The sequence below is a fragment of the Myotis yumanensis genome, unplaced genomic scaffold (genome assembly GCF_028538775.1).
Source record: "Myotis yumanensis isolate MYYU_CA2020_CCGP unplaced genomic scaffold, mMyoYum1.0.hap1 SCAF_4, whole genome shotgun sequence".
Classification (NCBI taxonomy): Eukaryota; Metazoa; Chordata; class Mammalia; order Chiroptera; family Vespertilionidae; genus Myotis; species Myotis yumanensis.
Genome location: NW_027223755.1, coordinates 99,420,771 through 99,560,542, shown reverse-complemented (window position 1 = coordinate 99,560,542; position 139,772 = coordinate 99,420,771). Strand labels below are relative to the sequence as shown.

Here is a 139,772-nt window from a genome sequence, read left to right as displayed (position 1 = left end):
TAGGCTTTTATATATATAGATAGATGATGCCACTGGGACTCCCCAGGGGTCTCTGCCCCAGGCTGTGTACAGCAATGACTTTGGGCCTGACACACAGAGCTGTCACCTCTGTAGGAGGCTTAACTGTCACCCTCCCAGCCACTGCCACCTCCATCCCCATCTCAGGTCCTAGGAGATGGAGGTGAAAGGAAATTCTGGACCAAGAGCTGGATGTATGAATTCTGGAAGCCAGGAGCTCTGGTAGCAAAAGACCCTCTCAACAAACCCCACGTGGAGGGAAGGAACAAGGTTTTCCGGGGCAGCCTGTCCCCCATCTCTACCCCTCACCTTCACAGAGCTCCCCCTCCAATCCCTGCAGAGAGGGAGACTCCGGGATGGAGACAGACACACACCCAGCTTCCCAACCTTCCCCCACACAAGCCCTGTCTCATTCCCCTTCAGTTCCTGCTTTCTAACGTCTCCCAAAGGGCCTATTCCCAAAGGACAACCCTGACATGCTGCCTCCTTCCCGAGACCAGGTACCTGCACGATGGTGTCCAGATTTTGCCGGGACGTGGAAACAGAGTTGATGACCGAGGAGGGGCCCATGGTGACGACGTTGATGTGGTGGGAGGGAGGGGGTGGCGGTGCCGGCACGATCACCGTGGGGTGGTGGGTGGGGGCCGGAGGGGGCAGGAGCTGTGAGACAGAGGCTCTCAGTCTTTCTCCAAAGGTTCAGGAAGCTTCCCCTTCCCTTCGGGTGGTCACAGAGGGTGTAGGATGCCCTCCAAACCCAACTCCCTCTGCCCATTGCTTCGAGACAGCCTCTGCCAACCACTGAGAGGAGGCCAGCCAGTTTGGCCTCCCTTATTTTAAGCAGCAAAGGAAAGGAAGCCTAAAGAGGGGCTCCCAGACATCCAAGAATTTGTGGCCCCTTCACTGTCCAGCACCAAGCAAGCACTCCAACATCTAATGCAGTGGTGGTCAGGAAAACAGATTTTGGATTTAGACAGCCAGGTTTCAAGTTATTTAGCCTTTCTGTGCCTCACTTTCCTGATCAATAGAACAGCCTCAAAGGGCTTCTACAAGGATTCGTATAATAATGTCTATAAGATACCTGGGAACCAAGAATGTCTGCATTATTACGATGTGGGCCAGTGATGGCGAACCTATGACACGTGTTGAACTCATTTTTTTTGGTTGATTTTTCTTTGTTAAATGGCATTTAAATATATAAAATAAATATGAAAAATATAAGTCTTTGTTTTACTATGGTTGCAAATATCAAAAAATTTCTACATGTGACACGGCACCAGAGTTAAGTTAGGGTTTTTCAAAATGCTGACACGCCGAGCTCAAAAGGTTCGCCATCACTGATGTAGGCCCTGCACTGCCAGAGCCCACAGCCCCGCCCGAGGCCACCTGCCCACCTGGGTCCGCAGGTGCTGCTCCCGCTCCAGCTTCTCCTGGTGCAGCAGTCGCACCTGCTCTTGCTGCTGCTGCAGCTGCACCTGCTGTGCAATCACCTTGAGCTTCTCAGGGTACATGTGGGCCTCCAACGAGCGAACCTGAGGGGAGAGAAGGCTCAGGGGCAGGGCCCGGACCACACCCTTGCACCACCTCCAGTGCGGGGCCCTCGGGGCTGCCGAGGCCAGCCTCCCCATGCTCTACCCTTGCCAAACAGGTCATTCTCTCCTGCTACAAACCCCAGCCGGAGCCTGTCATCCTGGGGAAGAGACCAAAGTCCTACCATAGCCCACCAGGCCCTCTCTGACTCATCTCCTCTCTCGCCATGACCTCCCTCAGGCCATCTCCCTCAGTCCTTCACTCCCTCCCTGCAGCCTCAGGGCTTTGCTCATGCTCTTCCTTCTGCCTGGAGTACCCTTCTCCCCTGCCTGGTTAATTGTGAGATGGGACCCACCCCTGGCCAACCTCCCACCTTCGGCTCAAGTCACTTTGACAGAGAAGCTGTGAGGCAGAACCAGTCCAAATCCCCCTCCCAATGCCCATGCTTCCTGCAGGGCCTTTTCCACAGCTGCATTTTTACAGTGTAAGGTCCTTTGACTAATCCTCCTACCCAACACAGATGGTGAGCCCTGAGGGCAGGTACCTACCCGGTTCAATCCCAAGTGGACCCCCACCCGCTATTCCTAAACCTGGCACAAAGCAGGCGCTCCAGGGAAGCAGGGACAGGGGGAAAGGGAGAGAGGGACTGGAACCCCCACCCCACCCGCCTGCCTGCCTTACCTGCTCCTCCAGCATCATGCGCACCGAGCGCTCCTTGTCCAGCTGCTGCCGCAGCTCAATCATCTCCCGCCGTAGATCTTCCGCCTTCTCATCCTCCCAGATGTCCGGTGAGCCGATGCCCTCGTCCTTGTCCTCTGCCCGCCGCCGCTTGGGGGACGAGCCGCTCAGCTCCTGGGGACCCCAAGGAGTTGGTGAGTGTGCCTTGACACCCTCGTATCACCACCATCAATGGGGAAGTTGGAGGGCTCCATCACAGACCCCCAAAGCTGTCAACCCAGGTGCTCTGGGCACTGGGAGCCCCACTCTGCAAATCCAACCATGGCCACAGGCGGGAAACAGAGGTAGAATGGACCTGCTTGCCAAAAGTCACCCGGTTCCTCTCGGAGCCACTCCACTGCACTTCGTGGATGGGTAAACTGAAGCCCAGGCAGGAAGGCCAGTACCTGAAGTAGGCGTGTCAGTGGGGAAGGTGGGACCTGTAGCCTCACAGTCCCAGGCCAGTGGTGAGCCCAGACATGCCCATGCCAGGGAGAGGGAGCCAGGAGGAGGACAGGTGTTGAGGTGACGGGAGGCCTCTGCAGGTGCTACCTGGATGAAGCGCTTGAGCTGTGTGTTCTGCTGCAGAAGCCTGGTCTTCTCCTGCTCCAAGGAGAAGATGTACTCCGCCGTCTGCTGGAGAATGGCTGCCTAAGGGTAGGAGGGACAAGTCAGGGGCCCCAGCTGGCTGCGTCTACTGAAGCTCACTTCCTTCTCCCTGCTTGAGCCCACCACCTCCTCCAGGAAGCCCTCCCAGCCCTCGCCCACCTTGCTGAGCTTCTCTCCATCTGTGTGGGGGATGAGGGTCTTGAGGGACTGGAAGCCTGCATTGATGCTCTGCATGCGCCTCCGCTCGTTGCTGTTGGCAATCTCCCTCCGAATCCGCCGCTCCTGGTCCCGCTGAGTCTCAGGGGTCAGTGGAATGTTGGCAAGACTGCCAGGGAAGGCAGGGACATGCTCAGGCTAGGTGTCCTCCATGCCCTGTCCCCAAAGGGCCCCTGTCTTCAACAGTTCATCTCCAGAGGACCCTGGGTGTAACTTGCATTTCTATTTCTCCCCCTGCAAAGGACGCCAGAGCTGATACCTACACCCCAGCAGATCAGGAGGGTGATGGAATAGCGTGCTCTGTGATACCTGGGTATCAAAGTCACTGTGCATACCCCAGGTCCCAGCCCCAATGCCTGGCCAACAGGTCTGAGTGGGGCCCAAAACCTACACGGCTAGCTAGGATCCCTGTGATTCTGAGGCAGGTGGACCCAGGTGACAATTGGAGACACCTGCTCCTGGGACTCCTCTGAGCTTCTTGCTATGCACCTGGACCACCTCCTTCAGAGTCACAGGCTTGAGGCTGAAGAAGACATCATTACTCCCTTTGAGTCCCCACAGCCACATCTCCAGCCACAAGCTCCTATGCAAGCCCCCAGCTACCCTGCACTAAGACTTCAAAGACAAGACAGGTAGCACTCACTCCAGGGAAGGGATGCCAAGCCAACCACCCCTAGGGACAGTTCTCCATGCACACGTACTCCAAGAGGCAGACCACCCTGGGCCAGAGAAACAAGGCTCCCAGCATGCAATGAGCAATGTTATTGCCTATTATGCAATTGCATCTTGTAGGAGTAGCAGCCTGTGGGTTGAGAGAGAAGGCAGCCAGTGAAGGGAGTGAGGCTGTGGGCTGAGAGGCGATGGTAGGCAGAGACGACAACAGGGACTGTGGGCCCAAAGCCACTGCTCCCAAGGGGTGGGCCTATGTGTGGCCTCCTCCTTCCCGGCCCTCTGCTGCAATACCCCCCGCCCCTGGCTTGATGGCTTCCAGATGCTAGGCTCCCAGAAGAGGCCACTGGCCCCACCCAAAGCCACAGCCCTGGTTTCTTCCTGATGTGCCCCCCCCCCCGCCCCCAGGGTGACTGGTCCAGGCCTGGGCTCACACCCTTGGGTCTGAGGTAATGGGGAAAGGACTCTGGGCAGCCTGTTTCCATAGATGGGGGAGCCTGGGCTCAAAGAGATGCCTGGTTCAGCTCCCCTACTATGCCAGGCCCCCACGCCCAGCCCCAGGCAGAAAGGAATCTGCATGAAAACCAAGAGGGAAACACATCTTCAACAGCTGGAGACAGCTGAGGCCCTTCCTGGCCCCACAGCCCACCCCATCTGTCCCACCTCAGCTCCCTGCAGGACCCTGGATTTGTCCTTGCCCCTTCCTATGCCTCAGCCTTTCCCGACAGAGGGTCGTCAGCTGGGGATAAGCCAGGAGCGGGCTCTACGTCAGCTGCTGCTCAGGGTCAAGACAAGACCTCTCCTCCACCAGTTCCCCCAGGGCCTCCCTGGGCCCCCTCCCACAGAGTGCAAGGCCTCAGAATGTCAGTCTGTAAAGGGGGTCCATGACCCCCACTTTATAGATGGGGCTTAGGGCTCACAGAGGGGAGGAACACCGTTTTAAAGTCAGACAGCCAGGTACCTGGGGCACCTCACTTCTCCCAGTTTCCCTGCCCTGCAGTGGAGGTGACTCATGTGGCCGGAGTGGATGCAGGTCAGAGACCTGATGTGCAGAGGTGTGCCTGACCTTCGGGGGAAGGTGGGTTAGAACGGAGTCCAGGCTCCTGGGCCTGGCAGTGCCTTCCAGAGGCTCTATGACGGGTGGATTAAAGTCGGGAATCTTTGGGGCAAGAAAAGATGGAGAGAAACGTGCATAGGAAGCCAAACCACCGGGTGACTCGATCTGGCAACATCATCCTCCCCCTCGGGAGTGACAGAAGGAGAGAACCCCACTCACCCAGTCCCTGGGTTTCCCCTGGTGAAGCCCAAAGGCTAGAACAGATCAAAGTAATAAGGAGTCAAACAGGAGCCCCACGTCCACCCTTGAGCCACCTGGAGCCTCACCTGGAGGGCCTAGCAACAGAATAATAAGGTGTGGGTGGTTTTTTAAGTCTTTTTAAAGTTTTTACTATAACGTGCTAAGGACTCATTTTGTTGGAATTTTCTCATTGAATTGTCAGTCTTCCTCTGAGTTATGTGGCCCTTAATTCCTGTGTGGGATGACGACACAAAGGATTGGAAGATCTAGCGCAGCGAGTGTTGGGGCTGGGACTTGAACCTGGATCCCAGGACCCTGCTATGAGCCGTCAGAGGTCTCGCCACAGAGTAGACCGGCCTCTGTACTGTCCCAGAGCAGCACATCCCAACAGGCAGGTGACAGTTACTCCTGTAGAAAGGACCAAGCACAGGTATGCCCTGCCATCATGTTCACTCCTATTAGCATTCACTGAACTTTTTTACACAGAAACCCAGCGAGGTGGCTGCATCATCCTATTGCAATGAGGAGTCCAGGTTCCTGTGAGGGGAAGGGAATGCCCAAGGTCAGGCAGCCAGACCAGGGAGCAGCAGGCACCTGCAGGCACCAAGCTCACACTCTCCTTCCCCACCAGCTGACGGCACCCTCTACTGATGGCTCACACACAGCCCACTGTTTATCAGAGCCCTGTGTATGGCAGCAAGAGGCAGCACCCCAAGACCCTCTGACTCCTGCCCCCCAAGCCAGCTCATCTGTCCATGAAATCTCAGCTCTGGGGAGCCAACCCTCTGCCTCTCCCATCTCCTCAGGACGTCCACAAACTGAGGAGACCAAAGAAGACTGCAGAAACCACCCGGTGGTTTGGCTTCCCAGGGACGTTTCTCAAGTGGACGTTCCCAGAGGGCAGGGGGCGGGGCACTGTGCAGGGGCCTATGTTGTCTCCTGCTCATTGAAAGCTGCCAGCCTGCCTCTTCCAGATGTTCCATCCTGTCCTCTTCAACACCAAATCCATCAGCCCAGCCTCCTGGCTCAGGAACCGGCTGCTGGTTAAGCCAGTGCAGACTTAAGTCCCAGAAAAGACCTCTTCCTGGTGGGGACCTGGGCTCCACCAAGACTTTCCCATTCACTCACCTAAATGGTCCTGGAAGTACCGACTGACCGTTTGTTTTTCTTTTCTTTTTTAAAATATATTTTTATTGATTTCCAAAAAGGGAGAGCGAGATAGAAACATCCATGATGAGAGAGAATCATCGATCGGCTGCCTCCTGCAGGCCCCACATGGGATGGAGCCCACAACCCAGGCATGTACCCTGACCAGGAATCAAACCGTTACCTCCTGGTGTACAGGTCGATGCTCAACCACTGAGCCAAGCTGTCAGGCTCCTTTTTTTTTTTTTTTTTTTTTTTCATATATTTATTGCTTTTAGAGGGAGAGAGGGAGAGAGGGAGGGAGGGAGGAACATCTATTGGCTGCCTCCTGCACGCCCTCTGCTGGAGATCAAGCCCACAAACCAGGTATGTGCTCAGACTGGGAATCAACCAGCCACCTCTCAGTGCACAGGTCCAGATGACAGTTTCTTTAATACATGCAACTAACCAGGGGTGCTGCCCAACCAGGAGTTCTGATTGGTGGAATGCTGCCTAACCAGAGATTCTGATTGGTGGAGTGCTGGCCAACCAGGGGTTCCAATAAAGGATGACTAATTGGAATTACCACCTAATACTACAAATGCATTAAAGCATTTTTGCATTTCTTTCAGAGTCTGCAGAAGTAAACACAACTTACAGTAACTGTAAAAGTCCTCCACACCTCCCCATCAACTTCAGAGCCCCCAAGTGAGCAACAAAGGTGGCCTGGGTCCACTAACACCAAATATCTCTTGCTTCTCTCCCTCCCCAAATGCCCAGGGACTGCCTTGCCTCAGGAATAAGGGAGAGCACCTGCCAAGAAACACTTTGGGTACCAGCCTCAGGTGCCAGGACCAGAGCGGCCCACCCACTACCAGAGTACCTTCAGAACGCCCCCTGGGAACAACACCAGCATCCCAACCAGAGGCTCAGGGCAGGGAGCACACTCTTCAAGTCTAGATCCTGTCCTGTCCCTGTCCCTCTCTCTCAGTCCAAGGGCAGTACCCCCATCCTCCTTAGACACTGCTGTCGGGCTCCAGCCTCAAATTAGCCACTGACAACTCTCATTTCACAGTCCCGAAGTCACTCACACACCTGCCACTCAACGACTATACAATCAGAGGTGAGAGAGCCACCCAGGATTTCTACCATAATCCAAAGGACAGGAGGGAGGACGACAACCCTCACCAAGGATGCCCAAGGTGCTCATCCTTCTCTCTGCAGCAGGTACTGAAGCAGCCCGGGGCCCTCACCCATCCCAGCTGTTTCTATCCATAGACCCGCCACTCCAACCAGCCTGCCACTCCTGCCCTCAGTCCCAGAACACACCACATCCAGGCTGTTCCCATCAGAAACACCTCCTCCTCACAGCTTCTCCGGCCCCTCCGAGGAAGCCCTGCACTCAGTGGGTTCAAGTGCAAATTTACTAACCGTAGGACCCCAAGCTTAGCCACTTCATCTATCAAAGGCCCAGTCTCCCCATCTGTAATTTGGAGAAATACTGACTCACTTCACAGGGCCATAGTGAAGTTTAAAAGAGGAGAAAAGAAAGAGATTGAGGACAACAGGATGCCTTATTTTTCCAGGGTTCGTACCCAGGACTCCAGGAGAACCCATGGACAACTCTAAGAGACTGCAAACTCAGGGTAGAGGCCAGTTCTGGTTCTCTGTGCTATCCTCAACACTGGCACAAAGTAGATGCCTTGTAAATACTAGATCAGGGACCCAACACATTCAAAAGCCCCTAATTGATTTCTAACTTCTAAGAGCAATTTGTCTCTTTCCCCACTGAGGCAGTCCCTAAACTCCTGCTTCTCAGAGTTTGAGAGCCTTTTTTGTTGTTAATCCTCACCCAAGGATATTTTCCCCCTTGATTTTTAGAGAGTGGAATGGCAGGAGCAAACGGGGAGAAACATCGATGTGAGAGAGACACGTCAATTGGTTGCCTCCCACATGCGCCCCGACTTGGGACGGAAATCAAACCTGCAACCCAAATACGTGCCCTTAACCGGGAATCAAACCCAAGACCCTTCAGTGCACAGGTCAACACTCTAACCACTTAGCAACACTGACCAGGGCTCTTTTTTTTTTTAAGAGAGAAACATCGATTTGTTTTCCCACTTATGCATTCTTTGGTTGATTCTTGTATGTGCACTGACTGGGAATCAAACCCAAAACCTCGGCATACTAGGATGATGCTCTAACCAACTGAGCTACCCGGCCAGGGCTGAGAGCCATTTTAACTAATAAATAAGTAAAAATGAACAAACCTAGAGGCCCCAACTCCACATCCAGTGCGCAGGCTGACAAGTGTCTCCCAGAGAGGCAGGCTGAGGATGCCCTGATGCCCAGCCCTGTAGGGGAGTCCTGCCACCGTAAGCACTTGGCCCCTCGGGGACAAATGGACTCCTCTAAAGGGGGGCTAGGGACAGTGTGAAGCAGGATCCACTGCGCCAAGCCTGCCCAGGGTCAGGACTGGCAATGTCCTCTCTAGCATCTGGAGCAGCTCAACCCTTCCCCCCACTGCCCAGCCCTCCTCTCAGCTACCAGGAGGGGCTAAGAACAGAGACTAAGAGCAGGGCCCTGGGATCAGGGTTGAAGTCCCAGCCCCACCACTTGCTGTAACTGTTCCCTTTCCAAGCCTGCGTCCTCATCCCACACAGGAACCGTAAGGCTACTTAACTCAGGAGACTGACAACTCAATTAAGAAAACCTAGCTAAACAAGTCCTATAGACCTATATTAAGAGCTCCAGAATATTTTTTTTAAATGTTTTGCAGCTGGGACCCCCAGGCAGCCAACACTCAGGGGGGCCCTGCTAGCTGCAACCCACCAACTGGCCCAGCCTGCCTGTATTGAGAGTCCAGGTGAGAGCGAAGTTGAGGGGTGTGGGGGTGGTAGTACATGTGCAGCAACCTTCCCCCCAACCCGCAGCGCCTGGTATTCACCAGCCTGGGCCACACCATCTGGGGCTCCACCTCCCTCAATATCCACGCCTTGCCTTCCCTGGCAGCAGAGCACGTGGCCTCAACCCTAGGGAGCCATTTCCCTCCTAGGGCAGTGCCTCAGGAAAGAGCCTGCAAATCCCGAACTTGGGCACGCGGGGGGGAACCCCCCACGAAGCTCTGCCGTCCCCCGGGTGGTGTTCAGGATACAGATGGCCAGGCCCTCCCTTCTAGCTGTCGGAGTTGCGGACATCGGCATTTTAACAAGCGTCCAGGGTAATTCTGGTGGGAGTGGCCCGTGAAGGCATCACCCTTTGTAAAAGGTGGATCTGGAGCAACCGGGTCAAACTAGTAAAGTGGCTTCTTCTAACAACCCGGGTCCAATTTGTAAAGTAGCGGAGAGCTGCGGACCTCGGACCACCCACCCGCTCACCCCGCGGGGAGACCTGCCGCTTTCGGTTTACGGCTCGGGGAAGAACGTGCGATGGGAGGGAAAGTCTGCGGTAGAGACCTACGTGCAGGGTCTGCTGAGACTCGGCGCGGCTTCTGCGACCCACTATCCCAAACGCTCCCCCACCTGGCCCGCCTCGCCCATCCCGCCAGCGGAGGCTGAGCTTTGTGCGGGGGAAAGCGTGGCCCCGGCGCGCCTACAACTCCCACAATGCCGCACGGAGGGTCGCGGGGAACTACAGCTCCCGCGAGGCGGCGCGCCGAGGTCCGCCTACTCCAAGAGGGCTGCAGAGTCACGTCCAGGCCTCGCTAGTAAACAGCGCCCGGGCGGCCAGCGAGCAAGCAGCGGCCGCAACGTGCCCGAGTCCGCGGCGCTCCCGGCTCGCCGCGCGAGTCCCTAGGGTCCCACCCACCCCTCTACCCCGGTGCGAGCACACCCCCGCCGCAGCACTCCGTCCTGCAAACAGGCACACCACCCGGCTCCCCGCCCCCCCCCCACGCCCCGAGCCGCGGCGTGGCTGCATTGTAGCTGCCCGCCCGCGGCCCCCCGCGCGCCCCGGGGCCCCCAGACCCCCTTGGAGGGGATGCCCAGAGACAGCGAGGAAGGAGGGAAAGGAAGGAAGCCAATGCGGGAGGGGGGAGGAGGACGCGCGGGGTGGGGAGGGAAGCCACCAGCACCAAGCATGGCCGGGATTGCTGCAGAACCACGTGGGTCTGTTTGCAATTACAAACGTCGCGACTCGCCCGCCTGCAGCGGACAAAAGTGACCGGGACCGCTCAGGGCCCCCACGTTCCGAGGGAGGAGGGTTCCCGGACGGCGCGAGATCGGCGTACGGGGCTGCAACCGCCCGGGCGGCTAAGAAAAGCGAGCGGGGTCGGCGGCGCGGGCCATGCGTGCGCACACACGCGCCCGCTCGGGCTGGCTCGCCCGGGGCTGCAATTGTAGGAAGGGGATAGGGGGTAGGGGGAGGAGTACACACCTACAGAGCCCTCCTATCACTTCTTTCTCTGTTTTCCTGAAATGTTGCAAAGAGGGCACCTTCTGAGTGGGCACCATGAAATACTCCATAGCGATCGGCCCCCCTCCTCTGCACGAGCCGGGTCCCGCGGTCCGCCGGAGAATGCAAGATGGAAATCCGAATCAAAGGGCAGCGCCGGACGGTGGTGCAGAATCGGCCGGTCCCAGATGCTGGCGGCGGCGGCGGCAAGGGGAGGGAGGCGGGCGGGAGGGGCGAGAGGGAGGTCTCTCCGGCCTGCCTCCCCGGGCGCGTGTATGTGTGTGTGTGTTTGCAGCTGATCAGATGTCTGTTTCAAGGCGGGAAACAGCTGGTGAAAACTCAGCACTCCCCCGGCCTCCTTCCGCGGAGTAAGGAATTGCATGTAAACAAAGGACTATTTGCAGCGCCCCCCCGGGCGGCGCAGAGCCGTGATGAGAAGGGCTAGGGCCCCAGTGGGCAAGGGGCCGCCGGGGTCTGCGGGCCTCCCCCCTGCGCGAGAAGCGGGGGGCTGCGGGTTGACTGGGAAGGCACGGCGTGAATGGAGCGAGTTGCGGCTGAGCTACATGCGCCACTATGGGTGATGAGGTCCATCAGCTGACAGGTTGGCAAGCGTTAGGAAGAAAAAAAAAACGCCAGCCACCGCGAGGGAGCCCAGCCAGTGCGGCCGGGGTCCGGCGGGGACTGCCCAGTGCAGGGTCTTCGCGCTCTGCGGCCCTCGAGGGCGGGGGACGCGCAGCGGGGCCCGGGGAAGGCGGCCTGGGGTGCTGCTAGGGGCTTTTCCCTTTTAACGATTGTAACTGCACTGAGTGGAGCCGCTCTGGCGCGCTCCCTCCGAGCTCAGGGCCCCCTGGAAACTTGCGTCACAGCCACCGCTTCCCACATGCAACTTGGGGCCGACTTCGGAGGCCGGCCAGCCCACTGCCTCCCACCCTCCCTCCCTGCCCAGCTGCCCGGCACTGGCCGCCTAGCCCAGCTCCATAGCCTGGGAATCCCGGAGCTGGAGAGAGGAATGCAAAGGGGGCGCGCCGGGCGCCTCGGATCCTGGGGCTGCCCTAGGAAGCGGGGGCCCCGGCAGGGAGGGAAACGTGGAGGGAGGCCAAGACGGCAGCGGCCTGGAGGCAGGCTGCCAGCGCGGCTGGGAGGTCTGGTGGCTGCTGCCGGGTCCCGTCCTAACCTTCGACATACACACTTTCCCCCTCTGCGAGGAGGCAGGACGGCGGGAATCTTGGCCCGGGAGGAGGGAAGGCTGCAGCTTCTCATTCATGGCGAAACAAATGCGAGACTTGCTCCTCCACCAGGGTGCGCTTTCTACGAGGGCTGATGGCCTGGGGCGGAGGAGGGAGGGGCACTAGCTAACGAACTTCTGTCCCCGCCACCACCCTCACCAGGTCCCCACCTTCCTTCCCCTGGCCCTCCCCTGGCTCCTGGAGGGTAGGCCCCAGGCTCCAGAAGACCAGCCTGCCTTGGAATGTCCTGCCTCCAGCCCACCACCTTTCTCAATCCCATTCACCTTCAAGGTTCCGCCCACATTGCACCTCCTACTTGAAATACTCCTACCAATAACAAGGATTACTGTTATTATCCTATCCTATATCAATGATCTATACTAATAAAAGGGTAATGTGCTAATTAGACCAGGAGACCAGACATCCTTCTGGACAAAGCCATGGTGGCAGGGCCAAGGCAGAGGCGGTTAGGGGTGAGCAGGCTGGTGGGGGGGAGGGGGGGGTGATCAGACTGAAGGGGGGGCAGTTGGGGGCAATCAGGCTGGCAGGCAGAGTGGTTAGGGGCGATCAGGCAGGCAGGCAGGTGAGCAGTTAGGAGCCAGCAGTCCCAGATTGTGAAAGGGATGTCTGACTGCCAGCAGTCGGACATCCCCCGAGGGGTCCCAGATTGGAGAGGGTGCAGACTGGGCTGAGGGACACCCCTACCCCTGCACAAATTTCACGCACCGGGCCACTAGTCCTATATAATAAAAGGCTAATATGCAAATTGACCAAACAGCAGAACAACAGGTCTATGATGCACACTGACCAGCAGGGGGCAGACACTCAATGCAGAAGCTGCCCCCTGGTGGTCAGTGTGCTCCCACCACAGGAGAAGTGCCCCTGAGCCAGAAGCCCAGCTCATGGCAGCCCTACAGATGTCCAACTGCCAGCTTAGGCCCGCTCCCCAGGCCTAAGCTGTCAGTCAGACATCCCCCAAAGGCTCCCAGACTGCAAGAGGGTGGGCACAGGCTGGGCTGAGGGGACCCTCCCAACCCCCACCAGTGCATGAATTTTGTGCACCGGGCCTCTAGTTAGAGATTATTATTGTTATTAGATAGTGAGAGCACCTTGTAGATGTTGAGCAGTTTTGCATGCACGTTTCCCAATCCCTAAAGCAAACTGTTGGGCAGTTTTCCCTAAAGACAGAGCCTAAGCCACTTAACATCACAGTCCCTGGAAGGCCTCAACTGTGGGCACAGGGAATGTGCTCAGGAAACGATATCTGAGGGACAACAGGATACAGAACCCCATAACTATACACTGAACAACATGTACAGTGCCGGGATGGATGGATGAATGAATGAATAACAGCTGGGAGAAATGTATCTACCCACTTGCTCTTTCTTTTCCTACAGAACTGCCTTGACCCAGCCTGGTCCCCATGAGCTCTGTCACTAAGACTGGCCTCTCCATTTCTGCAAAAGGCACCTTCTCAGAGAGAACCCTCAGATGCACAAACCCAAAGTCCTTCGAGCTGGATCAGCAGCTCCTGCCCTAAGGCCTGAAATACCATCACTGCCCCCAGTCCTACACTCCAACTCTCTCCCATTACTATAGCAGTAGCACAATAAGTCCCCAAAATCCAGGCCAACCTCCATTCCCTTAATGTACAGAGGTTCTGTACATCCCTTAATCTGATCCCATTTCCCTCCCCTTCCCAACTCCTAAACTCAAGTTCACTGTGCTTTCTGGAGCCCTCAGAAGGTGTTCAGCATAACCCCTCAGATCCTTGACATCTGACAGTACCTTCTTGCTCTAAATTAGGAGTCAGCAAACTTTCTCTGTAAACTGCACATAAAAGTTATATGTATTAGTTTCCTATAGCTACTATAATAAATTACTATAAACTTAGTAGCTTAAAATAACACATTTATTCTCTGGAAGTCAGAAGTCCAATTGGGTTATATTTGGCTAAATCAAGGTGTCAGCAGGGCTGTGTTCCTTTTGAAAGCTCTACAGGGGATTATATTTCCTTGCCTTTTCCAACTTCTGGGAAGTGGCCCGGATTTCTTGGCTCATGGCCCCTTCCTCCATCTTCAAAGTGTGTCACTCCAACTTCTGCTTCTGTCATCACATCTTCTCTGACTCTCTTGCCTCCTTTCTATGATGGCCTTGGACCCACCCAAATAATCCAGAATAATTTCCCAATCTCAAGATCCGAAACATGTTCAAAGTTTGCTTTGTAAGGTAACATTCACAAGTACTGGGAATTAGGATATAAGTATCTGGGGGCGGGGGGGGGCATTATTCTGTCCATGACACCACTCTTAGTTTGTGAGCCCTACAAAATGAAGCAGAGGTTACAATATGCTGCAGTAATTTCATTCTGCAAAGAATGAAAACGGTGACTCAAACATATTGTATAGTGGAGTTCACAGCATCATTATTCACAATAGCCAAAAGGTACAAACCACCCCACTGTTCATCAACTAATGAATGGATAAATAAAACATGGACTATCCATACAATAGAATATTATTCAGCCTTAAAAAGGAATGAAGTTCTGATACATACCACATCATGGATGAACCTTGAAAACATAATGCTAAGTGAAATAAACCAATACAAAAGATCAAGTATTGTATGATTCCACTCATGTGAAATATCTAGAATAGGCAAATTCATTAAGACAGAAAGTAGATTAGAGGTTACCAAGGGCTGGAGGGATGAGTGAATGGGAAGTTATTGCTTAAGGAGTATGGAGTTCCTGTTTGGGGTGATGAAAACTTTTGGAAATAGATAGTGGTGATGATGGTACAACATCGTGAATGTAATTAATGCCACTGAATCATACACTTTAAAATGGTTAAGTTGGCAAATGTAATGTTATATATATTTTACCACAATTTTTTTAAAAAAATAAAACAGCCACCCGGCTGGTGTAGCTCAGCGGTTGAGCATCTACCCAGGAACCAAGAGGTCACTGGTTCGATTCCTGGTCAGAGCACATGCCTGGGCTACGAACTCAATCCCCAATATGGGGCGTGCAGGAGGCAGCCAATGATTCTCTCTCATCATTGATGTTTCTATCTCTCTCTCCCTCTCCCTTCCTCTCTAAAATCAATAAAAATATTTTAAAAAAAAAAAGTTAAACGGCCTTGGCCAAGTGACTCAGTTAGTTGGAGCATCGTCCCATGCACCAAAGGTTGTGGGTTCGATTCCCAGTCAGGGTACATAAGGGAGGCAAGCAAGTGCGATGTTTCTTTTTCTCTCTCATCAATTAAAAATAATATGTATCAGTGGGCTGGCTTTAGCTTATGCACAGTAGTTTTCCCTCACTTCCCTCCTTATCTGGCTCATAATTCATAGTCTACCAATATAATCATCTTACATACACTTTACCTTTCAAGCCTAATAACCCCACCTGCCCTGCACCTACCCCCCAAGCAGAACAGGGCTGGGAAAAGGAAATCCCACAACCTTACTGAGTGACCTTATTTTTATTTTTTTGTTAATCCTCACCTGAGGATATCTTTCCATTGATTTTTAGAAAGAGTGGAAAAGAGAGGGAAAGACAGAGAGAAACATCAATATGAGAGAAACACATAGATTGGTTGCCTCCTGCATAGAGCCCAACTGGGGCCCGGGCCAGGGCAGAGCCTGCAAATATGGTACGTGCCCTTGACCAGAATCGAACCCGGGACCCTTTGGTCCACAGGCCAATGCTCTATCCACTGAGCCAAACTGGGCAAGGGCAAGTGATCTTATTTTTAAATGCCAGACCAAGATCCTGGAGTGGATCGTGGATGGCTAGTAGTCACTTCATATTGCCCAGTACATTCTCTCTCCCACCTTCTCCTTTCAGCAAGACCTCTATCACCTCCTCTTGCTCCTCACTCTCAGCTCATGACCTCACATCCTGTTTCTCTGAGAAAATGGGAGCAATTAGAAGAAAACTTATCCCAAGAAATATCATGAGACTAAATCATGAGAATTGAAAAATCTAAATAGACCAATCAGCAATGAGGAAATTGAAAAAACCATCAAAAATTTCCCAAAAATAAAAGTCCAGGACCAAATGACTTCACCAGTGAATTCTACCAAATATTCAAAGATTTAAAACCTACCCTTCTCAAACTCTTCCAAAAAAATTGAAGAGGCAATACTTCCTAACACATTTTATGAGGCCAACATAACCCTGATACCAAACCTGGCAAGGATAACAAAAAGAAAACTACAGACTAATATCTCTGATGAATACAGATGCAAAAATCTAAACAAATGGAATACAATAATACCTCAAAAATAATCATAATACATCACAATCAAGTGGGGTTCATTCCAGGGGTACAAGGGTGGTTCAACATATGCAAATCTATCAAGGTAATACACCACATTACATAAGAAAGGGTAAAAAGCATATGATTTTATCAATAGATGGCAGAAAAAGCATTTGATAAGATACAACATCCATTTATGATTAAAACACTTAATGAAATAGGAATAGAAGGAAAGTACTTCAACATAATAAAGGCCATATATGACAAGCCTTCAGCCAGCATTATACTCAATGGTGAAAACCTGAAAGCTTTTCCTCTAAAATCAAGAACAAGACAAGGATGCCCGCTCTCAGCACTCTTATTCAACACTAGAGGCCTGGTGCATGAAATTCATGCACTGGAGGGGTGGTCTCTCAGCCCAGCCTGTGCCCTCTCGCAGTCTGGGACCCCTCGCTCCTTACTTCCCACCTGCTCAATGCTCCTTACCGCTCGGCTCACTGCTCCTTAGTTCTGCCGTGGTAGCGGGAGAGCCCAGCCATGAGCCCAGCTTCTGGCTGAGCAGAGCTCCCCCTGTGGGAGCACACTGACCACAAGGGGGCAGCTCCTGCATTGAGCATCTGACCCCTGGTGGTCAGTGCTGTCATAGCAACTGGTCGTTCTGCCGTAATGGTTGCTTAGGTTTTTATTATATAGACTAGAGGCCCGGTGCACAAAAATTTGTGCACTCAAGGGGGAGGGGGGGGGTCCCTCAGCCCGGCCTGTGCCCTCTTGCAGTCTGGGACCCCTCAGGGGATGACCACCTGCTGGCTTAGGCCCGCTCCCCGGGGGATTGGGCCTAAGATGGCAATCAGACATCCCTCTGGCAGCCCGGCAGCCCTCGGGGGATGTCCACTTGCCAGCGGGGAGCAGACCTAAGCTGCAGTCGGACATCCTTAGCGCTGCTGAGGAGGCAGGAGAGGCTTCCACCACCACCGCTGTACTGGCAGCCATCAGCCTGGCTTGTGGCTGAGCAGAGCTCCTCCCATGTGAGAGCGCCCTGACCACCAGAGGGCAGCTCCTGCATTGAGTGTCTGCCCCCTGGTGGTCAGTGTGTGTCATAGTGACCAGTCATTCCCAGTCCTTCTGCTGTTAGGGTCAGTTTGCATATTACCCTTTTACTATATAGGATAGAGGCCTGGTGCATGGGTGGGGGCCGGCTGGTTTGCCCTGAAGGGTGTCCCGGATCAGGGTGGGGGTCCTGCTTGGGTGCCTGGCCAGCCTGGATGAGGGGATGATGGCTGTTTGCAGCTAGTCATACCCCCTTCAGGGTGGGGGTCCCCACTGGGGTGCCTGGCCCGTCTGGGTGAGGGGCTGAGGGCCGTTTTCAGGCTGGCGGGTGACTGAAGCTCCCAACCTCTTCTTTTATTCTTTTTTTTTATTCTGGGATTTATTTACTTTCTATGGCTGTCACTGGAACTGAGAGCCGGCTTTAGCTCTGAGGCTCGGCTCCAGCTCTGAGACCTCTGCTGCTGAAAGCAGGTATCTGGGTTTGTTTGGCTTCTATAATTGAAACACGGTTGCAGCTCCAGGTCTGAGGCCCGGCTGGCTGAAAGCAGGTTTCTGGGGTTTGTTTAGCTTCTATAATTGCAACATTGTTTCTTAGAGTGCAGCTCAGAGGCCGGCAGCAGCAGGCGGGGAACCTTGGCTTCCTCCATCACTGGAGCAAGCAAGCCTCCTGTTCGCTTCAGCTGCCTGGCTGCCATCTTGGTTGGCAGTTAATTTGCATATCTCGCTGATTAGCCAATGGGAAGGGTAGCGAAGTTACGGTTAATTACCATGTTTGTCTATTATTAGATAGGACTAGTAGCCCGGTGCACAAAATTTGTGCGGGGGTTGGGGGGTGTCCCTCAGCCCGGCCTGCACCCTCTCCAATCTGGGATCCCTCTCACAATTCGGCACCGCTGGCTTCTAACCGCTCACCTGCCTGCCTGCCTGATCACCCATAACTACTCTGCCTGCCAACCTGCTCGCCCCCAACTGTCCCCCCCACTGGCCTCCTCACCCCCAACTGCCCCCCTCCCACCAGCCTGCTTACCCCCAACTGCCCCTCCCCTCCTGGCCTGATCGCCCCTAACTGCCTCTGCCTCAGCCCTGCCACCATGGCTTTGTCTGGAAGGACGTCCGGAAGGTCTCCAGGTCTAATTAGCATATTACCCTTTTATTAGTACAGATAGTTCTGCCAGAGCAATAAGGCAACTGAAAGAAATAAAAGTCATCCCAGCCAGAACCGGTTTGGCTCAGTGGATAGAACGTCGGCCTGCAGACTCAAGGGTCCCAGGTTCGATTCCGGTCAAGGGCATGTACCTTGGTTGCGGGCCCATCCCCAGTGGGGGGCGTGCAGGAGGCGGCTGATCGATGTTTCTCTCTCATCGATGTTTTTAACTCTCTATCCCTCTCCCCCTCTCCCTTCCTCTCTGTAGAAAATCAATAAAAAAAAATATTTAAGAAAAAAAAAAAGTCATCCCAATCGGGAAGAAACAAGTAAAAGTCACTTTTTGCAGATAACATGATTCTTCACATAGAAAACCCTAAAGATGCCACAAAAAACTATTATAAACAACAAATACAGTAAAGTTGTAGGATACAAAATCAGTGTACAAAAATCTATTGTCTTCCTATATACTAACAATAAAACTTCAGAAAAAGAAATTCCTTTTGCAATTGCAACCAGAAGAATAAAATACCTAAGAATAAACTTAACAAAGCATGTAAAAAACCTATATACTGAAAACTACAAAGCATTATTAAAAGAGATTGAAAAAGACTACAAAATAGAAAAATATCCCATGTTCATGGATTGGAAGAATCAACATAGTTAAAATGGCCACATTACCCAAAGCAATATACAGATTTAATGCAATCCCCATCAAAATCCCAATGTCATTTTTTCAAGAAATAGAACAAGAAATCATTAGATTTGTATGGAACCACCAAAGACCCCAAATAGCCAAAGCAATTCTGAGAAAAAAGAATGAAGCCAGGGGTATCATACTACCTGACTTCAAATTATACTACAGAGCTATGATCATCAAAACAGCATGGAGTTGGCAGGGGGAAAAAAAGACACACAGATCAATGGAACAGAATTGAGAGCACAGATATAAAACCACATGTATATGGGCAAATAATTTTCTACAAAGGAGACAGAAACACACAATGGAGTGTAAAAAAAAAAAAAAGCCTCTTCAATAAATGGTGCTGGGGAAATTGGAAAACCAACTTCATAAGAACTGCTCTTACTAAAGTCACTGGTGACCTCCAAAGGGCTCTGTTTTCTGTCTTCACCAAATCTGACCTTCTTGAAATTCTTTTTTTCTTGGCATCTGGGAGGCTACCCTCTGGGGCCACAGTCCTCAGACCTCCGTCATCTGTCTACACACACTCCCTGCTCTTTGGACGACAGTTCCAGAAAGGACTAGTAGTTACGCAGTGTGGTTCAGAATCCAGACTCTGCCTGAACCCCAGCTCCAGGGTGACCCCAGGCAAGTTCCTCAACCTTACCCAGTTTCCTCATCTGTAAAACAGAGGTCGTACAGCACCTAGCTTGCAGGCTATCACGAGAAGTTAGTGGCAGGCCTGGCATCAATAAGTGTAGTTGCTATATCACTGGTACCAGGTTGCCATGGGTGGTGGTGGCCAGAGGCGTCTGAGCTGGCCCAGGGAGAATGATAGAGTTTGGTGATGTGCAAAGAGGGACAGAGGAGAGGCTAAACCCCCGGTCCTATCTCCCTGTTAAAACTTGCTGCAGGTGGCCCAGCCAGAGTGGCTCAGTGGTTGAGCATTGACCTATGAACCAGAAGGTCATGGTTCGATTTCTGGTCAGGGCACATGCCTGGGTTGCGGGCTCAATCCCTGGTGCGGGGATTGAGGTTTCTATCTCTTTCTCCTTCTCCTTTCCTCTCTGAAATCAATAAAAATATATTAATTAATAAAAATAAAAATAAATAAAACTTGCTGCAGGTGAAAGGGACAGCCATGTTGACATTGAATACGGGGCTCACCTGCTTTACAGCACAGACAACTGCACAGAGGATCGAGTGGTGTGAAAATCAGCCCGCAGAATGCTTGCCCTTTAAAAAATTAGATCTCTTTAAAGAGTGTAATTAATGAAATGCCCACGATGATTCCTGTTAGAAATGCAGATCCTCTACTGAGCTGGCACTCAGTGCCCTTCCCTCCCCTTTGCTCCCCTCCCCACAGCCCCGCCCCAAATTCCATGTCGGAGGAGTGAATGAGAGTCATCAACAGGCTTTAATGAGGAATGGGTACATAAGAAGCGGTCCATCTACACAATGGAATATTATCCAGTCATAAAAAGCAATGAAGTACCAAAAAAAAAAAAGAAATGAAATATTGACACATGCCACAACATGGATGAGCCCTGGAAACATGATACTAAGTGAAAGAAGCCAGACACAGGTCACACACTGTATGATTCCATTTACATGAAATGTCAAGAATAAGCAAATCTATAGAGATCGAAAGATTAGTGGTTGCCAAGGGAATGAGGGGGCATTAGGAGGAAATGAGGGGCGAGTGCTAATTGGGGGATTCTTTCGGGGCAATGAGAGCATGTTCTAAAATTGGTTGTGGTGATGGTTACACAATTCTGAATATACTACAACCATTCAATTTTACACTTCAGATGGGTGAATCGTATCTAATAAAGCTGTTATTTTTTAAATGGCTTTATTGACCCTAAAGATGGCCAAAGTCCAGGGATCCCCTACAGTAAAGGGTTCCAGAGTTCCTTTCTTCAGCCAACGTGGGATCTGGCTGCTCTGACGGTGCCATTAGCACAGCCCTTCTCAAAAAAAAAACCTGCCCTCATCCAGAATGGTTGGAAGCTCAGGTGAAAGATATGAACCCTAAGAATGTGGGTTTAACTGCAGCCAGGAGGGGGGACTGTAAATACAGAAGCTGCTGCAGATTTTTACTCTACACAGCAGTCTTGGGGGGGAGGGTAATATAGATTTCTCTCATTTTTATCTTACATGTTTCTAAAATACTATTCTTCTCTTTGGACAAATGATGTATTCGTTTCCTGTTGCCGTGTAATAAATTTCCACATATTTATTGGCTTAAAACGGTACCTGTTTATCATCTCACAGTTCAGGAGGTCAGAAAGCCAGGCATGGCATGGCTGGGTTCCCTGTTCAGGGTCTCACCAGCTGAAATTGAGGTGTCAATTGTGGCTTTGATTTCATCTGGAGTTCTGGTCCTCTTCCAACTTCACTGGACGTCGGCAGAATTCAGTTCCCTTTGGCTGCAGAATGAGGTCTCATTGGCTTGCTGGCTACTGGCTGGGGTTGGCTCTCAGCTCCTAGAAGCCATCCTCAGGTACTTGTGCCCTGGCCTCCTCCATCTGAACAAGAGAATGTCCCAGGCATGAATCCCTCTCTCGATTCAAATCTCTCCAATTTCCCCTTCCAGAAGCAGCCAGAGAAAACTTTCTATTTTTAAAAGACTCATGTGATTAGATCAAACTAATAGATATTGTTAGCCTGACATTATCAGGATAATGTCTCTATCTCAAGGTCAACTATGCATATATAGCATAATCTAATCATGGGAGTGATGCTCTATTCACAGGTTCTGCCCACTCCATGAAAGGGGAGTATAAAAGGGGCAAAGGTCACTGGGGGCCTTAGAAGAATTCTGTTACCACAGATGAGGGAAACATGAAGGAGGTACAGAGAAAGTTAAGGGACTTCCCTAATGACATACAGAGAAATGGAGATGGAACCTAAACAGGAATCTAGGGTCCCAATCCTATTTTGAGGCTTTTCCTCTAAGCAAATATGCCATGAGTGTGTGTGTGTGTATGGGGGGGGGAGGGGAGGAGGAAGGGATTGGGTGAACAGATGGCCTTTCGGACCCCAGCATGCTCTAGTACATGTGGGACCCCAACCCATTTAGGAGATGGGGTGTGAGGGGGTGGATACAAGTTCTTGGGTCAGGAATGAAAGCCCCATAGAAGCAAAAAGCCCCTGCTTGGGAGGGGATCCTGAATACTCCAAGGAAAATAGAATGGGGTCAGACACTTGTGCAGGGGTTTGGAGCATATCCCAATATCCCCCAAAGCCCTGGTCTCCTGTCCTACCCTAGACACAGAGATCTCTGGGTCAACAAGGCTGGGGTCCCCCAACCACTAGAGGGCGCCTGGCACAAAGGATCCTCAGAGAGCAAGCAGAGTGAACATATTTAGAGAAGTCAAGGTGGAGATTGGGGTGAAGTGGCTGAGCTCCGACACCCCAAGGCCTTACCGATCTTGGAGGCACTGGGCTTGTTCAGAAGGCTCAAAAGGCCCTGACCTCCAGATGCCCACTTCCTTTGTCCATCCCGATCTGACTCACTTTGCTCATTAGCAAGATCTTGAAAAGGGGGCTGGAGCCCTGGCTGGGTGGCTCAGTTGGTTGGAGCATCATCCTGTACACCAAGAAGGTTATGGGTTCGATTCCTGGTCAGGGCACATAACTAGGTTTCAGATCCAATGCCCGGTTGGGGTGCGTACAGGAGACAACAGATCAATGTTTCTCTCTCACATCGATGTTTCTCTGTCTCTCTCCCTTCCCCTCTCTCTAAAATCAACAAACATATCCTTGGGTGAAATAAAAAAGGGAGGGCTGGAGTCTACTTGTGATGTGTCCCGTGTCCTCTGCCCCTTCTGGTTCTGTTCCCTACTTTCAGGCCCGTTACTACAGCCCACTGGAGTGTGCTCCTGCCCTCATCCCTCTTCGCTTCCCTCCATGGTCAGCACTCAGCTCCTCCACCTCCCTCTGTGAGGGACTTTCCCCAGGGAAATATCTCTCTGCTTTTCACCATGTCAACAAGGAGGAACTAGGTATGCCTGCTTCAGTGAGGTGCATTCCCTTAATAAAAACTCAACATATGGCCACCTGGCTGGACTATCTCAGTTTTAAATGAAATGGCTGTCCCAGCTGGTTTGGCTCAGTAGATAGTGTCGGCTTGAGGACTGAAGGGTCCCAGGTTTGATTCCGGTCAAGGGCACATGCGTGGGTTGCAGGCTCGATCTGTGCAGGAGGCAGCCAATCAATGATTCTCTCTCATCATTGATGTTTCTATCTCTCTCTCCCTCTCCCTTCTTCTCTAAAATCAATAAAAATATATTTTTTTTAAAAAATGAAACAGCTGACCACTTTCTCAGTTGATCTCAGTAAGTACAAGTTCAGCTGTGAAGATCCCACCCAGAAGACAGGAGCCTGAGGCATGGCATAGCTGGAAAGCTGGGACCTGACTCTCCCTCTGGCCCTTCCCATGAGTTCAGGGGAGGGAAGGGGAGAGCTCAGGGGCCTCAGGGCAATATAAAATGAGAGTAAATCAGCCTAGGGACCAAGGAGGTGTGGCAGGGAGGGTGACGGATCATCAAAGGGGCCACAAGAAACCAGGAGGGAGCATTTGGGGTTCAGGAGAAAGGTCCAAATCAGAGGGATAGGGGACGAGGACAACTGAGGTTGCTGTTGAGCTCAGAGGAGGTGCCCAATGTCTCTCTGGGCAGCTGAAGCTCCTCAGAGGAAGAGCGAGGTGAGGGAGAGAAGGCAGGATGTCCAGTCCTGCCTGCGGATGGAAAAGGCTGGGGCTGGGCTGGGAATGGCCAGGGCAGGGGAGGGACAGAGGTCTGCTCTGATGAGAAAGCAGGCCTGAGAGGCTATGAGAGGTGAGGCAGCCAGGAAGCAGTCACTCTCTGGAGGAGGGGGACTCAAAGCTCCAGCATGTGTGTGTGGTGGGGCAGGCCCACGTTTATGTGGGCAGGAGTCCTTGAGTGCCTCTAAGTGCCAGCTGATGCTCTGGCGGCTTTACTCAAGTTCCCCATTTCATCCTCACTACAGCACCCACGTCTGTGATCCAATACCCCAAGGACTTGCCCAAGATTGTCCCAGCTAGTCGGTGCCAGCACCTGGCTCCTTGCAGGCTCCTCACAACCTCCTATGGCCTCAAGACTGACTGGGACTAGTGGTCCAGGTGCAAGAAGGGAGCCCAGCTGGGTGTGGCAAGAAATATGGAGGGAGAAGACGGGAGTCTACAAGAAAGGACAAGGTCAAGTACTTGATGATAGAGACACCACATTCTGTGGCCGACTGTCAGTGTCCAGGCAACCAAAGGAACAATCCCTAGGGGTCAGGGAGGCGTAGCTTTCAGTTGGGCAGACAGGGAGGAGGGATCAAGATAACGCCCAGCAGGGGAGCCAGGCTAGAGCACAGGGACTGGTTTCAGCTGTTTCCTCCCTCAGCCCCTGTGGACACCTAGCCCCTGCGCTATTTCCAGGGAGCCCACTGCCAGCACGTGGGGGGTTAACGTCTGTCTGTTGCGGTGGCCTCAGCAGCACAAGGTGGTGCCAGTAACTCAGAAGCTGAAATGTGAGCAGCTAAGGAGGAGGGCAGGGCTGGGAAAGGCTAAGCAGCGGCTGGGAGGGTTTCCCTGGCAGGAGCTGGAGGCTCCACTCTGGCGACTAGAGGTCTTCCCATCCTTGATCCACATCCCCTCCGAATGACTGCCTCTCCACCCTCGGGCTGTGGGCTATGGCACCACTCAGGGTGGTCCACAGGGTAGCAGGTCTGTGCTGCAGATCTAGGGACGGGTGGAGGATCGAGCCAAGACAACCAGCAGAGAATGCATTGGGCCCTGCCCTGCTTTGCCGGAAGCACGGGGTGGGGAGATGGGAGATGGGGAGATGGGCAGAGAGCAGAGTGAGGAGGACAGGGAGGTCCCTTGGGTCCCCTACCTCAGAGGCCTGGCCTTGACTTCCCCCTCCTTGGGCAGAACTGAGTCATGGGAGCCTCCCACTGTCCCAGGGGCGGGGAGAGACACAAAGCTCCTGCCCCCTCCCCGGGCCAGGTGCCAGCCTGCCTTTGCAGGGAGGAATGACCAGAGACGGGTGGCTTCCCAAGTGTGTGTGAGGGGCTAGATACTGAGTGGGCACATCTCCCTTGTCTTTTTTTTTTTTTTTTTAATATATTTTATTGATTTTTTACAGAGAGAAAGGGAGAGGGATAGAGAAACATCGATCAGCTGCCTCCTGCACACCCCCCACTGGGGATGTGCCGCAACCAAGGTACATGCCCTTGACCGGAATCGAACCCGGGACCCTTCAGTCCGCAGACCGACGCTCTATCCATTGAGCCAAACCGGTTAGGGCTCCCTTGTCTTTTTAAAGATTTTTTTTATTGATTTTTACAGAGAGAGGAAGGGAGGAGAAAAGATAGAAACATACATGAGGGAAAACATCGAACAGCTGTCTTCTGCACACTCCCACTGGGAATCAAGCCCACAACTTGGGCATGTGCCCTGACTGGGAATCAAACCAGCACCCTCTTGGTGCATGGGTCGACACGCAACCACGGAGCCACACCGGCCGGGCTTCATCTCCCTTTTCTTAGTTCCACAACCACCTAATCAGTGTATCAATAGGTAGTATTATGACTCCTCCACCACAGATGAGCAAATAGAGGCTCAGAGGTTGAGAAACTTGCCTGAAGCCACATAGCCAGAGTGGCAGAGCCGACTTGAACCATGGCTTGTATGACAACAGGGAAGGAAGGTGGAAGAAGCAAAGGTCACCAGCAGGCAAACACATGTCTGTGTGCCAAATCCAAGCCAAGAGATGAGAGACAGCCTTGGGACCCCTAGAAAAGCAAGGTGATACAGGCTGAAAATGTATTCAGAGGCAGCAGGAAATGCCCAGTCCCAGATCTGTCGATGAATCTGCAACAGTAGGGACTTCCCATAACCACCTGAGGTGCTTCTGTGGAGCCACAGGATTACCACTGAGCACATGACTGGCACTCACCATGATAGAGCATGGAGCACATCTGGGGCTGCAGTTCCGCATGAGCCTTCATGGAAGAATAAGCAACATTTACTGTGGGATAGCAATTGGCAAGGCTCTGCTGAAAATGAACCGAAACACCTCAGTAGCATCATAGGACCTGATGGCCAAGAGCTAGAGAATCCCAGTGCTTCCAGCTGTGTGACCTTGACTCACCTCTCTGAGCCTCAGTTTCCTTATCTGCAGGAGGAGAGCATGCCGGCACTGACACACAGGGCTGTTGTGAGGATTAAATGAAGTGTTTGTCAAAAAAACACTTATATTGAGCCCAGCCAGAGTGCTCAGTTGGTTGGAGCATCATCCCATGCACCAAGAAAGGCTGGGGATTCAGTTCCCTGTCAGGGCACGTATGTGGCTGATCAATGTTTCTCTCACATTCTCTCTCTCTCTCTCTCCCCCTTCCACTCTCTAAGCATGTCCTTGGGTGAGGATTTTTTTTAAAAAAGCACTTATATTGAAAACCTTCATCTTTACCAAAAAAACTATACAGAAATAGCAGCATCATTCACAAAAGGTAGAAACAACATAAACATCCATTGATCAATGAATGGATACATAAATTCTGATCTAGCCACACAATGGAATATTATTTGACCATTAAAAAGAATAAAGTACTGCCCTAGCTGGTTGCTCAGTGGTTAGAGCGTTGGCCTAAGGACTGAAGGGTTGTGGGTTCAATTCTGGTCAAGGGCACTAACCCTGGCCCTGGGTTGAGGTGTGTGCTGGAGGCAACCAATAGATGGGATGTGTCTCTCTCACATCTATGTTTCTCTCTCTATCTCTTTCCCTCCCTTCTACTCTCCCTAAAAATCAATGGAAAAAATATCCTCGGGTGAGGATTAACAAAAAAAGGAATGAAGTACTGACAGGTGTTACAATATGGATGGACCTTGAAAACATGATACTCAGAGAAAGAAGCCAGGCACAAAGGGTCACATATTGCATGATTCCATTATACGAAACGCCAGAATGGCCATGGAGATGAGAATAACCACAGATGCACGTGGTGGCGTTTGGGAAAAGAGTCGAAGGACTTGGGTGATTGGGTGGGGATGAGCTGGCACCCACAGACCTGTGGCAGCTCAGAGGTGTGGCACCAAGCAGGACTGGCAGGAGGGGAAGACACTGAGCCAAGGAGGCGGAACACTCGGCCTAGTGCTCCATGGCCCCAAGCAGAGTTGAGAGGCGCTTTACCTCAGTTGAAAAAAGCTGGAAAAGCTTACAGCAGGCCTGCTCTCCGCCTCCCCAGAAGCCCCTGGTTTCTCCGAGGCGTCCAGAGGCTGAGAATACTCTGAGCACCAGTTTCTTCTTCTGAGAAGCCCCAAGCCTGGGTTCCTCTCTGATTCACCCCCAGGTTCCAGGGTTCTAGAGGAGAGAATATGAGATCAGCAAGCCTGTTTCAGTGCTGTCTCCCAATGTCAAATGACCAACATGCATTTAACGTGACATGGGAGGGACAGAGACAGCCACTCCTCAGAGCCTGGGCCCCCTCCAGCCCCAGGTAGAACTGAGGGAATAGCAAGGTGACTCCCAGAGGCAGGCCTGAGCCTGCAGACCAGCAAGGGAAGCCCATATACTTCTCTTTCAACCCCTTTCCTCTCCCTCCTGCCTCTACCCTCTGTCCTATATAGTCCCTAAGCCTCTGGGGTAAAGCCAGACAATACAGAACTCCTTGGAGGAGAGAAAGGGGCATGCTGCATGCATGTGCACACGTGTACACACATACACATGTGTGCACACACCTGCCTGCACCATCACAGAGCAGATCACATAATATCTAGATACAGGGAAGAGAAAGGGAACTAGACATGTTAGCACCTTGCCTCCTGTGGGCCAAGCAGGTACCAAGGGATTTTCACTTATTGACTAATTCAATCTTTAAAAGAAGCCTATGAGATTTCATAGATAAGAAAATGAGCTTCTGCCCTGACCAATTGCTCAGTGGTTAGAGCTAGCCCATGGACCAAAGGGTCTCGGGTTCAATTCCCAGTCAAGGGCACATATCTCAGCTGCAGGTTTGATACCAGGCACCTGAGGGAGGCAACCAATTGATGTATCTCTCTCACTTCAATGTTTCTCTCTCTCCCCCAGGTCCTTCCACTGTCTGAAAATCAATGGAAAAAAATATCTTCCGGTGAGTAGTAAAAAGAAAGAAAGAAAATGAGCTTTTGAGAACTTAAGGAACATAGGCATACTCAGTAGGTAAGAGCCATGAAGTTGAGCACAGAGCCTGGCATGAGCCCCAGAAGCCAGTCCTATGGAGGCAGCTGAGCCGAGTGGGGTTGTGTGCTGTTTCTGCCCCCCCCTGGCATTGGTTGCTTTGGGGGACCCCTCACTCCCACTTTCCCTGTGTGGCACTAGGGGTGTCTACCCTGGGCTGGAGTAAGCTCCTGACCCAGACCTGTCCAATCAGCATCAGGGATGAGCTGAGACCCAACAAGAGGGAAGCCTGGGGTCTTGCTGAACCCCGGGAGAGCCAAGCTGGTGACAGAGAGCCTACTGGATGGAGCGATGCAATCCAATGTCCCAGCACCACTGCTGAGCACTTGACCAGCCAGGCCCTCGGCCTTTGCTGTTATATGAATTGTTAAGTAACTGGCCTTTGAACACAGGTCTGACTGCAGAGCTCTGGTAGCTTAGGGGCTGGAACATGGCTGGGGATGGGGCCTCACCTCTCTCCCAGAATACGGGGGGGGGGGGGGGGGGGGGCGGCAGGGGGGAGGGGGCCTCTGGACCTCCTTCTAAAGCACCTCCATCACTCAGTTTGACCTTCAAAGTTGGCATCTGCTTAGCAAGAATCTGTCTCCTCCGGGAATTCAGCCTCCAGATGTCAGATCCAAGGCAGCAACAGTGGCTGCACATGGCTCTCCCCAGAGTGAATCAGCCACATTCCAAAGGTGCAAACACAGACACCACGCCCTCGGCAGCCTGGGGCTGCAGACTTCCTCCCCAGGCCCGCCCAGCCCCCATTCCTGCTCCCCACCCCGCTCCCCTCTTCCCAGCCAGACCAGGCTTTGGGCTTCCTTTCCAGAGACATTCTCCTGGAACTGAAACAGAGAGAAAAAGAAAGCCACTGGGGCCAGGACCCTGATCCACTCTGCTCACTCCTTCCCTTGCAGCAAGCATGGACCCTAGCCCAGACCTCCCCCAGTTATCAGTATATACAGGGTGGGGCAAACGTGGGTTTACAATTGTTTGTATGGAAAATAATACAATAATTAATAAATAATAATACAAGAATAGACTCTGTGTTTCAGGTCCTCACAACTATAAACTACTTTTTCCCTACCCTGTATGGGTTCATTCACTCTACAGGTATTTATTGAACACCTACTGTGGGGTAAACCAGACACAGACAAGCCCCTGGCCTCATGGAACTCAGCCCAGCAAGAGTCAGACAAAATCGGCTCCACAGAAAATAATTCCAAGTGTGGGAAGTGCTAAAGAGGAAAGAAAGAAGGGACTGAGAGTGATGGCAAGTGACAAAGGGAGGGTTATGAGGTTGGGGGGGAGCGGGCGGGCAAGCTCAGGGATATCATATAAGCTGAGGGCTTAAGGATGAATCAAAGCCTCTTCCACAATCACTTCTCCACAACCATTTCATGAGAATTACAGCAATGTAACCACAAAGATTCTCCCCCATCACTCAGCAAGTTCTTGAATCCACTTCCTGGTGCCTTCTGTCAGCATTAATGCAGGAAAGTCTGGCTAATATTTTTTGAGTAAGAGCTTTATTGAGATGTAATTCACATACCATACCATTTACCATTTTAAAGTATATAATTCAGCCCTGGCTGGTTTGGCTCAGTGGATAGAGCATCGGCCTGGACACTGGAGAGTCACAGGTTCGATTCTAGTCAAGAGCACATGGGTTGCAGGCTCGATCCCCAGTAGGGGGCATGCAGGAGGCAGCCGATCAATGATTCTCTCTCATCATTGATGTTTCTATCTCTCTCTTCCTCTCTGAAATCAATATATTTTATGCCCGACTGGCATGGCTCAGTGGTTGAGTGTTGACCTATGAAGTTGGAGGTCACAGTTTGATTCCTGGTCAGGGCACATGCCCAGGTTGCAGGCTCAATCCCCAGTCCAGGGTGTACAGGAGGCAGTCGATCAATGATTCTTTCTCATCATTGATGTTTCCATCTCTCACTCCCTCTCCTTTCCTCTCCAAAATTGATTTAAAAATTTTTTTTTAAAACACAATCAATTTTAGAACATTTTCATCACCCCCCAAAGAAACCCTGCATCCATTAACAGTATTCTCCAATCCCTGTGCCCACTACCCCTGACAACCAGTAGTCTACTTTCCATCTCTATTGATCTACTTATTCTAGACATTTTATAGAAATGGAACCATCCAATATGTGGTCTTTTGTGTTAGGCTTCTTTACTCAGCATAATGTTTTCAAGGTTTATTCATGTTGTAGCATCTATCAGAACTTTATTCCTTTTCATGGCTGAATAATATTCCATTGTATGGCTAGAGTCTAGACCACATTTTGTTGACCCACTCATCAGTTGATGAACATTTGAGTTGTTTCCTGCTTCTGGCTGGTTTGGCTTAGTGGATAGAGCGTCAGCCTGCACAGTGAAGGGTCCCAGGTTCGATTCTAGTCAAGAGAATAATGCTGCTATGAACACCCATGTACAAGTTTTTGCCTGGACATATGTTTTCAATTCTCTTGAAGTGAAAGTGCTGGGTTAAATGGTGACTCTATGTTGAGGAATTGCAAGATTATTTCAAAATGGCTGCACCATTTGACATTGCCACCAGCAATGTGAGGGTTCCAACTGCTCCCTATCTTCCTGATACTTATTATTGTTTCTCTTTTTTTTTTGTTATAGTCATCCTGGTGGGTGTAAAGCAGTATGGTTTTGATTTGTAGTTCCCTAATAAAGTCTATCCTCAGCCTGGCTTGGATGGTGGTGCCCAACTGTACTCCCATTCCTTCCATGCCAGCACTGCCACTGCCCCCATCCCCTTAGGATTCCAAGGCCTTCAAGCCCTACAACAGGTCCTGCTGTGATCCACTTCCGCCTCCACAAGGGTCAAACCCACACCAGTCCAATTCAGCCAATGTCTACCTCCTGAGGCCTTCAGGTGCAAGAAACAGTAAGGAGGTGAGATAGGGGGTCCTGGTCTGTGCCCCCAGGTCAGACAGTGAGGAAGAGAGGCCTTGGGCAAGTATCTATAGTTCCTATACATTTCCTCGGATGTGTCCTGACCAAAATGTAAGCTCCATAAGGGCAGAGCTTCCTCTGTTCATTCCCTGCTATATCCCTAGGTAGTAGACATGCCAAACATATTTCTTGAATGAATGAACTCAAGGTGAAGAAAGAGAACCCATAGCACAGGGGTACAGGGGTAGAGTTGTTAGTGGTTAGAAACATAGGCTCTGGAGTGAAATGATTTGCATTAGAATAATCCCACCTCTGCTGCTTTATAGTATGTGCTCTTGGGCAAATCACTTGGCTTCTCTGAGCCTCCCTCTCATCTACAGAATGGGCCTGACAGCAACAATCTATCTGACAGGGTAGTTTTGAGGATTAAATAACATAACACAGATCAGGAAATATTATATTCCAAGGACCCTTAGAGATGAAGCCACATAATGTCAATCCTCACAAGAGCCTTGTGAGACAGGACTATTATTACCATCTTCCATACTGTAGAAGAGGAAACAGGAACTCTGAGGGCTCAAGGAATCTGTCGGGTCATGAGCCTGGTTAGGGCAAAATCAGGATCTGAACCAACACCCCTAAGTCCAGGCAGGGGCAGTGTGGCCCATGGGCAGACCCTTGGGGCTTTAGGACATAGCAGAATCTGGCACGATGTGCTTTGAGGGGAGAGCTCGGGACAGAGCAAGGAGCTCAGAAATAAGTGGGTGACCCAGGGTAGCCGGATCTTTGGAGATACTCGGCAGGGGAAGGTTAAAGACAGGGCTATTGCTTGAGACTCCATCATTTATTTATTATTATTTTAATCCTTACCCGAGGACATGCTTAGAGAGAGGGAGGGAGAAACATCAGTTGTCTCCTGTATGTACCTGACCAGAGATCAACCAGGTATGTACACTGACCAGGAATTGAACTGGCAACACTTCGGTGCACAAAACTATGTTCAACCAACTGAGCCACTCCAACTGGGCTCCATCATTTATTTTCAACAGGGGAGAAGCTCAGCTGATGACAGCATTCCAAGTGAGAATGCATCTAACTTTAGTTGTGGAAAACCATTAGGCACACCAGTCTCTTATCTGCCAGAAGTGCTTGGAAGGGGTTCCTCACAGCGGCCTGGCTGGGAGGCCTGGGACAGCAGTTTTCCAGGTCTAGTCAGAGGACCACATGCATCACAAGTCACTTGAGCTTGTTAAAAATACAGATCCTCAGCCCAACCAGAGTGGCTCAGTGGTTGAGCATTGACCTATGAACCTAGAGGTCACGGTTTGATTCCCAGTCAGGGTACATGCCCAGGGTTGCAGGCTCCATCCCCCATTAGAGGGCGTGCAAGAGATAGCCAATCAATGATCCTCTCTCATCACTGATGTTTCCATCTCTCCCTCTCTCTTCCCTTCCCTCTCTGAAATCAATAAAAATATATTTTAAAAAACAAATCCCTGAACCTTGCCCCAGACTTATTGGTCAGCATCTTGAGTTTGAGAGCCCATTGGGGTTCAAAGACTCAGAATATTTCCAGGGAGGAAAAAAGGGAAGGAGGGACCAGATCAACAGGAAGCAATGTGCAGAGTGTTCACAACTCCTGGCCCACAAGGGTCATTTGAGGGGACCAGCTCCCATCTCCTGGCATTCTATTCATTCAAGTCTCATGACTCACATGTGCCACCTCAGACCTCTCTCCCTCCATCCTGGCACCCTCACACTCAGTGGCCATAGCTTCAACTGCACCCTTAGTTCAAGACCAGGGCATGCAGGTAGGTTCCAGGTGCCCAGGTGGCATCATTCTGCCCTTGGGCCGGGGCCCAAGACCAAAGACTGAGACCTCATCAGTAAGAAGCCCCTGGCAGAAGACACTGGCAGCCGACCCCTACAGTGCCTGTGGCCCCTCCTACACCCGTCCACCCTGAGAAGGGAGAGACCGATTCAGCCCAGATGCAAAGGCCTAGGGATGAGGCCTGGGACTGCATAGCTGAGAATCTAAGAATAGAAAGTGTCTGTCCCCTTTGGTGATCATCACTTCCCTATCCCTATGGCCCCACAGAATGTGGTGTGTGCATGTATGTGTGTGTGTGTGTGTGTCTGTCTGTCTGTCTGTCTGTTGGGTGGGAGGATCTCCACTATAGCAAGCACATGGTCACATATTCTGTTGGGGTGAATCCACTCCCTAAGGGGCAGGGCTTGGGCTCTGGACTCCAGTGGTTTGCACCTGGATCCATCTCTGCTACTTCATAGCTGTGGGCTCTCAGGTGAACCACTTAACCTCTGAATGTCCTTCTTATCTACCAAATGGCCTAGCAGTAAGTTCCCCTGTGGTCCTGTACCACCAGGACCTCACTGTCTCCTGAGGCTCAAACTCACAGGGCTGGGTCCCACTCCTAATCCTCCACATTTTACACCCCAACCCAAAGGCCAAGACTTGAAGCTGTGCCAGGCTGGAGCAGAAGTCTCCATGAAAAACCCACAAGCCTTCATCCCCCACTTGTACAGCAGAGAAGCGACGGGTACAGCCAGCAAAGGAAGCCCCGATCGGCAACCCCAAGGCCCTTTCCACCACGTCTGGTCGGTGGTCAGAGAACCTGCTTGCCGGTGCAGACTTGGGTGAGCTTGGGGGCTGTGCTTTAATCAATCCAGGCTCACAGGGATGTTTCGGTGACTCTGCTTGTCCTGCAGTTGCTGGTGGGTACACACAGCCTGCCTGGCTGACACCATCTTTGTTACTGTTCCAGCCCACGAGGCTTCCCCCCAACCCACTGCCAGCAGCAGCCTCTTCCCAGTTCTACCCTCCCTCCCCAAAGCCACTAGTACCTGCTCCAGGGCCTAGAGGAGTGACAAGTGCTTCCCAGACAACAAAAGCCTCTCCCAGGAGAACAGAGAGAAGAGACTTCTGTCCAGGAAAACTCCTACCACACCTTTGTTCTGTACACTAATTTTAGGCTGGGTTTCAGGGCCCCAACTGCTGGGTAAATTGTTTTTTTGGGGGGGCGGGGGCAGACTGTCAGCAAAAAGGGCCCAGACAGCCCACCCTTCCCTTCAAGTCGCTCACTGCCCCTCCCTCTAGTACTCTGGGAGGAAACAGGAGTAGCGTGGGGAACCTATCTTGGTTAAGGTCACCCCACCCTGGGTCTCTTGGGGGTGTTTCAGGCAATGACATCAGTCTCCTTGGGCTCCCTGACCGACCCCGATTTCCTCGTAGCTGATAGCAGTGCCCAGGTCCAAGTTGTCCTGATGATGACAGGGAATAATATGCATAAAGCATCGAGCACTGGGCTTGGCACCTGCTCAACACGTGAGCCATGGTCATGATTCCACTCCAGCCACACGGGCACTGCACCCCCCTCACCCCAACCCCTACCCCCCGTGCCCGCTGGTGCCCTGGTTTCCTCCAGGTCTTGACTCAAAAGTCATCCCCCCGAGAGCCTTCCCTAGCCGCCCGGTCGGTGTCCTTCCCCGCCTTTGTCCTCACGCATCTGACAGACTGAACATGGTTCTGATGCGCCCCGCGGGCCTCCCTCGCCCGGGCCCGCAAGCCCTCTGCGGGCAGGGCTTCTGCCCCAGCCTCTACCCTGTGCCCGCGCCCGCCGGGGCGAGCGAAGGCTTCCTACCACGTCCCCCGGGCTGCGGGCGCGCCCAGGAGCCTGGCTCAGGGGCCGGACCCGCCCTGGGCCGCAGCCAGAGGGGCCGCGCGCGCAGGGGCCGCGGTCCGGGGCCGGCGGCAGCGCCCGGCTTTCGGGGGGTGGCGCCGGGGACAAACGACTGCCCTACCTGTGCTGGGGGCGCAGGCACCTCCCCGCGGGCGGCTCCAACGCGCACCCGCGAGGTCACGTCCGGGGCGTGCCAGCCGGAAAAGGCCCCGGCGGGCGGGGGGGCGGGGCGGGGGCGGGGCGTTCGCCGCCGGGCCACGCCCCCTTCCGCGCGCCCTCGGCGGAGGCGGAGGCGGGGCCAGCCTGACCAGGACAGCCTCCCGCTTCCGCTGGCCCGGCCACTCATTCATATTCATGAGGAGGGTCAGGGGCGGGCCCCGGGCCCCCCGCCGTGCCCGGCCCCCCGGCCGCCAGTCCAGCCCCGGCGGAGGCTCCGGCCCCAGTGGGGCGCCCCCGGCTTCCGCCTCGGGGAGGGAGTTTCCACTTGGTCACGACTCAAAAATGTGTCGCTCCCGCTCCTCCGCCCCCTCGTCCCTGCCCCGGGCAAGGGGGCGGGGGAGCGAGCCGAGGGTCTCTCCCAGGGAAGCCGGGAAGACGGGAGGGGCGGCTCCTCCTTCCCGGGGCAGGTCCGTGGGGATTCGGGGCTGACCGCTCCCTCTTTGGCTCCCTCCAAGACAGCGCCTGCAATAATCCTCATTTTTAAAACATAATAGTTCTGCTTTATTGAGCGCGGATTCTGTACCAGGCACCATACCCTTCGTATGAACTTTTCTCTTAACCCTCCCGCAGTTGGGCTGTTGTGCTTACTAACAGTCCAACCGAGGTCAGTACAATGTTGTCATCCAGAGGCTCAGAAAGGTCGAGGGACATACCCGCCATTTACACCGCAGGCCTTGGGCCATTCCGAGGTGCTAGCCCGCTGCCACCTTTCCCGAATGGGCTTACCTGGGCACCGCTGGAGGGGTGGGTGTGGCCGAGCGGTGGGCGTGAACGCCGGGTTGGAGGGAAACCAAAGCGTGAAGGCTGGACAGGCTGGACCTTTGGCCGGACCCAATGCAAAAGGAAAATAGCAGGGTCGTGTGTTAATAAATGATTAAGAGCCCTGGCCGATGGCTCAGTGGTTAGAGCACCTGCTTGGGCACGGCAGGGTGGAAGGTTCAATTCCAAGTCAAGGGCATATACCAATCCATGTATTTCTCTCGCATCGATGTTTCCCTCTCTCCCTCCCCGCTCCAACTTTTTCTAAGTCAAGGGCGGGGGGGTTGGGAAATATCTTCGGGGTGAGGATTAACAACAACAAAAAATTAAGAATTTCAAGATGGTGATGGGAGAACATTAAGCCCCAAAGTATGAGCCCTTCTAAGTGCCACGCTTGTGGGACCGCTCGGGTGAATATCAGGAAGCTGACCCTGATTAAAGCACTCAGGGTCTCTTCTAGGAGCAGAGAAGTCACAACCTCACCTCCAGGGTCACCCCTCCCCACCTCTCAGCCCTGGAGCGTCACCTCCATGCTGACATCCAGGCCTGGCCTCCAGAACTCCAAAAGCAGAGTACTTGCAGCCCTCTAGGACCCGTTCTCTAAGGGTCAGGTGAGTCCCACGGGGAGAGTGTCCCAACCCTGAAAGACCCAGCTGATCCTCGGGGCTGTGTCTCCTGGGCATTCTCAGCCCCGGGCCCTTTAGGCAGTTGGGCAGGATTTTAAGGGCCAGGCCAGGCCCAGAAGGGCCCTCAGTTCTGACTTGAAGCCCTCCTTTCTCACTGGCACAGGGTGTGAGGAGCAGCCAGGGCTGCTTCCCAGAATAAACACCCCACCCATAGTCTGTCCCAGCCCTGCAGGCACAGCAAGCCAGCAGGCATGGCAAGACAGTGCCAACTGGAGAGATGTTCATCAGGCTGCCAGCTCAAGGTTAATAAGTCATCCTGATCGCACTCCCTCCATCATTCCATCCTTGGTGCCTGGTCCCACTCACAGAAGGTTGCAGGCTTCCTCAATAACAATAGCTACCATTTGTTGCACTGCTCCTCCTCCCCACCAGGCATTGGTGGAAGTCCCCTGTGTACCCTCTCCCCTGAGCCTCACACAGCCCTGTCACAGGCATGAGAATCACCATTTTACAGATAGGAAACTAAGGTTCAGAGAGATCGATGACTGGGCTAAGTTCAAGGGCCAGAGGTCATGGTCTGCTGCCATTCATCTATCTTAGTTCCTGTCATTTCTCCTATGTCTGCAATGTAGGGTTTTTGTTTTGTTTTGTTTAAATCAGTGGTTCTCAACCTTCCTAATGCCGCGACCCTTTAATACAGTTCCTCATGTTGTAGTGACCCCCAACCATAAAATTATTTTTGTTGCTACTTCATAACTGTAATTTTGCTACTGTTATGAATCGTGATGTAAATATCTGATATGCAGGATGTATTTAGGCGACCCCTGTGAAAGGGTTGTTCGACCCCCAAAGGGGTCGCGACCCAGAGGTTGAGAACCGCTGGTTTAAACTGATTTCAGAGAGAAAGGGAGAGGGAGAAAGATAGAAACATCAATGATGAGAGAGAATCATTGTTCGGCTGTCTCCTGCATACTCCTTACTGGGGATCGAGCCTGCAACCCCGGCATGTGCCCTTAACCTGAATCGAAGCCGGGACCCACCAATCTGCAGGCCGACACTCTATCCACTGAGCCAAATGGGCTAGGGCCTGCAATGTAGTTTTTAAGGCTCACTTCTTTATGCTCACTCTCAGCTCCTTGGATAAAGGTTCTGGAAAAAGAGAAACTGCGTATACTGAGTTCCCTGCTGGAACTAGCATTGTGCATTAAAGAACAATGTATGTGAATAAATTAGCCACTTCCCCTCTGGGTGCTGACAGCCCGGGGGTACCCACTAGATTGAGATAGCTCCTTGAAGACATGGATGGGGTTGTCTAACCCTGGGCACACAGTAGACCCTCAATAAATGTTGAATGAACACATAATAATAGCTTAATAAGCATCTGTTGAATGAATGGGAACCTAGCAGATGTTCAATAAATGTTTATTGATGAAAGATTAGGGGACAAGATTCAGTCCCCAAAATATATCTATCTGTAATTTTCTTAGTCAACTCAGGCTGCTATAACAGAATACCATAGACTGGGGAACTTAACCAACACACATTTACTTCTCACAGTCCTGGGGGCTAGGAAATCCAAGGTAAAAGTGCTGGCAGATTCACTTCCTGATGAGGGCTCCCTACTTTGCTTGCAGATGGCCACCTTGTTGTGTCCTTACGTGGCAGAGAGAGGTGGGGGGGGGGGGGGGGGAGAGGAAAGAGCAAGAGAGACAGAGAAAGAGAGATCTTATCTCTCTCTTTTTAAATATTTTTTATTGATTTCAGAGAGAAAGGGAGAGGGAGAGAGAGACAGAAACATCAATGATGAGAGAGAATCATCCCTACACTGGGGATTGAGCCCGCAACCTGAGCACGTGCCCTTGACCAGAATCGAACCTGGGATCCTTCAGTCCACAGAGTGATGCTCTACCCACTGAGCAAACTGGCTAGGGCTTATCTCTCTTTTTATCAGGGTGTTGATCCCATCATGGGGACCTCACCTTTATGACCTCATTTAAACCTAATTACTTTCTAAAGGCTCTATGTGCAAATATAGTTACATTGGGGTTTAGGGCTTCAACCTATGAATTTAGGGAGGGCACAAACATTCAGTTCATAACAGCAATATTTTTTTTAAAAAAAACATATTTTATTGATTTTTTACAGAGAGAAAGTGAGAGGGATAGTTAGAAACATGGATGAGAGAGAAACATCGATCAGCTGCCTCCTGCACGCCCCCTACTGTGGATGTGCCCAAAACCAAGGTACGTGCCCTTGACTGGAATCGAACCTGGACCCTTCAGTCCCCAGACTGATGCTCTATCCACTGAGCCAAACCAGCCAGGGCCATAAGAGCAATATTTATGAAGCATTACTATATTCCAGATCCTGGGAGGAACTCTGCAGAGGGAGTGACAAAGCAAATAATGGCCTTGTATCCTACTCCTTGGGGAATTTAGGATATAACAGGGGAGATAGTCCATTACACATGGGAGTGAACAGGTAGCAAAGAATGAGTGCTCAGAGTAAGGACTGGAGAGAGAAAACTCAGCACGATGTGGGGAAAGAGGACATCTCTCATTACCTACTTTTTACTAAGAAGGAGGAAGCCAGGCCTGGACAGACTGCTACAGTAGGTGTTGCCTCCTGGAAAAGGCAACCCCCCTGAAGCCTGCTCAGAGCCTGGCCCTCTTGGATGTCACAAAACCCCATCCTGCCATTTGATGCCCCAGGGACACAGTAAATTATAACACAAGCTTTGGAATCAGACTGACTGAGGTTGCAATGCCTCCTACCAGCTTCTAAGAACTTGACGAAGTTACTTAACCTCTCTGTGCCCTCAGTTTCCTCCTCTGTAAACAGCAATAATCATAGAACCCGCCCTCAGGGTTGTTGTGGATATAGTGAAAATCAGGCCGCCTTTGGTGCAAAGAACTGGGTACTGACTGACAACTCCACCAAAATTATAGCGTCCTTCACTCTTGTTGGATTTGCAGGAGCCAATTTAAGGGCTTATTTGCAGCCAAGGGGACACTAGCTGGGTCCTGGAATTGACAGGCCTTGGATCAGGCTTGACACTCGGTAGCGATCGCTAATACCGTATGTATTGAGAATATACTTCACTTCGTCTTCGAAACAACCTCAGAAAGAAGATGCTATTACTCACCATCCCAAGGTGGGAACGCCAAATCACATTTCTCATTGCAAGCAACCTGCTTGTCCATGAAAACAAGTGTATGTAGAAAAGTATAAGAAAGGTCCTAAAGTTTTAGAATGCAGTTTTTCATTTGCCGTGGACATGACCACAAAACATTTCCCCAACAGGTTTTTTTTTTTTCTGCTATGTTGGTAGCATAGCATTCAGCCTACTGGGAACATTTTACTAACCTAGATTTACATTGCTAGATCACAGTCCACTATAGATATGACACAAGCTGTAGGAGATTTCTGTAATAGTCCTTGGGAATCAGATTTGATGACAGCCATTTTAGAAGTCTGGGGCTTGATGTCCTCTGACTAGCCAAGTCCTCCTCAGTTACCATACAGTTTGTGATCATGATAATCTCTATTCCTATTATAGAGGACTGACTTGAGATGACATCAGGATTGAGCAAAAAAGGGAATAAGATGATTAAGACTCAAACTCAGGAGGAACTAAGGCAGTGGAAGAACTCAGAACATGTGAAATTCCTTAAATAAAAGTTTATTAACTTAAAAAAAAAAAAGGCCCTAAAGCAGTGGTTCTCAACTTTCCTAATGCCGCGACCCTTTAAAACAGTTCCTCATGTTGTGGTGACCCCCAACCATAAAATTATTTCCGTTGCTACTTCATAACTGTAATTTTGCTACTGTTATGAATCGTAATGTAAATATCTGATATGCAGGGTGTATTTTCATTGTTACAAATTGAACATAATTAAAACATAGAGATTAATCACAAAACAATATGTAATTATATATGTGTTTTCCGATGGTCTTAGGTGACCCCTGTGAAAGGGTCATTCAACCCCCAAAGGGGGTCGCGACCCACAGGTTGAGAACCGCTGCCCTAAAGGGTGAAGGTTCCTTATGGTCAAGTCCCCTTTATGGTTCGCAGATCATTGGATTTCCCTGGTCACTGGATTCAGTTCCTGTTGGACTATAAGCTCCAGGAGAGCAAGGGCAACTGAGGTTGTCCCTCTTTATTGCACTACTGCACAGCGCCTGGCATCCTGCAAACACTCGGTAAGCATTTTCCACTGATATAAAATTAGCCCCCTGTGTGCCTTTTTCATACACGTGGATTCCCCGGGGGCCTGGAGCCTACCTGGTAGAGATCAAACTTTATGACACCAACGGATGCAAGGCCCAGTTGCGGGCTGAATCCCCACGATCCCGGACACCGGGAGGGGGCGCTCTGCGTCCCTCAGCCTCCGCCCTCCCCCTGCCCCCTCCCCAACGCACCCGCTGGACCCGGTGAGTCGGCCCTTAACAGCCCTCTCCTGGAAGGTTCTAGGTAGCGAAGCTGGACTTCCCACAGGGCCCATCTGCTCGCTAATGTTTAACCCGACTTCACTCCACATTATCCGCACGAGGGAAACCCGGGTGGGGGTGGGGTCACTTCCAAATCACTACCGTCCGGGCCTACTGGTCTTTCACCTATACTAAACAGTTCTTGAGCACCTACTCTGTGTCTATTCACGCAGCAGTCATGAGAGCTATTATGTGTCCATTCATGCAACAGGCCAGGAGCACCTACTATGTGTTTATTCTCTTAAAATGGAATGAACACACATATTCTGTGTCCATTGACGAAACAGTCATGAGCACCTACTATATATCCATTTGCCCAGAATATAATGAGTATCTACTGTGTATCCACGTAACAGTTCCTGAGCACCTACTATGTGCCCAGCACTGTGCCAGGCCCTGGGGATGCTGTGTGCTTCGGCCAGACGCTCCGCAAATACGAGGATGAAGGTAGAATTAGGCCCCGAGGCAGATGCCTCACCTATAGAAGATGCTTTTTGTCTGCTAGACTCCTCAAGGCCAACTGCATAGTGGCAGGTTTGGCCAACAGCAGCAGGGCTCTTTTTAAACCAAGGTTTGCAGAGCAGCAAGAAGATAAGTGGGTGGGGGCTCCAGATTGGCTCAAACAAAACACACCCAAGAACACCAGTCTGGTTTCAACATCAGGAGGTAGAAACAATTTAGCGGGTGCAGGTTCGGGGCTTTCTCACTCGTTTCTATCCGCTCATTCCACTTTCCAACCCGCACTGTGCTGGGCGCTGCGGGGCCACGCTCAATCAAGGACCCCCTTGGCGCTCCAGCTGGAGGACACAGGTTGCCCGCAGCTGCTGTGACCAAGACTGGGGCCAAGAGGACGCCTGGACTGCTCCGGGTCAGACCTGGTCCTCCTTCCATTGTGAGGGGACTGAGGCCGAGGGAAAGGCCGGGGTGGGGGAACCAGGGCGGCGCTGGACTGGCGGGAGGCGCCGAGTCCAGCCTCGCACCCCGGCGTGCGCTGCCCCGCATGCGGAGCTGGGGCCTCTGCCTGCCGGGTGCTGCCCGCGCGTTCCTGGAACTGGGCTGGGCGGAGAAATCTGGGCCGGCGGAGAGGCATTCTCGCTGCCCTCCCCGTCGCCGGGGGCTGCGGGGGGCCTGGCCAAGGTGACCCCGCGGGAGGGACGTGATGGGCCCCGCCCCCTCCTTCATCTTCCCGGTTTTCGGGGCTTTTCCTCTGGACCCGCACGCCCCCCCCCCGCCCCCCCACCCCCTCGGTCCACTGCGAGCCCGCCCCCTCCCCGGGCTTCCCCGAGGGCGGGACCTCCCTCCCCCCGCCACCCCCGGGCCACCTCCAGGCCGTGTCCTAGCGCTGCCCTCGATCTGGGGGCGGGGCCGCGGGGGGGCGAGCCCGAGGATGGGGACGGAGAGGACGTTCCGGGCCCCGCGCCCCCTCCCTCCCTCCGGGTGCCGACTCCCCGCCGCCAGGCTGCCCTCGGCCCGGCCCTCCCCTCCCCCGGCCCAGCGCCCGCGCGCGGCCGCCCCCTCCCCCCGACGCGCACTCCCCGCCTGGCAGCTGGCGCCCCGGGCCTGGGGCCGCGGCGGCGAGAGGGGTTTGCTGGGAGGGCTGGAGGGAAGCAGCAGGGGAGGGCGGAGGGAGGGCGGCTGCCCCCCGCGCCCCTCCTCCTCCCCTCCTCCGCAGCCCGCCCGGCCCTCCTCCCGCCGCCTCCCTCCGCCCTCCTCCCTCCCTCTGCAAGACATCCCGGCCCGGCCCGGCCGCCGCGGCCACCTTCCCCGCCGGAGCTGCAGATGTGGCGGAGCGGCCGGGTGCCGGGCGGCCGTGCCAGGGGAGCCCGCGCCGGGTGAGCCTCGCGTCCCGGCCCCCGCCCGCTCCGGCCCCTCCCCCGCTCACTCCCCGCCGCCCCCCGACCGCCGGAGCCCGCAGCCGGGAGCCTCCCGCCCCGCCGCCGAGGTAGGAAGCCCCCTGGCGTCGCATCGTGGGGACGGGGACCGGGCGGGGGTCCGGCTGGTCGTGCGGGGGCTGCAGGGCGAGAGGGTCGCCTCCCCCTACCGCGTCCGCGCCTCGCCCCGGGCCATTGTGCGCCCTCGCCGGGGCCCCTGCGCTCGCTCCCTCGCTCGCTGGCTTGCGCGCTCCCTCGCTCGCCGGCTCCCCGACTCCGTCCTTTGGTCTCTCTGTCTTTCTCCTCCCTCTGCCCTCCGTCCGTCTGTCCTGCGGCCAGGCCGAGCCGGGGCCGGGGCCGGACCCGGGGCAGGAGCAAACTTCGGCGGGGAAGTTGGGCGGCCGCAGGGGGGGCGCGCTTCGGGGTGGGAGCCCCCCTCCCCTCAGGCCTGGACAAGAAGTTGTCTGGGGCTGCTGGGCAGCCTCCCCTTTTCACGGCTGCGTCGGGGCTGTTTCTGAAACTGGGTTTGGAAGGTGTCTCTTCCCTGTCCCCGAAAGTCTCTGACCCTGGTTAGACCCGACCCTTCCTTGGGCAGGGGAGGGAGGCGTCCCTGAGGCTCAGGACAGGGGTGCTGCCGCGTTTGGACCAGGAGCTAGAGTCCTGTCCAGCACTTGTGCCGACCCCTGCTGTCTCTGTGCAAGCAGAGGGCCTGGCCGAGTGGGGAGGGCAGGGGTCCCTAACCCTCCTGAGGAAAGGTCCGGAGGGGGCGAGGCAGGTGCATCTGGAGAGAGGGAAATGCCTGTGCCCTGCTTCCCCCTGTCCCCCTGGGATGGGGCTGGAATCCAGGCTGGCACCTGGAGGCCTTGGCACACTGCCCTGCCCAGCCGGGTACTCAGGCCACAGCAGGGCAGCATGCCGCCTGTCGCTTGTCCAGGAGGGCCTGCCTGGCCTGTCTCCCCCCCTTCTCCCCCCAGGTCCACTATGGTTGCAGCCCTGCCCAGGGGCCTGGGAAGCGGGAAGGGATCCTGGGAGGAGCCCTGGGCCCCCAGCCATCTCAGCCCAGGATCTTGGCTCTGAAGGGAATGTTTGACACTGAAGGGGCAGCCAGGCCAGCCCTGGACCTGGACCTGGACCTGGCCACGGCTTGGGCTGCTGTGATTCTTGGTCTGGACCAGGGACAGGACCGTAGCTGTGGTCGTGGGAGACAGCCATCCCCAGGGTCCTACATGCCTGGGGAGAAGGTGGGGCTTCACAGACAGCTAGGGAAGGCACTCTGCTCCCCAGTGTTCCCTCCAGGGCTTCCTCAGCCCCCAGACTCAGGGAAGAGGAAACGGGCTCCTTCAGTCTGCCCACCCACCCAACCCTCCCCCAACCCCACCAGTGCCACAGTGCCACAGCTGTTCCAGCCCAGCCCATACATCCCTCCCCATGACCTCCTCGCCTTCCCCCTCTCTGCTCCTCCTTCTCCCCTCTGGGCCACAGCTGGGCCTCCCAGCTGGTCTTGGCCTGTATTGGGGGAGGGGCTGCACCTGGGGGCCCCTTCTAGGACACCCCTTTCTGAGCTTCAGCCCAGCTCATTTCACAGCCCCACTCCCCGCTCAGCTTGGCACTGTTTGTAGCCCACCAAGCAGGAGTCAGTGGCCAGGGATTTGGGCCACCATTTATGGGGGTTGAGGACCTCTTGGAAGCAGCCCTGTTTTCCTCAGTCCCTTCTCCTCCCCCTCCTTTCCGGAGCTGCCATTAGTGCTGACCCTCTGACCCCCCCATGCCTGCCCACCATTCCCTGTCTGTGACCTTTAACCTTTGGTGTTAAATCCCTCCAGCTGGGGCTCTTCGCCCTCTGAGTGACCCTGGCACAGGCCCCCTGGGGGGCCTCTCCCTGCTCCTGGCTCTCTACACAGGGACACCTGCCAGTTCCTCCCTCACTGTTGGGGAGGGGGAACACCAGGAAGCCAGACAGTGAGTCACCCCACTTCTAGGCACCACTGCTTTTGGGGTTAGTGACTTTGGGGGATCTGCCGGAGCTGGGCCACAGCCTGGAGGGTGAGTGGGAAAAGCCCCCACCTAGAAGTCTCACATCCTGGAATTTAGTCCTGGCTGGGCCACCAACTCCCAGGGGTGTTTGAGCCATGCTCCTCCCCTTTCTGGGTCTCAGTTTCCTCATCTGTCAAACCAAGGGTCAGACAAGGTGAGCTTCCTGAGCTCCAGAGTCCATGAGAAGACTTGGGGGGCGGAGGCATGTTGAGAGAGGGGTAAGGCCAACAAAAGCCAACTCTCAATTGTCCGTGGGTGGAGCCAGTATGAATAACTGGATGCCACAGACATCCAAAAACCTCATTTTAAACAATCGTGTGAACCACGTTCCCCCCAAAGCTTTTGTTGTTTCTAAAAGCCCAGCTGCGAATGGGTAGCCACAGCCATGTCTTCTCCTGCCTGGGCTCCCCTGGCTGCCTCACTGGGAGTGCCCATGGAGGGTGACAGGCTGAAATGATTCGAAGGAGACAAAGCGCTCCAGGGCCCCTCCTAGGGCTTGTTTGGGGGGGCCTAGGCCCCTCTCAGCCCCACCTTGGGGCCCCCACTTTTCTCTGCCTTCCTTCCCTGGCCTGGCCTTGGCCCCGGGCAGTGGGAGTGTCTCCTGCCACCTAATCCTCCCAGGGTCTGAGCTGTGGTAGAGAAGGAAGAATGTGTTTTCCTGATATTTTCCCATGTGGGTTTTCCATCCAATTTCCCACTTAGGCAAGGGGGCGGGTACGGGTGCTGGGCAGAGTTTGGGGCAATCCCAGGATGAGGGAGGGGGGTGAAAGCTGTGGCTGGGTGACCAGATGTGGGGAGTGGGGCCTGCAGTTGAGCTCCTTGGAAGGTGTTTGGGGTGGGCCCCTGATGCCGGGCAGGGGGGAGGGGCTCTACAGGGCAGGAAAGACTCCTGCTCCTACCTCTTCCCTCCAGTGGGGTGTGCTTCCCAGGTTCCTGGGCCCCAGGGGAAGCCAGCGGAAGAGGCTTCTTATCCAAGTGGGAAATTTGGGGTGTAGTGGAGAGGCCTGAGCCAGGTGGAATGGGAGGATGAAGAGTGAGGTTGCCTTTTCTGAAGCTGAGAGAACTCTTCCTCTATTCAGGGCTATTTTGTCATTGTGCATTTCACACAGATGACTAAGGTCAGAGGGGTGAGCCCTGGAAGGTACTGAGGGGTCCTCCCTTCACCCAGACAAGTGCCCTTCTCAGAGGTGGGGAACACCGCTAGCTGGTGAGGGGCTCTTTGGGGCCAGCCAGAAAGATGTGGATCCCCCACCCCCTCCAGGGCCTGTGAAAGGGCCCTAGAGAGAGGCTGAGGCCCAGACATGTGTCTGAAGGTTCACCTCTCCGAGAATGGCAGCACAGCCAACCTTGCCCCAGCCCTGAGTGTGGGGGACCACAGCTCCTTCAAGGCCCTTGGGACACATCTGCCCAGGATTTCTCAGGTGGATGCCTCAGCTCACACCTGGAGAATTCTAAATCAGGTGTGGCTAGGCAGGGACTCCCATGGTCAACCAGGACCTCTAGTGCTTTGCTGATAGCCAGGGTTGGGGCAACTGCTTTGATGCTCGGACAAAGAAGGGGGTCTTTTTGAGGGGCACAGCTTGGGGTAGACCCCGGTTTCTCTCCTGGCTCCCACGTAACCCCGTAAACCTCTGCTGTCTCTGCAACTAACAAAAATGCCATCTTAGGTCCCCAGGGAGTGGGTGGGGGAGAAGTGGGTCAGGGATAAAGCAGCATGGGTGGATCGCCTGGTAACAACTCCCTGAAAAAATCAACAGTGCCTTCCAGTGGCCCCGTGCACTTTGCGGGCATTGACATCTTCACCTTGTGAGAGAGTTCCATTGATCCCTATTAGGAAAATGAGGAAACTGAAGCTCGGATGGAAAGGGGCCCGCGGGCATCAGGGGGGTCCAAGTTCCTGGGGGTCTGCTGTGGCTGCAGTGGTGGTGTCTGATGGCCAGTTTCCCAGCCTGGAGTGAAAAGGGACCCTGCTCCTGAGGGGAGCCCGAATTGGCCCCAGCGGCTGTGCACACTGGGCCCCAAGCATCTATCCTTTCCCTGCGCTGATCCTCCTGGCCTCTAACTCCAGACCTGTCCGTAGAAGACGTGAGGCCTGGCCCAGATCTGCCAGGGTCCCTGGCCCTTTTTTCTCTTCTAGCTCGGGTACTCCTCCAGGGGAGCTCTGGGAGCTTCCACACAGCTGGTCCCTAGGGAGCCCCAGTTGTCTGACCATCCTGACTGGGATGTTTCTACAAGCTTCCTCAGGCTGGGCATAGGACAGGCCCTGGCTCTGGGCGTCTTGATGCGGGGAGCACTGGCCTTCCATGCCCCCTCCAAGATGGGATGGAGGGTTCTGGTTAACTGGTGGCCAGGCTGGTAGGAGCCTGGGAGCACAGAGCTGGGAAGTGTAATGGGGGAGGTGCGGGGGACCTTCCCTATCTGTTCCAGATGCCATCTCTCTGGTGGGAGATGGTAAGGGAATGGGAATCTTCCAGGCCATAACTGGGGGTTGGCTCGGATCTCCTTAGCCCTTGGACTTCACTGCCTAAGAAGTCACCTGACATTTGAGTGGGTTATGTGTGCACATGTACTACTGCCTTGGCAGATGGCTGCCTGGGGAGGGCACTCAGACCAGCCTCTGGCCCCCTCTCCCCTCTTCCAGTCATGGCCAAGGGCGGGTGGGGAGCCTGCAGAAGCCCCAGGAGATTGCCGAGCTGCTTGAGTCAGCCCTGGGTGCCTCAGGGAAAACAGTTCTGCCGCTGACAGAGGGTGGCCACCATTTGTGCAGTGTAGTTTGCTCACAGGCCAGCGCCCCACTGGGACCCTGGGAGTAAGGAGGCTGCCTGTGGGCACTGGTCGGGGGAAATAGGCTCAGAGATTTGAGGGCTTTGCCTGGGGTCACTTAGGGAGGGACAGAGAGGGGGACTGGAGCCTCGGGCTCTCTGGCCCTGGCCTCTGAAATGTCAATTCAGCCTGGGAATCCCCCCAGCTCCACTCCTGCCCTCCTGTCCACTGCATGGGCTTGACATGGGGGACAGCTGTGTCTGGATCAAGCCTCCCTCCCTTATTCCCATATCCACCTGCGTCTTGCTGGGAAGTCCCAGCCTGCCTGAGCCATTTCTCTCCTGGTCCACTTCCTCCTGCATCCAGAACCCCCCCATACCCACCCACACCCTTCCAGGCTGACTAACCCCAGCTGTGATGTCCTCCTCCCCCCCCTCCATTGTTCTGCCTGTTTTAAAGTACCCCCACCCCAGTACTGCTGGCTGTCTGCCTACCAGCCCCACCCTCTTCCAGGCCGAGCCCCCAGCACCACCTCAGAACACCTAGTGGTCACCCTGCATGGTCTTATGGACCCTGGGCCCCAAGAGCCTGACATAGGCCAGGCCTGGCATGATGTTTCCTGTTGGGCTTGGAGGCTGCCCCCTGGCTTCTGGACTTGCTTTGCTGCCTGGAGTGGACAAGCAGAGGAGGGTGGGGTGGCTAGTAAGAAGGGCATGGGGTGGAGCCAGGGTTTGTGCTAGAGCCCCTGCTGGGCCTGGTCTTGTCCAGCTGTTCTGGGGTAGGCCCCGAGCCACCCCTGGGTGGGAGTGGCAGGAGATGAAGCTGGGGAAACTGTGTCCTTCTGGTCATCGGCTGCCCTGCCCTAGCCCTGCTCCAGGGGAGGAGGAAGAATCTGTGTCCAGGCCCTGCCTCTCACCTTGACCTTGGGCAAGCTACTTCCTTCTTTGGGCTGTAAGCCCTTCCATACCTGCCCACCTCACCTGGCTGGTGGCACCACAGACAGATTCATTCACTCAGCAAACATGTACTGAAGACCAAGTACCAGGGAAAGTGAAGGACAATGTGCTGTTCGGAGCATGGTCAGGATGCTTGAGCTCCAGTCCTATTCTAGGCCAGCTCCTCTTTTCTTGGATGGGGACACCAAGGCCCAGAGCCTGGCCCACATCACACTGGGGCAGGCCTGGTTTCTGGCTCTGAGCCCCAGCACTTTGCATCAATGCCCAGTTCATGCTGGTGGATGGAGTGGGCTGTGGGGGGCTGTGAAAGAGGGGGCAGTGGTCTGCTCCATGAGGCCTACTTTTCAGCACCCCTAGAAGGCTCAGAGCTGCCTGGGGCCCCAGAGACATCCCTGCCCGCCCTAAGCCTCCCTTCTTGGAAAGAGGCTCTGAATGCCAGGTGCAGGGGAGGTGAGTACTTGAGGCTGAAGGTTGGGGGCAATGAATATGGCACCATGTGCAGGGCTGGGCACTGAGGGCATGCTCCAGCGCTGGTGACATTGTGGCATTAGTGAGGACCTGGACCCAGGGTGAGTGTCACATGCAGTACAGGCCATTGCAGGGCCAGGGATGCTGCCCTGGCAGTGTGGGGACAGAGCCAGGGCCTCTGCTCCGCTCTCAGGCACCTGGAAGAACAGCTCATGTACAGCTGCAAGAGGCTGCATCAGGGAAGACTTGCTGAAGTAGGGGGTCGAAGGGGAGTGGCAGCTGGAGGAGATTATGGGGACAGGGAAGGTTGTAAAACAGGAGCTGCCACTTAAGAGATGGGCCTGAAGCTCATGGAGGCAGGGAATCTTGAGAAAGGAGGTCCTGCAGGGGAGAGTCTGGGGACAAGAGATCCTGGGCTGGAAAGGATGATGGCACTTTCTGTGGAGGATACTCCATGGCTCCCCAGTGCCCCCAGGTCCTGGCCTAGCCTCCCCCTGAGCCTCCTCCTCTGCTGAATGATAGACAGCTTCCTTGTGGGTGAGTTGAGGCCACACTCCTGGCCTCTGCAGCATTGGACCTAGAGTGTGGGCTTCGGACCTGGAGGTGAATCCCAACTGTGCTTACAGCTCTGTGACCTTGGCAGGTGACTGAACTGCCCTGAGCCGCAGCGTGTCCTCACCTGGAAGGTGGGGAGAGTAGCACCTAACTGGCAGGGTGGTGAGGATGAATGGAGATGGTGAGGGGAGGCATGCCGGACATTGTAGCCTGCAGAACTTGTTGGGACCCAATGCTCCCTCTTGCTTTACCCCGTGTCCACGTGGCCAACTCAGATCTGCCCCCCTCTCACACACACCCACACTTGGCAGGAGCAACTCACCCCTAATACTGTTTTTCTGTTGCCAGCGGTTCCCCCACTGAAGTCTGGATGCCCTTCATTCCCCAGAACGGAGTGGAGGGCCTGGTGTTGGAATGCATAACTGAGTGAGGGGGTAAATGAGCTGGGAGGGAAAGGCCAAAGTCCGGAGCCTGTCCTGCCCACCTCCCCTCCTGCTGGGACTTGGCAGGTGCTATTCAGTGGGCCTGGTGCCCATCCTTTGGTGTTGGGAGGGGTGGGTCACAGGCCTCATCCCTGCTCACTACCATAGCCTAAGACTCTGACACTGGTTATCTGCCATGTCCTGTGTGTCTCCTGTATGTGCACAGGTGTAACACATGCATGTACCTGTATGTTGCGGGGTGTTGTGGGTGCCCGTCCATGTCCTGTGGGACACTGACCAACACCTTTGCTGGCCCCAGAGAGCTCTGGAGGAGTGCCCTGCTGCCCACTGAGAATGGCAGTGCTGACTGGCAGGGCCCGGGCTTCCAGTGTCTAGGCCTTGCTGGGTGTGTGTCCTGTCTGGCTCCCCAGTGCTGGCCCCTCCCAGGGATTTGGGCAGCCTGGGCCCAGCCCTTCCCTCCCAGCCTGCTGACCAGTGGGTGTGTGGGCGGGCTGGTGTGGGGGCTGCTTGGCGGGCTCGCCTCTGGCTGAGGCCCAGGTGCAGGCAGTGCTCATAGCCCCACATACCACCTCCCCCCCAAGCTGGGCAGACAGGAAAATACCAGACATAGTTGTGCAAAGGTGGCTGCAGGCAGGCAGGCGGCAAGGGGCGGGGGCTGCACTAGGGCGCCTCGAGCCACCAGGTCTCTCTAAGGGAGACCTCTGTGCCGGGCTGAACCCTGCAGCTGGATGGGCACACACATCTGTGTGTGTGTTCATCTGCTGGTTAGGGCCCATGTGTGAGCTGCTGCCCCCAGCCGGTGTCACCCTGCTGATGTTGGAGAAGGAAGTACATCTGGGGAGCACCAGTGTTGGGGGCGCCAGCTGCATGCCTTCCAGCTCCAGTGCTGCCTGAACTATCGGGGTGACTTTGGCAGGCCAAGTTACTGCATGGAGCACTCCAGCCTGGGGCCAGGAACAAGAATCCTCAGGGCTACCAGTTGCTGGCACCTCCTGTGTGCCAGGCACCCAGCCAGGCAAGTCCTGCAGGGTGCCCCGACTGTGCCTGTGATTGTGGTACCTGTGACGGTGGAGGAAACCAAGGCTCGGAGGGGGCTACAGGGAGCCATCTGAAGCCCCACAGCCAGCGGTGGAGGCATAGAGGACTGGAACTGGTAGCCTGGCCCTGGGTAGCACTGTCTAAACATGCCTGCGCAGGTGCTGCCCAGCTGGGCCTTTTCCGAGGCCCCCATAGCGCAGAGCAGAGCGCTTGGCCTTGGCTGGTTCACCTGGGGGTGCTCGCAGAGGATCCGGGACGCCCAGGGTCCTGGCTGAGCACCCCTGTGGTGGTGGGGGAGGGGCCTGTCTTGGGAGCAAGAGGTTCCCAGGGAAGTCAAACCCTATGCTCTTCCAGGAAATGCTGCCTGCCCTGGCCCCTCTCCTGGGACCTGCTGGGCAGAGGCCTCAGGATAAGCCCCTCCCCTTCATCCTGGGAGGAGGCCTGCTCCTTCCAGGGCCGCTCAGAACCTCTCCAGGGCCTCCCAGTGTTCTTTCTTTGAAGCAGTCAGTCTCTGGAAGTGACCACGGTCTGCTGTGGCCCTTCCACAGGACAGCAGAGGCCTGAGGCTCTCTGAGGGGCACACACTTGTTCAGTTACACCCTAAACCGAAGCCCACTGTGAGACTACAGTGTCTGTGGGAATAGCGGGGAGGGCCAATCCTCTCCTCAGCTGCCCTCACAGCTCTAGGCTGGCCAGAGGCTGGAGAACTCAGCTATGGTGACAATTTATTCCATAAGTCTGATTAAGTACCTACTATGCACCCAGTACTGTTCGAGGTGCTGAATGTCGCTTACCAATGATGGGAAACACTAAGTAATCATTGACTGTGCACCATTGCATTGGTTTCTCCCCAAAACCCAATGGGAGTGGGTTATTACTATTATGACCATCCCACTTCAGAGAGGAGGACCCTGAGGTGACTTGCCCTAAGTCACATGAGTAGGAAGTGGCAGAACCATGTTGGAGACCCAGGTGGTCTACCCCCTGCTTAGAGCCTACGTATGCTCTGCTGCCCAGTCAGGAAAGGGGACCAGGAGAGGAGGAGGCCTGCCCCTGTCCCTAGCCCCTGCTGCTTGGCTGCCATGGAGGGTGGAACTCTTAGCCAGAGCAGGGTGGAGCTGCTGTGGTTCTCAGGAATGCAGGGTTGTGGGCCCTTTGCTTTGGCAGCATATCTGCCTGCAGCTCTCCAAGCTTCCCTGTGGCCACCCCCCAGCCGGCCTCTCCAGCGCCCACCCACTGCCTACTGCCCCTCCTAGGCTCTGCACCCAGCTCAGGCAAGCCCCTAGGCAGGGAGAGGGTGCCAAGCTGGAGCCCTTTTGCCTGCTTCTCCCCACATCCACTGGCACAGGAGGGAGAGGCTAATGGGGAACACAGTTTCTGGACTCACCTGGACTTAAAACCCAGCTCTGCCACAGACAAGCTGTGTGACCCTGGACAGGTTATTTAATCTCCCTGAGCCTCTGTTTTTGCATCTGTAAAATGGGGACGAAAGAGCACCTGCCTGAACAGATGCTAGCACGTTCCCCAACTATCAACAACTGGCTGTTGATACTGTTATCCTGTAATATTCACCCATGGCTTCCAGTCCTGGGCTTGCCACCCACTGTGTGACCTGGGGCAGTGGTCTCTCTCTCTCTGGGCCTCAGTTTCTCCATTTGTATGACCAGCATGTTGGCAGTGAGTGGTCCTAGTCACCAGACACAGGGCACCCATGGAGCACAAGGGAGGCCAGGGGCTTGCTTCCTCTTTCCAGTCTATATCAAGAAAGCCACATGGCTTCCGAGAGTTGCATCGTGGAATTGTCCATAAGTCCTAAGCTGGATGAGCCATGGCTGACCAAAGGGTAGTTTCAGGGCTACTCTGAGAATGAGGGGTGTTCCTCATGTTGCCCTTGACAACAGTGGGGGTCAGGGATCTGGCTCTACGTTGCTGTGAGGAGAGCCCCCGACTTACCGAGGGCCCCACCCTCTCTCTGCTTCTGCCAAGGAGACCTTGAGTGCTTCTGGGTAGCTGTGCAGAGCCCCCTCCACCTACACAGGCACTCACTCCTCCAGGCTCAGGGCCAGCCCACCGTCCTCCCCAGAGCAGGCAAGGAGGGCCTTTATCCAGAGCAGATTCCAACCTGCGCCTATTAGCCTGGTGACCTCGAGCCTCAGTTTCCCCATCTGTATGAGGGGAAATGACTACCTCTACTCACAGTAGGGGTTTGCAAGGGTTCAGAGAATTCATGGACAAACAGTACATGAGGGTAGGTATTTAATGGATGTGGATCCCCCATTCTGTATGCCATCCACCCTGGCCACAGGGCCTCAGTTTCCCCATGTCGTGCTCTGCCTGTGGAGGGGAGAAGTGTTGGGGGGACCTGCCAGGTAGGCCAGGAGTATGGGGGGGGGGTGTCTTGGTGGGCCCAGCAGCTGAGGCCGGTTGCTGGGCCACAGGCAACACACAATAGCAGCCATTGTCTAGGCTCAGCCGGCTGGGAGGGTGCGGTGGGGCAGGGGGAGGGGCGGGCCCGAGGGCCAGCGTGGCCCACCCCCAGATGACCCCTGCCCGCCCCCACCACTTCGGTGGTCCCCACACCGCCCCACGCTCCCTCAGCTCCCTCCACTCTAATTAGTTCCTTTCGCAGCTGGAGTTGCTGTGCAGCACCAGGCAGGCAGCATGACCACCTCTGCGTTGCCTCCCCACCCAGCATCCCGCCCACACAGAGCCCCACAACCCCGCAGCAGCACCAGCAGAGCGGAGTCACATCATCAAGCCAGGTTCCCAGGGGACTCCGCGCTGCACCCACGGGGTGCCTGCTGAGTGCCCACACGGTGGAGACTCGTGGCCCCCGCCTATTGCGGGCCCCACCACTGGTTAAGAAACTTGTCTGCACCCTCAGAACAAGACAGCTGCCCTTTGGGGCGTCTCCATCCTCCCCACCTCTCTGGTTGTCGGGCATTAAGTCGGGCGATGGCTGGCTGGCCTCTGCGAGTTATCACAGCGCCAGTCCCAGGGTCTCCAGCCGGGATGTCCCCTCAGCCTCCCGCGTGCATAGCTGCCTCTCACCCGCCCCCCTTCACCCAGCCCAGGAACAAAGAGCAGAGCTGGAGCCCAGAACTGGCCGCTGGCTGGGGGATGGGGGATGGGGGTGAAAGAGGACACTGAGGTTGGCCAAGGAGTGGGGTCACCGGCATCTTCCCCTTGGAGTGGGGCCCCCATTGGGAGGGAAATTGGGGTGAGGCCAGCCTGGGGATGAGGTTGCTGGGACTGTGGGCTTTGGGAGCGGCACCTTCCTCCTCTTCCAGGAGTGGAGAGGCTGGGCTCTGGCTCCCATCAGAATGAAACCCTGGGCAAAACCCAAGGACAGTAGTGGGGGGCAGGGGTACCCCCACCCACCTTGGGCCCCAGCCTGGGGGACAGGTTTCTTTTGGGGCCCTCCCTGGTTCTGGATTGAGGCAGTATCTCCTTCAGGTCTTCAGAACAAGGTGACCCAGGGCTCGGGGCTCCTCCCTGGTCCCCTCTGGTCTGGGAGGAGGGCAGTGGGGCAAGTGCCAAAGGATGTTGCTTGGACAACGACACCAATGAGAGTCAGTGTCGCTTTGAATTCTGCCCTCAGGGTCCCCTTCTCTGCAAGGTGGGGTTGGGGGTTGGGGGTGGAAAGTGGAGGCTTTGGGGAGGCCTGTGGCCCCAGGCCAGCCAAGGGCCAGGCCACCAGCCCTTCCTGGCTCCTGAATTCTTAATCAGCATAAATATTTACTTCCTTCCTCTCTTTCCAGGCTCCTAACACAGAGGAGCTTCAGGGAGGTTGGAAGGGGCCTGTGTCTAAAAATAAACAGGTGGAGGGACAGGCAGACACACAGACAAACTGACATGACTAGGGGGTGGGTTAGGCAGAGGGCAGCTCCTCCCCCATCCAGGAGAGTGGAGGGGGCCCATGGCTACCCATCACTGTCATTCACTCACCTGCCCTCCTGGATCTGGGGCTCCTGAAGGCAGGGAGGCAGCCTGGTCCCAGCCCCCTTTGCATGGCTGGGAGCTCCTGGCCCACGCATGGCCTGGGGGGCAAATCCAAACGGATCTGCTGGCTCTTACCTGATGGAGTTTAACAGGAACAAGTCAAATCACAGACCTGGGTCCCATGGCCAAGTGCAGCCAACGGTGCTCTGATAATGCAATCCCCCCGCCCCCCACTAGGCTTAGAGACTCTAATATTAGCATGTGCTGGTGGGCCTTTGTATGTGTCCCCAGAAGCTGAGGGTCCTAAGTTCTCTGTGTGCTTGGAGGGTCTTAGCAAAAGTGGAGCTTGGCCTAGCCCTGGCCGGCGTTGCTAAATGCTTAGAGGGTCAGCCCGCTCACTGAAGGATCTTGGGTTCAATTCCCAGTCAAAGGCATCTAACTGGGTTGCAGGTCCGATTCCGAATGGGCGCGTGTGGGAGGCAACCAATCGATGTGTCTCTCTCACATTAATGTTTCTCCCACTTTCCACTTCCCTCCCTTCCTTCCACTCTCTAAAAATCAAAGGGAACCCCTGGCTGGTTTGGCTCAGTGGATAGAGTGACGGCCCATTGGACTGAAGGGTCTCGGGTTTGATTCCGGTCAAGGGCACATGCCCGGGGTTGCGGGCTCGGCAGCCGATCGGTGATTTTTTCTCATCATTGATGTTTCTATCTTTCCCTGTCCCTTTCTCTCCGAAATCAATAAAAATATATATTTTTAAAAATCAATGGGGAAAAAATATCCTTGGGTGAGGATTAACAACAACAAAAAAGTGGAGCTTGACCTAGGAAACAGATGAGCCAGGGCTTGGGACTAGGTGAGGACTGTTTAAATTGCTGAGGGGCTTGACCTGGAGAAAACGAGTGGGGATGTGGGGGCTGTCCTCCCCTGTCCTGCTCCGTGGAGAGAGCACCACACAGCTCTGTAGGCAACACTGGCTGCCAGGAGACACACCAAACAAAACATGCAAAGTCTCTTACCACATGGTGCTGATGGGATTATTCTGTTTTAAATTGTGAAAACCTTGCCCTGACCGGTTTGGCTCAGTGGATAGAGCGTCGGCCTGCGGACTCAAGGGTCTTGGGTTCGATTCCGGTTAGGGGCCTGTACGTTGGTTTCGGGCACATCCCCAGTGCGGGGTGTGCAGGAGGCAGCTGATCGATGTTTCTCTCTCATCTGTGTTTCTAATTCTCCCTCTCCCTTTCTCTCTGTAAAAAATCAATAAAAAATATTTTTTAAAAAATTAAAAAAAATAAATTGTGAAAACCTGGATTCAGTGGATGGCAGGGAGTATCTCAGTGTTGGCTTGTTTAGCAGATAGATTTTCAGGGAGTAATCATCTCAATTAACAAATTCAAGGAAACGCTGTGACAGTTTCCCCACATGTGAAAAGATCGCCTCTTTAAGAAGTTTTAATTTGGCCCTGACCGGTTTGGCTCAGTGGATAGAGCATTGGCCTGCGGACTGAAGGGTCCTGGGTTCGACTCCTGTCAAGGGCATGTACCTTGGTTGTGGGCACATCCCCAGTGGGGGGTGTGCAGGAGGCAGCTGATCGATATTTCTCTCTCATCAATGTTTCTAACTCTCTATCCCTCTCCCTTCCTCTCTGTAGAAAACCAATAAAATATATTAAAAAAAAAAAAAAAGAAGTTTTAATTTGGAATGAGGAGTTGACCTTGCTTTTGGGTCATTTTTATGTGAAGAAAATTACATCACTGAGACATTCTAAGAAAATGGTAAAAATTCCAGCATGAGAACTCGTAATAAAAGAATGTCATCACCAAAAAAAAAAAAAAGAAAATGATATATGCATATATTTTAGTAACCACCAGACAGAGCTGGTCCACTTCCTTCCAACCCTGCCCCTGGCTGGCCTGGCTGGGCCACAGCCCCCAGCTGCCCCCTAGTGGCGGCCCAGAGCCCTTTGGCTCCCTGTGCCTATGGACACCTCTTCTGACCTTACCTGTGAGGCAATGCCACCTGTCTGCACCCCCATCCCTTGGGGCCAGGCTTTGCTCAGCCATCTCTCAGCTTTGTTCCCTTAGAGGTGACCACAGATCCCAATCATCCCTCAGCAGTCAGTAGCTGAGGACCTCTCATGGTCTCCTTGGAGAACACCTATTGCTCCTCAGGCCTGGTTTTGGGTCTTTCGGCTCAAACCAGGCATGTGCTCCAGGTATGACTTGCCACTCAGTCAGAAATGACCTTTGGGACTTGGCTGGTTATTTCTTGGGAGATCTGACCTTGAATCTGGTAGCTCTACCACTTCCTAGCTCTGTGACCTGAGGCAGGGTCTCCAAAACTCGGTTTTATGGCAAAATGGACTCTTTGAGCTTTGCCTACCAGAAAAGACTTGTGGGAAGTGGACATGGAAGATCTGAGTAGATGGTTGGCTCTCTTCATGATACCTGCTGGCCAGGCCACTCAGAAGGTTTCCCTACCTGAGGAGACAGCCTTCACACACCTGCACACACACTGCCTCCCGCTCCTGTGGGCTTTAATGAATGTAGCCCAAGGAGGACTTGGGATCACAGTGTCACAGCACAGCTCCTGTCCTCCCCTAGGTTCCTGCCTGAATACCAGCTTGCCACCTCCAACCCCAGCCCCCCACCACTATGCACTCCTTGGACGAGCCGCTTGACCTGAAGCTGAGCATCACCAAGCTCCGGGCGGCGAGAGAAAAGCGGGAGAGGACGCTGAGTGTGGTCCGGCACCGAGCTCTGCACAGGGAGCTTGGCCTGGTGGACGATAGCCCCACTCCATGCTCCCCGGGCTCCCCGCCCGCAGGTACTGCACTGGGTCAGGGCCATGGTCTTGCGCCCTGATGGAGCTGTGGCAATAGAAAGAATGTCCAAGGTGTGCCCACCAGGACATAACTGCAGTCCCTCACAGCTTCTGGCTTAGAGTGCTCCCCTCACTCTGGCCATTCATCCTTCCAGCAGTTTATCTTTGGAGGTCACATTGTCCCCAGGAGGAAGGAAGTTACCTGCCCAGTTTATAAAGCTGGGACAGCAGAGTCAGGATTCAAGTTGAGGTCTCTGGGAGGAGTTGGAGGAGCTGAGAAGGGGAAGCAGAGTTTCTGTGTGGTAACAAAAGGCCCTGAGACCCAACTCCTGGGCTTTGAGGCAGTGTGGGTGGCCAGCAGTCAGCAAAGATTGGGGACCTGGCCCAGCAAGTGTTTCTTAGGCTGCTTTGGGCCCAGGCCTTCTGCTCTGCCTCTGGTGCTCCTGAGAACCACATCTACCTCTTCTGAGCTTGAAGGCTCTAGAAGTAACCTAGCCAAACCTCGAGTTTTGGAGGTGAGCACTGAGGCAGACGGGGCCTGGGGAAAGTTAAAAAGGTCCCTACCTGCCAATGTGATGGGAAGCTCCTAGCTTCATGTTCCTAGTCAGTTGCTCACCCTATGTACCAGATCATTCTATCTGTAAAATGGATACTTCCCACTTTCCATGTGAACTGATGGCCGAGCTCTCATGATGGCCACGATCACATTTGTCAGTTATATAGGCTGTTGCTCAGATACCTGGGGTCCCAGGTGGTCAGGGGGTGTGGCGTGCCTGGGGTTTGCTTCCAGGGTCATGGCTTAGGATTCAGAGGTGGGAGGGCCTAGCCCACCAGGACTCCTGACTCCAGCACCCCTGAATTGTGCTCCTCTTTTAGGCTTCCTACTGAACCCCAAGTTCCCTGAGAAGGTGGAGGGACGCTTTTCAGCGGCCCCACTGGTAGACCTCAGCTTGTCACCATCATCGGGACTGGACTCCCCCAATGGCAGCAGCTCGCTGTCTCCCGAGCGCCAAGGCAACGGTGACCTGCCCACAGTCCCTACTGCCCCGGTAAGGAGGAGGTGTGGGTTTTGAACTACATCACTCCAATCTCTGTCTGTTGTCACATGGCCTCTTTCCCTCTATGTCTGTCTCTATCCAAATCTCCTTCTTTCTCTTACGAAGAGTGGTCACTGGATTTAGGACCCCCCCCCCCCCCCCCCCCGCCCCATCTAGACCACACTTCTAACTTGATCACATCTACAAAGATCTTATTTTCAAATGAGGTCACACAGGTACCGGGGGTTAGGACTAGGACATATTGTGGGGACAACTCAACTTGCTACAGGAGACAGAAGGGGTCTGGGCCTGCTGGCCCCACGGGGCACTGACCACCTCTGCCCCTCGCCCTCTCCTCCCAGGATTTCCAGCCGCTGCGCTACCTGGACAGTGTCCCCAGCTCCTTCCAGTTCTTCCTGCCTCTGGGCTCGGGGGGAGCCCTGCATCTGCCTGCTTCCTCCTTCCTCACCCCCCCGAAGGACAAGTGCCTCTCGCCAGAGCTACCCCTGCCCAAGCAGCTGGTTTGTCGCTGGGCCAAGGTGAGTGGGGGCCAGGAAGAGTGGGACAGGGCCGGGGCAGGTGGCCTCACATGGGCTCAGAACCCTCCCTGGCCCCGCAGTGTAACCAGCTCTTCGAGCTCCTGCAAGATTTGGTGGATCATGTTAATGATTACCATGTCAAGCCAGAGAAGGATGCGGGGTACTGCTGCCACTGGGAAGGCTGTGCCCGTCATGGTCGAGGCTTCAATGCCAGGTGAGGAAGGGCGAGAGCTGGCAGGAGGGAGGGGGCACGGGTGTCCACTGAGCTGAGCTGTGCTCTATGCCCTCCCTGGAGCAGGTACAAGATGCTCATCCATATCCGCACACACACCAATGAGAAGCCGCACCGCTGCCCCACCTGTAGCAAGAGCTTCTCCCGCCTGGAGAACCTGAAAATCCACAACCGGTCACATACAGGTGAGAGGGGGTGCTGGAGGGTAGCAGCTGGGCAGGCGCCTGGCTATCCACGGGCACCCAAGAGACAGGGATGCATCCATTGTTGACGGTCCCCTTTCGAGCTCCACTTGCTGGGGGAAGCCTCTCCCGTAGGTGAGACCCTCAATAAACCGGAGCACAGACAGGTCTTCCCGCCACACTTGGCATTGTTGTTTGTAAGATTGTCTGACTCATGCCACCTGCGACTGCACTCAGTATGTCTGCTTTGCTCCTCACCATACGCCAGCACACAGTAGGGCCAGCACTGGCCAACAGAGCCACATACCTGATTTAAAAATTCCTAATTGCTGCCGTGAAGTACAGAGAAATAGGTGAAATGAACTGTAATTATATATTTTCTGGAACCCAATTATGTCCAAAGTATTATCATCTCAAAATTAAAAATATATCAATGAGACACTGAAAATCTTCATTTCGTTTGAAGTCTGCAGAATCTGGTATGTATTTTACACTCACAGCACATCTCAATTTGGAGTGGCCACACTTCAAAGGCCCATAGCCTCACGTGGCTCCATCCTGGTCAGTGAGGGAGCAGACGTTTAGTAAATCTGGAGCCTTTCTGCTGAGTACAGGCTGCATAAAGGGCAGTCGGCATTCATGCAGTGCTCACTGTGGGCTTGCCTCTAGTAGGGGCTTTATGGAAGTCTGTAATCAGGTTTATCAGTTCTCTTATTGATGTGGCTGTTGTCACCTGCAATTTGAAGCATAGCACTAAGGCCAAGGGCACACAGTCAGTGCACAGGGGTTCTGAGGGAAACCAGGCTGGCTGTTCAGTGGCTGTGCCTTGCTGCCTCTACCTAGAGTCACATCTCATGCCAGGTGCTGAGGACACCGCCCCTCAAATGGGAGTCTGTACTTTCAAGGACATCTTGGTCTGGGGTCTGCCAAGTAGGTAGTAGGTACGGGCAGGACACTGGGCTGGGAGACCTCTCACACCAGCCCCACTCGCAGGTGAGAAACCCTACGTCTGCCCATATGAGGGCTGCAACAAGCGCTACTCCAACTCAAGTGACCGCTTCAAGCACACTCGAACCCACTACGTGGACAAGCCCTACTACTGCAAGATGCCTGGCTGCCACAAGCGCTACACGGACCCCAGCTCGCTGCGCAAGCACATCAAGGCCCATGGCCACTTCGTGTCCCATGAGCAGCAGGAGCTCCTACAACTGCGCCCACCCCCCAAACCACCACTGCCTGCCCCTGACGGCAGCCCCTATGTCAGTGGGGCCCAGATCATTATCCCCAACCCGGCTGCCCTCTTCGGAGGCCCTGGCCTGCCCGGCCTGCCCCTGCCTCTGGCCCCTGGCCCCCTTGACCTCAGTGCCCTGGCCTGTGGCAATGGTGGGGGTGGGGGGAGTGGGGCGGGCATGGGCCATGAGCTGCCAGGCCCTGTCCTGCCCCTCAATCTGGCCAAGAACCCACTGATGCCCTCACCCTTTGGGGTTGGTGGACTGGGCCTGCCTGTGGTCTCCCTCCTGGCTGGCTCCACGGGTGGCAAGGCCGAGGGGGAGAAGGGGCGTGGGGCAGTGCCAGTCAGGGCCCTTGGCCTGGAGGGCCGCAAGACCCCCCTGGAGAGGACTGAGAGTGGCCGCTCCCGGCCCAGCCCGGAAGGACTCCCCCTGCTGCCAGGCACCGTGCTGGACCTGTCCACAGGCGTCAATTCGGCGGCCAGCAGCCCAGAGGCCCTGGCCCCTGGCTGGGTGGTCATCCCGCCTGGCTCAGTGCTGCTCAAACCAGCTGTGGTGAATTGAACTCATCCCAGGGACGACGACCCGAAGCTCCCAGCCCTGCCCCGACGAACGGAAACTTTTCTGCGAAATAGCAATAATGTCCTGCCCCCAGGGCCTGGTTGGCTGTGTTCCCTGGCAGCCCCAGCCCCAGCCCCAGACAAGCTGGGTGGCAAGGATGGTGCTAGGTCATTGCTGGTGTCCAGGCTCCCAAAGGAGGAACTGCCTACTCGCCAGAGAGACCTGAGCCCCTGAGTGCTGAGGCCTTGCCCACCTCTGGCCCTCAGTCTCCTGGCCCTGTCCTCCACCCTGGTGCCTCCCTCACCCAGTGGCCAACCTGGACAGGTCACCCTCCCTCCCTACCTTGTCACTTGCCAGCCACATCCCAGCAGTGGGGGCAGGTGGGGTGGCATCTGCCCCCTCTGCTGGCCCAGGGCTTCTGCACCCCTTCATGTGGTAAGCTGTGACAAGGGGCCCTGGGATTGAGGCCCCTACCCATCCTGCCTGATTTCACCAGGCTCCCGCTCGGGGGCTCCTTGGACCCCTTTCCTTCTGGCCCACCCTCCAGAGGGAGAGAAGACAGACGCAGGCCCCTGCAAAGCCACAGGAAGAGCCACCTTATCCTTATGACAAGGTGCCTCCTGCTCAGAGAGGGAGGCCTGCTCGGCCCACTGCCCCTCATCACCTACCGACCTATCCGAAGCAGCCCTTCTCTGGTTTGGACGGTGCTCTCCAAAATGAGGGAACAGTTGACCACTCAGCTGCCTCTTTACCACTGGCCTCCCCCCTCCACCTTGTAGGGAGCCTTGGGGTGTGGGGAAGGGAGGTGCCAGGACCTCGGGCAGGCCTGGCTCAGGGAACAGGTGGGGTGGGCCTGGCCTGGGGCAGCATCCCTCTTGCACTTGGGGCTGCAGACACCTGCAGGCTGATAGGAGGCTGGAAGCTGGCTGGGGATGACCCCACGTTGGGACAGTTCTCATTCTGGGGGTGCCAAGTCACAGCCAGCACACAGGTAAGGGAGGGCTACAGGCCAGTGCTGGGCACAGGAGCTTTGCAGAGGCCATGGACTGAGGCCTTGGGCTTGGGGGGATGGTGAAGCAGTCAAGACTGCCTATGGGAGGCCCAGCCCCTCCACCTGGGAGGGGGAAGTTGGTGGAAGCCTGGACTTAAGATATGCTGTTTCCTCTGGCTGCTTCCATCTGAGCCTCTGTCCTAGACTTTTTTTTTTTTAATCCCAGGGGCCAGAATAAGCCAAGGATGCTGGTGTTCCAGGTGCCCACTCACTACCTGACCCTAGGGAATGGGCTCTCCCACCAGGCCCTGGGGATGCAGCAAGTGCTTTCCCCACCCTGAACCCTCACTGTGCCGAGGCACTGGTCTAGGCACAGGAGCTTTGGCTCCAGTCCTTGGCATCAGTGAGCAACCCTTCCCTTTCCCTGACAGAACAAGGGAGCTGCAGGACAGCAGTGGGGTCCGTAGTAGCCCTGCAGTTCCAGAGTCCCCCTACTGTTCCTCAGCAGCTCTGCTGACCCCTACCCTTTTCTGGACTGCCCTTCTGTCCTAGAGGGGTCACCCTGACCCAGCCCGCCCTAACAGGGCCTGGCAGTGCTGGCTCTGCCTCTCGAAGGGGCTGTGAGCAGAACAGGAAGGAGCTGGTCTCCTTCAGGCTTCATCCAGGACCCAGGCATCCCCATCCCATGAGGGGCCCCAGGCCCTTTAAGTCCCCAGTTGGGGGATGAGGGGTTTGGGTTTGCAGTTGAAGCCCAGGGAGCAGAGGAACAGGGCACTGGAAGATGACATTAGCTCAGCATGTGACTCAGTGATAGACCAGGCTCAAGAGAGCTGGTATATGTGTTGTTGTTGGTTTGTTGTTGCACATTCCAGGATATCAGTATTTTAACAGGTTCTAAGTGCCTTTCTATCGTAGCTTATGTTTTTCCTCCTCTTGGCTCCACTGCTGTTAGCATAGAGTAAAAAGAAAAAAAAAAAAGATAAGCTAATGACTATAACAATATATTCCTCCATGTGAGAGGAAGTTTATAAAGAAACAATAAAAGTGAGTTGCAAAGATGGTTTCTGTTGTGGATGTGCCAGAAGCTGGGCCACCCAACAAGAGATCACTTCCAACTGTCCTGTGTCTGGCTCTAAGGTCACCCACCCCAGCCTGCGGCACCCAGAGGCCGTTCTGGGGTTCCCTCCTAACCCTGTGGGTGCCATCACCTCAACATTCTGCTGGGAGCTGGAAGGGCAGGAGGGGTCAGGTGCTGAGGGAGCAGGAGTGCTAGGAGCTGAAAAGCAAGATCCCAGATAAAGCGCACAGGCTTAGCCGCTTGTCCTGCAGTACCTGCGGTGGCTTAGCCCTTAGGAAGACCCAGCTCCAGGGCCTCCGTGCAACGAGAGGCTTCTCTTCCCCAGCTGTACATGGAGCATTGGCCCCAATCACTGAGATGCTAGAGTCAAACTCAGTGTGGAGAGGTGCTCTGTGACAGAGCTTGGGTGCCCAGGGCTCTGTCCCCAGGTGAGAAGGGCAGCGGCAGATCCAAGGATGGTCATACTATAGAAGGGACCTGGTGCTGGCACTGACAGCAGGAGTGGCTGTGTCCAGTACATAACAGAAGTTGGCTGGCTCTCCACGGGCAGGCCGGGCCAGGTGGGTAGGCTGCCTGGCTTCTTGCCAAACTTACCCACCCAGCCCCTTGCCCTTCTCCCACCAGCCCATGGCTGGCAGGAAGAGCAGTCTGTTTTCTGGAATCTGGACGTGCAATTGAGAAATGCGGAAAAGACATTTATTAACGAGCTATAAATTAGAGGTGGAAGGGGGGGTGGGAGGAGCCAGTGGTCACGTTTGTGGCCTCTTCTCTTTCTCTCTGTCCTCCTGGGCCTGGATTCGGAGCTCCTCCTCAAGGCGCTCCTTCGCTCGGACCACCTGGGGAAGGAGTTACAAACAGCTAGGTAGGGTGGCCTGCATAAGATGGTCCAATTCCAGCTGTGAGTCCCGGACAGCAGGAGGCAGGTCTAGTGCCTGGGGACTTCCCCCTAAAAGGAGACAGCCCAGGGCATATGGACTGTCATATGGGATCTGAAGCTGCTTCTAGCAATCCACCAGCTAATGGTCCTCTTCCCTCAAAGTCATGGCTGTTGGGAGGGCCACTGTCCAGGCTGATGCAGGGCTCAGCCTGACAGAACCCAACAGCTGAGGCAGCCAAAAGGAGTGACAGTTTAGGGGGTCTCCCTGAGGTTGGGGCACCAGGGAAAGGCCCACACATCTTTCTACCTGCCAAGCCCTGAACTACCTGGAACATGGCTTGCCCTCCTCCCAGCAGCAAACACTACTCACCTTTGACTGCAGGTAGAAGGAGCCGCCCACAGATTTATCATTCACCTTGAATAGGTGTTCGTACTTCTGCAGAGGAGGGGAGACGGTGAGAGGTGTGCAGTCTCTGGGTTACAGAGGCGGGGGAAGCTAGGAGATGACAAAGAAGGAAAGCAAAAGGGCTCGATCCCTCCGCCCTGCATGCCTGAAACGCCACACAGGAAGCCACTACAACCACTAAGGGGCAGAAAGGTGAACAGGTACCCACGGAGGGAGGGGTTTGGCTGCTACCACCAACTGCTCAATATCCCTGCTACTGCCTCCCTTGGGCCTAAAAACTAACAAGGGACACTGGCTCCCACAAGTCGGAGTCCCAGCTGGCTGTACCCCAAATCTACCCTACCCCTTCCTGCCAGGCCTCCTTTACTCTTACCCACGCTGCTGGCCTGCCCCCCACCCCCACCCCCATTTCTGGTCTGCTTGTCTCAGATCAAGCCCAGTGGCCTCACCTTCTGGATCTCCTCGGGGTTCAGTTTGGAGACATTGAGAATCTGCTGTGCCTCCTGGAGGCTGAGGCCGGAGAGGTTAGAGGCGGCTGCAGACTGGTGTCCGGCACGTCCCCGGGCATCAGCTGCTGCCCGGCTGGCTGTGTGAACATGTGGGTTAGTGCTCAACCCTCAGCAGCCCAGAGCTCACCTGGCCTTCCATGTAGGTGGCTCACCCCTGCCAAGTGACACATGGAGGCAGAAGTGGCCAGAGGGCATTTCTCCAGGAGTGGTTTCTTTTTTTTGGGGGGGGGGTGGTGGTGGTGGTGGTGGTGGTGTAGTGTTGGAGGGGTATTGAAGTGAGGACAGATTTGCTCCACTAGGGGGCAGGGTCTAGTCACCAAACCTGGAGCCTAGTCCCCAGCCTAGACCACAAAGATTACCCTGTCCCTCTTCTCTCTACTGCGCCCTCATCTGGGCACTTAGAAAGTTGGGGATCTTTAGGCTAAGGGGAGCAGAGCGAAGTTGTGGCAAGAGGAGGCAGCAATAGTTCTGCCCACTGGTTACCTAGGACACCAAAGCAGGCTGCCTCTGGTGACCACTTCCTTTTCAATGACCCTAGATTCAGAAGCCCGTACACTTTTACTTAAGGGATCAGAGGGCTTTGCAGGCCAATTAGTCCATGTTGGACTCTGTCTTAAAAGCAGCCAGAGGGTATAGTTGTGTTCCAATAAAACTTTATCTACAAAAACAAATGGCTACATAGGCCAGTTTGCCAACTCCTGCCTGTATGCTCCTGTCAACCAGGTCTCTCTCTCATGGGAATGCTTCACAGTCCATCATTGCCCCCAACCATGGGAAGTGCCCCAGGCTACCCAAGCTGCCAGAACCCCAACCCACAGAAATCCTGCATTCACAACTGGCCCAGCATGCAGGGCCCATTGCTATGGGGAAAATCTGACCTGGGCAGGAGCTCCCACCCCAGGGGGAGACAGGGGTCAGGCTTACCTGCAAATTCCTGCCGCAGGGCCCGGGCAAAGGCTCTGCCCACCACCTGCGCCCCCATCACAATGATCTGGGCCAGGTACTTGGCCTGTTGGCAAAGCAGGCATTTGGTTAGCAGGCTGCAGCCCCCAGAGGTGGCACCCTGGAAATGGCTGCTGAGTGGCCCCCAGAAAGTTGAGGTAATAAAACACAAAACGGCAGCCACAGGCCTTTTCTTTCTTTTTTTTTTTTTTTAAATATATTTTATTGATATTTGACAGAGAGGAAGGGAGAGAGATAGAGAGTTAGAAACATCGATCAGCTGCCTCCTGCACATCTCCCACTGGGGATGTGCCCACAACCCAGGTACATGCCCTTGACCGGAATCGAACCTGGGACCTTTCAGTCCGCAAGGCGACGCTCTATCCACTGAGCCAAACCGGTTTTGGCACACAGGCCTTTTCTAATGAAAAGCTACTTTGGGTGGCTTCAGGCGTTCATGAGGTAGTAGGTGAGGGATAAACCTGACCAAGTCCCCAGAGGTACACCACTTGGCTTCTCCCTTGGCCTCTGGAAGAGGCAGATAGCAGCCAAGGCAAAGTGGCTGCAGGGCACAGAAGCCACTGGCTTCAGGAATAATACTGTGGCCAGGAGCCAGAACTAGGGCCAGTCCCAGACTCACCCACTAACTCACTTTGGCATCTAGGCCAACGAGGGCACTTTCTGTGTTTCTGGGACCGGCCCTAGTTCTGGCTGGTCCAACCTTCATTCTACTGGTGACATTCTAATTTTCCCAACACTATTCAAGTGTTCTCCATTCAACATAACACAGCAAAAACTCTGTACCTTCCAGGAGGGAAAGGCCATGAGGCAGGCATTTAGACAAACACATCAAGGACGAAGTAATGAGGGAGTGCAGGGCTGTTACGTATTCCTCCACAGGCTCACTCACTCACTGAGAGGCAACATTTAGACTACAAAGATATAAGGGCCCAACCCTGGCCGAGTTGCTCAGTTGGTTAGAGTGTTGTTCCTATACTCCAAGGTTGTGGGTTCAATCCCTGGTCAGGGCACATACAGACAGGGGTCAACCAATGAATACATAAATAAATGGAACAACAAACCAATTTCTCTCTCACCTCCCCCTCCCCCCCTCCCCCTCTCTCCCTCAACTCAATCAATCAATAAAATAAAGTAAGACGCAGGGGCCCCTGTCCTTGGAGCTCCCACACCTCCAGGCCTTGCAGGGAAATCCTCCGAGGCAGTGTCCCACCCTGAGACCACAGGGGGTCCATGCACCACAGAGGCAAGTGGGGAGTCTCATTAAGCATGTGACCAGAGGCATGGATGGAAACCCAGGAATGAGATGGAGCTACTAGAAGACAATAGTATTTCTACTGGGATGGGTTTTGAAGGGCAGGTAGAATTATGATGGGGATACTGGGGCTTCCTAGGCCGAGGGACCACGGGGAGCCAAAACTGGGAGAAAGCATAAGAAATGTCCAGGTAGCAGCCAAAAGCCTAGGGGACCAGGAAGGCAGCTGAGATGGGCAAATGTGCAGATCTTACAGTGAACAGAGATTACATATAGCCTGCCCATGTGAAAATGACTGTGTGTGAGAGATGGTACAAACTTGGTAGAGGACACCTGGAGAATGCTCACTGCAGGTCAACACTGTTCATGGGGCACATCCAAGTGGTTTCCCTTGTTCTTTGTACTTTTCTGTCTTTAGATTTCCTATCAGTCAACAAGTATCTAAGCAAGTAATCTAAGCAAGAGTGACAGGCACCACGCCAAACACATTCTGTTTATTGTGCTATTTATTTTTTATTTTTAACAAATATTTTTATTGATTTAAGAGACAAAGGGAGAGGGAGAGAACGATAGAAACATCAATGATGAGAATCATTGGTTAGTTGCCTCCTGCACGCCCCCTACTGGGGATCGAGCCCGCAACCCGGGCATATGCCCTTGACTGGAATCAAACCTGGGACCCTTCAGTGCAGGCCCAAGCTCTATCCACTGAGCCAAACCGGCTAGGGCTATTGTGCCATTTAACCCTAACAACTCAAGACACTGAGACATAAAAAAATAACAAAAAAAAGAACAAAACAAAAAAAGACACTAAAGCACAGAGGTATTTAGAGACCAGCCCAAGGACACACAGCTAGTATTCAGGGGAAGGTGGGCAAGGATCCCAAAGCCAGTGCTATCAGCCATGGCATCCCTAGGATGCCCATCTCACACAGGGTTCTGGGATCTGCAGGAAGGGCAACAAAGCAACCTGACAAGAAGCAAGGACCCAACCCAGAAGCCAGAGGGTCTTGTCAGATTCCAGTGGAATCCAGACTCCAGAACTGGCCTCCCTTGAACCTGCCCTTCCCTAGTAATTCTGGGCCATTGTCAGGAATTAATAAATGGAAGTGGTTTTGGACTTCACGAGTGGGTGGAAATTTCATAAGCCCTGTATTTCACACCAGAAACCAAAGCTCAGTGGAGACTCCTGTGATCAGGGCTCCAGCCAGCTGCCTTGCAGGTGTGAAGACAAACAATGGACATGCTATTGACTGGGAAGCCTCACCTGACTCCCCAACCCCACCTAAAGCCACTCTCAAGTGGGACAGGAGGCTCTGGGATGAATTGCTGGTCCGGTCTGAGTGACAGAGAGAGACTGACAGGCCACTAGGTGACTCCAGAGGGTTTCCTTGGCCTGGCACCTTCAACCTTCAGAACATACCCTCCTTTGCTGCCACATGCCTGAGTGCAACACCACTGTATCACCTTGTACTCTGCCCAGGGTAGTAACTGTTGCTAAAAAAAAATGAATGCTAAGAACAAGGCTGTAATGGGCAATTCCCCCTACCATCCCCTCTAGGCTTCAAACCAAAGTGGCATGGTGGCTCCATGGTTCCAGCTGCCAGAGCTCAGTGGCTGCAGGGAAGGCTGGGCTGTTCTGCAGTTTCCCAGTAGCTAAGGGAGCTGCCTGGTCAGCCGAATTAGAGTACAAGGTTCCCGGGAGAGTCAACTCCCAGGGGAGGCCGTGTGGTCTAGTGGTTACACAGGCAAGCTTTGGGATTACCCGTGTGCAAATCCCAGCTGTGTGCCCTGGACAAGTTCTCAACCTCCCTGAGCCTCCGATTCCTCACCAACAATGGGACTGCCATAAGGATTAAATGAGGTAATGTGCATAAAGTGCCTGATACAGAGCCTGATGACACAGTAGGTGATCAATAAGTGTTGGTTTTCATTTATTACTATTAACAAAACTTGACAATGGCCAGTCACTATGGAGTAACAAAGCTTCTCCCAATAAAGCAGCTCATTTAATAGATTCTCTACTAACTAGAGAATCTAGTTACTCAGGGGAGAAGGCTGCAAAAAGCCAGGGACCTCAGAAGCAATGTGAAAGCACAGTGAGAATGCTGCTTTGGAGCTGGGCTGACATAACCTGGAATCCCCAGCTTTGCTTCTTTTTTTTAAAAAATATATTTGTATCAATTTCAGAGAGGAAGGGAGAGGAAGAGAGAAACATCAATGATGAAAGAGAATAATCGACTGGCTGCCTCATGCACATCCCCAACTGAGGATTGAGCTTGCAACCCAGGCATGTGCCCTGACTGGGAATCAAATCTTGATCTTCTGGTTCATAGGTCGACACCCAACCACTGAGCCATGCCAGCCAGGCCCCAGCTTTGCTTCTTGTTAGTTGTGTGGCGCTGGGCAAATTACTCAACCTCTCTGAATTTTTTTTCTGTTTACTTATTGATTTTAGAGAGAAATGAAGGGAGGGGTCAGGGAGAGAGATAAACATCACTTTGCTGTTCCACTTATTTACACATTCATTGGTTGATTCTTGTATGTGTCCTGACCAGGGATTTGAACAACCTTGGCGTTTCAGGACAATGCTCTAACCCAGTGGTTGGCAAACCACGGTTTGCGAGCCACATGCGGCTCTTTGGCCCCTTGAGTGTGGCTCTTCCATAAAATACCACGTGTGGGCGCGCACGTACAGTGCAATTGAAACTTCGTGGCCCATGCGCAGAAGTCAGTTTTCAGAAAGGAGATAGACGAAACAAGTATACAAGACGAGTGTGGATGGGAGAGTTGGAAGGAGTCAACCTCAGCGAACGTACCTCAATCAGATTGAGGACGTTTTTAGCAAAGGCCAGCTTAGGAGTACCCTAATTAAGTTAATAACAATGTACCTACCTATATAGTTTAAGTTTAAAAAATTTGGCTCTCAAAAGAAATTTCAATCGTTGTACTGTTGATATTTGGCTCTGTTGACTAATGAGTTTGCCGACAACTGCTCAACCAAAGGAGCTATCCAACCAGGGCTGAATTTGTTTTGTTATTTGCAAAATGGGGAGAATAATACCTTCCTCACAGGAGAGCTGTAAGACCCTCAGGAGGCAATGCACATAAGACCAAGAGGACAGACAGACAGTGGCAGGTCCAGAGCAATTCAACAGCTGCCTTTGCTTCTGGACCAGGTCGTACTTGGTGTTGAATAATCTAGAGATCAGAGGTATAGCCAAGTCTCTCATCCATCTATTCAAGACCCAGACACCTGCTAAGCACCAAATGTGGGTCAACTACGCTCAGAGCTGCAGATTGACGGGGGAGCAGAGTTCTGCCAACTATAGCTACCACAGGTGATGAAGACAGCCACTGGCTGAGGCCTCTCTACGAAAGCCCATAGTCCACAGACTGACATTTGGGCCTGAAGACCCTGGGCCAGAGCAATTGGCTGACACAGCATCCAACTTCAGGCGAAGCTGACAGTTAAGGAGCAGAGGTCAGAGCCAGGATTCCGAGCCTGGGACCCACTGTGGACAGCACACATGCTTTCTCACCCGGGAAGCATCCTGGCCTAATGCAGGACCAAAGGCCCGCAGCTGGGGGTGGGAGAGCACTCAGGAATGTGGTTTATCCCAAATCAAGTGCATCAACAAGGGAGCCTGGCTTTCAGACAAACCATGTGTAATGTTTCCTTCAAGGAACAATTCCAGGCCCTCAGGTTGGTGGGCAGAGACAGCCACTGAGATTCACCCCTTTCTTTCAAGGATGCACTGAGATAGGAAGGGGCTCTGTTCATACAGGGCCCCTGCAAACAGCTGTTGGTATCACAACTAAGCAGGAGGGAGGTCAAGACCACAACTGTCCAATTTACCATGGTATGTGTGGGCCTGGTCTGTGGCTGGCGCAGCAGGTGCCTGATACATATTTGAATGAATGTGACATTTAACCAAGACACCGTCAGCTCTGCTTTGGGCAAACTGAAGTCTCATAATCTCTAAGTCCCCAGACAGAATTTCCAAATGCCCCCCCACCCCCTCTGCTGAAGGAGGGCTCCAGCCTCCCCTGAAAATACACACAACTCTCCACCAACACCGCCTGCAAATTCAGTCCACTCTCCAGTTCGGTCCAGGTACAAATGACTTCTCTGGTTTCTTCTTCCCTCACCTCTCTCCACCATTCACTCCTACTACATCAGCCCCTCTACTTCTTTACCTGAAACCTCTGCAGCTCTGAATTCACACACCACATAAGTCATCCTTCTAAAGTGGGCAATTCAGTGCTTTCTAGTGTATTTAGAGTTGTGTGACCATCATCACTAGTTCCAAAACATTTTCATCACCCCCCCAAAACAAACTCCGTACCCATAACCTTGAATATCCTCCCTTCCACTCCAATACTGTCAAAATCCAACGGCCTTCAAGACCTAGTCACGTGACCCCCACCCAAGTGAAACCTTCCCAGTCTCCTTCCATTTCTACCTTCCCATAGCACTTGTTCTTGTCCTATTAATATATTATCAAGCTGTCTTAATTGACAGACTGGCCTACCTTCTCCTATAGGATACAAACTCCTCCAGAGACACATTTTACTCAGCCCTTGAGGGTGGCTCAGAGTTACATGTGGGAGCGAGGGCTCATCATAGGGCCCCAACAAATGGCAGTGACCATTACAAAGCAGGAATCATGTGATGGGAAACAGCAAGTCTTAGGACACAGAAGGAGAGGTGCCATCTCAGACACTCGTGGGATGAGTGACCCTGGAGGAGTCAAACATGCAGAGCTTCAGGTTCCTTCTCTTGTGAAATGGGGACAGTGAGAAGCACCGACTTCTTTAAGAATTACATAAAAATCAAAAAGAAAAAAAAAAGAATTCCATGAAAATCTACTTAAAGCCTCAGCGCAGGGGCTGGCACTTGTAAGCTCTTCTGTTATTCTTACCACTTTCAGTGAAGAAGTGTTTCCTCAAACCCTGCATCAATCGCTTTGAGACGGGGCAGAGCTCAGGACCCTGTATTTTTTTAAAGTATACATTTTTTAATTTACTGATTTCAGAGAGAGAGAGGAAAAGGGAGAGATTTGTTGTTCCACCCATTCGTGCATTCACTGGTATGGGGACGACGCTGTAAACAACTGGGCAGGACCCTGCGTTTTTAAGGGGGTCCCAAGTGCCCCGACGGAGCCGGCGTGGCCCAGGTGTGTGGACCGGCTCCAGGTGCCAATGGTACCGCAGAAACACCGTTTTCAGCGTCGCCGGGCCTGGTTCAAGCCCCGGCCAGTTCTCCCACTTTATTGTGAAAGTCTCGGAGCCGTTTCGCCAGCTTCCAAGTGGGGACACTAGCAGGACCGCACCAACAACTAGTCCAGGACAGGGCGGGGGCTCGCGTGCCGGGCTCAGCTCCGCCTCCGGCTGCTCGCACATGGGCTGGTGCACGGCCATCGCGTCCGCGGGAGCCCTGCCTTCCAGCCAGTCGGCTCTCCCCGGCTCCGAGGCCGCCAGCGCCCGCCTAGGTACCCCCAGGTGCGACGCCCTTGGCCCCGCTTCCCGCCGGGCACGTAAGGGGAACTCGCCGCCCTCGCCCCGAAACGGCCTCCTCCGCCCTCCCACCCCCGGGCAGCCCCCGACTCAGGCCTCACCATGGCAGCCGCTCTGCCTCGGGAGCGCGGGCTCCGTCTTCCACGCCTCGCGGCCCCGGCTCAAGGGCGGCCGGCAGGTCAAAGGTCGAAGAGAGCTATGGAGAGCGCGTGCGCGACGCCACGCTGGGCATGCGCGTAGCCTTGATCCAGAGGGGCGGAGAGTCAGTGGTTACGCAGGAGACCTGGGCGAAGTTGGGGGCGGGTCCTGCGTCGCGCTGGGCTCCGGAGGTGATCCCCTCTGGGACCACGAGCTTATCCCGGGGCGCTAGGAGTCACCCAATACATGGGTCAGAAGTGGGCCAATTTTTTCCCTTGATTTTGCCAAAATATGTGGTACTAAAAGATAAGCAATAAATACACATCACCCGAACATAAGGAGTTTGATACCAAGTTCTCACAAATATTTAAGAAAAGAGAAAACTTCAAAATAGGGCTCATTCCCTCCTTCAATTCTTTGCTCAAATGTCACCTTCTCAATGAGGCCGTTTTTTAATAACTGATTTATTGAGATATAATTCACATATACAATTCATCTTTTTAAAATATATATTTTTATTGATTTCAGAGAGGAAGAGAGAGAGTTAGAAACAACAATGATGAGAGAATCACTGACGGGCAGGACCCCCACTGGGGACCCAGCCCAGAACCTGGGCCTGTGCCCTTGACCGGAATCGAACCCGGGACCCTTCAGTCCACAGGTCGACACTGTATCCACTGAGCCAAACCAGCCAGGGCCAATTCATCTTTTTAAAAATATATTTTTTTATTGATTTTTAGAGAGGAGGGAAAAGATAGAAACATCAAGAATCATTGATTGGCTGCTTCCTGCACAACCCCTACTGGGGATAGAGCCTGCAACCCAGGCATTTGCCCTTGACCAGAATCGAACCTGGGACCCTTCAGTCTGCAGACCGATGCTCTATCCACTTAGCCAAACCGGCTAGGGCTACAATTCATCTTTTTTAAATGTACAATTCAATGCTTTTTATTTTTTCTTAATCCTCACCAGAGGATATTTTCCCATTGATTTTTAGAGAGAGTGGAAGAGAGAGGGAAAGACAGAGAAACATCGATGTGAGAGAAACACATTGGCTGCCTCCTGCACTCGCACCAACCAGGGCCCAGAAGGAGCCTGCAACCGAGGCACATGCTCTTGACCGGAATCGAACCCGGGACCCTTCTCTCCGCATGCCAAGGCTCTATCAGCTGAGCCAAACTGGCTAGGGCCAATGCTTTTTAGTATATTCACATTTACAAGCTCCAGAACATTTTCATCATCCACCCTCCCCGCCCGCCCCCCCCCCAAAAAAACCTCACCATTAGCAGTCACTGCCCATTTGTCCCTACCCTTGGTGACCACGAATCTATTCTGTCTCGGTGGACTTGTGTTTTGGAAGTTTCATGTAAATGGTATCATATTATATGTGGCCTGTTGTGTCTGGCTAAAACCTCCATTCTTTTTTGAAAAAAACATTTTTATTGATTTCAGAGAGGAAGGGAGTGGGAGAGATAGAAACATCAATGATGAGAAAATCACTGATTGGCTGCCTCCTGCACATCCCCCACTGGGGGATTGATCCCGAAACCTGGGTACATGCCCTGATGACGGGAATGATAATTTTAATAAGTGAAAAGGCCAGGAAGCTCCCTTATATTTTTCAAAACCAACTGTAATTTCCACACAGGAAACCCAGGTACAATTGACAGTGGGGAACAAATTAATTGATTTCTTAGTCTGATATACTTTCATTTGTAATTCTGAGTGTTATCTTCAAATGTTGTTATAAAATAAATTGCATTATAATCAGATCTATAACCATGGTATTTTAAGTATTTTTTGTCATTTAGAGACAGTCATTGTTTTACTCTGATGCATTTGCAAAAATGTTACATCTTCTAACTTATTTCAATGTATGAATTTTGGACAATAAAGTTTCAGATCATATTGTTAAAATAGTTAAAATTTATAGAACTCTTAAGGAATAACTGGATTCATAGAAATACTGGAAAATAATCAGTATAAACAAAAATTATGGGACTGAATAAACTGAAGCTAATTATTGTTCTTATTAAGACTGTTGGCCGAAACCGGTTTGGCTCAGTGGATAGAGCGTCGGCCTGCGGACTGAAAGGTCCCAGGTTCGATTCCGGTCAAGGGCATGTACCTGGGTTGCGGGCACATCCCCAGTGGGAGATGTGCAGGAGGCAGCTGGTCGATGTTTCTCTCTCATCGATGTTTCTAACTCTCTATCTCTCTCTCCCTTCCTCTCTGTAAAAAATCAATAAAATATATTAAAAAAAAAAAAAAGACTGTTGGCAATATTGCTGATTTTTAAAAACTTACTTGTTTTCTTAGAGCAAATTGGTAAATTGTACCTTGATAAGCAATATTAAAGCATTTATATTTTTCTCCCTATTTATCCTTCCAGAATTTAAAAACTCTTAATGAGTATTATTATTTTCATGGCAATATGTTTATTTGTATGAACCCAATAGAAATCTGATATTTTTTATAACAGGACACGTAAAGCCAATTCCGAATTATTGTTTTATTAACCAAGACTTTGACTGGAATGTCGAGTTTGAGGAAGACAAGCCTAGACGCTGGATATCAGCAAAAAGGCTTTAAGGAATGAAGATTGACTCTGAAGCCTATAAAAGCCCCTTGGAAAAATGGCCTGGTACCTTGCTTATACATATGGTTCATGGCAGTCTTTCCAGGGAAGGGACAGATTGCTTTCCTGGGAGACGGCAAGAAAAGAACCTCGAGACATTTTGGGGACCTCAAGAACTTGAGGAATTTACCCAAACCTATAGGTGTTGCAGGAAAAGCCTTATGGCAACTGTGTGACTTGGCTTCTTTGTCCTGAGGAAACTTTCTTGTGAGATTCCAGCAAAGCAGATTTAAAAAGCCTATATGATCAATTGCTATTCCTATTATGTTTATGCAAACCATCAGGCCAAATTGAAACTGGACTTAATGAGTTCGTCTTAATTTGGCTCTTTGATAAAAATGAGGGTGATTTTAGGAGAAAATATATATTTCAACACAGTTATGAATATTAGACTCTAGTTCAGTTAATTGTAAAATTTTCTTTTTCACTTATGAACTAGACTGGATCCTGAATTTTTCTAGTTTTCTGAAATATTTTGTCTACAACTCCCTAACTTCCATGGAAATGGAAAAAAAAAATTGACAGTGGGGAACTGTAACAATGGAAAATTGTAACCCACCCCAAAAATCCTAGGAACTAACTTCAGAAGATACAGACTCTGACCTTCAGTCATCCTAGGTCTGGGATTTTTTTTTTGTTTAATTTAATTTTCACTTTTTCAAAAATTCTTTTTAAAAATATATATTTATTGATTTTCAGAGAGGAAGGGAAAGGGAGAAAAAGATAGAAATATCAATGTTGAGAGAGAATCATTGACTGGCTACCTCCTGCACACCCCCGACTGGGGATCCAGCCCGCAACCTGGGCATGTGCCCTTGACCAGAATCGAAACTGGGACTCTTCAGTTTGCAGGCCGACGTTCTACCCACTGAGCCAAACCTGCTAGGGCCAGGTCTGGGAGTTCTGCTGATCTTCAAACACAGAACCAGAAGGACAAAGAACCAGGATGATGAAGACCTGGATGACACACACACACTAGACCATCACTTGACCAGTTTTGAGGTCCTTATTGGAATGGACTGGACTGCAAGGAGAGAACTTTTCAACTCCCTTCCCTTGATTTATTTGTTATGCTTTGCCTCTCCCTCCTTATAAAAGCCTCTGCCTGGCCCTGGCCAGTGTGGCTCAGTTGGTTGAGCGTCATCCCATGCACCAAGAAGTTACCAGTGCACCTGGGTTGTGGGCTTGATCCCCAGTGGGGGGGTGTGCAGGAGGCAATCAATATTTCTCTTTATCTCTCCCTATTCCTTCCTCTTTCTCTAAAATCAATTAAAACATATTTAAAAACAAACAAACACCAAAACAAAAAACAACAACCCTGCCTACACTGAGATGTTGAGATGGGCTTTGTGACAACAGTCCTCCATCTCCTCTCGTGACCAGCACTTGAATGATACCTCTTTCCCTTTTCACCAGCACCTGTCTAATGAGTTTGGTTTTTGTGGTGGCAAGCAATTTGGTTATATTATCATCTTTTACCATATTATATTATTCACTTATTTTTATTTTTGTTTATAATCTTTCCTCCCACTAGAATGTGGATTCCTGGTGGATAACTTTTATCCCTTTACTCCACTCTGGAAGTTCAGCACCTGGAAGGCACTAAGTGTGTGTTGAATGAATGAAAGACAGGCTGCTTTGTGCTATGTTATGGACCACTGCCCTTCTTTCCTTTCATCCAACTCTCCAAATTCTTTCTTCTCTCAGCACCCAGGCCATCCTTCCCTTTGTCTGAAACATTTTCATGGCTCTCTCTGTGGCTTCTCATCTTTTGGGTCTTAGCTCTCTTCTTAAATGTCACCTTCCCAGACCCTAAAAACTCTTTCGCCTGCATCCCAGTCACTCTCTTCAACATCATTTATCTTCTTTATGGCTATTTGCTTTCTTGCACACAATCTGGCTCCCCTACATAATAAGACTATACTAAGTACATTGAGAAGCTCATGTCACCCCCATCTGTTTTACAGTATCTACCATCCAGAGCATTGTTGGATACCTCTGTGTTGGATGAATGAATGCACTTTCGAGCATGCTGGAAACGGCCTCAGGAGCAAAATGGAGCCTGGGACCAGAGGGAACCCTCACCTAAACTCCTGTCCCCTTCCCTTCCCAGCCATCCCAGAGACCACAGCAGCACAAGAGGTGGCAAGCTTAGAAAAAGTTTAATTGCTGAAAATATCCCAGGCATGTGCAGGCCAGCCCCTGTGGGGCTCACACTCCCTTAACAGGCCGTCAGCCTGTGATGCCTGCTTCTCCTGGCTTCAAGCCTGGGGAGCAGGGTGACTGTCCCAGACCCCTGAGGCTGGTGCTGCTCCAAATGGTCTGGCAGGGGGCCAGCCCCCAAAGGCCATTGACCAGAATTGGGTCAGCAGGCAAGATGAGGTGGCATGTAATAACTGAAGGTGCTCTGCGAAAGCAGCCCATGTCCGAGTAGGGAAACCGGGATTCCAGGGCTTGCTCAGGGACATGCTACTGACCCCCACACTCATTCCACCCCCATGACTCTGGCTCCACATGCTAGCAGGCAGCTGAGAAGTTGGCAGTACCAGAGAAAGCAGAGGTGCAGACAATCCATGGGTGTTTTAGCAAGGCCTGGAGGGGATGGAAGTGCTCAAGGCCCAAAGAAAACCAGGGTTTCTGGGATGAGTTATGCCAGAGCCAAAAGGTGCCTTCCAGTTTGAGGGTAAGATATGAGGTGTGCAGGGGCACTAGGTGGTTCTAGGAGGTGGCAACGGCAGGTGAGGCCAGTGGTGGCTTGGTTGGCAGACTAGTCCTGGGGAGATAAAGGAAAGAGTGGGTGGGAGTTGAGAAGATGTGGAGAAGGGAGGTGGCACATGCTGCAGGGGTGAGTAGGGAGGGATGGGATGCCAGGCCTACTAATTCACTCACCCACTCGTCCTCGTCCACACCTTCGAAGGAGTCCTGGGGGAGCGGGTCCTCGCGATTCCCTAGCTTTGCCACCATGGCACTCAGCAGCTAGGAGAGTGGACAGGAGAAGAGGTGGGAAGGGAATAGGACCTCTGACCCCAAGAATGTCGGACCCCACTTTGAACCCCATCAAGATTGTGAAAGAGGCATTTTGTTCTACTTTGCCCAATGTGGGTCAGGCTAGAGAACTGAAGGGCAACTAAGGGGACCCCATCCCCTCCCCATGGCCAGCCCTCTCCTGTGCCTACCTCTTCCTTCTTTTGCTGGTCTGACTTTTCTTCCAGGTAGAGTGCTGAGGATGGGGCCCGCCGGACAGGAGCTTCACGGGGAGCCTGGCTCACTGGGGCGGGGCAAGGACAAGCATCGGCATAAGAGTCCCTTCGGTGGGGGATCTTTGCCCAACCTTTGGAACCAGCCACCTAGGGGATTCTGTGGCAGAGACCCCCAGAGGTGGCATTAACAACTACTCAACCCTCTGTTCATAAGGCCTGCCCTGAACACCAGGCTGTGTGCAAGCAGGAGTATGTGAGTATGTGAGTATGTGAGTGTGCATGTATTGGGGGTGGGGACTTGTGATGGCAACATAGACTCTGGACCCTGCCCTCCAGTGGTTTAGAGACTGAGCCTGGAGACACAGCCAGCCCATCCTTAGGAGCACCAGAGGTTTCTGCATGCCAGCAGGGACAGAGGATCTGTCTTCTGCCCCTTTCTCTAACCCCCACCCACTCCCTGCTGCCTACCCACCCCAGTCCCTCTTCTGACCTGGGGTCATGCCAGGGGGCTGCAGGCTGAGAAGCCGGGGCTGTCCGTTAGCACCTCCCAGCCAGTCTTTGGCACTGAGCACGGGCTCCCAGCTCATGGCTGTGTCTGGGAACACATCATCCTGGAAGAATTCTTTCTGCAGGGAGGGAGGAAGAGGCTGCCCAGAGGCACTGACCAGAGGCTCAGTGCCCACTGCCATGCATGGGGAGGGGCTCCAGTTTGGAGTTTCTATGAGTTTCAGAATCTCAGCAGGGTAAGGGAACAGGTGCCCCAAAAAGTAGTGAGGGGGGCAGTTTTGGGAAGGGCCACTCAAGCCCCAAAGCTCCAGAAAGGGGCTGGGTGTTGGCATACTGGGCCCCCATCCTCACCCTGACTCTGGGCAACCGGAAGGCAACGGGCTCCAGGGAGGTCTGGCGAAGCCGCAGGCATCGGGCAAACTCTACTTGGCGCACATCACACTCTGTCTTGGGCAGGAGTACAAAGCCCTGAGGGGATAGAGGAGTCAAGCTGGGTCTGGGGCCCAGAGCTCACAGCTGGGCACCGACCCCCCAGGGTGCCAGTACTCCTCACTTAGGAGCACCAGGACCGAGGCCCATTTCTGGACAGATCAGTCAGGGCTGTTACATGTTTAACAACTGGCTCTCTGGAGGAAGACGCCCTGATTCATTGCCTATTTCCATGGTTTGAAAACTACTGCCATGGCTGATTTCATTGACTTGTCGCATACAGATGTGGGAAGGAATGTACAGTAGCATACCATCATATAGTACTTTCCATTGGGCAGCTCTGACAGATGTAAATAACCTCAATGGCACAAAAGATAATAAAGTCAGGTAAAATAATTAGGAAATGATAAATTGAGTATTCATTTTTTTTTCCTGTTTTGTTAATCCTCACCCAAGGATATTTTCCCACTGATTTTTAGGGAAGAGAAAGCGAAAGACAGAGAGAAACATCGATGTGAGATAGAAACGTTGACTGGTTGCCTCCTGCATGAGTCCTGACCAGGGCCTTGGCCAGGGAGGAGCCTGCAACCAAGGTATGTGACCTTGACTGGAATCGAACCTGGGACCCTTTGGTCTACAGGCTGGCGCTCTATCCACTGAACCAAACTGGCTAGGGCTTTATTGCCTTCATTTTAAAAAATATATATATATCTCTCATTGACCTCAGAGAAGAAAGGAGAGGGAGAGAGATAGAAAAATCAATGATGAGAGAATCATCAATTGACTGCCTCCTGCACACTCCTCACTGGAGATCAAGCCCACAATCAATGGGGCATGTGCCCTGACCAGGAATCGAACCATGACCTCCAGGTTCATAGGTCGATGCTCAACCACTGAGCCCCAGGTGAGATAGAGAGAGGGGGGAGGGAGGGAGGGAGAAAGAGAGAGAGAATGAGAGAGAAACATCTATTTGTTGCCTTCCATATGTGCCCCAACTGGGGATCGAACCCCCAACCTTTCAGTATACAGGACAATGCTCCAACCAACTGAGCCACACCGGCCAGAGCTTGCTTTTATTTATTTATTTATATTTTTAATTGGAATTCTTTTTAAAAAAATATATTTTATTGACTTTTTACAGAGAGGAAGGGAGAGGGATAGAGAGTTAGAAACATTGATGAGAGAGTAACATCAATTCAGCTGCCTCCTGCACACTCCCCACTGGGGATGTGCCCGCAACCAAGGTATATGCCCTTGACCGGAATCAAACCTGGGACCCCTCAGTCTGCAGGCTGATGCTCTATCCACTGAGCCAAACCAGTTAGGGCTAATTTGAATTCTTTTTTGTTTAAAGTATTACATGAGTCTCCCTTTCCCCCACATTGACCTCTCCTCAGCTGCTCCCACCCCCCAGCACATGCCCTCACTCCCCTGGTGTCTGTGTCCATTGGTTATGCTCATATGCATGCACACAAGTCCTTTGCTTAATCTCTTACCCCCTCACCCCCCGACTTCCCTCATAGGTTGGACAGTATGTTCGATGGCTTGCCTTCATTTTTAGTGTAACTTATTTGCAGGCTCATATAACTTAACCTTATATAGTTTAACTTCCAATAATGGTTGAGTTTAACCACCAGCTCCTGGGAGCTGCTGAGCACACCTGACACGCCCCTGCATTTCCCCAGATGGCCATAAGAGGGCGGGGGAGCCATGTAGTGCCACCTAGGGAAGGAGGACCGGGTAAATGGCATTTCAGGGCTCACCTTGTGGGGGTCAGGCGAAGTGAAGCTGTTACACTCCAGGAAGAAAGGGGCCTCAGGGAGCAGCTCGTACAAAAACACTCGGGTGTCACCCTGGAAGGGGTGATAGAGGGGAGAGTGAGGTGGTCAGCTAAAGCTGTCTTCACCCAATCTCCTCTCATCTGGCCCCTGCCCCGCACCTGTGCACCCCTGCTTACCTTGCCCGTGAGTAGCACCAAGCTGGTGTCTGGGTCATAGTTGGGCAACAGGGTGGAAGGAGCCACGTCCAACCCCAGCACTGCCAAGGGGCCACCAGCCAGGGCCTTGGCTGAGTACAGGAGTAGCTGGCGCTCACTTCGGCTACAGCGGGTTAGGGGTGGGGGGTGCAGAAACAGGTTCATATTGCTGAAGGGGCATGAGGCAGGCAAGGACTCCAACAAGGACCCTGATCTTGTTGAGCTGGGGGCCTCAAGGCCAGAGGAGTAGCTCCTGCCTATCCTCTTTTTTGATCCAGCCCTTAGAATTAGTGGCCTGGCCTAATGCAATAGTGTCCTAACTTGTCGCCTGCCTCAACCCCTCTTCCCTAACTACTCCCCCAAACCCTCACTGCCCTCCAACGCTCCTCAGCAGTCCGGGCCCTGATACCTGTCCAATGGCCACTGTGGCCCAATAAGTCTAGATTTTTCTCCCCAGGGTCTGTTTCCTGCCCTCTGCTCCAGTCAGGCTGGTCAGCTTCCTGGTCTTTCCACCCACACTTGATATCCTCTGGTTACTAGCCCCTTTGTGACCCAGTTCCCTGCTACACCTCCCTTAGGAGGCTCTCCCTGATCCCTCCTCCTAAGTGACAAATGCCCAATCCTTGGCCCTCCCAGTAGGCTTGCTTCTATTTAGTGTGTTTCAACTAGTTCCTAGCTTTCATCCCTCTGGGCCCCCAGCTGACTCACTATTCCCTCCCTTCCCACCTCCCTATCTCCCTCCCATCCATCCATCCATCCATCCATCCATCCATCCAGTAAGTGATGGGTGAAGACAGCTTCTGCATGCCTGACTGGTGTATGTGTGTCTGGGGGAGGGAGACACAAGTGGCTCCTGAAGTCTGGAAATAGGTACGATAGCTCCTGAGTCCTCACCTGTCAAAGCCAGACACCAGCAGACAGTGACCATCACACACCCAGACAATGCGGGCTCCACGGGCCCCCTCAGGCCCTGGGCCTTCCTGTTGGAATACAGCACATGAGGGTCAGCCAGGCCCCCAATGGCCTGAGGACTTCCCCCATCCCATCTTGCTTACCTGCAGGGGCTCAGGGCTACTCCGGGGCTCATAGACCCGCAAGCATCCATCCTTGCAGACAGAGGCCAGCTGCTGCCCATTAGGACTCCAGGCCAGGCCAAATATCTGGGGGCAGGTAGGGAGGTGAGAGGTGGTCTCTTGCCCTGTGGCTGGGCGCTTGCCCCCACAGCTATCCTACCTGGTCCCGGTGGCCCTGCAGCTTTAACTGTTCAACTCCAGCCTGAAGGTCCCAGATGCGAATGGTAAGGTCATAGGAAGAGGAGGCCAGTAGGTCGGCCGCCAGGGGGTGGAAGCGCAGAGAGTAGATCTTCTCTGTGTGACCTGGGGACCAAGGCATGGGGTGATACTGAGCTCCTTAGGAGCCACTGCTTGTCCCTCCGCCCCCTGCCCTACTAAGGCCCACCTGACCTGTCAGCACAGCCTCCGGTGTAGTAAGCACCTCCACTAGGCCCTCTGGGGGCACCCGCCACAGACGAATCCTGGCGTCCTCCCCGGCTGCAGAAAGCAAAGGCTCACCACTGCTGGGCCCAAGACACCCAGGCTCCCCCTGCTCCTCTTCAAGATCCTGGGACCGTCCCTCAAGCCCAGCACCCAGCCTCTTTACCCACGGCAAGGCGGTGGGGGTCAAAGGGGTCCCAGGCCAGATCGGTCACGGCTGTCCCATTCTGAAGGGTTGGCAGTGCTGTGTCAGGCAGGCGGCCAGGCTTCTGAAGCTGTGGGAGGTGCCCCCACACCAAGTACCGTTAGTAACAAGCAGGGCTGCAAGGCAAACAGCATGCCTGGGTCCCCACCCCCTGTAGCTGATGCCCCACTGCTGGGTGGCCCAAGCTCTCTGCCTTACCCACCTTGTGCTTTGAGTCTTAAGTGACAACTGTGAGGCCCCAGAAAGTGTGTGTGTGGGGCGGGGGGGGGCGAGGTTGCGGGGAAGCGTGAGATGGTGGAAAGAGCTCCAGCGTAGGGCTTAGGTGGCCTGGGTTCAAATCCCCAGCTCCACCACTTACACAGCTGTCCCAGCAGGTCACTAAACCTCTCTGTGCCTCACCACTCTCATCTGTAAAATGGGGATAAGAGTGGCACCCCACATGGGGCAGCTGGGAGGATTAAAGGGGATGCTGGGTAGATGCCTAGCACATGGCTTGTGCTCAGGAATGTGGACTGGTGTGAATACGGATACCTTTAGTGTCCCACAGGGACTTAGGGGCAGCTGTAGTAGGGTGGGGCTCTCACCTCGAGTACAGCCACCTGCCCACCACTGCTGAGCAGGGGCACGGCCACACGTAGTTGGTTGGCACAGAAGCCGTCGCTCTCACCGGGTGTGGTGAGGTTGAGCCCCTTGAGGTTGGTGATATGGCTGTCTCGGTGTAGGATGGTACCCTGAGCATGGCGGAACTTGGAACTGGGGCCTGGTGGGCAGTAGGGACACAGAGCCTTGTAAGGATACCCTACCTGACCACCCTGGGCTGCCCTGCAGGAGGACCCCTCACTGCAGAACCACACAGGGCATGTGCCCAGGCCCAGACCCCTGCTGTTCCAGCCAACACAACTGGCCCAAAATGGAAAGAAACTCAGGGTATCTCAGTGAAAGCGAAGGGCTCCAGGGAAGGTCCAGGCCACCCTCTTCCAGATGAGACTGACTTCATACCACAGGACATGGGACTCCACCAGGAGGGGAGAGAGGCTCGGGTACAGAGGAGGATGACTGGGCTGGGGGTGGAAGGGTTAGCTGCCCCCTCACCACCCACTTACCCAGAAGGCTCTGCAGTGACCTCTGGCTGGGGCTGGTGCCAATGCCACTGGTGCTGGAGAGCGAGGGCTCCAAGCTGGATGGCGTGGAGGGTGAGATCAGAGAGCTGGGAGGGGAGGAGAAGCCCTCCTGGGGGCAAAGCACCTGGGATCAGTCACAGGCCCCTTGGTGAGTTGGCCAAAGAGAGGGGATGCTGGGATCATCACTCTGGGCCCCTCCTCCTGGACTGTGGCACACTGAGCTGGGCATGAAGCCTGGCTCTGGGATATGAGGAAGGGGCCTAATGGCAGATGCTGACAGGGGGTGGGAATAACATGGGGGTTAAGGGAACTTCAGACCATGGGACAGCAGGTGGCAGCATTTGTGGGAAGGCGGGTGCAGGGTGGTTAAGATCTGCCAATATTTCAAGAGAAGCCAGAAGTCTAGATTTTATGTGACAGTCTCACTTTCTACTACATGTTTGTCATGCCTGACAGCTAGAAAAGGCTAAAAAGACCAGGGGCCTCCCACTGGCACTCACACTGGGGTCCTTGTTGCCTGTAGGCAGCTTCGCAGGCTGGACTGCATCAGGGGAGGTCTCTGTAGGGGGCACCAGGTGGGAAGTGAAGCTGGGGTGGGGCTGGCAGGTCGGGTTGAGACTGACCTTCTGTACCTGTGAGGGAGGCAGCAGTTGAGGGGTGGGCAGGGACGGGGGACACAGGACAGCTGAGTTAGTGCACAGCTGGACTGTGGGGGCATGCATGGGGCTGCTGTCAGGAGGGCTTCCAGGGGCTGGTGGAGACCAGGAGCAGCCAGCCAGGCCTTGGTCCTACCTGCAGGTTGCTCCCAGCCCACCAGGAGTGCGGTTCAGAGGCAGGCACGCAGCCTGCAGTGTCGGGGAACAGGTCCTCGTAGAACTCCACAGCCTGGGGGCAGACAGGTATGTGGTCAGTGAGGCACCAGGCCCCCAGGCCCTCCCAGCCCCTCACCCAGGCCCCCCTCACCTTGCGGGGCACGTGGAAGCTGATGGGCACGATGGCTGTGTCAGTCAGCTGAAGGACTCGGAGTACCTCACAGCCCATGACAGCCAGCGCCCTCCGCGGCACAAGGGCAGCCCCCCGAAGCACATTCTCCAGGAGGCACTGGGTCACTATTGGGGAAACCACAGGAAAAGAATCAGGGTGGTCAGGGAAGGGGAGGCGGGGAGGAGAGAGAAGGGAAGGGAAAGAGGGCAGGGGAAGAAAGAGAAAGGGAGGAGAAAAACACACACCAAGAAAACAAAAAAACAGAGAGGGGAGGGGAGGGTGACGGGCAGTGCTTACCTGGGCTCAGTGCCGGCTGTTGGGGGGCAACCTCGTAGCAGTACAGCTGACTCTCACCCTGAAACGAGCCTAGCCTAAGGACCCTCATTGACCAAACTCTGGTGACCTGGGGCAGCCCCAGGCCCAGTACCAGCTCTCCCATTCCTCTCTAAGGACCCGAGCTACAGAAGCATGACAGACACCATGCGCTGGGCAATGAGCTGAGCCCTCCGTGGACTTCACTTCACCTGTTCTTCATCAGCACTGGGAGTATACGTTCAGTATTTGCAGACTGCCTACTCTGTACTACACTGCCCTATTTTCACCCTGTTCTCATGATGCTGACATTCATGGATGGAGACTTGGAGGCCTAGATGCTGGCAGGAGGCTGCTCAGCCTGGCACTAGTGAAGCCTGGGGAACACTGTTCTGGTTCCTCCTTTCTGAGGGCGGTAGCATCCTGTACTCCCCACTCTCCCAGATGTCTGCTTAGGTCTAAGGTCAGCACTAGGCTTGGCATGAGCCCTAGGGGCCAGACGTGGGTGGACATGGGTAGGGGTGCTAGTGGTGGGGTAGTTCCAGCTGCTCCCTTACCTTTCCCGCCAGGACCAGGAGCCCAGAGTCTGGGTCCAAGAGGGGCATCAGAGACCTGTGGGAGAGAGAACTGGTTGATGGGTGGAGCCAGCCTCCCGAGGTCCAAGGGCAGTAAGAGGTCTGTGAGCCTTGTGACCCAGATAAGGGCTCAGGCCAAGCATCACAGTGGCTGGGAGGGATGTGGTCCCTCCAGCTGCATCCAGCCAGTCCCCCAGAACCCTCTGTCTCATCTCCCTGTGCTACCAACACACCAAGCATGTCCAACATCCTAAACTTTCTTTTCCAGAGTCCTCCATCTGCTACCTGCTTTACTTAGAACTTGTGCTGGGCCCTGGGCACAGGGAATCCATCCCCTCTTTCTGTACCTCAGCCCCATTCTCACCCCAGGCAGACCCCACATTTTGTCCCTGGTCCCTGGTCCCACCTTAAGCAGCCTAGACATCATGCCAGCATTACCAGGGCAGGTGAGAAGGTGCTGGAACTGGGGGGTTCCCTGCATCCCCATCCAGTGCAGTTGGGTGGATGCTCCAGGTCTGCACTAGGGTTTGGGGGCCATCTCCTCAGTCACCCCAGGCTCCTGGGGCCTTGATGACATCTTAGAGACTCAAATTCCCCCTCCACACCGATCTTGATCCCCTGTGGCCAAGCCTGAGCCAGAGCAGGGCTTCCTTTGCTGCCAAGCTTCCCTGCCTCCCCGTTCTTCATCCCCCCCGTTCCCAAGGCATGTCTGGGGAGGGACGGTGGCTGGGAACATGGAGGGAAGGCTGGAGGCCCCCAGCATCCCTGCTGCTCTGTACCCATCTGATTTTGGCCAAGGGCCTGTGGCTGTCCAGGGATTTATGATGCCCCTTTTCCAGGCCCTTCGCAGTCCCCAGCCCTGTGAACATCGCCTTCCAGCCCACGGTCTCAGGGGCAGGGGGCCCAGAACTCTGGTAGGTGCCTTCATTCATTTGTTTCCTGGTCTTGGTTTCATGTCCCTGGGGACCCACAGGATTGGGTCCCCATTTTGACACTTGTCTCCACACAGAACCCTGTCCTCACTGTGGTCCCAGTGGTCAGCAGTCACCCAGCTGTGACAGCTGCCTCTATCCTCACCCAAGCAACAAAGGGCCCAGCCCTCTCCTCCCCTGCCTGTCCACCCCTCCCAGCCAACTTCCCAAAGCTTGCCTGCTGCCCACCTACACCCCACACACATACCCTGCTGGGAGCTACAGAGTGAGCTGAGCAGCTGGGTGGGGCCCTGGTTGTCTCCACAGCTTCCTGGAAGACCCTGGGCTGGTCACCTGTGAGTAATACAGCCTCTAATTACCCTCAAGCCCAGCAGGGAGAGTTGGCTCAGAACTACCCTTCTTTTCTTTTTTTAAAATATATTTTTATTGATTTCAGAGAGGAAGGGAGAGGGAGGGAGAGACAGAAACATCAATGTTGAGAGAGAATCATTGATTGGCTGCCTCCTGCATGCCCCCTGCTGGGGATCAAGCCCACAACCCAGGCATGCGCCCCTGACCAGAATCGAACCCGGGACCTCGCAGTCCACAGGCTGACACTCTATCTGCTGAGCCAAATCAGCCAGGGCCAGGACTGCCCTTCTTGACCTGGTCTGACCACTGCCTGCCTTGGGGGAGGGGCAGGCAGGAGGGACAAAGCAATGTGTGGCCTGGGGTGCCCCCCACACTGATGCTGGCTTCAGAGGGGTTGGACACAGGTCCATCCAGCAGCTCTAACAGGGCTTTCACTCAGTTCATTCTCATTCATTCCTTAGGCAAGTTGGTTTGTGCCCAGCCCTTGACTCCACCTACAGGCATGACTGGAGGTGGATACAAAAGACCCCACCTCTGACCTCCAGAAGTTCCCAACCTGGAGAGGCAGACACAGTCCACAAATATGTGAAGGGAAAGTTCTCTGAGGACACACAGCAGAGAGCAGAGGGGATGTTCCCAAGTCCAGGGGAGAGAGTTCCAGGCAGAAAGAGTAGCATGAGCAAAGGGCCTGTGGCAGGTGGGTGCAGGGGCTGTTTGAAGAATGAGGACAATGTAGTTGGTGGCCTGGGCAATTACGGTGAAGGTCTGAGGCTTGGGGAGGCTAGATGCAAGACAAGATGGGATCTAATACATCAGAAGGAGTGTTCTGCCTCCATCAGATAAGCAACGAAAAGCTGATGGCACATCTTAAGTATTAAAACAGGGATAGGAGCCGATGTGCAGAGGTCACCATGTGGAGATGGGTAGGGAGAGTGGAAGCAAGAGGTGATGGGTTCAGGGCAGAGTCTGAGGACAAGTGGGCTGGGCACTCCTGCTGCCTTGGTGAGAACTGGTGGGACTGTAGTTTCCACCACAGCATTGATGGCTCACCTGTGCTCTAAACCAACCTCCTTAAGAGGTTTGACCTGGCCTCCCTGCACACACCCCATCAGTCCCAGCTGGCCAGCTTACTGACTCAGGTGCTCGGGGTGCGGGGGCAGGAAGTCATAGAGGGCAGGGCTGGCTCCTCCAACAGGTCAAGCCAGTCTTCCTCACCTCAGGCAGAGCTATCTGAGCAGCTCGGTAAGGCGGGAGCACCTGCCTGCCAAGGCACTGGCCAGGAAATAGGGTCATGGCACAAGCCCCAAGGGTTGGCCAACAGCTAGCATGGGCCTGACCCCAGGCTTTACCAAGAAAGCCATGCTAGGTCTGGGTCTGGAATGCAGAATGGAGCCCCTGCCTGGCAGAGGGCCAGAGGTGGTGAGAGCTGGCATAGTCACCTCTCCTGCTGCCATGGCACAGGGGGAGGACTAACATCTGGGCCTGTCACTGAAAAGGGCTCTGACCAGGGTCCGGTCTAGAGCTCAGATCTGCCTCCTAGCTCTGAGCCCAAACTCCCAGAAGATGCAGGATGATGGTGGTACAGAGTGGGTCACACAGGGGAAGGATCAATCTCTGATAATTCTATCAACTCTCCTAATATTCTGACAATTAACACAGGAAGTAGTGAGGTGTGCCTGCTTCATTAGGCCTTCTCTGGTTCCTCCCATCAGCCCACATCTTGGCAATGCCACTGGTCCAAAACAGTCCAGGTCCCTTGGATCTGACTCCGTCACCCAGGCTGGGCTGTGGGGACCTTGGACTAAGCTCGGCCTCACACTCCTCAAAGAAGCTCCAGGTAACCAGGTTCTAAAGGGAGGTGGTATCTTGAAGGCATATGAGGAAAGGATGGACAAACTTGGGAGTGGTCTCCTGGAAGCTGCCCTTGAACCTCTAGGTGGATAAGAGCATGGCCTGTCTGAGTCCAGGGTGCAAGATCATGGCAGGAGATGGACCATTTAGGCAAATAGGGTCTCTCCATCATGGAGAACTGGCTGCAGAGGTAAGAGGCTTCAGGGCCTCTTCTTTGGGAAAAGTCAGGCTGGAGGTCCTCAGAACATCCACTCCCTCCTGCAGTATCTGTGGACACTTCTGAGGGTGTTAGGGGACACAGGACACAAAGGCAGAGACATAAAGACAGTCTGACCAGAGCCACATGGTGCTTCAGGAAACTGAGTGAGTGAAGTAGCCTCATGTGAGACAACTGGGAGTGGTGGGGACTGCGGTGACGTGTGAGCCTGAGGTTTGGTCAGAGGGGGCAGTTGCCACTGGCTCCAGCTGAGAGTTCTTCCTGTTCAGGCAGGCTGGGAAGTCCCACTTTAATGTGAAACCACCGAATTCTTAATGTTTGCAATGGCATCAAAGTTTTAAAAAGCCCCATACAGGCCAAATGAAACACACCCAAAGGCCAGCTCTGGCGCAGGAACAGTGGTGCAAAAGTTATGCTACACATACACCAATATCAAGATAATCAAGGAGGGCAGGTGTGGCGTCCAGACCCCTGCCTATCCTGGAAAGGGGCCCTGTGGGGGAGAAGCCCCGAGGAAGCTAGGAGCTGAGAGGGGAAGTCTGGGAGGTTAAGTGTTGCAGCTGGACCCTACTTAGCTAATTAGCAACTGGACATGGAGGCTGTCCTGCCTTCTGGAGGTGATCAAGTCCTGCAAAGACCACCTATGCCGCCCCCCCATGGTGTGGCCCAGCCTCATGGGACAAGCCCTCGGGCCTGAGATTCACGCTGCCCCAGGCAAAGGCCCTGGCTGCAGGCCAGGCTAGGAGAGGCGGGTGTCGGGGGCCCTCTGGAACTTAGGAGCTGAGCTGGGACCCAAAGCTGAGGCATGCCTCTGACCACAAACATGTATGGGAGGAGGGCAGAGCCTTTTCCTGGAATCCTCCAAGGCAGGGGATTTTTCTGGACTAGTCCAGCCCCTGGCACACGTCCCTCTTGCCCCATCAAGGGCCACTGTCAGCTGTACCCAGGCCCCGCCCACTGACGAGGCCCAACCTCCCTCCCCATCCCAGGCCCCCCACCCCCACAAACACATTCTGGCTTTGGAGCTGCCTGTAACTGTGGTGCTTTGGACAGAAGGTCACTTCCCCTTCTGTGCCTCAGTCCCTTCATCTAAAACACGGGAAAGGTGATCCAAGGATGCTCACAGCCTGAAAGTCGTCATGTCTAAAAGGAGCCCAGAACTCAGATTTGGTGTTAAGAGTTTGTTATCTAGGAGGCTCTCAGAAGAGCCTGCCCAGGAGTTGTTGAAATTGGGATTAACTACCAACAATAGCACATTCAGAGATTTCACCTAAAAAACAATAAAAATCCAGATTTCCAGTTTCTCTTGAAAAACCCAAAGTTCTGGCAGGCTGAAGCAGGTCGTGGGGGCTGAGTTCCTACACCTGCCCCCACTCCCCTCCTCCCCTGCCTTTCCAGGTCTGCACAGGCTCTGGGGTCTGCTTCTCGGATTTATATCACCTGTCTGATTGGTCACAAGCATCCGAGTTTGGGACTGTCTCACTGAAATTCGCTTGCTTTCTATGCGGAAAAACAGGGACCTGTCCCGGGTCATAAGGCAAACACAGCTCGCCGGCCTGGAGCTTTGGACTCCTGACTCCGCGCCGGGAAAGACACGATCTCTCCCGCCCCCGAGTTAGGGAGGTTGCGGGGTGAGGACCAGGACGCCCAGCCAAATGACCCGTTCGGTGGGTAGGGGAGGCGGGTCTCTCTTGGCCCCTTTCCGCCCCGGCCAATGGGAAGCAACCCCGCCCCCCCGCCAGCGGCAGCCCCTCCCCCCTGCCTTAAAGGCGCGACCCGCCTCCCGCGAGCTGACTTCGCAGCCTGAGCCCACGGCGGGGGTACGTGGACGCGGTTGCCTCGGGACCCAGGAACCCTCCGGTCTGGCCGGCGGGGAAGGACTGAGGCCGTGGCCCGCCCCGCCCGGCTCCCGCCACTGCTGTCTGGTGAGTGTCTGCTGGGCTGGGGGGCTGCGGACGGGAATGGGGGGCGCCACCGAGGCGGGTTATGCACATGCGCCGACCACACGCGCAGATCCCCCTCCGCACGCACACGCACTCAGGGCGGGCATGCGCCCTCAGCCCCGCACCATCACCTGGGCAGACCCGGCCGCGGACAGTCCCTTGTCCGGGTGCGCGCGCGGTTGTGTGTGTACAAGGGCTCGCCGACCGGCGGGGCTGCGAGTAGACAAAATAAACACCCCCTCCCTCGCTTCCTCCTCCCACGGCTGGGCCCTCCGGCATGACCAGTTTTATGAATCAAATCCCTTTGAGGGGATGGCCACGCCATAGTCTTGGGTTACTTTTACCTCCTAAAGTGGGACGGTCTAGTTCTGTACCTGGAGCCCCCGGTGCCCCTGTGCAGACTGGCCCGCTAGGGTCCCGAGGGCCCTTGTCACTCAGGACAGAGCTGAAGTGGAGGGGGCACAAGTATGCAACCCAGGGAGGTGTAAGCGGGTGGCTGGCAGGTACTAATGCACCATTCCACACTGCCACCCGCCCTCCCACCCCCTCCACTCCAAGACACTGCAGACCTTGGGTGCCTGGGCCCCAGGTATTATCATCTCTGCCTCTTTCAGAGAAGGGGCTTTGCTTGGGCTTTGAACCCAATGGCCTGGAGCCAGCCTAGTTCTTTGTGTCCCAGGGCTGGCAGCACTGGGGCCTGAGGGCTGCCAAGGTCCCCCTGTGGTCACTGGCAGATCAGCTGATTGGTGCCAACCATTCCTTAACCATTCCCACACCAGGGTCGCTGACCACTTCCCCACCCCAGGGAATAGGGATGGAATCTGCAAGGTGGGAAGGAGGAAGAGAGGAGACCCTGAGAGTCCCAGTGTCCCCTGCTTGCCTTTTGCACCAAGGGTAGGTGAGGCTCTAGAGAGAGGCACCAGGTCCCAGTGTCCCCCCCCCCCCCCCCCCCCCCAGGCCAAGAGCTTCTGGGGCAAGAGGAACTGGAATGGACATCAAAGGACCCTTCTCACTACGCTGGACTTTTGGATGTTAAGGGTACAAAGGGGTGGCTGGGCTGGTACCCTCCAAGTAGGGTCCATTCAAGCTGGTCCAGCAGACAGTGAATCCAGTTAGGGCCCAGCTGTTGGCAAGGCCCAACAGCACTAAGGCAAGCGGGTAGGGGGATGGGAGAACAGTCCCCTGAGTTTGCTGTCTTCTCCCAGGGGAATCAGGCCCCAGAGCTTCTGTAAACAGAGTGTCAGAGGCAGGAAGAGGGCTCTGGTAATGAGCAGCCCAGCTGGATTCCCTCCAGACCATTATTTGGTCTCTCCTGGGCCCAGGGAGGGACAACCAGCATACTCATGCCAGGCTGGGGGCCTAGGCATGGCCTGACCCCACCTCCCTGGCTTTGTGCTGCTGTAAACGGAAACAGCCACCCTGGGACCTGTGGGTCCAGAGAGTTAAATGGGACCATTGGGGGCCAGTGTTCCAGGGCATTTGCTGGGATGGCACCACTCTCTAGACTCTGGAAATGGGGAACAGAGTTCAACACGAGAAGACCCTTAGACATGCTCTGCTTTCCCCAAGAAGGCCCTCCTGGCAGGCAGCCCCAGGGCCAGGGAGATGCCCTGGGCAGAAGATGAGTCCAGTTTTTGGCTCCCATTCCCGACACCCCCCCACTACAGCCCTGAGAGAGTTGGGACAAGTCGAAGGTAAAGAGAGTTGAGTCCTCATGGGGGTTTCTAAGTGGACCCTATCCCTGGGCTAGGCAGCTCATGGAAACAGGAAAGCGGGGTCGGGTCCCAGCTGGGCCCAGGAGGCAGCTTCCACCTCAGCAGGCCAGCCAGCCAGTACACCCTGGTGACCAGAGAGAAGCATCCCTGACCATTGGCAAGCCCTCAACTCATGGGAAGGGCAGCAATGCCACCTAAATGGGTTAGTGACCCCTTCCGGAGCCCCCCTCAGCTCTCCTTAGAGTCTCCTCCCTGGGTTGGGGAGCCCAAGGCTCTGTCTGCACTGCCAAGAAAACCAGCTCCCCTCACTGCTGTGGAATTTGTGAGAGTTCTTGGAGAATGGGGAGGGAGGGTGTGTGTGTGTGTGTGTGTGTGTGTGTAAGAACACAGCCCACTGGGCGTGTTTTGGGCGTGGGTGTATGTGTGCGCGTGACTGGAGCAGGGCTATGTTTGGGGGCGGGCAGGGGTGCTGCGGGAGTCTGCATGCACCACAGGCGGGCCGGGCGCAGGCTCAGCCTTCTTCCTTTTATCGGTTTCCACATTCCAGAGTCAGCCGGATTGCTTTCCCTTAGCTGGCTGGGCCGCCTGGCCGGCCAGGCCTGCAGGCCTCCCCCGCTTTTCCTCATTCCAGCTTCCCTGGGTATGAGGAGGCTGGGGCAGGCTCCCTTAGACCACCTCGGTTTTAGGGGGTGGGGGCAGGCGAGGAGCCAGTTCTTCTCCAAGGTTGGGGAAGGCCCCCCCACCAGTCTCCTCCAGAGAAATGCAATAAGGCTCTGACATTCCTCTGAGGCTGCCTGAGAGATTTAATTAAGGAGGGAGGAGAGAGCTGGCTTGCCTTGAGAAGGGGCTGGCGCTGGGGCTGGGGCTGGGGCGGTCACTGGATAGACAGCAGTGAGAAGTGAGGGGAGGTGGGGGCAGGGGGTAGCTCCCCTTATCAATCTCACCTGCCCACTGATCAGTTCACAGATCCCAGGAAGGGCCAGCCACTTCTGCCACAGGGTGACTTAGATCTCTAGGCATGGTGAGCATGAGAAGGGCAAGACCTCCTCTGGGGTCACTTCCTTCTCAGATCCTGTCTAGGTCCCAGACAGCCTGGGCCCAGCTGGCGTGGGGCTGGTGGCCTCCCTTGGTGACTAAGGCCTTCCTCTGGCAAAGTCAGGGTTAATTGCAGGGTTAGGACCTTTCTTGATGGGTGCTTGGCCCTGGGTGGGGACAGGGCAGTGAGGGGCCCAGTGTCTGAGCCCAGCCCTGGTGGCATCACACCTGCGCGTGCCAGGAGAGGCATCTGGACTGGCCCATTTCTAGTTGGGCCCCAGCCACCACATAGCTCCCGGGGCAGCAGGTGTCCTCTCCCAACAGAGTGGCACCTCTCCTGGCTGAGATGGCACGTCCCGCTGCCCTGAGGGCTCACTTCAACTGTGGATTGGCCTTAGTCACTGATCTTCCTGCCCTGGGCTGACAGGTCTGGTAGCTACCAAGTCACCCACAGTGTCACAGAAGGTCCCCACCCGAGGCCTGGCAGGCTGCTGCTCTTCCCCCACACCTGCTCAGGGATCTTGCCCTGACTGGGAGAAACAAGCTGATGTCCAGATTGTCCCCTTTGCAGCCTCCTGTCCCAGGGTCTGAGCCCTGGCTGGAGGGGAGACTCAACCAAGGAGCTTTTCCAAAACACAGCTCTGCCAGACCTCACCCCAGACATTCTTATTTAGTGAGCCTGGGGGTGGGGCCCAGGCATCAGGAACTTTCCAAAGCTGTCAGGGTGATTCTGATGTGCAGCTGGTGTTGAGAAGCCCTTGGGGTTCCAGGTGGGAGATGGAAGCCCAGAAAGGGAAGGGAACTGGATGAGGTCACGAATTGAGTGTCAGGGTCTTATCTGTAAATGAGCAGAGCCAGTTGGAGTGGTGGATGGGGTAAGGCAGAGACACCGAGACTGGTAAGACCTCCAGCTTAATCATGGGGCAGGGGTCTGGCCCCCACCTGGGGAGAGGGCCATCTCTGAGGAACCTGAGGCTCTGCCCTCTTGGCCCCTTCTCTGAGGACCCAGGAGGGAGACTCCAACCGCTCTGTCCTGCTGGGTCAGGGGCTGCTTTGTCCCGGGGATGGGGAGACGGGTGGGCCCGACCTGGGCCCTGAACCTCCTCAGACACGTCAGCGAAACTGGAGCCAGCTGTCCTGGCCGCCGGCACAGTCCCGCCTGCCTGGAGGGTTGGCAGACTCCTGGGCTGGGCTGCTGCCAGGTCTGGCCGGCAGTGCTTAGCCCGGGCGGGCCAACACTGGGAGCCAGAGGCCCAGGGCCCCAGGGTCAGGCGTATAGTACCCGACCCCTGCACTTACTCTGTAGGGTTGGGCACAGGAGGGGGTTATGCTGGCCTGTCCTTCCCCAGGAGCAGTGAGATGCTTCAGCCTTAGATCTGATGCAGTCACACAAATGCCCAGGTTCCACCCGTTTTCCAGTCCCTGCCTGACCCAGAGCAGATGCTTCTGTGTGTCCCATACTTGGGAGTGGGTGGGGGCACTCTGGGTCCCCTGAGAGCTGCGATGATGGATGTCCTTACTCATAGAGCCCTCACTCTGCTCTCCCCTCACCCTGAAGTCATATGCTGAAGGGGACTGGCCAGAAGACAGCTCACCCCTTACCCCCTCCAAAATTAAAGGTTCCTCTCCATCAGGCTGCTCTCCTACGCCCATACCCAAGGGTGGAGGTGCGGGGGTGGGGGTGGGGGGGCGTGGCGCGGGCAGCCTCTACATGGAGGCTTTACCCTCAGCCCAGGAGGCTTCCTATCTGTGCTGAAAGTAGCATGAAGCCTCTCACACTATGGCATCCTTCCCAGAGCGGACTCAGGTATTATGGGTAACACCCTCAGTAGCGAATGTTGACTGACCACTCAGAATGTACTCCAAGTACAAACTAAACAACCCTGAAAACCTGCTATTACCTGCCCCCCAACTTAACAGATGGGAACTGAGGTGAAGGCCCATGGCCAGGTTGCAAACACAGGTAGTCGGACCCTAAAGTACCATCCCCCAAACTGTTCCTTGGGGGGTGGCAAGGCCAGCAGCAGCAGAGTCCAGGCCTCTGCCTGCTGCCTCTTTCCACCAAACCATGGCAGGGCCAGACCACGGTGGGGCTTTGTTGAATCTAGATGGAGGGCCGAAGCCCTGGACCCTGTTGCCCTCTCCCTCTAGTCTCCACCCCCCCCACCCCCTCCAAATGCCAGGGTTGCCTCCAGAACTCTCCCCACACCCTTTTCAGAGAGAAAGGTCCCACCTCCCTGCCTCAGGTCAGCGGATCAGATATCAAAGCCCAGGCCCCTGGTCCTTCAGAGCTGCTGAAATTGTAACTGGCTGGACAAGGGCAGCCATGACCCAACCCCCCTCATGAGGCACCCCCACCCCCAATGCACTCACACACCAGCATGGGCCCAGACAAGCAGAATCGCTTCCAGAACTTGTTAGAAGAACTTGCGCATTTGAAAACAAACAGAATACTGGGTGCTCAGAACAACTCTGAAGGGTGAAGCAAGGCAGCTGAGAAACCCAGGAAACAATTTAGGGGCAGAACTTGGGCCCAAATTCAAGCCTCTGTCTCCTACTATCCTACTACTTGATGCCTGCTCCTCCGCGGTCAGTCTTGGCCCTCTGTGCCCCTTCTTTTGGGAGGGGGCGTTGTCTGATATCTGCTCTGCTCTTGGTGCCAGGCCCTTGTGGGAGAGCCCGTGGAGCTACCAGCCCTCATTTGCTGTTTTCCAAAGCCCCTGTGCCAGTCCTTGCTGAGTGATGGATCTGGGCTCAGGCCAAGGCGCTCACTCCTGCCTCCTAGGGAGTGGGAAGCAGGTTAGCTGCTGCCTGTTGAAGGCTCCCCAGCCCGGGATGCCAGTCGCTCTTCCTCATGCAGCCTTTGCTCCCAGCTACTCAGCCAGATTGCCACTCAGGTCCAGACAGAGCCATAGCAGTCACTGCCTCCCTCCCCCATGAGGACTTTGCTGATTCAAGGGAGCGAAGCCTAGAGCCCACGCTGGCCCCCTCCTTATTGCAGAGTGGGGAGTGCCCCCGCAGTGCCCCAGTCTTGGGAGGTGTCTCTGAAACGCCTGGGGGACAGATGAAGAAGCCTAGGCGCTGAGAGAAACCACTGTCTACACCTTACAGCTCTGACACCCATGGCCCAGGGTTGCCTGACTAGAGCATGAGTTCTTAACCATGACCTTATACAAGTCCTATGGGAAGCCAAAGTCACGGGTGACCAAGCTGGCCACATGGAGGGGTCCCCTCCCACCCTGAGTCTGGCTGCTCCCTTCCTGACCCCGGCCTGTTCCTCCAGGAGAGCTGATTCAGGGGGAGGTGGCTCACCCCCCACGTCCACGTGGGGGTGGGAGACGCTCATAGCCCACATCTGGAGGCCAGGCTGAACTCTGAGTCAGTGAGGGTGGAGCAGGTCCTCACAGGGGAGTAGGCTGGGTGGGGTGCACAGATCCCCCTTGAGATGGCACTGGCAGGGCCAGGGATGCATGTGACAGCCAGGAATCTAGAGAGCAGGGGAAGGGGCACTGGCTAGGGGTCAGGTAAGGCCTCCCTGGCTAGCTTCTGAAGGGCAGTCATCAGTGTTAACTAGTGAAGGGCAAGGCCAATGGCCCCACTTCCCAGGCAAGGATGACCCTGCAGGTGGGCAGGGTACCCAAACTGGGTGGCAGGCCTTTACCTAGAACTGGCCTAAGACCACAGTAGCCTCCCCAGTGACTCGTTGAATCCATCCTGGGACCATCTGCCCATCTTCCACCTCATATTCCAGCACACTTCCCTATTTGGGGGAGGGACAACCCAAATAGATGGCAGTGGGGCAGAAGGCACCCTGGGTGGGGGGGCCATGTTACCTGCCTTTGCCTGACAGCTGGCCAGTATGGGGGAAGGGGAGGCTGCGCCCCAGCACAAAAGGCCCTTGTGTAAGCAGAGGTGCCTGGAAGGGAGGGGTGCTGGCCTCTCTGGGGCTATACAGGCTCAGATCGTGGGGACTGCTGCTGGGGGTGGCACCTAGATTTTCCCCAGGAGCCTGAATGAAGGTGGGCCCCAGCTGTGGCCCCATCCTTTCTTGGGCAGGTCAAACTACAAGCTGGAGCCTGGAATGACTGGGGGACCCACCCCCACTTACCCCGGCAGGACTGGGCCCCGCATCAGGCAGCAGGCACAACCACACCTGGACCTGCTTAAGGACCGGGGCTCTGGCTCAGATTTCTCAGTAGTGCAACGGCAGCAAGTCACTGCACCTCTAGGAGCCCCCCTTTTCTGTCATCTGGGAGTGATGAAAATAGTTTCCACCTGGAATGGCTGCTGGGGAAACTACAAGAGGTGGCTAAATGCTCAGTGACACTGGCACATGGGAAGGGCTGCGGCTCTGCTTCAGTGCCCAGCCCACAGTGGAACCCAAGAAATGGTAGATGAAGGAATCTGGGGAGTATTTCCAGGTCTGGCACTGCTTCTGGGGCCACCATGCAACCAATGTCCCCCCAACTTGAGCCCTGGGTCAGCCCAGGGAGGCTTGGATCCCCTCACCTCTACTTCTATCATTGTGCCCGTAAGGGGATATGAACACAGGGTTCCCTCCTTATACCCTCCCCCTGCCAATTGCTCAGCACCTCTGCTCCCTTCCCTAGGAACTTTCCTACTGGCCACATCCTGGCCATCCCACAGCTCCCGTCCTGGGCAGGTCTGACTTCACAAGTGGAAAAACACCAATCCCATAGTTTCCATGTGAAGTCTTCCCACTGCGGTCTCTCCTCACTTGGAGGATGTAGAGCGTGGCGGCAGGGGCCGGTGGCCTGGGGCAGCCAGCTTCTCTACTTACGCACTGGGCTGACTGCCCACCAATCTCGAAGCAGCGTCGGGGAGGGAGCCGCCATTCCCCTTGCTTCCCTGTCCACCTCAGCAGAGATTTTGGGGTGGGAGCATGGGGGAAGGGCCACAGCCTGATGCTTTTTGATCATGTTCTCTCTAAGCTGCAGAGGTGGGAGAACTGGGTTAAGGTATAGAGGTCCTTTGTGGTCATTGAGTGTTTGGGGGCTGGGCCCTGTTCTGCATGCATCAACCCACTGAACCATGGTGACAGTGCAGGAAGTACCAACTGATAGCATAGTGAGGTCATGTGACTGTTCAAAGGCACATAGCAAGAGAGTGATGCGACTGGGACAGGAACTGGGCACAGGCATTGGAGACCTGACTCATAACTACAGTGTGCTGTAGGATTTGGGGGAAGGGAGTGAAGGGGGCTTGGAATTCCCTTCTCAGTACTTCTTGCCATGGCTGTCTCCTGGGCCCCTGACTCATGGTCTCCTGTCTTTCCTCTCTGCTCCCAGGGACCAAAAGATGCACTCCAGTGTGCCTCTGCCCCTGCCCCTGCCACTGCTGCTGCTGCTGCTAGCTCCAGGGCCTGGGGTGCAGAGCTGCCCGTCTGGCTGCCAGTGCAACCAGCCACAGACAGTCTTCTGCACTGCCCGCCAGGGGACCACAGTGCCCCGAGATGTGCCGTCCAACACAGCAGGCCTGTATGTCTTTGACAACGGCATTACTACACTCGAACCAGGTACCTTTGCCAGCCTACCAGGCTTGCAGCTCCTGGACCTATCACAGAATCAGATCACCAGCCTGCCCAGTGGGGTCTTCCGGCCACTTGCCAACCTTAGCAACCTGGACCTCACTGCCAACAGGCTGCGTGAGATCACCAATGAGACCTTCCGCGGCCTGCGGTGCCTGGAGCGCCTCTATCTGGGCAAGAACCGAATCCACCACATCCAGCCTGGTGCCTTTGATGCACTTGACCGCCTCCTGGAGCTCAAGCTGCAAGACAACGAGCTTCGGGCACTGCCCCCGCTGCGCCTGCCAAGCCTGCTGCTGCTGGACCTCAGTCACAACAGCCTCCTGGCCCTTGAGCCGGGTGCCCTGGACACTGCCAATGTAGAGGCGCTGCGGCTGGCTGGCCTGGGGCTACGGCAACTGGATGAGGGGCTCTTTGGCCGCCTGCGCAATCTACACGACCTGGATGTGTCAGACAACCAGCTGGAGTGTGTGCCACCTGCCATCCGGGGTCTACAGGGACTGACACGCCTGCGGTTGGCTGGCAACACCCGCATTGCCCAGCTGCGGCCTGAGGACCTGGCTGGCCTGGCAGCCCTGCAGGAGCTGGATCTGAGCAACCTGAGCCTGCAGGCCTTACCACATGAGCTTTCGGGCCTCTTCCCCCGCCTGCGGCTCCTGGCAGCTGCACGAAACCCTTTCAATTGTGTGTGCCCCCTGAGCTGGTTCAGCCCTTGGGTGCGGGAGAACCGAGTGGCACTGGCCAGCCCGGAGGAGACACGCTGCCACTTCCCACCCAAGAACGCTGGCCAGATGCTCCTGGACCTCGACTATGCTGACTTTGGTTGCCCAGCCACCACCACCACAGCCACAGTGCCCACCACAAGGTCCTTGGCATGGGAACCCACACCCTCGTCTTCTAGCCCAGCCCCTACCTGGCAAAACCCCACGGAGCCTGCTGCCAAAGCCCCGAGCCTGCCACCTGCCACCCCACCCACTGTGGGAGCTGACCCTCAGCCCCAAGACTGCCCAGCATCTATCTGCCTCAATGGGGGTACTTGCCACCGCGGGGCTAAGGGCCACCTAGCCTGCCAGTGCCCTGAAGGCTTCACTGGTCTGTACTGTGAGAGCCTGATGAGGCAGGGACTATGGCCCTCCCCCACCCCAGCCACACTGAGGCCTCCAGGGCCTTTGCCCCTCGGGATCGAGCCAATAAGCCCCACCTCCCTGAGGGTAGGGCTGCAGCGCTACCTGCAGGGCAGTACTGTGCAGCTCAGGGGCCTCCGCCTCACCTACCGAAACCTGTCAGGCCCTGACAAGCGGCCGGTGACACTGAGGCTGCCCGCCTCACTTGCTGAGTACACGGTCACACAACTTCGGCCCAATGCCACCTACTCCATCTGTGTCAGGCCCCTGGGGGCTGGGCGGATGCCTGAGGGCGAGGAGGCCTGTGGAGAGGCCCACACCCCCGCAGCTGTCCGCTCCAACCATGCCCCGGTCACACAGGCCCGAGAGGGCAACCTGCCGCTTCTTATTGCGCCTGCCCTGGCTGCCATACTCCTGGCTGCCCTAGCTGCTGTAGGGGCAGCCTACTTTGTGCGGCGGGGGCGGGCCGCGGCAGCTGCAGCTCAAGGCAAAGGGCAGGTGGGGCCTGGGCCCCTAGAGCTGGAGGGGGTGAAGGCCCCCTTAGAACCAGGCCCCATGGCAAGTGAGGGCGGTGGGGAGGCCCCACCTGGTGGGCCTGAGTGTGAGGTGCCACTCATGGGCTACCCAGGGCCTGGGCTCCAAGGGCCCCTTCCCACTAAGCCCTACATCTAAGCTGGGAGTGATGGACTATTGGGCTGGGCTCTCAGCCCTGCTGGGACTGAATAGTGCCCTCCTGCTATAAGATCAAGAAGTTCTCAGATCCATAAGATGAGGTCACATCAGGGCAGGGGCTGTGGTGATTACAGCAAGTCCCTGCCCCTCTCTGGACCTTGGTCTCCTCATCTAAGATGCTAGGACCCAGGTGAAGACCTCTAAGGACCCCCCCAGAGCCCAAGTGCCTCTGAGGATGGCATCTGCCCTGTCCTCTGCCATGTGCAACCCCTGGGGTGGAGCAGGGCAGGCAGGTTCTGCTGTGTGCTGGTAACACAGGCCTAGGGCTGCCAGGCCCTCAACCCAAGGAGATTCTGGGGGCCAGTGAAGGAAGCCCCCAGAAAGAGAGAAAAGGGAGAGCGGGGGTAAGGATGGGTATGTAGCCCAGCCTTGGCCCCAGGGAGTGAAGTAACAAATGAAACTGGAAAGAAAGACGCTTTAGGAACAAGTTTTGCTTTTGTTTTTTAAAAATATATTTATAAGAGATCCTTTCCCATTTATTCTGGGAAAATAGTTTTCAAACTCAGAGACAAGGACTTTGGTTTTTGTAAGACAAACGATGATATGAAGGCCTTTTATAAGAAAAATAAAAAATAAAATAAAATGAGTGTTTTTCTGGCATGACCCCAGGCTCCTGGACTGCGTGGAGGGAGGGTAGGGGTGCAGGGTAGGTGTAAAGGGACAGCCCTCTGGGGAACTGGGGGCCAGGACCCTTCTCCCCAGTGGACACCAGGCCCTGGCCAGCATTCCTTGGGCTTGCGAGGGCCATGGTGGGTAGGGTGGCATTCCCACAAGTCCTATCCTGGGCTGTGTCCACCCAGTTTCCACTGAGGTACCCAGTCCAACCTCCCAGTGGGGCAACAGAAGCTGGGCAGTTTCCAACCTCGGTGAAGAATAACAGGGCAGCCTTAACCTACCCAGCTGCAGTGCTCCTGTAAGAGGCTCATGGCAGATACATGCCAAGAGGATCTCCAAGGGCCCTTTCTCAGGGACGGATTGGACAGCTAGTCCATGCCTGCCTTCCTCTGTGGAGGGGATGCCTTGAACTATGTCCTGCCAGGCCCTCATGGATGGTGCAGGTGGCACACACAGCTCACCCTCCCTACAGTCCTGTTGCCCCTCTGTATGGGCTTTTGCTCCAGCTGCAGAGAAGGAGCCTTAGTCAAGGGCAGCACAGATCCTGAATGGCAGGAGCCCTCTGGTGGGTGAGGAGGCTGCCAGAGACTATTAGGAGCTGGTGGCCAAGGATCAGGATCAGAGATCTGAGTCTGGCCTGTGGAGACCTGGTGGCCCTTCAATGTCCCTTTACTCTCTGCGGTTGGAATGTGCCTGGCTTTCCAAAACCCCGGAAGTGGGAGTGTTTTCCAGGAAGACCACAGGCAGGGGCAGGACCAGGGATGATGAGAGCTGGGAGCTTGGGGACAGTGATGGATATAGAGCACCTTTTCCTAGTAACTTCAGATGGTGGTCCCTGGGGCCACAGAGAGGTCCTGCAGATGCTGGAATAGGCTCCCCAAAGCCCTATGCCTGTGCCCCTCTGTGGGTCACAGCCCCTGGCTCCTAGCCTCACCCTGGCAAAAAGGAGGAAGCTCAGTCAAGCCCGGGGAATAGGCCCTGCGGCTTGGGGCGTTGATGTCAGTGCTGACTTAGGCCTGGCCACGCGAGGCTCTGGATTCAATTAGCGGCTGCTGAGGGTTCTGGCATGAGAAGGAAGGAGGTGAGCAATGGGTCGCGGGGGCAGAGGATGGTGGCAGCGGGCCTGGGTGGGGCCCCATCTTTCTGAGCCAGCAGCGGCAGCCCAGGTGGATTTCCTGTGGGCCTGGGTCTCATTACTGGAACGGCTACGCTGAGGCCTAGCCCCCCACCTCGGCAGCCCAGTCAAAGGGGCCATTGTGGGCCTGTGGGCTGCTGCTGAACACGGTGGCTGCTGAATAAATGTTTTCCCTGCAAAGCCAACCCTGGCCTCATGGGCCAGCAGGGGGTGGGCGGGACCTAAAGAAAGGGGGCTGGTGTGAGCCCTCTCAGAAAAAGCACTGGGGGATGAAGGGAGGATCAGCCTAAGGGGGCGGGGGTGTGGGGTGGGGGGGGGAGAGGGGGTGGAGGGGGGGGCGGGGGAGGCAAGCCAAGATGTAGCCCCTAGTCAAGGCAATCCCAATGGCTCCAGGCCAGGCCCAGGGATGGATGTGGACAAATGCCAGCCCCCACATTCTTGAATCCTTGCTGCCATAGGGCCTGTGCCACATGGGCTTATACACATTCCCATTTCATGCCCATACCTATGGGTAGACAGGCTGAGAGAGGAGAGACAGCAGCTTGCTTACAGCAGGCGAGGACGGCTCCCAACACCCAAGATCCACTCCCTGGCCAGGAGAGCATTGTGAGCCATGGGGAGGGCTTGGATTGCCAGAAGAGGGGTGGGGCCACTGTGAGCAAAAACTACGCAGGCGGGAGGAGGCACCCAATCTCTAAGAACATGCTGGGTGTGGGACCTATGGACAAAAAGGGGCCATATACTAAACCTGACAAACTCAGGGGGAGGCCTGCATGGTGGGCCTTACAAACTTAGAAACCGAAAGTAACCACATAGGATGGTCTGAACATAAAAATTTCTAGCTAAAATTAGGTAGTCTTTTTGCATCTAAGATAGCATTACTTTTGAAATGTCAGAGTAAAGTCCTTTTCCAGATCCCTCAGGGCATACCCATGGCACCTGAGCAGAGACCACAGAGCCTTTCATTGCTATTGTTCCCTGAGTACCATCCCTAGGTGCTGTAAATGGTAACGGGTAACTACCCCATACCTACCAATGTAAAAGAAGCATGTGTCTATTATATTCTTTATCCAATCTCAGAGATTTACCCGCTCTGCTTTCTCCCGCCTCCCTAATCTCCTACCAATTCATTTCATTTAACCCCTTACTTCTCCTTTGATTATAATGTATAAAATAAGCTGTAAAATTGGCATTCTCCAGAGCATTTTCTCAATCTGTTGAGGTTTTGCTTCCCAGCAATTATCGTCAGTTTGGCTCAAATAAACTCAAACATTCTCTATAGGTTTGGAGGTTTCTTAGCTGACAGATCTCGTGCCTCTGGCTGATGAATGGGCTTGGGTTAGGGGTCTGGCCAGAGGTGGACACTTTGGTGTGAAGAAGCAAACCCAATCCCACCCTCCAACCTGCATAAGCTTGTTGCTGGGATGATCTCAACAGAGGACCCACTTCTCTGGCTTCAGCTGCCTCTTCAGTAACATGGAGGGGAAAAAATCCCTAACTGCCTACAGAATAGGCACCTGACCATTCACCCAGTCCGGAAGCACCAAACCTGGGACAGGTGGTGTTTATGTGTTTCCTGGATGTAGCACAAGCTGCTTCATCACCAGATCCTTATAGCCCCCCACCTCCACCTCCACCAGGCCCCCACCTCCATCTCCACCAGCCCCTCACCTCCACCTCCACCAGCCCCTCACCTCCACCTCCACCAGGCCCCCACCTTCATCGCCACCAGCCCCTCACCTCCACCTCCACCAGCCCCTCACCTCCACCTCCACCAGCCCCCCACCTCCACCTCCACCAGCCCCTCACCTCCACTTACATCAGGCCCCCCCACCTCCACCCTACACTAGCCCAAGCATGGGCCAGACACACAGGAAGTGCAGGGCAGCCATCTATGGACCTGCTGCCTGAATCTGGCTTTGCAGATAGGACGCTGGGGTCCTGCTCTTCCCACCATGACACATCTCCTTTAGTGAGGTGCACTACACAAGTGACAGTGATGACAAAGAGAAAGGCATAGGGAGCTGAGACAGAGGTCCCTGGGAGGGTGGGGCCCTGGGTTCTCCATGAAGAAGCTGGGGAGGGCTGTGTGCCTGATCCCTGGCCCCCTCTAGCTCTTATAAGAACATACACCATTCTGCCTAAATTGAGATGGAAAACATGTAAACAGAGAAGAAATGGAGGGCATCTAGTGGAGGCCCATGGCCGTGCCCACCCATACACTTTTCATCTCTAGTCCAGTTCATTGAACAGTTCTCACACCCCAGGAGGGCAGTATAGGGCTCTAGCTTCCAGGGACCTTGGGGGGCAGGGGACCTGCCACCTCTCAGGCCAGCCTGGAGGTTGGCATGCATCCCTGTCATCCACCAGCTTTGTAGAGAACTGGAGAGTCCCAATTCCTCTGCCAAGGGTGTGGGCCCGGTGTGGAGGCAGGGGCCAGGACCTGGGGATGGAGGGGGCGGGACACTGGCCTGGCTGGTCCATCTGGGAGTAATTTGAGAAATTCTAGGCCTCACTGGCCCTACAAGGCTATTCTTAACTGCTGTAATTACAGGGTCAGCCTTGGCCAGTGGTACTGTGGGGTTTGGGCATCAGTTAACTCCTCCAGAGGCTATGCTGGGGCTGGGTGGGGTGGGGCTGTTCTTCAGGGGGAGGGCGACCCCTCACAGGCCAATGGTGGAGCCTGAAAGGCAGGAAGTGGTGGATGGGGAGCATTTAATGGCTAGTGCTGGGTCCCTTTTCCAGGTTGACCAGCTCCCTCCCCCTGCTGGGGGGCCCTGTAGGGAAGGGACTGTCTGGCCAGGGGAAGCAAAGAGGACAAGATGCCAGTACAGAATCTGCACCAGAGGAGGGGATGCTGGAAATGGAGCAAAGAGCCCAGGGAGCACCATTTCCTCCAGTGCATGTGGGTCCTAGTGACTCCCCTGAATCTCCAGGGCCCAGAGCAGGCAAAAGCCTCACACCCAATTGTAATGCCAAGGAAGGCACTGGAGCTCGCTCAGCCTCACCTTCCTTACTTGCAAAATGGACCTCATCAGCTTTTTAGCCTCTCCAGGGCTGTGACAGAGGATGGGAGTGGAGGGTCAATGCCACCCTGACCTTTACCCCTTCGCTGAAAACTCAACCAGGGAACACCCTGCCAGGAGCTCTTATGGCACTCAGACCCCAGACACAGCCCTTGCTGCTCCTGGAACTTGGAGATGTCATAGCACTCCCTGTGACTCAGTTTTCCCAGTTGTGAAACAGAAGAGGAAGTGGCTGACAGGATATCCAAGGACCAAGGCCTCTCCCTGCTCTGACCTTTGCAGGCCCCTGCCTGGTGGTGGTGCTGAGGGTCCCAGCAAGTCCCTCCGAGAGTCATAGCTGAGCAAGGCTAAGGCTTTGGAACAGGGGCCAGGTCCCTGCCTCCTCCCGTCCCAGCTTAGCTGGTCCCCTGCACTCTGAAGCCTCTTTCCTCAGCTGTACATGGGGTCCATGTAGACCAGTGGTTCCCAAACTTATTTGGCCTACTGCCCCTTTTCCAGAAAAAATATTACTCAGCCCCTGGAAATTAATTTTTTAAAAATTTTAATAGCAGTTACTCATCGCCTCCAAATGCACCTGTGGCCATCACCGCCCCCCTGGATCGCTGCAGCGCCCACCGGGGGGCGGTAGCGCCCACTTTGGGAATCACTGACGTAGACTGAAGGGATGGGTCACTCCTCAGCACTTAGTGAGCCACAGTGACCCTGAGCCATCTCTGCACAGAGTGGGCTCAGCCCAGAGCCCCATGGGCACCACCATAAATCCTCCTGCACACTGCTTGGGAGGATGGAAGGATGAGGTGCATCTGCATATCCCTCACCAAGGACAAGAAGGGATGGGCATGTAGCCAGGGCTGAGGAGGCCCCATAAAGCCCACAAGTTCAAGGCCTGCCTCCCTCTGCTCTTTGTGCTTCCAAACCTGCCAACCCATCTGTCCCCACATCCATCCCAAGTCCACCTTGCTATTGTAGCCTCAGCCCCCCAAAAACACCCATAGCAAAATCAAGTGCATTCTCATGTCGACCACCCACACATCCGCCGGGTCACAGTCTCCTCCCCAAATGCCGAAATACACCAACCTGAGTCCCTAGGCCAAAAGTCCGCCCCATGACTAAGTGCCACATGAGATGGGTCAGTTGGGTTAATTCACCTACTCTGGGCTGCCTCACCACCCCCTGATGGTGAAGCTCCAGGGGGCTCCTCAGACACCCCCTGACTGCTCCGGTGATGAGTCATCTCTCTGACAGGATCTGAGCCAGGTAAAGCCCTTACAGCTGGATCGGGCCCTGTACTCTGCAGATGGCCCTGCCATGGCACATCAGGAGCCCTTAGCATTGGTGCCCATCCACAGGTTTGGAATCAAGACATCGTCTGGGCCCTTGCCCCACCTCACCCCCAGTCCATCCCAACATGCTGGCTGCTCCTACCCAGGTGAGGTGTCCAGGGTGAGGGAAGTGAGGGCGCTGGAGAAGTGCCGGGTGTCCCACAGCTTCACTTCACGTTCACGCATCTGTGGGGAGGAGACAGAGAGAGGCTCAGAGGTCCGTCTGTCAGCCCCCAGGGCTCCCCAGGAACCTCGTGCCCAGGGACACAGCCTGGCACAGAGGCACTTGCCCCAGAAAGAGCTTAGAAGGCAGTGGTGGTAGGGGGAAGCATGCCAGGATGGGAGATTTTTGGGTTTTTAGGTCCTGCCTCTTTAAGAGCCCTTAGGTGACAAGGGACAAGGGGCGTTTCCCTGCATGGACTCTGGTCCCTGGGGGAGCTGCCACAGTTCCCAGGGTCAGGCTTAGCTATTACAAATGGAATCTACCAGTTTTCAGCAGTAGTTGGTCCCCTGGGGCTCTAGACCCGGCTGCACTCAGGGCCATATATGGACAGGCCTGGAGCTAGCCTGCGGCCCCTGCCCCCCGGTGGGCCTCATCCCTGCTCTCTTGGCATGAGTCCCTGCTCACCTTCAAGGAGCCCTACCTGGTTGAATCCAGTGGACACAAGGTGCTCCTGGGTGCCTGTCCACACCAGCCGGCCATCCTTGCTGTTCTCATGGGCCTGTGTGCTCTGCAGGAGGCAGGAGAGAAAACTGAACCATCCCAGGGCCACTAGCCTGACAGCCCAACAGAGCAAAGGAGGGGCCAGGTCAGGGCCCCTTGGGAGCTGGTTAGAGACTGAGGAAGCCTCGTATCACTACAGGATGGACCTCAGCTGAAGGCAGTGCTATACCTGGAGAGCAGACCCAGCACCCAGATTGGGCTCGATCTCCCTCCTCGTAAGGGAACTTTCAGGCTGTCCTGCTCACTATTGGGCCCCCTTGCTACAGCGACTCAGAAGGGTAGCATGTCATTGCCCCTACAGGTGTCCTGGAGGTATCACCCAGCTTCTTGTCACCATCCCCAGGCTCTGGGGACCTGTGTGCCCTCTCAGAATTTCATTTTTCTCACTTATGCATGGGCTCATGTTGCCCAGGCTGCCTACTACCCAGGACTGTGGAGAGGATCAACTGAGACTATATGAGGATCAACTGAGAGAAACAGGCCTGTTGCAAAGCGCTGTGCAAATCAAGGGATTACTAGAATTACTGCTGCCTCCTGATGCTGCCAGGGGGCCAGGGAGAGGGCCTGGTGCCAAGCTCTGTGGAATGTCCTTGGAGAGGCATAGCAGTGCCCCTCTTCGCCCTCCCATGGTGCTAGAGCTGCCAGCTGGAAGGCTCACTGGGACCCAGGAAGGAGAGGCTTGAGTTCATACCATATGCAACCCTGTCCCCTGGGCCCAGATGGGGGGGAGTCCAAGAGGCCAGAGGAAATGCAAACAGCTCCCTCCCAGTCACCCTGGCCTCTAGAGCCTGAGACAAAAGACCCTGTTACCAAAAATAGCTCACCCCAAACTGTGGCCAGCTTCCTCCAAGCTTCCCACGATCTCCTTGGGAATGAATGAGGGAGGGAGGCAGCCTGTAAGGAGCTGGCCCAGAGCCCCCTCCCCAGCCCGCAGAGGCAGACCCCAGCGTGGGAGATCATCGGAAACAGCTCAGCGTCATTCAGGGGCTTTTCTCACTGCTTATTTCCCACCCAGCCACAGCCGGCACACAGAAGTCAAGGCTAGAGCCTGAGAACCAGTAACCCACACTCCTCTCTCTCCACACAAAAGGAGCTGTGGGGTCAGGGTGAAGGTCAGCCCCATCCCCAACACCCTAGAGTAGGTCAGAAGTGTCACATGGGCTCTCGTCCTCTCAACAGCATGCAAATACCCCATGTGTAAGCAGCAAACCAGATGGCTCACAATGCATCTGAACACTGTTCATTCAATAGACATGGGAAGCCTCTCAAAGGACACGCACTATGCTAAGAGCTGGTGGTGGACCAAACAGATCTCAGATGAACAGTCATGTACTTGGGTGAAGCAGGACTGCTAATCTTTTCCTCAATACAAGCATTTGAGCTGCACACTATAATAGGTACTGGGTCAGTGAACAGAAAAGATCTCCAAACTCATAGGATATACAAGTCAGGAGACAGATGTGAACCAAATAAAGGATCACCACTAGAAGCCCAATGCACAAATTCGTGCATGGGTGGGGTCCCTTGGCCTGGCTGGTGATTGGGGCCAATCGGGGCCCATCTCGCCCAGTCCCACTTGGGGCTGATCAGGGCTGGCCGGCTGGGGAGAGGGACATGAGACGTTGGCCAGCCACAGGAGGTTGACTGTGGGAACACACTGACCACCAGGGGGCAGCTCCTGCGTTGAGCGTCTGCCCCCTGGTGGTCAGGGCGCATCATAGCAACCAGTCGACCAATTTCAGTCAACCAGTCCTAATGGTTGCTTAGATTTTTATATATATAGATATGCTATTACAAATGCCACAAAAAGGTAAGGTGGCAGTTAAGGTTGCAAACTTTAGAGTCAAACTGCCTGGGTGAAAACGCTGCCCGGCCACTGAGAGCCTCATCCCAGTATGAGATACTCAACATCTCTGTGCCTCAGTTTTCTTATCTGTAAAACGAGCACCATAGTGGGACCTACTCTGGAGGGTAGTTTCAAGGAGTGTTAATAGTGGTGAAGTGTGCTCAGGGTCTAATGTGCATTATTTTAAAGCATGACAACAGAGTACAATAAGAGGATAATTGAGCCCGGCCGGTTGTTGTCCAGTGGTTATCCACCTATGAACCAAGAGGTCATGGTTGGATTCCCGGTCAGGTCACATGCCCAGGTTTCAGGCTCAATCCCCAGTGAGGGGTGTGCAGGAGGCAGCCAGTTGATCATTCTCTCTCATTATTGATGTTTCTATCTCTCTCTCCCTCTCCATTCTTCTCTGAAAAAACAAACAAAAAACAACACACAAATAAATATGTATGTGTGTGTGTGTGTATATATATATATATATATATATATATATATATATATATCTCTTTTTAAAGAGTATAATTGAGAGAAATAGATTTAAGGTAACATTTGAGATAAGACATGAAAGATCAGCAGATGTGAGCCATGCCAGAAGTGCAGGGGGCCTAGGAAAGCAAAGGGCCCAGTGCAGAGGGTGGATGGGTGGGAGCAAGGGAGAGGAGGTGACACCCAGCCAGCAGGGTCCTCAGGCAGTGATGGAGTAGTTTTTCATTCAGAGGCACAGGTTGGGTTGGAACATACCTCAGCCTGTATCTCCTACCTTCCCTATGTACACATGCAGAAACCAGAAGCCCAGAGAGCAGGAGCTATCTACCCCAAGTCACCTGCTGGTTATTTGAGCCTCCTACCCCCTGTGGGCTAAGTCCATGGTTATTGCTCTCTATCTATACAAGAGGAACCTGAAGTGAAGACAGGCGAGGAGACAGAGCCACAGCTAGAAGGCAGCAGAGCCTGGGCCACAAAAAGCCCAGGGTCCTGGCTGCGTCTGGGCCACCTTGGATATCCAACAAATGTCCTTGAACAAACTCCCACTGGAGGAAACAGGCCCAGACAGTTGGGGTGGGCAGTGTGGGCTGGTGAGTCCCGCTTGCCCTGCAGCTTTCCACTTGCACCTTCTAGTCTCCAAACCAAGAAGTGAAGACAAGGTAAGAGCTTAGGCTGAACCCAGAGTGCACACTGTACACACAGTTCAGTCTTCCCAGGGGCCTGGGTGGGGAAGGGAAGGCCACTGACCCCCTCCCCTCTCCTCTATCTCCTGATCATGGGTGTGATTTTCATTTTCAAAAATAGCAAGTTCACCCGGCCATCGTGACTCAGTGGGGTTGAGCGTCAACCTATGAACCAGGAGGTCATGGTTCAATTCCTGGTCAGGGCACATGCCTGGGTTGCAGGCTCAGTCCCCAGTGTGGGGCATGCAAGGGGCAGCCAATCCATGATTCTCTCTCATCACTGATGTTTCTGTCTCTTTCTCACTCTCCCTTCTTCTCTGAGGTCAATAAAAAAAAAAAAAAAGCAAGTTCTTTCAGCACCTCAGTGGGACTCAGGGAAGGGGGCCTTTTCTTCCAGATCCCCAGATTCTCATTCTCCTGGGACAGCAGGGAGGCTGCAGCTCGGACCCAGGCATCCTGCTAACTCAAGCTCCAGCCCTATAAAAGGAGGCCCAGGGGGAAGCCACTGGTGGTAATTCCAAACCTGCAGGCCAGGCCTTGGGAGTTTCCCTCTCACAGGGAACAGCCAACAGGGTACCCTGCTTGTGGAGAAGTCCCCCTTCCCCCATGTCTCACTCACCCATGGCTCCATAAGAGAAAAGGAGGGGCTGAGATCAGGCAGTAGTACTTGCCCAGCAGAGGGGCACCAGGAGCATAGCATTCTGGCTGCAGTGCAGCCAAATCCCTCCTCTGCTGCCATAGCAACACTTCCTATATGGGGCAGGGCAGCTGGAGGAGTTGACCTGGGCTCCCTCCTCAAGTGAGAGGACCTTCTTTAATGGTAAGACACCCACCCCATTCACCCATGCTCCTTTCTCAGTCTCAGTATTGGTCTCCAGGTGCCCTTCCCCCCAGGCCTGTCCAACACACAGGGGTGCTCAGAAGGTACAGGTCCACCTGCCCACACCAGAGGTTAGAAGGCTTGTTCCAGCCCCACTCCTGCCCCTGACAGGGTACTAAAGCCTTACTACTCCCTGGACACCCCCTCAGCTATGGGCTGATACTTTCCATGGCACACCCATGGTTTCAGGGACTCAGACACCCCCACCTGGGCTCTGGCATAGGGAAGGGACAGCAGAGGGGCCCAGGGGCTCCCAGACTACACCTGCCTCTGCTACACAGCTGTGTGATCTTGGGGCAGAAATGATCAAAGGGCAGACTTCATAGGCCAGTCATAAGGGTGGAAGGCGGTGGTGGGTGGAAGGAGGTGGCTCATGCCAAGGGCCTGGGACACAATAAGTGTAATCTAAAAACAAAGTAGGGCATGCGAATAGGAGGGAGCTGCCCAAGCATCCCCTGCTCCAAGCCAGATACAGGGTGAAAAAGGCAGTGGAGGAAGGACTCCCAGGCCTCCCCAACCAGCCTCCAGGCTGTGGGGACAGCCACTGGAGCAGGGAGGACAGAAGGTGGACCAAGGGCAACATTTCTTCCCTTGACCCTCCAGCAAACGCTCCCCTCTAGTGGGGAAAGAGGATCTCAGGAGATGGTTTTCCCAGAAGGCCTATCCCTGGAGCTGGCCCCTCGGCTCACACCAACCCTGGCCGCCAGCAGCGGTTTTCCTAATAGAAGCCAGGTGTGGGCCAGATGCCCTGGGCGGAAGTAGGGGGGCAGGGCCATGCACAGGCAGCATTCCAGGCTCACTGCCCCCACACCAGCACAGGCACTGTCCCAGCAGCAGGGAGTGGGTGGGAGCCACCCACGCTCTTCCCAGGTCTCCTCACTGAGAAGCCCCTTTAGGGGGGCTCCCTCCAAAACCAGATCTTCTCCCTCCCTCTTCTAGGAACTTGGAACCCCTTGGACAACAGCCACTGAATCTCTACCTCAGCACCATTACCATCCCCTCCTTGCTGGAGAAGGAGATGAGGAGGAGGAGGAGGAAAAAGAGGAGGAAAACGAAGAAAAGGAAGAAAACATTCAGGCCAGGGAAGCTGGCAATGCCCAGTCAGGGCAGGAATGGAGGTGCCACACACTGTTCCCCAAAACCTTGGGTAGCAGAGGGCAACCTGAGAAAGCTGGGGGAACAGGGCTTCAGACTCCCTCTTTCAAGCTGAGCCTGGGACCCCCTTTCCAGGCAAAAGCTTGGAGACTAGCCACAGAAAGCTACAGTGAAGCTCACTGCTCACACCCGCACTGCCCTAACACTCAGATTCAGCTATCCCCACCAGCCACAGGGGCACGGCCTGGGGGAGGGGAGTGCTAAAACCACTCCTGCCCAGCTTGGTTCACCTGTCAGGGCAGAGCCTCCTTTTGGTCTTCAGCCAGCCAGAGGTGGAACTGACTGGACAGTCTTGGGCAAAAAGTTGCAAATGGCTAGTAAGGGGGACTGTGTGGGCACATCTATGTGTGTGTGTGTGTGTGTGTGTGTGTGTGCGCGCGCGCGCGTGGGGGTGGGGGGGATGGGGTGGGAGGGGATTGCCAGGGCCCCTAACTACCGCTGGTTGGGTTTAAGCTGGTGGATTATCCCTTTCTCCACTTGGGGAAACAAGCTCTAGAAATGGAGACCAGGACATCTGTGATGAGACCGGGGCTTTGCTGGGAGTTTCTCCTGAGCTAGCAACAGAGCCTTAAACTTCACCTTTCCCAGGGAAGAAGTCTCCTCAGGTTCTAGAAAAATCCTTTAAAAAGTGAAAACCCCCTCATCTCTTTTTAAAAAATCTTTTACAAAATGTAAATCTGCTCATTGATGCTTAAAACTCTCTAGTGGCTTCCTACAGCAAAGGTGAGAGGCCCTTCACCCTGGGCCCTGGCTCTCCTCTGTGGCCCTCACTCCTGGAGCAAGCTCATCCGACTTCTGGCTGTCCCCTTTGCACCACTCAGGCCTCAGCTCCGAGCCATCTCCTCAGGGAAGCACTAAACTGCCTCAGCAAGAGAAACCCCTTGGCAAGTACCCCATGTGTCTGTCTCGTTCACCACAGAACATTCCAAGCTTGGCACCAAGCTGCTATAGAATGAAGGAATGACTCTGAAGTGGCTCAATGCCTATAGCATGAACCCAGGGGCCAGCCTTCCCACTCAGAACTCATAGGGACATACACACCTCATTCACAATAGACAAAACCAAACAAGCTCATTACTGTGTCCCTCAGATCGGGCAGGCCCCCAGCACAGCCCACAGACCCTGGACAAAGACTTAGAGTCTGCCTACTATGAGACCAGAGGGTTGCAGAAGGCAGCACTGTGTCTTTTGGTTCCTCTGTGGCTAGCCTCTGCTGGCCATGCCAGGAAGGGTGGGTGGGGATGAGGATCTTAAAGGAGAGGAAGCTGGAATTCCAAATTAGTTTCCTGAAGCCACAGGACACCTCCAGTGAAGGCCTGTGGGCAGCCCGGCTGTGCCCCACCCTGAGATCAAAGCCAGACCCTCCCAGGACCCAGAATATGCTTCTTGGAAAGAGCTGGAGCCCACTTCTTAGGTGACCCACACCCACCCAATGGGCCTTGGCCAGGAGCATGGGGTGTGGCAGAATCTGTCAACCAGGAGGCTGAACCTGCCCCTGCCTGTTCATATTGGAGCCACTGGGTCTCAACCAATCCCTGCTGCCCAGACAACTCACCTGGGAGGCCTCAGGCTTTGCTCTGGGGTCAAAGATCCTCAGCTGCTTGTCCTGGAAAAGCAAAGAGGAGGCAACAAGAGTACAATTAGGGTGAGCTGGGTCCCTGAGGGCCAGCCTGTCTCCTGGATCCCAGGCTCTGATGGTCCCACTCCTCAGTATACAGGGCTGGTGTTCAGCACCAGGAGACCCCTCCCCAGGCTGGTTCCTCCTTCTCACCACAGGGGACAGGCTCCTTTTCCTGCCTTAGTCACTCACAATAGAGAACTCACTGACAAGAGTTCACATTTCCTAAGTATCAGGCATGTTACATGCAGGATCTCGCCCCATCTTTCCAACCACCTCGCGAGGCAGTGTTATCACCATGACCCCTTCACAGATGGAGAAACTGAAACCCAGAACAAAACTCTAGGCTACCAGCTACTACATGTGTGTCCAGCCCTGTGCTGGCCCAGAGGGGCTCACGGGACAATGCCATTTCTACACTTAAAAAATTTGGTGTCGCCAAAACCGGTTTGGCTCGGTGGATAGAGCGTCGGCCTGCGGACTGAAAGGTCCCAGGTTCGATTCCGGTCAAGGGCATGTACCTGGGTTGCGGGCACATCCCCAGTGGGAGATGTGCAGGAGGCAGCTGATCGATGTGTCTCTCTCATCGATGTTTCTAACTCTCTATCTCTCTCCCTTCCTCTCTGTAAAAAAATCAATAAAATATATTTAAAAAAAAAAAATTTGGTGTCTAACCAAGATGATGAGCTTACACATCTTAGCCATCACTCAGCACACAGTTCCAGATTACCCCAAGATGGCAATAGGAACAGACAAAAAGGAAAAAAAGAAAATGCCTCTACCTATATAAGGACTTTATATCTGTGTGTGTGCATACATAAACATATGTGCAGAAAGAACTGGGAGAGAGGGGGCAGAATCTGAATCCATTATTTGCAGGCTTGGCCATGACAAGTTCTTTATTTTTTAATTGATTTGAGAGAGAGAGAGAGAGGAAGGGAGGGAAGAAGAGAAATACTGATGTGAGAGAGAAACATCGATCAGCTGCCTCCCGTATGCGCCCTTGACCAGAATCGAACCTGCAACTCAGGTATGGGCTCTGACAGGGCATCCAACCTACAACTTTTTTGGTGAACAGGACAATTCTCCAACCACTGAGCTATCTGGCTGGGGTATTCATGATAAATTCTTAAGTGCTAAAAGGAAGATGCAGAATAACATGGCACGGTGCAATCCTACTGTGGTAAAAAGAAACAAAATCCCCTATTTGTCTTTCTCCTTGCTCAAGTTTGCTGAGCAAGGAGAAAGATGTCGACTAGTACAAGCCATGTGTTAAAGATGGGTACCAGGGCTGGGGGATGTGGGGATTGATAAGCTTTTCCTTTTCCTTTTTATTTTTTTATTTTTTGAAATATATTTTATTGATTTTTTTACAGAGAGGAAGGGAGGAGAGGGATAGAGAGTTAGAAGCATCGATGAGAGAGAAACATCGATTCAGCTGCTTCCTGCACACTCCCTACTGGGGATGTGCCCGCAACCAAGGTACATGCCCTTGACCAGAATCAAACCTGGGACCCTTCAGTCCGCAGGCCGACGCTCTATCCACTGAGCCAAACCGGTCAGGGCAGCTTTTCCTTTTTAAATTCTGGAATGGTTCCACTTTGTTTCAATCAATATGGATTCACACTTTCATATTTTGAACAACAATGAACCTGCAATGAACAACTGGAATTTGAAATTAAAAGCACAATACCATTTACAATAGCACCCAAAATAGTGAAATACTTAGCTATCAACCTAACAAAATATGTACAGGATCTCTATGAGGAATACCATAGAACTCTCATGAAAAAATCAAATAACTAAATAAATGGAGAGAGAGATAGTCCATGTTCATGAACAGGAAGACTCAATGTTATCAAGATGTCAGTTCTTCCCAACTTAAACTACAGATTCAATGCATTCCCAATGAAAATTCCAAGTTATATTGTGGGTATTAACAAACTGATTCTAAAGTTTATATGGACAGACAAAAGACTCACAATAGTCAACTCAATATTAAAGGAGAAGAACAAAGTTAGAGAATTGACGCTACCTGAATTTGCTCTAAAACAAAAGCAATCAAGACAATGTGGTATTGGCCTAAGAATAGACTAAACAGATTAAATGAGTAGAAAAGAAAGCCCAGAAATAGATCCCATATAGTCAACTGATCTTTGACAAAGGAGCAAAGACAATAGTTTTTTCAACAAATGTTACTAGAACAATTAAACATCACATGCAAAAAAATACATCTAGACTTAGACTACACCTTTCATAAAAATTAACTCAACCTAGCCGGTTTGGCTCAGTGGATAGAGCATTGGTCTGTGGACTAAAGGGTCCTAGGTTCGATTCCGGCCAAGGGCACATGCCCGGGTTGCGGGCTTGATCCCCCCCACCCCGAGTAGGGGGCCTGCAGGAGGCAGCCATTCAATGAGTCTCTCATCATTGATGTTTCTCTCTCTCCCTCTCCCTTCGTTTCTGAAATCAATAAAAATATATTTTTAAAAATGCTTAACATCATATCTCATTAGAGAACTGTAAATTTAAACAACAATGTGCTACAATTACACACCTACTAGAATAGCTAAAATTAAAAACAAAAATGAAGATACCAAATGCTAACATGGGTGTGGAGCAACAGGAACTCTCATTTGCTGCTGATAGAAATGCAAAATCATGCAGAAATTTTGGAAGCCAGTTTGGCAGTTTCTTACAAAGCAAAAAATATTCTTACCAGATGATACAGCAATTGTCTCTTAAAGTATTTACCCAGATGAGTTAAAACTCAAGTCCACATAAATGTTTATAGCAACTTAATCAAAACTGCAAAAAAACTGAAAGCAACCAAGATATCCCCAGTAAGTGAATAAATACATTGTGGTGCATTCACATAATGGAATATCATTCAGTGATAACAAGAAACAGCTAATAGCCCAAACCATAAAACTCCTAGAAGAAAACATAGGGGAAAAGCTCCATGATGTTGGACTTGGTAATGACTTCTTAGATATAATACCAAAGCATAGGAAACAAAAGTAAAAATAGGCAAGTGGTACTACATCAAGCTTAACTTTTGTTATAATCAAAGAACACAACAGAGTAAAAGAACCTATGGAATGGAAGAAAACATCTGCAAATCATATATCTGATAAGGGGTTAACATCCAGAAAATATAAAGAGCTCATACAACTCCACAACAAAAAAATCAAATAACCCAATTAAAAAATAAGCAAAGGATTTAAATAGACCTATCTCTAAAGTTATACAAATGGTCAAAAAACATGAAAAGATATTCAACATTACTAATCTTCAGAGAAATGCTTATCAACACCACAATGAGATATTATCTCACACCCATTAGGATGATAACTATCAAAAATCCAGAATATAACAAGTATTGGTGGGAATGAGGCTAAATCAGAACACTTGGGTACTGTTGGTGGGAATGTAAAATAGTAAAGCCACTAGGAAAATAGTGTGGTAGTTCCTCAAAAAATTAAAAATAGAATTATCATATGATCCAGCAATTCCACTTTAGAGTACATACCAAAAAGAATTGGAGCCCTAGCTGGTTTGGCTCAGTGGATGGAGCGTCAGCCTGCAGTTGAAGGGTCCGGGTTCGATTCCAGTCAAGGGCACATGCCAGGGTTGCGGGCTTGATCCCCAGGAGGGGGTGTGTAGGAGGCAGCCAATCAATGATTCTCTTTCATCATTGATGTTTCCATCTCCCTCTCCCTTCCTCTCTGAAATCAATAAAAATATCTATACTAATAATAGAGGAATATGGAAATTGTCCAGGACACCATCACAGTAACGACTGAACAGCAGGCTGCGTGGGGCGACCAGGCCGGCAGGGGGGGTTAGTGAGGGACAACCAAATGACTGAACAGCAGGCTGTGTGGGACGACCAGGTCGGCAGGGGGGGCAGTAGGGGGCAACCAGGCCGGCAGGGGGGCAGTTGGGAGTGACCAGGCTGGCAGGGGGAGCAGTTAGGGGTAACCAGGCCAGCAGAGGGGGCAGTTGCGGGCGACCAGGCCCGTGGGGGGGGGGGGCAGTTGGGGGTGACCAGGCCAGCATTGCGGGGGGCAGTTGGGGGCGACCAGGCTGGCAGGGGGGGCAGTTAGGGGCAATCAGGCCAGCAGGCAAAGGCGGTTAGGGGTGATCAGGCAGCAGGCAGGTGAGCAGTTAGGAGCCAGCGTCCTGGATTGTGAGGATGTCCAACTGCCGGTTTAGGCCCGATCCAAACTGGCAGTCGGACATCCCCTGAGGGGTCCCAGATTGGAGAGGGTGCAGGCTGGGCTGAGGGGACCCCCCATCCCCGTGCACGAATTTCATGCACCAGGCCTCTAGTATTTTTTTTAAAAAAAGAAAGAATTGGAAACAAGGTCACAAAGAGATATTTGCACACCCACATTCAAAGCAGCATTATTCACAGTAGCTAAACTAAACATGGAAGCAACCCAAGTGTCCATTATGGATGGATGAAGAAACAAAATGTGGTATATACATACAATGGAATATTATTCAGTCTCAAAAGGGAAGAAAATCCTGTCACATGCTACATGGATGAATCTTGAGGACATTACACTAAATGAAATAAGCCAATCACAAAAAGACAAATACTGTATGATTCCACTCATATGCAGTATCTAAAGTAGTCAAATTCATAGACATAAAGAAATTAGAGCTGAAACCGGTTTGGCTCAGTGAATGGAGCGTTGGCCTGCGGACTGAAGGGTCCCGGGTTCGATTCTGGTCAAGGGCATGTGCCTGGGTTGTGGGCACATCCCCAGTAGGAGGTGTGCAGGAGGCAGCTTATCGATGTTTCTCTCTCATCGATGTTTCTGACTCTCTATCTCTCTCCTTTCCTCTCTGTAAAAAATCAATAAAAAATATATATTAAAAAAAATAAAATAAAAAAAGTTAAAAAAAAAAAAGAAATTAGAATGGTGGTTGCCAGGAGCTGGGGGAGGGGCAAAGAAAAGTTGTTTCATGGGCATAGAATTTCAGTTCTACAGATGAAAAAGTTCTGAAAACCTGTTTCACAACAATGTAAAAATACTTAACATTACTGAACTGTATACTTAAAAATGGTTAAGATGCTAAGTTTTATATGTGTTTTTACCATAATTTTAAAAAATAGCTATCAGTCCACAAAAAGACATGGAGAAACCAAAAATATATATTACTAAGTGAAAGACGCCAATGTGGAAAGACTACACATTGTACTACTCCAACTATATGGCATTTGGGAAAAGACAAATCTGAAAAAGATAGCAAAAAGATCAGCGGTTGCCAGTGGTTTGGGGACAACGAGGGAGGGATGAATAGGTGAAGCGCGGGGACTTTTAGGTTGGTAAAATTATTCTGTATGATACTATAATGGTGAGTACATGGCATCATGCATTTGTCAAAACCCATTCTCATTATTGATGTTTCTAACTCTCCCTCTCCCTTCCTTTCTGAAATCAATAATTTTTTTTTTTTAAAGGAAAGAGCCCTAACCGGTTTGACTCAGTGGATAGAGCGTCGGCCTGCAGACTGAAAGGTCCCAGGTTCGATTCTGGTCAAGAGCATGGACCTTGGTTGCGGGCACATCCCCAGTAGGAGGTGTGCAGGAGGCAGTTGATCGATGTTTCTCTCTCATAGATGTTTCTAACTCTATATCCCTCTCCCTTCCTCTCTGTAAAAAATCAATGAAATATATTTTAAAAAATAAAAAGGAAAGAAAAAGAAACACCAATGATGAGAGAGAATCATTGATCAGCTGCCTCCTGCATGCCCCCTACTGGGTATCAAGCCCAAAACCTGGGCATATGCCTTTGACCAGAATCGAACCTGAGACCCTTCAGTCTGCAGGCCAATGCTCTATCCACTGAGCCAAACCAGCTAGGGCTCATCATTGGTGTTCTTATCTCTTTCCCTCACCCTCCCTTTCTGAAATCAATAAAAATATATTTAAGGGGGAAAAAAGCATGAAAAAAGATGTGGAGACATGAGCTTGCTGGCATGTGATGTGGAGGGGAAGAGATTGCCATGTGAAGAAAGTGAGTGGCAGGAATAAAGGGGCAGCTGGACAAGGGAGGGGCCAGCTCAGAGATGGCCTGGAAAGCCACACCTCCCTTGGCGGACCGTCCCAGGCTTTCCTGACACACCTCAGCAGGTTCCCAGGGTCCCTGGGTCACTCCTGGCAAAGCTTTCCCTGCTAGTTTAGTAAGCACTTGCTATGTGTTAGGCGGACACCACACACAGTCCAAGATTAGCTCTAAAGCACCACTCCACTCCAAAGCCTCGTGTTCAGGATGTCATTTAGAGACAGAGATCAGACAGCCAAGGACATTGAGGGACAGAGACAGGCAGAAAGAACAGTGAGAGAGAAGTGAGAGGACAGAGAGAGGCAGAGAGAGACAAGAGACAAAGAGAGACAGAAAGGGAACAGAGAGACACAGAACACAGAGAGAGACAGGTAGAGACAGAACAATAGAAAGAGGACAACTATAGACAGAGGAAAGATAACAAGGGACAGAGACAGGGAAGCAAGAGACAGACAGAGGATAGGGAGAGACAGAGAAATGCCAAGCAAGAGAGATCCCCTCCTGGCAGCAGGAGCAACTCACACCTGAGTGGCAGAGCCACTGTGGAGAGCCAGCAACCTGGATTCAAACACCAACTCCACCACTCAGGTGCTCTGTGATCTGGGCAAACCCAGAGCCCTTGGTAGGATGAGGACAATGGCAGTGTCTCTCACAAGTCAGTAACAGTCTTGGTACGTGAGCAGTCCCTAAAGGTAGTTGGGCCATCTAACCAGGGCTCAGGTTGGACAATGGAGGCTGGTCTTGTGCTGATGGGGGTCTACGGGACGGACCAGACAGAGGGGGTGGCACAAGCTGTGGGGGACAGCATGTCCGCTGGGCTCACAGTAGCAGAGTGGGGGAGCTATCCATGAGGCAGGTGCACCCCCTAGTGGCTGCCTGGAGAAGCTGGGAGGGCGACAGGAAAGGACTTTGGTGGGATTGGGCCCAGGCCTAGCAGGGGAATCACAGGCCCTGAGAAGGAAGAGCTGCTCCATGGTAGGATGGGAGTCAGGCCAGGCACCAGGGAGGTTTCCTCACCAGCAGGGAGATGGTGCTGAGAGGGGGGAGGCTTTGATGGGAAGCATCTTCCAGCTTCCTCCTTCCCTCCCTCCCTCTCCCTTCCTCTCTTTCATTCTGTGCTTGTCTCTCTCACACGTCAAGGAAACACAGGATAGAGAGGGTTTCTCATTGGAGGCGGAGTTCACAGCCTAAACGCAGGACTCTGACAGGTCGGTTCCCCTGCCTGAGATGCCTGTCCCTTCCTCAGTGAGGGCTCATACCAGAGGACCAGCCCTGACCTCACTGTCCCTTTGGAAGTCAGGCTCACCAGCCTTTAGCCTGAGCAACAGCTGCCACATGACCACCTTGTCCTCGAGCAGCAGCTTCTTAGGGGCCAGCAGCCCAGTCTTATTTACCTCCTGACACCCAAAGCTCAGGCCAATGTCTAGAACCTATTGTTTAATGAACCAAATGAGGGGAAAAGTTAATAAAGACTAGGAAATAGGTAAGTAAAATAAGCCAGACAGAGAAAGACAAGTATCATATGATATATATGGAATCTAATGAACAAAATAAACAAACAAACAAAATAGAAACAGACTCATAAATACAGAGAACTGACAGGTGTCAGAGGAGAGGGGTTTAGGTGAAAAGGGTGAAGAGATTAAGCAATCAACAAAACAAAAAACAAAAAGAAACAACCTCATAGACACTGACAACAGCATGGTAATTACCAGAGGGAAAGGGGAGTGGGGGGAGGTTGACGAGGGTAAAGTGGGGATAAAGGGTGATGGAAGGAGATGTGACTTGGGATGGTGAATACACAATACATGGATAATGTATCACAGAATTGTAACACCTGAAACCTAAGTAATTTTATTAACCAACTAGAGGCCCAGTGCACAGACTCATGTACTGGTGGGGTCTCGGCCTGGCCTGCAGGGATCAGGCCAAAACCGGCTCTCCGGCATCCCCCGAGGGGTCCCAGATTGCGAGAGGGCAGTTCTCCTGGCTCCCTCCTCTCTGGTTCCAGGTGTGTCACCCGAGAACCACAGCTGCCAAGTCACCACAGCTTGGCAGCTTCTGCGTTGAGCATCTGCCCCCTGGAGGTCAGTGTGCATCATAGCTACTGGTCAGATGGTCACTTAGGCTTTTATATATATATAGACTAGAGGCCCAGTGCACAAAATTCATGCACTGGAGGGGGGAAGGGGGCTCAGCTGAGCCTTCCCCCTCTCCAATCTGGAACCCCACAGGGATCGGCCCTAAACCGGCAGTCAGACATCCCTCTCACAATCCGGGACTGCTGGTTCCCAACTGCTGGCCTGCCTGCCTGCCTGATTGCCCTTAACCGCTTCTGCCTGCCAGCCTGATCTCCCCCTAACCACTCCCCTGCCGTCCTGATCACCCCCAACTGCCCTCCCCTGCTGGCCTGGTTGCCCCCAATTGCCCTCCCCTGCCGGTCTGGTCGCCCCTATCTGCCCTCCCCTGTTGGCCTGATCACCCCCAACTGCCCTCCCCTGCCAGCCATCTTGTGTGAGGGTGTGACAGTCAATTTGCATATTACCGCTCTATTATATAGGATGCCACATAAATTCAATTTTAAAAAATGCTTTAAAAAAACAGGAAATGGGACCTCCAAGAAGGTGGAAAAAAATAGTAGAGATGGAAATAGATTCCACCAAGTATGCAGACACATTTTCTCCTTCAGAGGTGTCCTTACCTGTATACCCCCTCCCAACTAGCTCCTGTCCCCATTCCCTATCCCTGCCACACTTCCCACAACTGCCCTTGCAGGCTTTTCCTTGCCTTCCCCCTATTCTTCACATGTGGCTTTAGGCCACAATATACTCCAAAAGGTCCTGAAGGTCACCCATGTCCCCAAATCCAACAAGTGAGTGTCCTTCACCTCTTTACAGACTCTACCACATAAACACACATAGTGCCCACCCTTCTATCTTCAGCTCAGCTTGCTGCCCAGAGCCCTAGTTGATGAACTCGAAAGATATCTCTGCTTGAATGTCCCAGGTAACACAAACCCAACAGGCCTATAGCCAATACCCAGAAGCCAGCATCATAACCCCCCACTCCTCACATCCAGCCCCTCACCAACCCACAGTTGTCATCCCCAAGTCTGCCCTTCTGTACCACCCCTGGCTGAGGACACTCCTCTCCTCCCCCAGAAGCTGTAGCACCTTTACTTTGGAAATGGGCCCTGCAATGCTCTGTCCACAAGGCAGCTGGGGAGTTTTCAAAATGCAAATCTGCTCACTTCACACTATAGGCTGTCCCTCTTCTGGCTTTAATCACTCCAGTGTTTTCTGGTTGTTTCTACAATAACAAGCACAACCCTTGTGCACTAGACTCTGCTCTCTGCACACAGCCCTGCCCTGGCCCCTGCACCCAAACCTGCAGTTCCCAGAACCTCTTTATGTCTCATGTCATTAACCCTTCCTTCAGAGCCTGTACCCAAGTCCACTGTCTATGGCCAAGCCTTCCCGGCTCCTCTGACCAGCTTAAAGCACTTCATGTCTCTCACTCAGATCCCATTTCACAGGTCAGTTACTGTTTAACTAGAGGCCTGATGCATGAAATTCATGCAAGGGACTCTGCCCTACCCCCAACCCCCTCACCCCACCACGGAGGCCCTCACAGCCCCTGCTTCATCCGAAGGTTGTCCAGAAAGATGTCTGGTCTAATTTGCATGTTACGCTTTTATTATTACAAATCTGTCTGATTCCCTAATCCACATTGGCCGCCCACACCCCAACAGGACTGGGCAAGCATGGGGCCTGGTGTCAGCTAGGACTATGAAGTCTGCATACTGGGTATGAGGGTTGACACAGCGTTCTGAGTCTGAATTCTAAAAGTTCGGACAAAGCAGATAGGCAGGCAGGTGAGGCTGCCTGAAGTTGGTGATGGGAGCCAAATGGCATAAACCAGAGCCCAGCAGGGCCAGAGGGGGGCTTTACTTGGGCCCTCATCTAATAGGGACCCCAGGCCCTGGTACCAAGGTGGGATAGGTGTTTGCAGATGTAGGTGTGAGCCTGAGGTGGGAGGCCAGCTGAAGTGGGGGAGGGGCTCATGTGCCTTCTGCCCCATAAATACCACCCAGCCTGACAAATACAGCCTAGAATGTGTGCTCCATGACACCATGGCCCTGAGAGGAACAGGGCATGCCTCAGGCCCACCACAGGCACTTACTTGAGCCTCACCTCCCACCTGCTTACCTTGCATGTTGTGCTCACCAGGGCTCCGTCTCGGCTCCAGACAGCACCCTGCACCAGGTCCCTGTGGGCTGCCAGCTCTGCAGAGAAGCAGCCAAGGTCAAGAGGGGTACCAGGGTCCCCACACCCTGCCCTGGGCAATGAGAACACAGGGAAGTAGATGGGCCTAGTTGGAGTTAACTCTCTGGGGTGAAGGCAGCAGCTGCCAGAGTCCCTTCTCAGGTGGGAGGAACAAGGGCAGCAGCTCCTTCCAGATACTCTGTACTATATCCAGGGGCTCCTTCCTCAGCCCTACCATTGTCAGGCCATGCTCCTACTCTGAAACTTTCCAAGGTTTCCTGCACCCCACCCTCATGGAATTGCTGTGTTGTGCTGAGGAATAATTAAACTCTCAGCACAGTGCTGGGCACGTGATAAGGGCTTGAGATGATAGTTAAAGGTGGGGTGATTCCCTAATGACATCTGCCTAGTGACCTTCACCTCTGCTTCAAAGGTCAGGCTGGTCTCTTCAACTGTGCCAGGAACTCTTTGGGGGCAAGCCTGCACCTTGTACTTTCCATTCCTTGTGGCACAAGATGCCTCCATGGTGGGCACTGACTAATGCTGTCAGGAGAGGAACCCTGAGACTCCTAGTTATGCTACTAATGGCCCTTGGCCTCAGCCCCACTGTGAGTGTGGTGTACCCTGGACACTGCACAGCTCTGGGGTGCCAGTTTGTCCTTCAACTCTCTGAGCCTTGTGTATGTGTTTGTATGTGTTTAATTTATTGATTCTAGAGAGGAAGGGAGAAAGACAAATATTAATTTGTTGTTCCACTTATTTATACCTTCATTGACTGAGGCTTTTATGTGTCCTGAATGGATTAATCCCGCAACCTTGGTGTATGTGGATGACATTCTAACTAATGATCTACCTGGCCAGAGCTGAGCCTTGTGTTTCCCCTAAAAAAGAAGGACTCTGCAAAACGGATTCAGTGGCACTACCACAAAAAAACACTTGGGCTCAGCTGAGGTTCATACTGCAAGGTCATAACCAGTCAAATACTGAGGTGTCTGGCTCAAAGTTGTTATCATGCTCTGGATGTCTGTGTCCCCTCCACATTTCACATGTTGAAACCTAACCCTCACTGTGATGAAATTTGGAGGTGGGAGCCTTTGGGAGGTGATTAGCTCATGAGGGGGAAAGCATCCATGAATGGCATTAGTACTTTTATAAAAGAGAGCTCCCTCCCCTCTTCACATGTCTCCATGTGAAGACACAGGGAATAAGATGGCTGACGATGAATCAGGAAGTAGGTTCTCATCAGACACCAAATCGGCTGGCACCTTGATCTTGGACTCCCAGTCTCTAGAACTGTGAGAAATAAATTTCTATTGTTTATAAACCACCCAGTCCATGGGATTTTGTTATAGAAGCCCATACAGACAAGGTCAATCTATATTGGGAAGATGAGAGGAAGGAAAACATGGCGAGGCAGGGATGGGTTGGGACTATAAGAGAGCAAATTCTCATCTCATGGGTAGAAGTCAATAGTTTGTTTTCAAAACTGAAATGACATACAGGGACCCCAGTATGTCAAGAAAGAACAGTATAAAAAAGTTATTTAGACATGTGGAGGATAAAGTAGAAACAACAGCTGTAATTAAAACAGGTGCCACAGGAAATGGAGATGGTGGGGTGTTCATAAGACTTGGTTTTATACTATGTACAAGTGAGATTTTGATACTTACTTTACAACTCATGATATCAAACACATAAACAAGGAAACAGAAAAGTTTCCAGGAGGGGGCTGCCCAGAAAGTGACGTGGCTAGTGTGGCCCATACCTGTTAGGGGCTGCTGCTTAGCCACATCCCAGACCTTCACGGCTGTGCCTGCCGTGCTCACCAGGATGCCATCCACAGTGGGGTGGAACTGCAGCACCTCTACCCGGGTGTCCTCGGGGCCCAGCACCAGCCCAGGTCCCGGGGGCAGCGCCTGGCCAGAGGCTGGCAGTCTCCATAGTTTCATCTGCGGGAAAGAGTAAGTTTGTGAGCCCAGGAAAGGGAGGGTCCTCACTGCCCCGGACTCCAGGGGTCATGCTTGGGCATGAGGCTGTGTGTCTGTGTTGGGAAAAGGAGGGAGACCTGGCTCAGGATCATGAGTGTGGTTGAAGGCTGGGGGGAAATGGGAGCAGGGAAATCAGGGGTTCTGACCCATCTCTTCTGAGCCTCCCACACTACCCCAACCCTGATGTCTTTAGGGGTCAAGCAGTAGGACAGCACATCACAGGCAGGGCTCCGGCAAGTGCACAGGAGTATGTGGGAGTTGGTGTGGGTTAAGGAACTAAGAAAGTCTGGGCTGGCCTAGCCCTGCAAATCCGTGGAGGAGCTGAAGGGGTAGTGGGAGGGGTTGGACTAGGAAGGAGCAGGGCCCCAGAGGCTCAGGGGGCTCAGAAGGCCCCAAATAGGAGTGGGTGAGGCATTGAGCAGCTCTTCTAATGGTTCCACTCACCGTCCTATCGGCTGAGCCTGTGGCCAGGAGAAAGTCATCAAAGGGAGAGAAGTCCAAGTCCGTGATCAGGTCTGCGGGAGAGGAATGGCTGACTCAGGCCCAACAAGAACCCGCCAGAACATCCTGTTTCCAGCCCAAAGTGCTCTTTTCCCAAGGCCTGGAATCAAAGCCCAGGGCTTCAGAGGTGACATCTCTGCACACATGGAAGCAGGCTCAAAGTCCCAGAAGGAGGGCATCTCTGCAAACTATGGGCAACTGCCATAGGCCTGCCTGCAACACATTTCCCCGAGAGCCCTGTGGACCCAGGGTGGCCAAAGACCTGGCATGGAGAGGTCAGCAGGGCAATGGGAAAAGAGCTCCTCGCTGATGTGGCTTAGTTGGTTGAGTGTCATCCCATGCACCAAAAGGTCACCAGTTCAATTCCCAGTCAGGTCTCATACTCAGGTTTAGGGTTCAATCCCCAATCAGGGTGCCTACGGGAGGCAACAGGTGGATGTTTCTCTTTCACATTGATGTTTCTCTTTTTCTTCCCCTCTCCCTTTCTCTCTAAAATCAATAAAAACATATTTTAAAAAAATAAAAGGTATTTCTGTATAAAAAACAACAACAAAAAAAATCCTTGGATTACCAGGAACCTGAAGTCACCTAAAGCCCAGAGCCTAGCACAAGGCTTGGCAAGAATATGTGAATGAACACAGTTCTGGCCCCACTGTAGTCGGACTGAGTGGGATTCACAAACCACTCAGTCTGACTGTCCCTCAGCACTTCCTCAGGGAGACATATACATGTGTGCAGATGCAACAAGGAGCAAGTTCTGCCCACAGGGGTGACCCATAGATCAGGGGTAGGAAAGCCTTCAATGAGATGCATGGTGAATCCTGGAGGAGGCAGTAGGGGGAGGAGGAGGAAGGTGGTTGTCACATGCCTGACCTAGGCATTCTCTACCCCATTACTCCCCCCAAAGCTAGGGCTGACCAGTCCCAGTGTGGGAATGCACCTGATCTGTGCCCCAGCAGCCAGCTTCTCTCTTAGGAGAATTAAACCTGGAATGGGAAGGCCTAGCAACAGGGTGCTTTCGGGACTGGCCTAGGTGGAGCGTTACCAGCTCAGAGGGAGCTGGCAGCTTCCATGCCAGGACCCTCCTAAGACCTGCACACCTAGCTGCTCCTTTGGTTCTGGAAGCTTCCCAGGAACCTCCCAATAAATTTATTTTTGTCTTAAGCAAGCTGGAATTGGTCTGTTCTTTGCGACCAAAGAAACTGAACTTCCCAGCTCTGGCGGGTGGGGGTTGGGGTGAACCAGAGCCCAGAGGGGAAATGAGGCTGGGGGGAGGGGGGTCGCAGAGAGGAGACCAGGGCTTGAGTGTTGAGGGGAATGTAAGCAGGACAGCCAGGCCTGTATCACCACAGCAAAGAGCAGAGTGGCCACCCTACTGCCTGCCTCTCCACAGGCCAAGCATTACATTTTCCTCCCGGCCAGAGATAAGGAAGACAAAGGGGAGTATGAGGACAGGTACACCTTGGGACAGCCTCAGCCTGGACTCCTGGCCACAAAGCCCTGCTGCCCCACCCTGCAGGCTCCGAACTGGACAGGGCAGGCACAGGCCTGGAGCAACAGCCAATGTAGGCAGTCTGGTATGCTGAGGGAATAAGAGGTAGTAATGTGACCGATCTGAGAAGCCTGAGTCCTTCATGTGCATTTATCTCACCAAATCCTCAGTGACCCACCAGGATGGCACTGTGGCATCATCACCCAAGTGGAGGACAAGGACACAAGGACAGAGATGTTAAGTAACTTGTCTAGAGCTAAGAAAGGGCAAAGCTGAGGGTCAGGCCAGGCTGTCCAGCTTCAGAACCTACAGACTCAGCACATCATCACACTGCCTTTCCCAAACTGGGGCACATCCCCGGCTCACCCCACAGCCTAGACATGCAGAAAGGCCCTCTAGATGCCGCCCTGCCCAAAGAGCCACTTGGCCCCAAGGCAAGACATAGAAGGCGCTCCAAAGTCTGGGCATCCTGAAGACAGGGCAGAGCCCAGCCCATCACAGTCTCCCCACCACCATTGGCACTGGTGCCTTGAAGGCAGGTTCTGAGAGAGCTGGAGCTCAGCTATTCTCACTGCAGCTTCCCAGCAAGGTTGCTCCTGCAAAAAGAGGCTCTGAATAGTTGGGGCTACAGTGAGGCTACCACCCGCCAACAGAAACCTGGTCCAGCTTCTATTTGGAACCCCCAAGTCACAGGGCACTCACCACCTCACAAACTCCACCAACTTGGAGCAACTCTCCCATGAATAAAAAATATCTAGAAGCAAGCAGAAGGGTGCCTAAGAGCACAAGGTCAGATAGACCTGGCTCTGCCGGCAGCAATATCAACATTGGCAAGGTCCTAACCTGAGCCTCAGTTTTCCTAGCTGCAAAGTGGGTTACTTTTAAATATACTTGAAAAAGGCGTGAGAGTAGATGAGAAAGCAGACTTCTTACATATGCTGCAACACAGGTGGATCTCAAAGTATTATGCTAAGTGAAAGAGGACAGATTCAAAAGACCATGCATGGTATTTTCCATTTATGTGAAATGTTCAGAAAAAGCCAGTCTATAGAGCAGAGGCTGGCAAACATTTTCTGGAAAGGGTGAGGTAGTAAATATTTCAGGCTTTTAGGGCCATATGGTCTCTGCTCAACGCTGCAGTTGTTGAGAGAAAGTGACTACAGACTGGCCATCGATGAAAAGGCCTGGCAGTTTTCCAAAACAACAGTTTACAAAGACAGGCAGCAAGCCAGATTTGGCCACACCAGTAGCTTGCAGACCCCAGCTGCAGAGGCAGAAAGTATATCAACAGTTGCCTGAGGCTGCAGTGCCTGAGATGGAAATGGTTTAAGCACAAAGGAGCATGAGGAATCTTCTGGGGAAATGTCTAAAACTGAATGGTGGTATACACAAGCCTGTAACTTTAATAAAAGTCATCAAATTCTTCATTTAAAATAGGTAACATTAATGATATGTAAATGATATCTTGATAAAGTTGTAAAAAGCTTTAAAAAAGGATTAGATGAGAAAATGGGGGGGGGGGGGGGGGGAAGGACATAGAGAGGGCTCCATCAGTCTTCATTACTGTTATTTTAAGAACTGCCATCATCATCATCATGATTCCTACATTGAGCTGCACACTCACAACAGGGACCAAAGGTTAGCCCCCTTCTCTCACCTAAAGCCATCCAACAGACAGCCAGGAATGCAGGCCAGGAATGGCCCACAGCTGCCAAAGCTGGACAGGGAGCAAGGAGACAGCCGGGGGCCGTCCTAGGAGAGCAAACTGTTTCCTGAAAGTCGGCAGATTGCCAGGCAGGTTGTTGGGAGCCCCCAGAAGTAGCTGTGGCAGACAAAAGCTCTCTTTGTGACAATTTATCTCTGGCCCTGCAGCCCAGCCCACACTTTCCTTGGAGAGCTCAGAGGAGTCTGGTTGGGGAGGAGGCCTGGTGGTGAGGGGTGGTCTCCTAAGCTCCAGGAAAGGACATGGGGATAAGAACCACATAGAGTTGAGTCCTCTGCAGTAATAGGAAGCCAGCATCAGGGAGTCTAGTGCAGGCTGGTGGTGCATATCCTCTTTCCTCCCAGCTTGACCACATGGTGCACCCAGCCTTCTTCCTCTCTGCCAGGCCCGAATTCTCTACCAGGATCTAGCCTTCTAATCAGGACCCCACCTGTCAGAAGGAACAGTGACAACAACAGGAGGGACCTGGAAAGTCACGGGCCTGTGAGACCAGGTTAGTATGAATCCCTGGCCCCAGAGAAGGAGGAGCAAGTTCCAGACTTCCTGGATCCAGCCCCCACTCACCAGAATGGCAGCCCAGGTGAGTCACGTGTCTCTTGTTCTCTCCCTGGCCTTCCAGAGGCACAATGTCCAGCACACCTGCCAAATAAACACAGTTGCTCTAACTTCCAGTCTAATGGGGACCATCTACCTCCCAGCCTAGGACTCCCAGGGTACACAAGATCTACTAGTAAAAGCTCAGCCTTGGACCTTCCTAGAGCCTCCACCAATTGTAAGATCCCATCCCTCTAGACATAATAATTGGCCCAGGATTAGGTGCTTGCCCCACACAAGAACCTTCCGTGACACTGGATATAGAAGGTAGTGGGGAAAGAGACTCTTTCTGGCATTGGGGATCATAAGAGGTAAGGTGCCAGCAGCTACCATTTTTCCCAGCTTTACCTAAGAAAGAAGTCATTACCCAAGGGCAACAAAGCCGAGGGCAAGAGAGAAGCCAGGATTTATAGCACTCATGAGCCTCTGGATACAGCTCTGCCTGAAGCCCCTGGACTTCTTAGATATACAAGTCAAAAGGGTATCATTCTTGCTTAAGAATTCAGTTTGTGCCTAGCTGGTTTGGTTCAGTGGATAGAGCGTTGGCCTGTGAACTGAAGAGTTCCAGGTTCGATTCCTGCCAATGGCACATGCCTGGGTTGTGGGCTCGATCCCCAATGGGGGACATGCTGGAGGCAGCCAATCAATGATTCTCTCTCATCATTGGTGTTTCTCTCTCTCTCCCTCTCCCTTCCTCTCTGAAATCAATAAAGAAATATATTTTTTTTTAAAAAGAATTCAGTTTGAGGTTTGAGTTATCACTGGCAACCAAAAGAGTCCCAACTAACACAAGGAGTTTTCTAAATCTTGGTTCCTATTGATCCTAACCACACTAGGCTCCCAGACAAGGAGTGGGTAGCATATGGAGACAACTGGAAAACAAAGGCAACAGCTCCCTCCCCACCCTCCGGGCCATGCTCTTGAAGACCAGAGCCAACGTGGTTTATACAAAGTATACACACACATTCTCACCAAAACCGATCTGATTACTGCATGTTGACCAGTTTGTAGGGATCTAAGGCCCTGCATAGTGCTACCTCTGAGCTCTGTGAGATCCCTCTAAGCTTCCAGCCTGCAATGAGTCTGCCCTTCTGCCCCATCCTATTTGGTGACAATGCCTGAATCTCCACACCCATGTCCCCTCCCCCCTACCTGTACGGTCGGAGTTGAAGGCGATCAAGCTGCAGCTGGATTTGATATGGTTCCCACAAGAGGGGGTAGTTCCTGCTCGAATGTCAGTGATCCAGGCCTGGAAATAAACAATAAGTACCCTGAAGGCCAGGGCTCTGCAACTGCCTAAAACAAGGGTTGAGGCATGATTCAGGGGACCTTAAAGCTGCACCATTAGAGATGCATTCCTTTGGATCAAACTCTGTCACCATTCACACAGTCCCTTAAAAAATGCAAAAGTTCTTGAAATGATAACCTAAGTCATAAAGGGACCAGATTTGCTTCTTAAATCAGTTCTCTGATAAGGGAGAGGAGGCTGTCAAAAGGAAACTCAGGCTGAACCAAGTCAAGGGGCTAACTGGGCAGTGTTCACTCACATTTGTGTGTTGTTTCTGTTAAAAGGAATAGAGAGAAACAGAGAACAGGGAAGTGAGCACCTAGACAGAATACAGACTCAACTTCCTCAACTGTATTGCTGAAGACCTCCACCGGAGTCCAGGGGTCTTCTCCAAACACCGGGAGGAAACCCCCAAGCCCAGAGAAGGGTAAAAGCAAGGCCTTCCCAGGAAATCCCATAGTGAATGACACACTACCAAGAAAAGGCAATAGTGTTAACACCCCCACACCCGAAGGAGCAGAGGAGCACTTTTTCTGAGACTAAGATAGGCGAGGTCCACATGATTTCTCTGTTGGTATCAAAACATCATTCAACACTCCTTCCTGCCACCTAACAATCGAGCACTCACATATCCCCAATTACCCACCCACAGTGTCCCGGAAACCACCTCCACCACGCGTTTCATTTTCAATGTTCACCTGCCTCTGATAAAAGAACATTATCATTTTGCATTCTTTTTCCTTCCTGATTCATGTTTACAGTACAAATACAGCGACAGGAAATACTTTTGAAAACAAGAACAGATCACCTGTTCTCCCATTTCCCTAACATAAACTGTTTTAAGTTCCCTCCATAATCTGTTTCCATGCCTGTCTGTTTACCTTGCTGGAATGAGGACCACCTGGGAACAAGCCCCAGAAACCCTCAGGGACACCCCAGACCCCGCCAAGCAGTACTTACTGCACTCAGAGGGATGATCTCAATGCAAATCTGAGCATCTCTCCCCAAACCCCACCCCATCTCCTTTCCTAACTCCCCACTGCACTCAGAAGAAAAGCCAACTTCTTCCTGTGGCCTTCGGATTCTGCAAGATCGCTCTGGACTCATTGGGCAACATGCTTCCCCATCACTGCCTTCCATCCACCATGGCCCACTTCCGTTCCTCCACCAGGCACTTTCCCACCCCACTCTCCCTCTAGCTGGCTGCATCCCACCCTTCCAGCCTCAGCTTAAATGTCACTTCCTCCCAGCAGCCCGCCCTGATCACCCTGGTGAGATTAACCCCCACCTCACTGTCTATCTCCATCTCTGCAACCTGCCCTGATGATGCAGGGCATTTATTAAAACTTGCAACGCCCTTGTATGCCTGGTCTGCTTGCTGGCGGTCTCCCTCGTGAGGCTGTATGCAACACAGGAAGGAAGTGCTGTGCTATTCACTGTTGTGGCTCCAGCAGCTGGGCACAGTGCATGGGAGATGCAGGGGAAATACTGTCAGGAGGTGAAAGCCAGGTTTCTGCCCCCAGCTGTGCTGATGTGCGCTGGCCCTTGAAAGGGTCACTACAGAGGGTCAGTTCCTAGGCCCACTTATTGAACCACACTGCCAGGCCCTCCAAATAACATGAGGAGCAGCAGACCAGGGTGGCATCCGCCCTGAAGCACACTCCTCGGGAGGCCCGCTGCCTTCCAGGGGCCTGAGAAGTCCCCCAGTACCTCTGGGCTCCACCTCCTCGAGCTTCTTTCTCCAGGCCCCACCCAGCCCCTGGCAGCATCACCCCGAGGAAGGGAAGAGCCAGCAGGGAGAGGAAGCGCTGGCGGAAACCCGAAGGAGCGGTGCGGCTCCCCGCTTCCATCTGACACAGCGGGACTCGTCAAGGCCAGGGCAGAAAGGGGCATCTCCTACACCCCAGCCCCAGGCAGGAGTGACTGGGACGTCAGGGAGGAGGAGCTGGCGCCAGAAGCGGCCGAGCCGCGGCTCCCCGGCGAGGACGACCGGAAGCCGAGAAGGCAGGCAGCCTTGCGGGCTTCAGGCCTTGGACTGGCCGGGCGGGCTATGCCACCTCGGGGACCCGGGGCCGGGCAGGCGGGCCGACCGCCCGCGGGGCTCATCGAGCGGCCAGAGAGCGTCCGGGAGCTGCGGACACTGCCTGCCGGGTGACGACGGGGCGGCCCGGACGCCGGTCCCGGGCCTGAAGGGGGCGCCTCGGGACAGACGGGCTCGGGGATCCCGGAGAGGGATCCGAGGAGGAAGGGGATATGGGGCCGGTGGGGGGAAGGGGGTGCGGGGTCTGCGGGCCGGGCTCACCTCACGGCGGGGCGGCCGGGCCTCTGTATGCCGGAACTTGGACACCTTGAAGCGGCTCATGGCGACAGGGACGGTGACAAGCACAGGTTCGAAGACCCGGGCGTCGGCTCTCAGGTGCACTGCGAGCAGCAGCGAACCCCGCGGCCTCCGGCTCCACCCGCGGCCCGCCGCCCTCGGCCACGCCCCTGCACACCTCGGCCAATCGTAGTCCGCTCCGGCCCGCTGGGCCCCGCCCCCTGCTCCGCTCCCACCGCGCGCGCGCCGCCGGCCCCACCCCCCGACCAATCGCTGCTCGATCGCCCGCCGAGGCCGGGACCGGATGGCAAAGGGGCTGGCGGCGCGAGTGGGGAGGTCACGTACGTGCGCTGACAGCCCCCGGCCAAGCGGCGCGTACGTGGGAACTAGGGGCTGCAGCCGCAATTTTGTGTGCAGGGATTTGCCCGCCGAGGCTTTCCAGGGGGCGGGGCGCCGCGCCCTCCCGGGGGAGAAGTGAGGGCCGGAATGAACTCGCTGCATTTCAGGGACGGGAACCCAGTCCAAGTCGCACAGATGGTGAATGGCAGCGGGAGAACGGGAGCCCAGGTCTGACTCAAATCCTTGCCCGTGGGGTCTACCCTACAGCCTCTGCATCCCACCCACCCTGCTTAGGCCAGGTGGTCTCTGCGGGAAGGATGGGGCCTTCAGCATCCCGTTATTAGGGCATGCCTTGGCTTCAGGCCTTGGGCGCTGTGAGGCGGGACTCCTCTAAGTAAATCAATGTACAATTTACAGATAAGCGGAAGGGGCAAAAGATAAGGGCGATGGCGAATCCTTTAAATAGTAAATGTGCCCAACCGGCGCTGCTTGCTTATTTAGTCCAGGACAACTCAGGAGAAAAGAGAGCGGGTTCAATTCACCTGAGGCCATTCATTGCACAAGCATTTCTCTTACTTTAAAAATTGACCCTACTCTAGCTGGTTTGGTTCAATGGATAGAGTTTCGGCCTGCGGACTAAAGGGTCCCAGGTTCGGTTCCCGGTCAGGGCACATGCCCGGGTTTCGGACTCGATCCTCAGTGTGGGACGTGCAGGAGGCAGCCGATCCATGATTCTTTCTTTTTTTTTTTTTTTTTAAATATATTTTATTGATTTTTTACAGAGAGGAAGGGAGAGAGATAGAGAGTTAGAAACATCGACGAGAGAGAAACATCGACCAGCTGCCTCCTGCACATCTCCCACTGGGGATGTGCCCGCAACCCAGGTACATGCCCCTGACCGGAATCGAACCTGGGACCTTTCAGTCCGCAGGCCGACGCTCTATCCACTGAGCCAAACCGGTTTTGGCCATGATTCTTTCTCATCATTGATGTTTCTGTCTCTCTCTCCCTCTCCCTTCCTCTGTTTGAAACAATAAAAATATTTTTAAAAATAAATAAATAAAAATTGACTCCATGATTCCAGAATATGCTTTCTGAATAAGGACAGACACCTGCTTAGGTGTGTCTGAAAAACGGACTTTGATCTGAGGAATGGGAATAATTGGTTGGAAATGACAACTGCTGTGAAAATTTCCTTTGCATAGCCTGCCGCAGACAGAGCTTCACTGGGGTAGGCTGTACTCAGGATGATAACAAAAGCTTGGCCTGACAATGGGCACAGATGGATACCAAAATGCAAGTTCTCTTTTCAGTTCAGTGAGGACAAAGAGGCAACTTACCAGTATCCTACTAAGTGAGTTAAGAGTAACTTTGTTCTCCATAAACTAAAATAGGAGGTCAGCCCAGCTGGCATGTATGGACCTATGAACCAGGAAGTCACTGTTCCAATCAGGGTACATGCCCAGGTTGTGGGCTCGGCCCCCAGTGTGGGGCGTGCAGGAGGCAGTGGATTAATGATTCTCATCATTGATGTTTCTGTTTCTCCCTCTCCCTTCCTCTCTGAAATCAATAAAACTATATTTAAAAAAAAATAAAAATAGGAGTTCAGTATTGTTGACTAGAGCCTAGGATTTGGAATTCTATGCAGTCTGGCAGCTTTCTCATAGCACATGAGACTTAAATTCCAGCAGCTTTGGAAGAGGCACCATCAGTGCAGTCTTGAGTTGGTTGTGATGTGTAGCTATTGCTTCTTTTTCTTTTCTCTTTAAAATTGTGGTAAAAACATGTAACAAAATTTACCATTTTTATTTTTTTAAAGTATATTTTTATTGATTTCATAGAGGAAGGGAGAGGGAGAAATAGAAACATCAGTGATGAAAGAGAATCATTGATCAGCTGTCTCTTGCCCACCCCACAATGGGCAAGTGCCCTGACTGGGAATGGAACCTTGACCTCCTGATTCATAGGTTGACGCCCAACCACTGAGACATGCTGGCCGGGCTTAAATTTTATTTATTGATTTGAGAGAGAAACACTGATTTGTTGTTCCACTTATTTATGCATTCATTGGTTGATTCTTGTACGTGCTCTGAGGTCATCAAACCTTGGTATATCAGGATGATACTGTAACTACTTGCCCTACCTGGCCAGGGCTAAAGTTTACCTTTTTTTTTTTTTTAATATATTTTATTGATTTTTTACAGAGAGGAAGGGAGAGAGATAGATAGTTAGAAACATCGATGGGAGAGAAACATCGACCAGCTGCCTCCTGCACATCTCCCACGGGGGATGTGCCCGCAACCCAGGTACATGCCCTTGACCGGAATCGAACCCGGGACCTTTCAGTCCGCAGGCCGACGCTCTATCCACTGAGCCAAACCGGTTTTGGCTAGTTTACCATTTTTTAAAAATATATATCTTATTGATTTTTCACAGAGGAAGGGAGAGGGATAGAGAGTTAGAAACATCGATCAGCTGCCTCCTGCACACCTCCCACTGGGGATGTTCACGCAACCAAGGTACATGCCCTTGTCTGGAATCGAACCTGGGACCCTTCAGTCTGCAGGCCAACACTCTATCCACTGAGCCAAACCAGTCAGGGCAAGTTTACCATTTTAAAGTGTGCAGTTTAGTAGTCTTAAGGACATTTATAGGGTTGTACAACAGATATTCTTAAGAAGGTAAATTTTATGTGCCTTTTCTCACAAAATTTTAAAAATATAAATCAACTATACAACTATTGCAAAGTTTATGTAAACCTCCCATATTTGCCTTATGTCACTTCATTGTTATCCCTAAATTTGCTTTTGTTTTTTGCCTAAACGGGCACAGTCATCAAGTGATAAAGTCTTTCATCCACAGAGGTAACCTAGGCTAAATCTGGTCCATATATACTAGTATGTTTTAGTTGGTTCACTTAGTGTTTTAAAAATTGGGACACTTCCTAAAAGTTTGGATTTCTGCCTCTCTTGAAAAACAAAACCCCTGATCTTCACTCGCAGGAAGAGAGAAGCCATGACCTGGCTGTGCTAGATCATGTGACTGTATTTCCACAAACTGGGGGCTGGTAGAAGCAACGTTGGAGAGTGTCCTCTTCCCCATTCCCACAGTGACCAACCTGAGCTCCACAGCAGGGGAGAAGGAAAGGCCAAAATGACATGAAGACCCAGAGAGTGACCATCTTTTATGTTCCCAGATCCATTCTGGCTGTAGAAAGTGATTCTTTCTAGTAGAAAGTTCAGAGCTCTAAGACTGCTGCAAACTTGAGCACAATAAATTACTTCATGAATTGCAAAGTTGAACTGACATCTCTAAGATTCCTTCCAGTCCCATGAGCCTATGAATGACCAGCTTTGTTCCTTTATGCTCCTAGTAATTCCATTTCACTGTCTTTAAGAACCCTGGAAGACACCTCTCAACTCCAAAAGGCAGTCTATCAAATGTGGGTCAAATGCCAACAATATGAGAATGTCTGGTTAGCTTGGTAAATGGCAGGATGATTTCAATTTCACAGGGCCTGTTTCCAAGAATGATTAATAACAA

At 53.5% G+C, this 139,772-nt stretch overlaps 5 protein-coding genes and 1 non-coding gene across 16 annotated transcripts in view; 3 read left to right on the top strand and 3 right to left on the bottom strand.

Moving 5' to 3' along the window:
- TFAP4 (transcription factor AP-4) overlaps positions 1 to 34,959 on the bottom strand; it is a 36,944-nt gene extending 1,985 nt beyond the window's left edge. The window contains exons 1-10 of one of the 11 annotated variants that reach the window (XM_070413101.1): positions 34,888 to 34,959; positions 27,139 to 27,309; positions 25,906 to 25,951; positions 25,589 to 25,741; positions 21,191 to 21,462; positions 3,031 to 3,196; positions 2,815 to 2,913; positions 2,227 to 2,397; positions 1,410 to 1,547; positions 523 to 678 (exon numbers count right to left, since the gene is read on the bottom strand). In XM_070413101.1, the coding sequence (XP_070269202.1) occupies positions 523 to 678; positions 1,410 to 1,547; positions 2,227 to 2,397; positions 2,815 to 2,913; positions 3,031 to 3,196; positions 21,191 to 21,201 (741 nt within the window). In that variant the 5' untranslated portion in view covers positions 21,202 to 21,462; positions 25,589 to 25,741; positions 25,906 to 25,951; positions 27,139 to 27,309; positions 34,888 to 34,959. Of the gene's footprint in view, positions 1 to 522; positions 679 to 1,409; positions 1,548 to 2,226; positions 2,398 to 2,814; positions 2,914 to 3,030; positions 3,197 to 10,552; positions 10,838 to 20,098; positions 20,168 to 21,190; positions 21,463 to 22,363; positions 22,527 to 25,588; positions 25,742 to 25,905; positions 25,952 to 27,138; positions 27,310 to 34,887 lie in introns of those variants that run through there. The other 10 variants (XM_070413098.1, XM_070413099.1, XM_070413107.1 and 7 more) reach the window with 10 other exon arrangements.
- A 4,645-nt stretch (positions 34,960 to 39,604) lies between these two features.
- LOC139009657 (small nucleolar RNA SNORA32) lies at positions 39,605 to 39,729 on the top strand. The gene has a single exon (XR_011471378.1). It is a non-coding gene; the product is annotated as a small nucleolar RNA SNORA32 (small nucleolar RNA).
- A 2,877-nt stretch (positions 39,730 to 42,606) lies between these two features.
- GLIS2 (GLIS family zinc finger 2) lies at positions 42,607 to 63,581 on the top strand. Its single transcript, XM_070413094.1, has 7 exons — positions 42,607 to 42,803; positions 57,535 to 57,757; positions 58,631 to 58,803; positions 59,154 to 59,330; positions 59,411 to 59,544; positions 59,629 to 59,747; positions 60,738 to 63,581. Exons 2-7 carry the CDS (start codon positions 57,586 to 57,588, stop codon positions 61,535 to 61,537), a joined length of 1,575 nt encoding a protein of 524 aa, XP_070269195.1. The 5' UTR covers positions 42,607 to 42,803; positions 57,535 to 57,585; the 3' UTR covers positions 61,538 to 63,581.
- A 704-nt stretch (positions 63,582 to 64,285) lies between these two features.
- On the bottom strand, positions 64,286 to 73,314 carry PAM16 (presequence translocase associated motor 16). Its single transcript, XM_070413095.1, has 5 exons — positions 73,232 to 73,314; positions 66,320 to 66,404; positions 65,336 to 65,472; positions 64,851 to 64,916; positions 64,286 to 64,439 (listed from the first exon to the last, which is right to left on the bottom strand). The coding sequence occupies exons 1-5, from the start codon at positions 73,232 to 73,234 to the stop codon at positions 64,353 to 64,355; spliced, it is 378 nt and encodes a 125-aa protein (XP_070269196.1). The 5' UTR covers positions 73,235 to 73,314; the 3' UTR covers positions 64,286 to 64,352.
- A 4,735-nt stretch (positions 73,315 to 78,049) lies between these two features.
- On the bottom strand, positions 78,050 to 136,027 carry CORO7 (coronin 7). Its single transcript, XM_070413093.1, has 28 exons — positions 135,876 to 136,027; positions 133,438 to 133,534; positions 132,256 to 132,330; positions 128,420 to 128,490; positions 127,753 to 127,936; positions 125,931 to 126,007; positions 115,580 to 115,630; positions 108,898 to 108,984; positions 108,357 to 108,439; positions 86,690 to 86,744; positions 86,118 to 86,175; positions 85,800 to 85,945; positions 85,629 to 85,721; positions 85,337 to 85,468; positions 84,819 to 84,945; positions 84,300 to 84,475; positions 83,677 to 83,785; positions 83,481 to 83,567; positions 83,251 to 83,393; positions 83,073 to 83,177; positions 82,912 to 82,997; positions 82,000 to 82,141; positions 81,806 to 81,895; positions 79,965 to 80,081; positions 79,597 to 79,732; positions 79,083 to 79,174; positions 78,796 to 78,882; positions 78,050 to 78,679 (listed from the first exon to the last, which is right to left on the bottom strand). Exons 1-28 carry the CDS (start codon positions 135,933 to 135,935, stop codon positions 78,674 to 78,676), a joined length of 2,772 nt encoding a protein of 923 aa, XP_070269194.1. The 5' UTR covers positions 135,936 to 136,027; the 3' UTR covers positions 78,050 to 78,673.
- Positions 91,867 to 104,054, top strand: VASN (vasorin). Its single transcript, XM_070413092.1, has 2 exons — positions 91,867 to 91,983; positions 100,061 to 104,054. Exon 2 carries the CDS (start codon positions 100,071 to 100,073, stop codon positions 102,093 to 102,095), a length of 2,025 nt encoding a protein of 674 aa, XP_070269193.1. The 5' UTR covers positions 91,867 to 91,983; positions 100,061 to 100,070; the 3' UTR covers positions 102,096 to 104,054.
- Positions 136,028 to 139,772: the final 3,745 nt, after the last annotated feature.

Bases quoted from the DNA above. Each gene is read 5' to 3' on its own strand.
- CORO7 (XM_070413093.1), bottom strand. From the start codon at position 135,935: ATGAGCCGCTTCAAGGTGTCCAAGTTCCGGCATACAGAGGCCCGGCCG. The intron at 83,394-83,480 runs GTCAGGTGGGCC...CTTGGTCCCCAG, and splicing joins ACCGGAGGCTGTGCTGACAG to GTCACACAGAGAAGATCTAC. The intron at 80,082-81,805 runs GTGAGCCCTGAA...CTATCCCCTCAG, and splicing joins CTTCGCCTGACCCCCACAAG to GGCTTTGTACTCCTGCCCAA.
- VASN (XM_070413092.1), top strand. From the start codon at position 100,071: ATGCACTCCAGTGTGCCTCTGCCCCTGCCCCTGCCACTGCTGCTGCTG.
- PAM16 (XM_070413095.1), bottom strand. The intron at 65,473-66,319 runs GTAAGCCTGACC...ATGTTCACACAG, and splicing joins CCTGCGGCAGGAATTTGCAG to CCAGCCGGGCAGCAGCTGAT. The intron at 64,917-65,335 runs GTGAGGCCACTG...CCTCCTCTGCAG, and splicing joins ACCCCGAGGAGATCCAGAAG to AAGTACGAACACCTATTCAA.
- GLIS2 (XM_070413094.1), top strand. From the start codon at position 57,586: ATGCACTCCTTGGACGAGCCGCTTGACCTGAAGCTGAGCATCACCAAG. The intron at 58,804-59,153 runs GTAAGGAGGAGG...CTCTCCTCCCAG, and splicing joins CCACAGTCCCTACTGCCCCG to GATTTCCAGCCGCTGCGCTA. The intron at 59,331-59,410 runs GTGAGTGGGGGC...CTGGCCCCGCAG, and splicing joins TGGTTTGTCGCTGGGCCAAG to TGTAACCAGCTCTTCGAGCT.